This window comes from Dipodomys merriami, unplaced genomic scaffold, assembly GCF_024711535.1.
Source record: "Dipodomys merriami isolate MVZ:Mamm:240054 unplaced genomic scaffold, mDipMer1.0.p SCAF_36, whole genome shotgun sequence".
Taxonomy (NCBI): Eukaryota; Metazoa; Chordata; class Mammalia; order Rodentia; family Heteromyidae; genus Dipodomys; species Dipodomys merriami.
In genome coordinates, this window is record NW_027205159.1 from 4,753,354 (window position 1) to 4,897,532 (window position 144,179).

A 144,179-nucleotide genomic window follows, 5' to 3' on the forward strand; every position below is an offset into this window, starting at 1 on the left:
GCACATGCATAGGAAGAGAGAGAAAGAAAATGTATTTTTTAAGGTACGGGGCAGCCTGGAAACTTCAGCAGTCAGGAGTCAGTGTTGATGTCTTGAGTCTGACACTCATCTAGAAGAGGAACCCTCTCTTCTTAGGGGAGGGACTTCAATCTTTTCTCCAAAGACCTTGCATTGGATGATGATACCCATATTGTGGAGGGTGAATAGAATCTATAGATTTAAACGTTAATCAAATCTTAACAACATCTAGACTGGAGTTTAACCTAATTTTTGGGCACCATAGCCAACCACGTGACATAAATATCAACCATCATACACTCTTGAAGTTATACATAGGCACAATATTTTATATAAAGGTACTTCTGCTCATATAATTATTGATATGACCCCATTTGAGAAAAGTTGAAATGTCAAACTGATTTTATTACATTTAAAAAACCCACATTTTTCCATGTTCTTCCTAATGCTCACCCCATTAAGCCTTCCTTCTCTTCTCCACTGAGATCCTAAGAGGAATATACTTGAATCTGAAACCTAATTTCCTATTTTTTTTATCTTTCTTTGACAGTGGTATTCAGCCATATCTACCCCAAGTGATTAAGTTCATTTGGTTGTTATGGTGATAATTTTATGTGTCAATTTTATCTGGACTAAAGTGACCATCGATCTCACCAAAACTGATTCTGGAAGTTTCTTTGTTTTTTTGGGGGGGGGTCCTGTCATGGGGCCTGAACTCTGGGCCTGGGCACTGTCCCTCAGCTCTTCAGCTCAAGGCTAGCGCTCTACCACTCGAGCCACAGTGCCACTTCCGGCTTTTTTCTTTTTGCTTATGTGGTGCTGAGGAATCGAACCCAGGGCCTCATGCATGCAGGGCAAGTGCTCCACCACTGAGCCACCTTCCCAGCCCCTGATTCTGGAAGTTTCTATGCTTTTCTTATTTTCTACCTGAGAATATGAACATCTACATGGTCAGACTTGAAAAAAAGCCAAGTGTTCATAGGCTTCTGCCAATCAATTAAAATCATTTATAGAAAAGCTGCTAGCAGAGTGCATGTCTTTGAGCCTAACACTTGGGAGATAGGAGTATCTCAAGTTCAAGAGCCTAGTGAGTTTGAGGCCAGCCTGAGCTACATACTAATACTCAATGTAAGAAACAAAAACAAACAACAGCAAACCAAGAATGAAACCAAACCATATCATGTCTACTGAACAGCAAAGGTCACTGATGTTCTGTGGCTGATTGGCAGCCAATGGACGACCATCATATTACCAAGCACAGAGTGGGGTGACCAAAATATGACTTCAGAGAGCAGTGTTTTATCAGAAGCAAGGAAGAGATGGTGAGGTTGGGAAGTTATTCTGTATCCTGCCGTTGAGTTACTTTATAGTAGGTACAGAAGATTGGAGGTGCTGTTTCAAGTAAAGATGTGCTTGCATATTTCACATATTGATTACCAATCCATAATTATTACCTTCTTTTCTTCCTTCTTCCCTTCCTTTCTTCCTTCCTTTCCTTTTCTTTATTTTTCTTCCTTTCTTTCTCTTTATTTCTTTCCCTTTGTGTGTCTGTAGTAGAGATTGAACTCCAGGCATCATGATCTCACTTGACTTTCTTGCTCCCAGCTGGCATTCAGCCACTTGAGACACATGTCTACTTCCAGCTTTTGGGTGACTCATTGGGATTTGTTTGCCTTGGATTTGTTTGCTTAGGCTGGCTTCAAATTGGAATCCTCAGATCTTAGTCTCTGAGTAGCACTACCAGTGCCTAGCCAATCTGTAACTACAGTCGTGATAGTGATCTGATTCATCCTATGACTATCATGGGCATCATAGCATGTTTACCAGTACCTTGTCAAATATTCTGTTTGAAGTTCAATGTTCATAATAGGGTGATTATAAGCTAATAGTGTATGCTTTACATATCCATTATCTATAACTAAGCAATAACATAGACAAATTTAGTTACAATCATATAGATGTACTTGAATGAAAAGTTCTGAATGGTGATTTACCACTTAAAAGAAATATGGAGGAGAAGATGGGAGAAGGTAAATCATAAATAGAAAAATAAATGACATATAGAGATTTTTAAACTTGTCTGTTCAATAAGGTCCTGAAAACCTTGAACAAATGCACCCAAGAAGATTGTTCTATGTTAAAAGTAAAAGCACTTCTAGGACATGCCCATTTTAGTTTTAAATGCATAAACTAAGGATGCAAGTGTGTGGCCCAATGTTAGCCAAGCAAGTGTGAGTCTCTATGTTCAAACTCTAATACCGCAAAAACAAGCAAAAGCCCTAAGACATTTTGTCATGATGCATAAGCAGTATCTAATGGATTCACAGATGAGCCAGCCAGTGAATATATTATCAGATTAAACCATAAACCAAGAGCCATTAGGATATAATAAAAGAAAGTCAATTTAAAGAATTATAAATTTACAATGACAATATGTTGCACAAAGGTGAATACAGAGATACTAATTCTATCCAAGTTTTATTATTATCTCTCTCATTATTTACTGGCTTATATGTAAAAATGTTCAAACCTTCAGAGAAATGGAGATCATAATATAATTAGTTCCTTTATTTCCCTCAATGACATTTGCCAATTCATGGCATCTTTTTTTTTTATGTCTGCTTCTTTCCTTGCTCTTTTTCTTAATAACTGCAAAGTGCCTAGCAGAGCCAGGGGGAAATCTCCCTGATGTATCAGAATTACTCTTCAGATCACTTCCCCATGAGTCAAGGAAATCTTCCATGTGAAAACATGTTCCAGCACAGTCCATCCTCATGTCTTTCATTTGTCAATGATCAGTGATCGACATCTGTACATTTGTACAAGTACATATGTAATGTATAAGATTTCATGCGTTTGGAGATACATATGTAGCTGTGGCATCATTACCATGATCTCAGCTATAAACATATCTGTCACTTCCAAAAGTTGCCTTCTGCCTTCTTTTATTTGTTACCATTGTTTTTGATGATTAAAAAAATAAGGCAAGACCTACCATCTTCATAGTTTTTATTGTCACTTATTAATAATACAAAGGGGTTTTGTTGTGATAATTTTATAACAGCAAAATTTAAATATACATGCAAGCATTGTTTCTTAATGTCTGTAATATAGATCTCTAGCACTTGACCAACTAGAATAACTGAATTTGTACCCTTTGTAGTGCCCCCTCATTCCTCCTCCATGATCACTGTTGTTTTAGCTTCTATGAATTTAATTGAATTTAGCTATTTTCAACTCCTTATGTAAGTGGGGCCCTGTGGTATTTACTGTTGGAGCTGGTTTATTTCACTGACCAGATCACCCTGTAGGGACGGCCATGTGGTCACAAATGACAACGTTTCCTTCTTTTTCTTGGTCACTCAAATGCCTTTATAACTCTTTTATTTGTGATTCTTTTTGTTTCAAGATCTGTGCTTGTGAGATTCACTCACTCCATGGCACCAGGGAATGCAGACTGGTTCATTAGTGGTCTTTGATCTGCTCAACCTCTTGCCCAGGGTAATGATAGTGCTCCTCATCATTGAGACAGAGATCTAACTGGGAGATCATTCCCATATGAACTCAGATACTAATTTAAAAGTTTTCTAAGTCATTCTTCTGGAGTTAAGGATGAGACAGTTCCTTCTAATAAACATCTAACCTAACATTACCAATTAGAGATGCATCTTTCCACCTGTAGCGATAGACACACCAGAGTTAAGGCCAGAAGACACTTAATCTGGTTCAATTAAAAATTACATTAGTAGCCAGGTGCTAGTGGCTCACACCTGTAACCCTAGCTACTCATGAGGCTGAGATCTGAGGATTGTGGTTCAAAGCCAGACCAGGCAGGAATGTCCATGAAATTCTTATCTCCAATTAACCACCAGTAAACCAGAAGTGGTGCTGAGGCTCAAGTGGTAGAGCTTGCCTTTAGCTGAAGAGGTCAGGAACAGCACCCGGGCCTATAGATTAGGAATTATCTCAGTGAAATTGCTTGAACTAAACTCCAGATCTCCTGACTTTTGTCCAGTTTTCTTGCTAGCATATTTCAACATGCATTGGACAATTAGAAGAAACGGTGCAAGCAATATAGTGGAGACTAAAGTATGCTATTCTTAGGAATGTGTGTTGGGAATGAACAAAATGATATGTGGGCTGCACATATGAGCCATATATGAAAATTTACATATATATACATGTGTATATATATACATATGTGTGTGTGTGTGTGTGTGTGTGTTATTTCTTGTTTTTACAATTAGTATATCCTAGGAACAGGCATTTTAGAGCATGCCTGTCATCACAGCCAGGAGGATTATGATTATGATACAAAGTTTTCCTTTGCTGTTATTTTTGGTGGGCAGAGCCCCACACAGCTCTTCTGGCTCTACACAGGCAGAAACTGATAGGATTGCAGCCCTGTAGTAGGCAAATCCTTCTTAGTGTTGCAGCTCAGTAGCAGACAATGTCAGCAGGTGTTGTAATTTCACTTCAGGCACTTCTATTGTAGCCTCCATGTATTCAGGAATTCAGTGAGTGAGATCTAGGTCAAAGGTGAATGAGTGTGAAGAATTTTATTCAGGAAAGTATCTTGGGCAAAACTTTTGTTGCTCTACCCATGTGTTTGTTTATTGATTGTTCACTCTCTATCTGTCTCTGGCTAGTGGTTTTCATATACCCAGGCCTGTTGGTTGCCCTTATGCAAATGAGGCATAGGAGAAACTATCAGAGAAAACTTGCTCAATCACTGTGGGTCTACAGACCTGAAACTGTACTTCTCAGTTAGGTCTGTTTCCTGTTTCTCCCCCGGCCCCTCCACTAATAAATAGGAACTAGGAAGGATAAGGGAGGGACATTCTATTCTCTATAAATTGAGACTTGCAACATCTCATATTTTCCATTGTGTGTTCACTGTAAAATGTTTACCAGAGGTCCTGGACCCTAACTCATCAATTTAATTAACCTATCTTCTCACTTTTTAAACTAAATTTACCCTTTTACTTGGAGGCTATCCCAGGTAAAAAGTAAGATCTCAATTAACTAACAGAGTGTGGTGGTATGTGATAATCCCAGCTATGTGGGAGATCTAAGAGAATAGTGTTGCAATGGCAGCCCTCGGCAAAAGCACGTGATCCTAAAGGATAACTAATGCTTGACTCAAGTAGTAGAGCACCTGCCTAACAAGCACAAGGCCTTGAGTTCAAAACCTAGTACTAACAACAATAACAAAACCTAGCATACATTACCTACTTAAAGTGTATCTCAATTTGGATTGGAATATTTCAAGGGTTTGAAATCCCTTCCTTTGCAACCACGTTGAATAGCATTGTTCTACAACATTAAGACAGTATAAAATAGACATTCTTACTGAGGGATCAATGAAAGCGAGAACTAGTGCTCAAAGCACTGCCAATTATTGCCTCATTAGAATGTGGTGTGTGTGTGTGTGTGTGTGTGTGTGTGTGTGTGTGTGTGTGTGTGTATTCAAGCCCAATTACTAGGGCTTAAACTCAGAGCTCCTATCTCTTCACTTCTGTTCAATGTTGGTGTTTTACCACTTGAGCCACACTTCCACTGATGGCTTTTTGTTGGGTAATTGGAGAAAAGGGTCTCATAGTCTTTCCTGCCCTTGTGAGTTTGAACTGTGGTCCTCAGATCTCATCTTCATGAATAGCTGGGATTACAAGCATGAGCCACCAGTGTCCAGGTTTCACTAGGTCTTAAGGACTTCATTCAAGTATTGACAACTATTAATACTTCAACAACCTTTGAATTTATATTTTTATGTGGTGTTAGGTGGGACGCTAAAAGTTGTAACTTTGATGATTCTGAAATGTCCTGCCTATCTAACATCCTGTCTTCCAAGTTACCAGCTTTCCAGTGATCTGGATGGTACAGCAAGAGTTGGTTGTTTCATGTACAGCCTTGTCTGCCCTTGCCCAGCAGGTATCAGTAGGCCAGAGGGATTGCCACTTTAGTAATAATATATCCTAAGCTCAAGAGAGAGAGAGAGACTCTAGAAGAAAAGAAAATGTCTTATTTTCTGCTTATGAGCCATCTTTCCATTTTGTACTGGATTCTACAATTAATGTAGCTTGACTCTGTGCTCAGATCTGCGGTGCCTGCTTTTGTTGTAGTTCCTGTTGCTGTTAACTGTTCCATGCCAATTACAATTGCTACTCCTTTGAAAAGCAAAACTATAGATAGAAATTCTTTCTTTAATTGTTTATCTAGGCTTGAATTCAGGTCCTTGTGCATGCTCAGCTTGCTTGCTAGGCTGGTGCTCTACCACTTGGGTCATGCCTGTCGCTTGGGTTTTTGCTAGTTATATTGGAAATGGAGTCTTGTAGACTTTTCTGTTTAGGCTGGCTTTGTACCATAATGTTCTACATCTCAGCCTCCTGAGAAGCTAGAATTATAAGGATGAGCCACCAGTGCCCACCAAGGCAGTTTGATGGACAAACTTGTTGAAAGATGTGATTCATGGGGGATGCATTAAACTGGATACATGGATAATTCAATAGAGAGGGTCTTTTGTGTAGACAATGTCTGGAAATTTCTGAAACTGACTCTGGTATGTTCTAAAACAATGATATTAGGCAGGTTACAGGATAACTGTTAGAGGGAGAAGATTGAAATGGGTTGTTTTTGGTTTTGTTTTTCATGGTTGGTTTTATGTAACATACCCAATTAACATGCTGAAATTTTCACTAGTTTTGATCAATATATGACCTCTTGTAAGTGCAGTCTTACTAAACAAAATGCTCTGTTGTACAGGAACTCAGTTGCAAGAAACAGAGAAGCCACATTTTCAGAGGTCAAATTGGGAATCTTCATTAGAAAACTGGCAATTGCAGGTGGACTCTTGTCACAAAGACCTGCATTCCCTTGAATACACTTAACACTGCTAGAAAACTGAGCCATGACAGTAGTGAAGCAAAGGAAGAGTAGAAAAACAACACCAACAAACTAGATCAAGTCCAATGGAGAGATGAAGTGAGGCACCACGGTGACCATAGGAAAGCCAGGAGACATAAGACACAGGAATACAAGCCATGGCATAATGGTGCCCAAGTTGGTCTGGGCCTAAATAGGCTCAGGTCAGGGGGCAGGGTCATAGGGAGCTTGTGAGTTCATGACCCAAGACTGGCAGGTCCAGTAACCTATTGTTCAAGTCCCCTCTCCTGCCTCTAGGAATTTTGGTATGCCCATCACCTGGGAGGAGTGACTTTCCTGCTTCCACCATGAAGTCAAAATGGCACCAGTTAAACATAATTATCTATCCACAATGTGGCCAAGATGGCACTGGTTAGATTTAGTATCCTTATTTCAGTTCTTATTTGGTGATGGCTGTCATGTTATATGTGTACAGAGTTATAGGCCATTGTTTAAAGTATGATCAGTGACGGAGAAAATAAAATGCAAATGAAGTTACTATTAACAATACCCAGATGCCCCTCAGTAGATGAATGGATCAAGAAAATATTATATATATATATATATATATATATATATATATATATGAATTCTATGCCTCCATCAGAAAGAATGACACTGCCCCATTGGTTAAGACATGGAAAGACTTGAAAAAAAATTATATTAAGTGAAGTAACCTAGACCCAAAGAAATATAGATTCCCATGGTTTCCCTTAATTGCAATAGCTAGTATACATCTAGGATAATCTTACCACATAAGCATAAAAGGTAAAAAAACTATGTACATATGACCATATAAGATGATGCTAAGTGAAATGAACCCAAAGATATTAACACGGAGATTTTTATCTTTGTAGCTGTTGTTTTTAATGTACTATGTGATTTAAAAAAAATTTCTTTTGTATGTTCTTCTCCCATGGTATAACCTTGTTTTCACTGTATCTGATTCCAATGCCCTGCATCTTGTATGTATGCTTTTTCTAATTTGGGGAGGGAAAGGGAAATAACAAAATGCTGAAACAAGGATACAGGTTGACCCATTGTAACAATGAGATGTACAAGACACTATATTGGAAATGAACTTTACAACTTGGGGTTGGGAGGGAAGAGTTGGGGAGGTGGAGAGGGAAGAGATGGTAGGGGAAAAACAAAGGAGGGGGTAACAATGCTCCATAGGAAATGTACTCATTACCTTAATCATGTAACTGTAACCCCTCTGTACAATATCTTTACAATAAAAATATATTTATAACTAACAAAACAAAAACAAAAACAATGGGGCACCGGTGCTTCATGCTTGTAATCCTAGCTACTCAGAAGGCTGAGATCTGAGATCTGAGTTCAAAGCCACATGGCAGGAATTACCAGGAAACCAGTAGAAGCTGGGTGGCTCAAAGTGGTAGAGTGCTAGCATGGAGCAGAAAAGCTTAGGGCCAGGCTGAGTTCAAGCCTCATGAAGGAAAAATAAAAGTAACAAAACCTTGAAGTGAACAAATTCAGGAAGATACACTGCCATGCTGTTCTCCTTGTGTTGTGGCCGTCTGGTAATACCCGTGAGGTGTGAGTACAGGTGGATCAAATCTAGCTTGTTTCTGCCTCCTAGACAGAACTTGAGAGTTACTTCCCATTCACCACTACTTGTCAGTTTAAAAGTTTTAAGATCCCCAAGGATTAAAGACATAAACATAAATAAATTTGGATCATTTCCCCTGTGCTGAGAGTCCTATCTGGACCCTACCAGCACTAATCCTTTCTCTGACATGGAGAAAGAAAAGCCAAATATAAAGGAGAGAGCTTCTGAGTTTAATCTACTTGATATTTCATTAAAAATGAATCTTGGGTGATTAGAATTTTTATCTTCTATTTGTCTTCTGGTTACCACTAAATACTTGGAGAGTGGTGAGCGTTTAGAAATGTGAGAGACACTGGACTGCTTTATGCAAACCTCACAGCTAGCTGTGATTAGAATGATCTATATTTTTTGTTCTTTGACGGAGTCTATCTAGAAAAATCTTATTAAGTACACTTTTTGGGCATTTTGGTAGTTAAATGAGATTAACCAGCGGAGCTCTAGGGCCTAACATCTATAATCCTAGCTACTCTTAAGATCTGAGGGTCAAGGCTCTAAGCCAGCCTGAGTAGGAAAATCTATGTATCCTCATCTCTCCAACTGACCACCAAAATGCTGGAAGTAGAGCTCTGCCTCAAGTGGTAGAGTTCCAGCTTTACGCAAAAAGCTAAGGAACAGTTTCCAGGACCCAACATCAAGCTCCAAGACTTGCACATGCAAAAATAAAAAGTAAGCTGACCATGAAAAGTTTGTTTTACAGAAAAATGTTGGTAATCTCAGAGCATAGCTTTGAAGGATTTTTCCACCAATTTTCCCAACTCTCCTGTTCTTGGTGTCTAGTTGTTTTCTCAAAGGCTTCTATTTGAGATTCTTAAGAAAGTAATTTTAGAAAAGAAAAAAAAAGAAACAAAAACTTGCTGTCTTTAGGTCATTGGAAAAGACTGGATGATGACTGATGTGTCTTGTGGGCTTGACTGAAGCCTTTCGAGTTGGTGGGCTGTGAATGCCCTGGCCATCTGTCATGGAGTATGGCATGCTGCAGCTCCTATCCCCTGTGGTTCCTAATAGACACAATCCATTTTTAATGCCTTGTGTCAGGTGTCCCTACTGCCCTCTAACCATTCCTAATAATCAGACAAAAGTGATATTTTAGGGTAACAGTTAATAAATAATGTGACTTATCCAATCACACCTTTCACTAAAATATTATTATCTTTTGGCAGATTCATTACTGTAGAGACATCAGGATCTGATGAAACATTCTCTAATTCTACCACTAGTACATTTTCCAGAGTTGTCTTTCTTTTAATTTAATTCTCTCTCTCTGAAAGCATACTGTCCATTGCAATTACCGAATGAGCATTTAATCTCATATTACTAAGGCATTTTAATCTTTGCCTATGGAAAGATGATTAAAAGGTCTTAAAGTTGCAATGATATGGATACATCTTATCCCAACCTGATGAAGCAAAGTTTCCTTTGTTCTTCTAGTGTTAATAAAGGCAAACTAGTTTCCCCAAGCTCTTTACTGCAGTGGTATAGAGCCTTACCACATAGAATGATAAATGTTTTGAAACACCATCCATTGAATAGAAAGGTCTGTAGCTCTTCCTTAGGCAGAGGTAGTCTGAAGGTAGAAAAATCACAGCAGAAGTTTACAAACGCTGTTAGAGTAGTTTGCTTTACATTATATTTCTCTGAAAGCAATAAAACTTGGTACTTATTTGGTGTGTGTGTGTGTGTGTGTGTGTGTGTGTGTGCGCGTGTGTGTGTGTGTGTGTGTGTGTGTGCCACTCCTGGGGCTTGAACTCAAGGCCTGGGCTCTGTCTGTGAGCTTTCCTGCTTAAGGCTAGAGGTCTATCGCTTGAGCCACAGCTCCATTTCTAGCTTTTTGTGTAGCTAATTGGAGATAAGAGTCTCATGGGTTTTCCTTGCTGGGCTGGCTTTGGAGTGTGACTCTCTGATGTCAGCCTCCTAAGGAGCTGGTATTACAGGGGTGAGTCACCCATGTGTGGCTTAATCTTTGCAGTTTTTCTCAGTTTTTGTTTTTTTTTCTTAACTATATTCTTTGTATCTCTGATACTGGGGATCAAACCCAGGACCTTGCACTTGCTAAGAAAGTGCTTTGCCATGGAGCTACATCCCAGCCGATTCTTTGTACTTTGTATTACATTTTTTTATATTGGAAGAGGTGCATAGAATATCAGAAACTGATCATGTTTTTTTCATGCATTTTTAATTTTAATTTTTTTGGCATGGGGCTTAAACTCCAGGCCTGGAGTCTGTCCCTGAGCAATACTTGTTCAAGTTTACCACTCTAACACTTTGGGTCACAGGGACACTTCTGATTTTCTGGTGGTTAACTGGAGATAAAGTGTCTCATGGACTTTCCTGCCTGGGTTGGCTTAGAAGAGTGATCCTCAGATCTCAACTTCCTGAGTAGATAGGATTATAGGTGTGAGGCACCAGTGCTAGGCTTTTTATTGTTATTATAAAGGTGATGTACAGAGGGGTTAAAGTTATATAAGTCAGGTGAACAGTACATTTCTTTTTTAAACAATGTTACCCCTTCCTTCTCTCTTTCCCAGTTTCTCCGTCTATCCCCACCCACAAGGTACATCATTTCATTTTCAACTTAGTGTCTAGTGAGTACAATTTGTTGCATCTGTTCACTCTTTGGTCCACTATTTCTGTGTCCCCTTTAACACACCTAATACAGATAAATGGACAAAAAAGACAAAAGGAAAAGAGAACGACAAAGAAAGCAACAAAGGAAAAAAAAACCTCTTGTTTCTGTTTCCTAGAGTTCATTTTTCTAAATATTATTTTATATGGTAAGATGCACAGAAGTATTACACCTTTGTGTTCCTCTCCTAAGAATACCCTCCTTTGGTCTCATTGTGGGTGACTGCCTAGAGACCTGTATAATTTACATGTCCCAGTGCTGTTGTTGTGGTTTAACCATTCATTGTGTTTATTTGTAGATTCAGAGGCACATTCTAGATACTACAAACAAGAGAAACCATTTAAGTTAGGTTTCTCTGGGTCTGACTTACTTCTTTGCACTTTTTAAAAGCTGTAAAAATGATTGAGGATTTTCTTTTGAACTATAATAGTTGATTTCAGTACATTACATAGATCATTTCAGTTAACATATTAATATTACACTATTGTAAAATAAAGAAAGCATATGAATCTTTAAATTTTTCCAGGACTCAATACGTTACCCTGAGTTTTAACATCAATTCACTGTCTCATTTTCCTGGAGCACAGCATGTCTTGTTAAAATAATTGTATACCTTAAATATTTCCAGTGCACAAAACCTTAGTCTGTTATCAGTGCCAGAAAAAAACACATGCATTTAAATCTATGGTATATTGTTTATCTAAGCAGGTAATTTTCCTGGATTATTTTGCCTAGCTTCCAACTGTTGTCCTGGGTATGTTTACAACTGCACTGGTAGACTGGTTTCTTAGAATGTTAGAAAGATGTCACTCTACATTATCATGTTCATGATATGGAGGACTTGGTTAAGAAGTTTTATACCCAGTCTCTTCAAAATCTGCTGGCAAGACACCCCTGACTTTCATGACATAATTCTGTTCTGACTCCTGGTGCTGTAAATAGGCCACAGACTATAAATTCCCATTGAGCAACCAGACAATTGCATTGTTTTGGATAATGCATTTCTTTCTCTAGAAATCTCCTCAAATTTCAAGCAAACTGGTAAAATAGTTCCTTCCTTCTGTTAATTGATGTGGGATTATATTTGTGAAATAAATAGAATATCCCCATTTCTCAACTGCAAACAATTGAGATGGTTGAAATGTCATTTTAATAGTTATATTTGAACTTGGTGAAGATACATTTTAGAACAGAGTATGCTTACTTTCATTTTCCTGCAGGACTTCTTTGCCATGGCTTCTTAGGAAAACACTTTAAAGATTACATAGAAGTGTATTAAGCAGATGGTTTGGTAATCGCACAAAACCAGCACAGGAAATTATGTACAGATCTTTCACTAGTTTTTAGACAATGATGATAGAATCAGAAATTCACAGAAAGAATATCTAAGAACTTCTAACCATCCACAGATGAATAAGGAAATAGATATATTTTGTTTGCATATTTTTTTTCTTTATTAGCCAGATCTGTTTTGATTATTTGGGCTGACATGTTGACAGACCCATGCAGTCCTTGATTACATAGGTAAAAGAATATACCTTAAGCTGAATAGAGAGATGATAGCAACGTAGGCTAAGTTTAGCTTCTTATTCAAATGTACTATTCAATATTTCTCCCTCTGAATGAGATCAGTGAGTTGTGTGTGTGTGTGTGTGTGTGTGTGTGTGTGTGTGTGTGTGTGTGTGTGTGTGTGTGTGTGTGTGTTGAGAATAGGGATCTGATAAATTGGTATGGTTTTTAGGAGGAGACACTTAGGAAAGCAAGTATTAAAGCTTTGTTTCCAAAGTGGTGAACAGCTCAGAATTTCTAACAGAAATAAATTCAACAATGGAGTTTGAGGCATTTCTATATTTGTAATTTGGATTTTCTAGTTGAAGAATCACTATTATATACTATACTCACCTAACAAAGAAAGCCATAATAATTTCAATATGGCCCTATGAGTCTCTTGTGATTTTCATAGAGTTTTGCTTGGGTGAAAATGGGACTGGACCTTAAAAAAAAACAAGATTCCTCTAATTACAGAAGATTCCTCTAAGGATAAATAGAGCTGAATTGGGATAGAACTACTCACTTGAGGTTCTGGTTTTGGCTTTTGGAATATAAATTCTTGTTTCATGAAATTCTTGGCAAAAATAAAGAAAACAACAAAGGAATGTATACTTGGTAGAGTATACATTTATTTAAATTTTTTCCTTTTGTAGGATATGATTGTGGGTAAATATAGTTTTAATTCTGTGATCTCAGTTTATCTTCCACAAAAAGACAATTCAATTAAAATTTGTACAATAATTCAAAAAAAGAGTTCTGGTGTTAATGTAACCTGAATTCAATTCTTAGCTTGGAATTAAGTTTTATTGTTAATGTTTTATTTGGCTGTGTGAGTCTTGCTATGTAGCAAGGGTAGCCTCAAACTCAAGATTCTCCTGCCTCAGTTTCCTGAGAAACTGAGATTACAAACATGGAACACTATACTAGGCTCTTCAGCTTTGTGATTTGTATTTACTGGACTTCAGTAAATGTGATTTTTTTCCACTTCCTCAGTTTTATCATGAAGACTAAAGATCATGTGAGTTCTTAGCATAGAATCTATACTATAACACTAAAATCATATAGTTTCAAAATATAGTAAAAATATAAAATACTTAGGATAAAACTTTAATTCAAGTGAGTATGTGTATGTGTGTGTGTGCGTGTGCATGTGTGTGTGTGTGTGTGTTGGTTTTCCCCTTGTAACTACAAAGCTTTCCTCTTGAGCACTATGAAAAAAAATGCTTGAAATAAAATGACCTGCTGAAAGTACAGAAAGCTGATTCCTTGACCTTGAAAGAGCGTTTATGAATTCTGAAAGGGTGAAGAAAAATATAATTAGCTATCTACCTACTCATCCACGTGGTTATTGAGGAAGTCCTGGTCCATCTGTTTTTATAACAACTACACAAGTTTCAACAGCATCAGCTGCATTTAGCAAGGCCCAGTAGCCTTCAGGAGCATGACCTTGAGGAAGGCTGAAATCAGCTGGCATAGTGTGACAGCAATTCTCTTTCTCACACTCGGGGATTGCAGCGTTTTTGAGGAAGGGAAGCTCAATTGAGCCTAACCATTTGCTTCCCCAGAAAGTATTAGTCATAAAGGCCGGTGATGCAAAAATGGCTCCTTCAACTCAGGCTTCTGGCTGTTGTTCCCAAGCATTTTCTGATTAGTCATGCTTATACCAAATCTGGTAGAAACTGGACCCCATACTGTCCTGTGTGGGGAAGCTGTTGTGTTATCTCTGTCCCTATCTAAAATGCAGAACTTGCTTTGAAGACACTATTATTGCACTTGTGTTCACATTGGCAAATTAGGAAATGTTGAAAAGCAATATCCCTGGCCTCCATCTTGTGTACCTAGGCAACGCCCAAAATTCCATTTTCATTGACCCAAATCATCATGTACCTCATCCCCTCAGGTAACCACATTTTGGCAAGATAGCTTCCTGTCAAGTGATCCTTCCCTGCTTGTTGACTCATGGGACAAATTTAAGATAATGTTTGTATAAATCTACACTGGAAAGTCCACCATAAGAACATATGAAGTCCACATATGTGGACACAGAACAATTAGAGATCTGTAATATTTGCATTGAAAATGATTTCTTAGTTGTGGCCTGTCTGTGATTGATGCCCAGCACTGATGACTCGCACTTATAATCCTAGCTACTCTCCAGATGAGATCTGAGATTTGTGGCTCCAACCCACAAAGGAAAGTCTGTGAGGCAGTTATTTCCAATTAAACACCAAGAATCTGCAAGTGTAGCTGGGGCTCAGGTTGTAGAATGCTAGCTTTTACAGCAAAAGCTCAGGAATAACATCCAGGCTCTGAGTTCAAGCTCTGGAATCATCACCTAAGAAAAAAAAGAGAAAAAGAAAATTGCTTGATGTTGCTTTGAGACAGATCCTTTAAGTTTGTGCTTTATTTAGATCTATAAAAAGAATATGATATTTTATTCTGGATCTATACTTTTGCTTTTGCTTTTCAATGCCTAGAGAGGGAATCTTAACAGTATTTTTTTAATATTCAGAAAAGGAATATTCTGAGTTTTAGTAATGTAATTGCAGAAAATCCTGTATTTTTATTTGAAGGTCTTTAATCTTATAGGACACAAATATTTGGCAGAGAAACAGTCTCTAATGAAGATATGTAATCATTAGGGACTTCAGTGATTTCTCCCTCTTATAATTCTTCCTCTTAATTATACATGATAATTAAATCTTCTTGATAAGTTTAGTTAATATTGGACAACTGTAATAGTTTTATAGTTGTATAATCTCTCTTATCTATATAACTTTAAAATACCAGAACTTGATTTGGAAGAAGTGAAATGCTGAAGTAAAATGTAAAATATTTCCCGGAAGAGAGACAAAAGTTTAATACTTTAATTTTATTTAGCATGCTACATGTACTGTCTAATAATTCTCGTTTTTCTTTTACTTTTTTTCTTAGTATGTGTATGCTAGTTATAGGACTTAAATTCAGGACTTAATGATCCTGTTTACTTTTTTCCTCAAGGCTGGTGCTCTGCCATGTGAGTTACAACTCCATTCTGCTTTTTGCTAGTTTACTGGAGACAATAGTCTCACAGATTTCCTGCCTGGGCTGGCTTCAAGATGTAATTTTCCAATCATGGGCTCCTAATTAGTTAGGATTACAGTCATGAGCCACCAGCACCCTGCTCTGCCTAATTTGTGACAGTATTAGACCACAGTATGGGACTATGTTGACGAAAATTACTAAGATTTTTCAAAGCAGGTGGTTTGGAGTTGCCACCCACTTGCTGAGTTGTGTCTGGAGTCTAGCTTTCCTGGACCTTGTACTGGGCCCAGCACCACCAGTGTAGGGCACCCAGATCCTGTCTGAGGCTGGGACTGCTTCATGTTGGCCCCTTTCAGTATACATATTCTTCCTCCACTTTGGCTTTTCTCCAGCATCTCTACTATTCTGTGTCTATTACTGGGTGATTGCTGGGGGCCAGGGGACTAGGGTATTGGATGCTCTGTTTCCTTAACCTTATTCCTCATTTTTCTTCCTTACTTCACTTTCCTCAGCTTCTTTATCCTCTCACCCTGTTAGGAAAGAGAGAATCCAAAATACAATTAAAGTGGTCTTTTTCTGAGACACTGGCCCATAAGGGTTCTTTCTAGAGAGGCTGAGGTACAATACACTTTTCAGAAAAACAAAACAAAATCAACAACAAAACAATTCTTTCTACACACACACACACACACACACACACACACACACACACACACACACACACACACACACACACACACACACACACACACACATGATCTGGCTAGCTGGATGTAGGTGTTCTAGGAAAGAACAAGTGCTCCAAACACTTGGAAAATTCTCTATAAAGGATTGAACAATAACCACCAGGATGCAAGCTATTTCCTGGGGATTAATGAGTAGCTGGGAGGAATTGGTGGCCTTCTACTGTAGCCTGGGCAGTTAACCTCAGCCAGATAGTACTTCCTGAGAAACGCCTGCTCAGGGGCCGTGATTGCTATTGTCAGGTCTATACATATAAGAACACTTTTAGTGTGATTTTATTCCAATGTGCCCTTTGCTTCTGAAAGCCTAAGCAGCAACATGCAGAGCATTTGGCAGCTAATGCCGGAGCACTTGTTACCCAACAGGACACGCCCTATGGCATTAACCAAGCCAACTAGCATAAGGTTTAAGGAGGAAAAAAAATAATGTTTTATTATGGTAAAAATACCTTATTAAAAACTTTAAAATATCACATACATGGCAAGATTTATTCAAATTAGAGAAAAACAGATCTGGTTTCATCAAGAATCCAATTAAAACATTTCTAAGAGTGAAGATGTTTTTGCTTTGTGCTTATAATACTACTTCAAAAACTTACAAATCCTTCTGCCCATTTCAGGCTATTCAGGCTAAACCTTATACAAACAATATGGGTTCTTTTCTTTTATATATATATATATATATATATATATATATATATATATATATATATATATATATATATATATATATATCAATGTTGGTTGTGGGGCCTGGGCCTGGGCACTATCTCTGTGCATTTTTTGCTAAAGGCCAGCACTCTACCACTTTGAGCCATAGCACCACTTCTGGTTTTCTGGTGATTAATTGGTGACAAGAGGCTCATGGACATTCCTGCCTGGGTTACCTTTGAATCTCTAATCCTGCATAGTTAGGATTAGAGGTGTGAGCCACCAGTGTCTGGCCTGAAAGTATTATTATTCAAGTTTATGACAAAAAGGAAATTATGGAAAAATATTTTTACCTAGATATACTCATTTTTATTTTTTCACTTTTAATTGCGATTTTTATTTATGTCATCTCCAAAGAGCTTAGACTGAAGATGACTTTATCATTTATGATGTTTGTATTTTAAATGAACTAAGTTTGAGTTCAATGATTGTCACTAATGTCAAGCTAACATCCCAGAGGACTGAGTCTTCTAGTACCTGACTATCTCATGCCTATACTTCCTATTTCCAAAAAAAGTAGTAGCTAACCAACCTGTCCTCAGGATCCTGGAACACTGCAGAGTGCTCCTTTATTACTCTCCCCTTATTTGTCCCAAGAAGTCTATGAAGTCATCATTAATGGATGAGAGGTCGATTCTTCTATTCTGTTTCCTACTTGAACATAATTTTGAAGTAATTGATTATGGAAAGTGGAAAAAACAGAATAAACCAAAGAAAAGACTATAGAAAGATGTGTTTCTAGATTCTGTCACCCCTTTCTGAAAGTTGTGGTCACCCCTCTTTGAAGGGTGTGGACAGAAGCATATAGACGAGTTTGGGGTGAGATTATGGGCTCAGGTCCATTGATGAATCAGAAGGGATGGAGCAGTATGAGGACATGGACACAGAACCTGCCATCCAGTCCTGCACTTTGGTTGTTCTTTGGGTCCACTCAATGGGTGGTCTTAGCCTTTGTGTAAGGGGCTGGATTCTAGATGGGGACCTTCTTCAGCCTGCCTAGATATGGAATGGAATGAAAGCATTCTCTCTTTTTCTAATTCCAGTATTAGAAATAGGAATTAAACCATTAAACAGTATGGTAATTGGTAGCAGAACAAGTCTGGCTTCCAAAATTATACATTTACATAAAGCTAAAGCTAGAACTCCAAACTCATTCATTCACAAGACTAATGTACAAATAAGAATAAAGTCAGAAAACAAGTAACACTACTAAAAAAAGTCACATGGCTCAAATTAAGGTCAGGAGAATTCGAGGTCCAAGTTATAAGCAGATGATTTAATAAACTCCTTGTACTGCTCATGTCTGCTCTGGACTCCATAATGATTCCTGACTGATGAGGCACACAATAGGTAACAATTCCACACAGGCAAGAAGGAACTATGAGTCTAACCACATACAGAATCACTAATATCCTTCTGCTCTCTACTGACCTTAGACCCAGTGGATATCACTTTTCTATTATAATAATTTGGGTTCCTCTTGATCTTATTTCTTCCTCTTCAGCCCAGCTTAGTTAAAGACTCAGGAGAGTATTAGTGAGTTCCAGTTTTCCATTGATTTGGCCAAAAGAATTTAACCTTGATACTGGAATCTCCAAAACAAGAATTCAAAAAAGCTTGGCAGGTTTGCTGTGAGAAGTAAAGAGAATAGGACTCAGGAATTAAAAGAGGTATTTAACTCAGTCCTCATTACAAAAAGGCTGGTCTAGATGTCTTGATACCCTTATTTCACACATGAGGGTACCAGTGTACACAAAGAGCAGTGTGGTACTCCTAGAACTATCCTTTCAGACTTTAGTTACTGGAATTATTCAAAAGCACATTTGCAAAGGCCACTATAACAAATTCTACAGACTGAGTAGTTTAGATAACAGAAACTTTTTGTTTCACAGCTGAGGAAAATGGCAGTTAAATATCAAGTTGTCAGTAGGGCTGACTTCTTGACTTTTCTCTCTGGCTTGCCGATGGCTATTTTCTTCTCATGTCTTTACTTGAGCTCCTTCTGTGTGTATCTTGGTCAGGCTAATGGCTTCTTATAATGGCACAGCCATATTGGATTAGAACCCACTGTAATGACCTTAAGTTGCTTACCTCTTTAAAGTCCCTATCTCTAAATACAGTCCCATTACAAGTACTGAGGGGTAGTATTTCAACATCTGATTTTGGGGAAAAATATAAGGCAGATACAACAAATACCGAAACAACCAACTTCGAAAGAAAAAGGGTTAATTTTGACTTATGGATTCAGAGCCTCTAGCTTATGATCTGACTACTCTGTTGATCTGGGACACTAGAGAGATAGCACATTATGGCAGAGACTGAAGGAGAGCAAAACTACTCATTCATGGAAGAGACCTGGGTTCACAGTGCCCATGGAGAACATGACCTGGACACTTCTAGGAGGCCCCATTTGATTTTTGTTTTGTTTTGTTTTATGCAAGTACTAGAGCTAGAAATCAGGACCTGGGTAGTATCCTTTAGTGTTTCATTCAAAGTTGATGCTCTAGCACTTGAACCATATCTTCTCATCAGTGTTTTGCTGGTTAATTGGTGTTAATAGTCTTATAGACTTTTCTGCTTGGGCTAGCTTCTAAGCACAACCCTCAAAATCTCAGTCATATGAGTAGCTAGGATTACAGGTGTGAGCCACTGATACTGAGCAGGCCCATCTCTTAAAGTTTGTACCATGTCTGAAGAGTGCCTGAACTTAAACCATGGGCCCCTTGTGGTACTCAAATCCAATCAACATAGCAAGATATACAGTGGAGCTCATCACAAAGGGCAAGTGCCAACAAGAAGGGAGTAACCCTAGGCTACCCTAGGTGGTCTTAGAAGTAAGGCCAGAGGTTAAACTACCTTCCAGCTATGTGTTTAGGCACAGTGCTTTGGCACATAATTTAATGCCAAACACTCCACCCTTTCTAAATAACATATCCAAACTGGACTGCTAAAATCTCCTTTCTTCCTAGCCTAGGAACTTGATCCTTTGCAACTCTTGGGAAAAAAGAGCAGCAGAACAAATGGCAAGGCATTCCATGACCACAAATCTTTGTCTCTATTTTATAAGGATGGAGACACATATTATCAGGGAGTTCTTACAATCAAGTGGTTAAATATACCCAAAACCAAGCCCAGTTATCTGTCTCTTGGCTTTTTCAGATATAGATGACTTGGAAGTCATTTATTGCTTTCATATCTAGTGCAACTTTAAGGAACTCAATGCTTTGTAGATTTAATATTTTGTTATGCTGAATGATTTAAAAATATTCCGAATGCCAGGAGGGCACTTAACACAGAAAATAAAGGAGTAGTTTGTAGCCACATATGGGTAGGTGCTCTGGGAAACTTGTGCTGTTAAGAATGAAGAAGGACCCTGCCCTTTTCCTTTTCAGCCATGCTTCTCCAACATGTATGGTGGGGGCAGCAGTTCAGTAAATAAACTTCTTCTCCTTCCTGAATAGCATGTGGTGTTCTCCTCATCAGCTACCTAATGAATCCTACCTATTTAATATACCTTACATATGGTGCTGTGACTCGGATGGGGTTTTTGAGTTGGAAATGTTAGAATTTCCTAACCACCCCTTTTCTGCGAACCCAACTGCCTTGAGACACCACATGAGACTTTTCACCAATACAACTGCTGGCCTTCACATCCACATCCACACTACTTCTCGACTCTGATGAGTGAAACTACTCTCTACGGCTCTCTGTTGCTCAGTCTCTGTTCAGATGTGGCAGCATGCCAGAGAGCTCCTAACGACCTTTAGCTGAAAGGCTGGTTACCTCTGAAGCCAAGGACTTGGTTTTGGGGTTTGGCCATTTTCTCTCTAGAGGGCTCTGGAGGAAGTCGGGACGCCGCTTCTGCCTGGTCAGCTCTCCTTCACTCACCAGACTAACTCACCTACACATTTAATGGGACACCTGCGAGTCACAGCCGAGCCATGAAACCCCTTTGAAATGGCTCCTGCGCTCTCTGGAAAGCCAGAGCGCCCAATTTTTATGCCATTCTCAGATGTATGGTAAATGGTCAGAAGTCTGTTTATTTTCAGGCTCTCTTTGCTCTCTCTCTCTCTCTCTCTCTCTCTCTCTCTCTCTCTCTCTCTCTCTCTCTCTCTCTCTCTCTCTCTCTCTCTCTCTCTCTCTGCCAATCATGTCTAACTTTCCCTATCTCTTCCTTTCTCTTTTCTACAACATTTTGGCTTGTGCCCTGAAGAGTGTGATGCAGGCTGGGTCCCAGGGAGCCCCCTCTAGGTTCCCTCTCAAAGGCTAGCCAGCCATTCTAGGTTTGAAAATTGTCAGAGTTTCCATTTGTTTAGGTTTTCTTGGTGTATTTTTTTCAGAAATTTGCCATCTTGAGTTTGCCATCTTGGCCATATAGTGGGCCTCATCTGACTCTTAACCTTCCACCAAGCTTACTTCTACACCTACTTATGCAGCCTCCCCCATGAGAAACCCCCATTTGTGACCTCCCCAGTGAGGTACAACCCATTTTGTGGCCACCCCTCTTGCGGCCTCCCAAGCAAGGTGCACCCCTCATTTGTAGCCTCCCCAGTGAGGCCCCCATGAGGTATCCCCTCTTTTGTGGCCTCCCCTGCAAGGTACCCCTTCCTTTGGGACCTCCCATAGGGGGGCCCCCTCTGTGGCCTCTCCTGCAAGGCCCCCTCCCCTGAGGGATCCCTCCTCTGCCTTTGTACTGAGGGTAGAACCTGAAGCTCCATGTGTGCTAGAAGCGATGCACCCTCACTGTCAAAATCTTTAGCTTTCTCTAGCAGATGTGCCATCTTGGCATCATGGGAGCTCAGCTGCTATTTTGTGCCAACTCGATTTTGCATCAACCTCAACTTGATTCTGTGTGTGCATGCCTATAATTTTATGTGTGTGTCTGTGTAAACTTGTTATCTGGCATTGTAATCAAGTTATTTGACTTAAATTGTCTGAGATTCTGGAAGTTTGTTCAGTTTGGATTTGTAGTTCAGTGCCAGCCAGTCTACATGCAGTCCAGATCCAGTCCATCTCTTTCAACCTGGAAGATGGGCCTCAATCCTGCCTAGACCATCCTGCCTACCTCTAGCATGGTAAAAGTCAACTGGAGTCTCACTTGGCTCCATCACATGCAGCTGATTTCCTGGTGAAAGATGGCTTTGGATTTGTAAAAGCTAAGGCTCTTTCTGTAACTTTAGCTATAAGGACCAGGAGAGCTCTACTTATTCTATTTGATCTCCTTGTTGCTTTAATTGGAAATAACAAAGGGTTTTTGTGGCAAAGATTGCAGTTCAAAGCCAGCCTGGGCCAAAATATCCCTAAACCTCCATCTCCCAGCTAACCTGCAAAGAGCCAGGCTAGAAGAATGGCTCAAGACTCTTTTTTGGGGGGGGGGTCTGGTTGTGGGGCCTGAACTCTGGGCCTGGGCGCTGTCCCTCAGCTCTTCAGCTTAAGGCTAGTGCTCTACCACTTGAGCCACAGCGCCACTTCTGGCTTTTTTCTTTTTGCTTATGTGGTGCTGACTAATTGAACCGAGGGCCTCAGGCATGCAAGGCAAGCGCTCTACCACTGAGCCATCTTCCCAGCCCTAAGATTCTTATCTCTAATTAACCAGCAAACACTGCAAGTGTAACTCAACATGGTAGAGCACTACCCTTGAGCATAAGTGCTCAGGGACAGTGCCCAGGCCTTGAATTCAAACCTCCTTGAATACCAATTGAGAAAGCGATCCCAGCAACGAGTACCTAGACTCAGCCAGTCTGGGGAACAAGGGACCATGGAGAGGAATAAGAGGAGATGATGTCACATCAGCAACTTTGTGCCTGCTCTTTCAAAATTAACCAGAGCCGGGAGGTCAATAGAAGTAAGAATCCTGCCCATCTAATGTCCATACCTGTCTACCTATTAACTGGACAGGAATTTATATTCTTGCCTTTGTTACCTAACTTCTCCTCTACCTAGTTGCCAGATGTCAGAAGTAGCTAGGGACATTTTTACCAACATTTTCAGCCCCAAGTCCTTCCTCTTGCCATTTATTTGCTCTCTAGTATTTTTTTTCAGTACCTCAATGCCTCGTGAGACTTCTCCAGACTTCATCCAAGAGACTTGCCTCCTCCAGACTTCACCTAATGACTCAATGCCCAAGTGACAGCTGCTGTTTGCTGCCTTCTCCCAGAGGGGACCACATCTCAGCCTTTTGCCCCTACTGTCGACACCCCTTGTAAGCAGGAAGTAGCCAGAGAGACTCTTTGCCCTTTTTCAGAATTATCAAGAGGCTGGAATGTAAGGTCTGAACAGGGACACCTCCCTCCCTCATGGCTAAGTTTCCACCCAGTATCTGTTACCTAGGTAACTGGCAGACCTGGAAGCAGTCACCTGCCCCTCCTGCTAGGTCACATCCTGGGCCACCTCTGGTCACATGCCTCCCATCTGACCTTAGGGGGATCCTAGACTCTGAGGTCATATCCAGATCCAGTGTGGCTACACATTTTCCCCACCTGGCCACATCTCTTCTTGTCCCTGACCTAGATAAGTCCTGGCCCAGGAGTGGGCCCTTCCTCCTTCCTTTTCAGCCATGCTTCTCCACCATGCATGGTGGGGACAGCAGTTCAGTAAATAAACTTCTTCTCCTGCCTGAAAAAAAAAAAGAATGAAGAAGGGCAGGTAGTGTACCATTCTGTAGTTGACTTCCTCAGAGAGAAAGCTCTTGTTTAAATTTGTCTCTGGTTTGCACTCGTTATTTATTTCTATTCAGATATTTTTGACATGGTTCCTTTTACTTTTGATGCCATTATTTCTATCTATTCAAACATTTTATTCTCTCTGGGATATTACAAATTAACCAAAAGGATAAAAGAGGATAATGAGTCCAAAGTAGCCATTTGAGCAGTAGGCAGCTTAAAGTGAGCCTTGAAGGGAACACATCCATTTTTCTACTGAAAGTTAATGGTGATTTCTGAATTAAAAATAGATTAAGAATTTTGAGAAAAAATTATTTGATAGTTATAATTTAGGACAATAATAATGCCAGTATCAAGTATATTATTACTTCTATGACAATATTTCATCTTTCTATAGTACTTTACCCTTGTTTTATACATATTTTAGAAAATATAAAATAAACACAAGTTGTCTCTCCTTGAAAAGCAAAGGAATTCACAACTGTGAATCTGTCTACTACACGACAAACCAGAGTCTGAAAGCACTTCCAAATTGGAGTGTAGACTGTTCCATTCTTTCTCACAGTTGTTTAGTAACAGTTTAACTGGAAACTGTAATGGAAAACAGGCTGGGATTTTCAATGCAGGGAGTCAATTGTTTTCCATTCAAGATTTCAATTGACTTAGACTTTACCTGACATGAGTCTAGCTTCTCATTCAATCCCCAATAAATAGGATGAAGTCCAGAGATCACATCATAACACTGCCTAGCATTCCTCTCATGTATGGGGATGTTTCTTGTTCAGAGTAAGACATGTTTCCATCCCACAACACTCATTCTTTCCTATCTCTTTCAAACACCTTGGGGAAAAATATTATATTAAATATTAATAAAAACAATACTAGCAAAAGTTAATATTTCCATACAGTATTGTCAATGCCAGGTTTTCCCTGGGTTTCCTTCCTGACTTATTACCAACATTTCACAAGGGAGCAGCTAGCTAGTAACCCCACTACTGATAAGGGACCCAAATGAGTTAAGAAACTCCATCAAGATCACACCTTCTATGCTACTAAGCACAATCAGAATTTGTTTCACAGGATGTCTTGGATAGATACTAAAGGATACATAAAGGAATAAATTATGGCTCATTTCCATTTCAAATTGGAAAGAAATAACTGAAAGGGAATAGAAAGAAAATTCTCAATTATGGACACAAATAAATAAAAGAAGTACTCTAACCTGTGGCCATCTGATAGATAATTTTTAACTAAAGCATAAAATAAAAGTCAGACCAAAGATTTGCTCTTAGCTGTCAACTTCTTATGTCAAACTCTGGAGTTCCATTTTTCTCAGTGGACACTTGTAAGTCTCCTTAACCTGAAATATATGTAACGAAGGAGTTCTAGTGGGAAAACAAATGAGCAGTTGCATTTTGAGTCTTTGTGATTCTTTACACTATGAGAATAGATTTTACATAAGTAATTATAACTTAAATTTCACAGATTTGGGAAGGCCCCTTCCCCCACTATTGTGGAGTTTTGGAGCTACAGGTTGGTAAAAAGAATTTGCTGAGGCAGAATAATACAAATACAAAAACAAAAACAAAAGAACATAGTGCTGCTCTGGTTGCTGAGCTGATATGGAGTTGGGGATTGGTTTTCATGGAGGTATTGTGGACTTTGCTAGTAGGCTGTTGGCTTCTTGTTGTTGTTTCTGTGGGTCTTGCTGATTGGTTGGTTTTTCTCGAAGCATAGGTCCAATTAGGTGTGCACAGGAGCATCTCAATAGCTAGACTTACACTTAGGCATTCCATGTAGTCCATTTTAGAAGCTTACCTCTCACACACATTCCATTTGGCCCTTAGTATTTTCCTTGCCACCAAGTATCCTGAGGAAGGAAGGGACTTTCTTTAACAATTGTATGCCTATGTGATTACAGAGATATGTGAGTAATTAATAAAGTTATCATTTATTTATTTATTGGAGCTGCAACTTGGGCTTGAACTCAGGGCCCATGCACTTTCTCTTAGCTTTTTTGCTCAAGGCTGGCATTTTACCACTTGAACCATAGCTCTACTTCCAGTTTTTTGTTGATTAATTAGAGATAAAAGTCCTAAGGATTTTCCCACCTAGATGACTTCGAACCAGAATCTTAATACTTCTCAGTATCTTTAAGCTAAATTAAGTGATAAGTAACATATTTCCCACAACTCTCATGAATTACAAAAATCCAGATTAATTTTTGAGCCACACTACTCATCCATTAAAGGTCAGATACATTTTTTGGATCTGAGATAATGGAGCAATTCTTCTCTGAAACATCTCCAGCTATACTGATCAGGGGAGAAAGAGAATAGAATTTAGTCACATGTGAATTTTTAAAGCTGTTGCTTACTTGTGTCATGTGCTGCTTTGTTTCATATCCTTTTGGCCTAAGGAAGTCATATGGTCCATTCTCCTGTCAATGGGGGCAGAAATATATAATTCTTTCACAGGGAAAGGCTCTCTAATTCATAGGGCCAAACCAATGTCAATAGCTTGAAGATATATAATCTTCCCAAAGGGAAAAGTAGTGAATGTTTTGAACATTAATACAACTTGCCACAGTCAGCTAAGGCAATTAGCAATGTAGTTTGACCATCACATAGCCAATATCTTAGCCTGCTTCAGATAAATAAGCTAAAGGAACTTGAACTTTTTCAGTCTTTGTTTAATTAACAAACAGCCCTGTAGGCAAGGGACAAGCCATTTAATTCTGGGGAAGGCAGAAGGTCAATGATTCCTTTGCTTGTGAAATGCCTCAAGTGGAAACGGCTTCTATTTGGTACATAAATATAAATGGAGAACATAATTTTGCATGGAGATATTATGGACTAGATGCCTTTTAAGCATTTGTTCCTAGAATAACCTACACATGCACACACGCACACACACACACACACACACACACACACACACACACACACACACACACACACGGACATCATCTATAGATTTGAGGTAAAGTGCATGGACCTTGGCAACACAAACTAAGTTGGAGCAGTGCTCTACAGAGCCTGTCGGAAACATATGGAAGAGGACTCCAGCCAGGGGGCAGCAGAGCAACTCTAGACCTTCTCTGTAGAGGAACCATGTTCCTCCACCAGGGGAGGCATTTGGAGGATTACTATGTCCACTGCAGAGTCTAGGATGTAGGAGAGAGCTGTCTTTGCATATTTTTGTACTATTTCTCTGGGCTCCATATAGTCAATCCACTTAAAATGGGTGTTTGATAACCAAATACAATCTAATTGGAAGACTTGTCCAACTTGGTCAAGGGACCAAACAATGAAATTTGATTCTGGCTGCTTCCTCTGTCTCTCACAATGCAAATACAACCCTCTGGGCTGTGAATGATCCTGGCATATCCTAGGTAATGATTTATTCTTCCATGTATCAACAACCTTCAGAGCTCAGTAGAAATTTCCCATGTGAGATACTGTTCCTGCTTTGCCTCTTTACTACCTGTATAGCTTAGACATGCACTATTTGTAAATCTAAATAGTGTTTGTAAATTTGTTTATATTTGTGCATTGTACATGTTAGTTTGTAAATTGTGTGTGATACCTGTTACACTGTATTGTTCATATGTCTGTCTCCTCCAATGTAAGTTAGATATAACTTAGGATTTTTTTGTGTGTGTGTGGGAGGGTCGTGGGGCTTGAACTCTGGCAAGACTCAGGGATAGCACTCTACCACTTGAGCCACAGCACCACTTCTGGCTTTTTCTGCTTATGTGGTGCTGAGGAATCAAACCCAGTGTTTCGTGCATGCAAGGCAAGCACTCTATCACTAAGCCACATTCCCATCCCCCTAGATATAACGTAGTAGTTATATCTATAGTTATATTCATAAGGAGTTAGATATAACTACATCCTGAAGTAAGAATCATCCATACCTTCTCAACCTTATGACCATAGATGCATAATAAAAAGATGATGCATGTAGAAGACTGAAACTTGACCCCATTTCTCACTTTGTACCATAATGAATTTAAATGAATTAAAGATCTTCATGTAAGACTAGAAACCAAACTGCTAAAAGAAAACATAGGAACACTTTGAATATATAGGTGGTAGGTAACAATTAACTGAATAGAATGCAATTGCTCAAAGATGAAAAAAATGGGATTACATTAGGTTAAAAAGCTACTGCCCTGTAAAGGAAACAATTTCCAGAATCAAAATAAAACCTATAGTATAAGAAAAAAAGCAATATAGTTATTTATCATATAAAGAATATCAAGAATGTATAAAAAGCTCCAAAAATTGTGCACTAAAAGAATAAGTAAATAATGCTGCAATAAACATAATCATGCTGGTAGCTCTAGTGCGGTCTTCTTTGTGAACATTTGGGTAAATGCCCAAAAGTGGGATTGCTGGGTCACAGGGGAGCTCTATGTGGAGTCTTTTGAGGAACCTCCATACTGCTTTCCAAAGTGGTTGAACAAGTTGACACTCCCACCAACAATGCAGTAAGGTTCCTTTCTGTCCACATCCCCTCCAGCAACGGTTGTTATTAGAGTTCTTGATTATACCCATTCTAACTGGGGTGAAGTGGTATCTTAATGTTGTTTTGATTTGCATTTCTTTTATGGATAGGGAGGTTGAGCATTTCATCATGTGTCTATTGGCCATCCTACCTTCCTCTTCAGAGAAGTTTCTCTTTAAGTCTTTAGCCCACTTATTTATTGGGCAGTTGTTTCTTTGAAGATCAGCATTATTTACCATAGCTAAGATATGGAACCAACCCAGATGCCCCTCAGTAGATGAATGGATCAAGAAAATGTGGTATATATACACAATGGAATTCTATGCCTCCATCAGAGGCATTGCCCCATGTGTTAGGAAATGGAAAGACTTGGAAAAAATTATATTAAGTGAAGTAAGCCAGGCCCAAAGAAACATAGGTCCCATTGTTTCCCTTATTTGCAATAACTAGTATATGTCTGAGTCAAGCAGAAAATGTCAGATAAGTTGATGTTAGGAAAATGAATCCCAAGATACGTATTCAAATGTTTTTTTTCTTTCATGGGATTGTTTCTAACACATTTATAAGATGATTTCTTTGTTGCTCTGTATGTCCCTTCCCCATTGTATAACCCCTGATTTCACTGTATTTGATGTTGGTATAATTTGTGGAGGGGAAGGGAAAAAACAAATGTTTAAATAGGGATACAGGTGGACCCATTGTAACAATGATATGTACAAGTCGTTGGGTCAAAAACGAACTTTACAGCTTTGGTGTGGGGGGGGAAGGGGAGGTTAGGGAGAATTGGGGGGGAAGGATGGGAAGGGGAAACAGGAGGAGGCTACAATGCTTGATAAGAAATGTACTCATTATCTTGCCCATGTAATTGTAACCCTTCTGTACAGTATTTTCACAATAAAAAAACAAAAACAAAAAAATGAATGAGTAAATTAATTCAATAGTTTTTTTTAAAAAGGAGGATAAATTTAAGTAAGATGTTAATTAAAACACCATTGAATCAAGGTGCCTGTGAATCACACCTGTAATCCTAACTAGTCAAGAAGCTGAAATCTTAGGACCATGGTTCAAAGCAGCCTAGACAGGAAAGTCTGTGAGATTCTTACCTCTAATTAGCCACCAAAGAGGTAGAAATGGAGCTCCTGTGGTAGAGCACTAGCTTTGAGCGTGTTCACAAATGTTGATGAGAAAATAGATGCTCATGCATGTTGATAGGAATGTAAATTAGTGCAGCTCTTGTGGAAATTAGTACAGAGATTCCATAAAAGAATAAAGATAGGACTATGAGATGATCTGGCTACACATCTCTTGGGCATATATCTGAAGGAATGCAAGCCAAGATATAACTAAGATCCTTCTATAGCCAAGTTTATAGCAGCACTGTGCATAATAGCCAAACTATGGAATTAGCTTAGGTACATATCAGGTGATGAATGGGTGAAGAAAATTATATATGGAATATATTATTCAGCAAGCCACAAATAAGAGGGATATTATATCATTTTCAGGGAAATATATAAAACTGAGCATTATCATGTTAAGCAAAAATAACAGGATCATCATGTTAAGCAAAATAATACAGAATGAAAAAATTCAAATATCAGTTTGTTTTTCATAGGCAGAATCTACTCCTTAGAGATGCACAACAGGAATGTAAAAATGGGTTTGATTGGGTGGGTACAAACAGGAGGTACAAAGCAGGGCTATTGAGGAGGGGATGAATATAGTCCAAGTATTCTATATACATATATGAAAACACAGCAATGAAATCTGTTGAATTTATCCTAAGAAGCAAAGAGAATATATGAAAAGGAGGTTTAGAAGGAGTCTTTTTTTGTATATTGCATGCATGTAGGAAAACATTAAGATGAAGCCCTTTTTACAACTGATAAGTGGAACAAATTAACTTCCGGTTGTCTTGCATTTCAACTATAGTATTAAAAATAGTGATCCAAGCTATCCACACTGCAATCCTAGCTGCTTAAGAGACTGAGGTCTGAGAATCATGGTTAGAAGCCAGTCTAGGTGATCAAGAGACTCTTACCTCTAATTAACTAGCCTACTCCCTCCACCCACAAAAAAGCCATAAATGGAGCTGTGGCTCAAGCAGTAGGGTGCTGTTCTTGTTTAAAAAAATATCAGGGACAGTGCCCCGGAACAGCACAAAAATTAATTAATTTAAATATATACATGTATTCTATTAACTGTCATATCTTGAGAGTATTCACTATATATTGGACTCAATATTTTATATATGTCATTTTATTTAATCATGTTTGTGTTTGTCTGCATAATGATCTTGTTCTATTGATTAAAAAGAACATTGGGAATAAGAGAAATAGGTACTACTTAGGGAATTCAAAGTCCAGAAATATTACTGCCTTTCTGATCATCTTCAAAAGAAAAGTAAATGAAATCAGATTGTAGTAATTTACAAAGTCATGGGTTGTATTGCTCCTTTCTTGAACACATCCCCACACTGTTTAATACTAGATATGTTCTATTCAATATTTTTTAAGAGATACTTCCTGGAGTCGAATAACAATTCTGATATAGCTACATAAAATAGTGGGAAAATGGCTGAAACTTCTTTCATAGAATATGAAAATGATCTGGTACCTTGGTTTCTAGAAGTCTGTCCCATAAAATAAATGTACATTCAAGTACAGAACGAAATAGCTTTATATTCATTTGTATATCGCCCTATGCTGTAAAGAGAATCAAATGTAGCTAGGTTACCATATTGTTTGGATTTGACTGACAGGCTGGGAATAACTTCTCTATCTTTCCATGGTTTCAAACTAGGTTTGATGGATTCTGTTCCCTGACCCAGGATCACAGCATAGGCAGAACTCATTTTTCTTCTCATCTATTAGCCATAATAGCATCTGGTCCTAAGACCTGAAGCACATCCAAATACAAAGCTGAACATGTCATCCAGGGAAATGCTCTTCTGTGACCAGTTCAAGTTCCACCCAAGGTGATACTGCAGTGAGAAACTTAGGTGGCTTGTTTTGCTTTGTCTTTAAACTTCTTGGCTTATATTGTTCCTTCCAGCTCTTTTGGAGTTTCAGTAGAGGTTAAGGACCTCTTGAGGATAGAGGTTATTTTCAGTAGAGGTTAAAGACTCTTTTTGACTTGGGCTTTGTGCCATTGTAGTATTCTTTGTATTGTTTCTCTCATGTGACACATTTTGAGCTCTTTCTGAGCCTAACATAGGAAATCTATACACTCATATTCTCCAGTTTTTCCACATGATTTCTTGTCCCTCTCAGCTTGCTTTTTGCTTAACAGGACTTTTTTTCTGCTCTGGAATCTTTCTTGAACCTAAGGAGGATCATACATGACCTGCTCAATGTTGGAAGTGCAAGTTTCTGTCACTACAGCCTGTCTTCACAGTGCATTGGCTTTCAGATTTCCAGATTTGCCCCCATGTTTCTCCAGTTCCATGAACAGTTCACCCCCAGACATCTATATCATTCTTTGGGTGACAGATAAGTTCCCTTCCCCTGACTTGCAGAGGGTATAAAACTTCCTCATGGTACAGACCAAGCTGCATGTCCTCCAGCAAACCTTGCTGTCTTCCGCCAGGTTCTACTCTTTGAATATCTGACTGGAGAATGGTAATTGGTAAAGGAGTTTAAAATTAGGAATTGGTGACTCCTTAGCAAGACATCTGCAAGCAGAATGGGTAGCCAAAGGTTTCCTAGAACCTATGAATTTGTTATGACATAGAACAATTAGGATGTGGCACTTATAGTACAAGTGAAGGGTTTTAACATAGGAGTTTAATACCTGAATTGCTCCAGGTGTTCCCCCATCTAATCACATGAGCCCTTACAAAAAGAAAACAGCTGGGCTCTGGTGATTCACCTCTGCCATCCTAGCTTATCAGGAGGCTGAGATTTAAGGATCTCAGTTTAAAGACAGCTGAGGCAGGAAAGTATGTGAGACTTATCTCCAGGAAAGCACTACAAAAGCAGGAAATAGAGCTGTGATTGAGCAAAAGAAGCTCAGAGACCATGTCTAGGCTCTGGTTTCAAGCATTAGGACAGGCACCATTTTTTTAAAGAAGAGACTAATCTATAATAGAGGCAGGAAAGATGACATAGAAATCGAAGTGAGAGATAGAGAGTGAGAGAAAACCAAGGGAGCCAACAGCCAGAGAAGGAAGGTGATCTCTGGCAGCCAGGAATGACTTCTGTTTGGCCTTCAGTAAGGAAGTGAAGCCCTAAGTCCAACAGTCACAAAAATTGACTTCTATCAATGTCCTGAGTTAGCTGGAAGCAGATTTTCTCTAAGAATTTCCAGGGAAGATCCCAGACTGGTTCCGTTCCTCATTTTTTTTTTATCATAAGCCCATAATGAGAGAGTTTATCAAGTTTCACTAGATTTCTGAACAGCAGAACTCTGTCTGAAATAATGAACTTGGGTTGCCTTAAACTGATAAATGTATTTAAACTGATAAATGTATTTAAACTGATAAATGGCAGGGATGGAAAGCAAATACAGATGTTTGGGCTACAAGTTGAAATAAAGGAGTTGATCATCTCTCTGTTGTTTTTTACTTTGGGGTATTAATCAGGACCATAAGAAAAGTCCTACTTAATATCACACTGTATATTTCCTTTCCCTAAGTCAGTGCTCAGCCACCTGCTGCCTCTCCAGAGCCTGGTAGAAAAGAACAGATTCATCATGAGCAACACCTGGGGAAATGCTGGGCATGAAGCAGGGAAGAGGCAGGAAGTCCATTCATATTTTGTATATTTCTTTTAAAAGAAAGCTAAATGTTAACTCTAGTACATAATTTCCCTCTATTTTATTGAGCTATAGAGAGAAGGCTAACATTTATGTCCCAGAATTACCTTTTTTAATACCTAGGGATTTTAAACCCAAACTGCTCAAGATACACACAAAGTCTTAGCTGCTTGTATATTTCTGTTCTGCTTGCATTTCCTCATTTCTTTACAGTAAAGTATGCAGATGATAGAAAACAGAATTGTTAGGTCCACCCCACCATCTCCATAAGGCCCCTTCTCTTGAAACCACTTCTGGGAGACAGAAACTGTCTGCTAAATCACACCCAGGATCTTTCTGTAACCTGCACACCCACCCAGCCAGGTGAGACACTCCTGGCTTGGGTTAACTTCTCCCTTGCTCAACCAGACCCCTTTGTGACTCACCTATAAAATTTCAACCCAAACCCTCTGATAATGCTGAACTCATTTTCAGAGTCAGCCTGGCAGTTTATTCCCAAATAAAATTTGCTTTGGCCTGAACCAAGTGATGTCCTTTAGATTTTATAAGAATGCAAAATTAACTCCTTTCTAATTATTAGGTTATTGTCTGATGTAGAGAGATAATCACGTGTCAATTGTACATACTATTTAGATGTTGATGTCTCATGGTTGGGAGAATGAGATAGAACTTAAGAACATATAATGGACATATTAAAATGTGATATAGTCAGGTGCTGGTGGCTTACATGTGTAATCCTAACTACTTAGGAGACTGAGATCTAAAGGTCACCGTTCAAAGTCAGCCTGAGCAGGAAGGTCCATGAGACTCTATTCTCTAAATAGCCAGAAGTAGAGCTGTGGCTCAAGGGGTAGATCTCTAGCTTTGAGCAAGAGAAGCTCAGAGAGGGCACCTAGGACAGGAGTTCAAATCCTAGGACAGGTAAAAAAGAAAGATATAAAATGAAATTTCTGAACCAGTATTTTGAGTGCAAGTTTCCATGCTCCAAGTATTAGTCTATCACCTTGAACAATTTTCACCATGGAGAAATACCAGTATTGAAATCATAAAAAGTTGCAAGGTTCCTATGTGTTGATTCTTAGACCTCAAGAGTATGTGATACTTCTCAGCTGAATCAGTTATAATGAGCTAGGATGTGCTAAGGTGACAACTGCCTTCATGATTTAACCCATCAAAAGATCATGTCTCCTTAGATTGCTCATTCATTGATTATGAGCTGGCTAGGATAAGAAACCTGGATGCATTCTTTCTTTTACACCCAGGATCACTGCAGAAAAGCATGGGAAGATTCAAATCATCTATGGGCTCTAAGTAGCACTGCTGACTATATTCCATTTGAAAGCACCCATCCCAGAAGACCACATAGACACAGTCATGTACAGGTTAAGGAGTTTATTCACCAGCTGAGCCTAACAAGCCCATCGCCCTTGGAGATGGAGAAGGAGAAGGAGAAGGAGAAGGAGAAGGAGAAGGAGAAGGAGAAGGAGAAATGGTGCCTGTTCCTATTCAGGGGCAACCTTGTAACATGGAAGCTAGAGGCGAGAGGTACTCTGTATGTGCTGGGCAGAGAGAGTGGGGACCTATCCAAGGAGAGTTCTAGGGCAAGGTGGACTTCAAGTCTGAGTGGAGGGCATTTACTGATGCAGCTGGGGGCTAGAGATACAAGCTGCTCCAGGAAGTGAAGTGGGAGGGGCTGAGGACCTGAGATGGAGAGTATGCTAACATTCCCCTTTGTTGTTTAATAAGTACGGGTACTGGGCCAGGAGTATTGTGGAGGATGTTTCTGCTGGAGCTATTTCCTGCAGTAAAGGGGCAAAGTAATCATTGGTCCCTGATTTATCATTCGACCACATACTGTCCAAGAATTATTTGCTTGACAATTTGATTGGTAAAGGTCCTCATCTTTTCTGTGAGAACAGTTATCTAAAATGCAAAGCACACTTAGTTTAAAAAGACAAAAAATTGCTGCTAGTGGACACAAGAGAGGCATAAGCCAGGGAATGACTGATTCCTAGAGAGGGCTATTAAAGACCTGAGATCACCTTCTCTCTTGGAGACATACAGCATGGTATCTGACTCTGTGTAGCCTAGAGGGGGAAGTAAGATTTTTCCAACTTTTTCTTAGAATCACAGGAGTCTGAGAAAGACATAATAGAAATAGTTAAAGATACCAGAGCCAATGAGTGTCATGGTCTTTTCTTGATACTTTCTGCTAGCATGGGAGCCTAAGGAGTCACTGGGCTGAGGTATTATAGGGTCCAGGTCTGCACAGGGCAGGGCAGGGCAGGGCAGTGTAAGTGAAGCCTCTAGTTATCTGTAGTAACAGCATGGCCTTGACTTGTTCTCAGGTGGTATCCTTTTAAATAGAAACTTTTGAAAAGGTGATATCAGGCAAAGGCTGACAAGGTGGCAGGATCAATTGACATGAATGACACAGGAGAGTACACTCTGGCCACAAACCAGAAAAGTTCCCTCTGGAGCATATAAGTCCAGTTGTGGTCCCTTACAGGGAAGGAGGGATTTCTAGGGGTTTTGGCAACTGGGTAGGGGAGAGAATAGTGAACTGGTCAAGGATAACCAATCAGAGACTAGGGCTGGATTTAAGTGCTAAGGGCCCAATGGGATGCCTTGGTAGATATCTGGATTATAGACTATGTATGAGAAACCCAGGAAGCTGCCAAGTCTAACTGTCATGAATCTAAGACTATAAATACAAGTAGCATGTAACAAAGGAAAGAATGCAAGTTTCTGTCCAGCTAGAGGGTAGACAGGTATGACCATTAGATGGGCAAGCTTATTAATTAGTTTGCTTGATCTCCTGGCTCTGATTAATTTTGAAAGGGCGAGTGTAAAGTGACTCCATTTAGGATGTGACATCATCTCCTCATACTCCTCTCTGTGGTTCTTCCTTGCCAGGACTGGCCTCATCCTGGGGGTCAAGATGCTCATGGTGGGATTGCTCATGCTAGTTGGCATCTCTTTCATGGGGTTTGAACTCAATGTCTGGGCACTGTCCTTAAGCACTTCTGCTCGAGGCTAGCACTCTACCACTTTGAGTCACAGCACTATGTCCAGCATTTGGCTGGTTAATTTCTCTTGAGCCATGCTTCTAGCTTCGCTCTTTCTTGGTTAATTGGGAGATGGAATCTCAGAAGGATTTTTGTGCTTGGGCTGGTTTTGAACTGCAATACTCAGATCAAAGGTATGCATTATCAAAGGAGTCTTTTCCACAAAAAAACCCTCTTTATTTCCAATTAAAGTAATAAGGAGAACAATAGAAACAATAAACAGAGCTTACCTGTAGCTTGTTAAGAATTGAGCAACAAATACTTGACAGAATTTCTCTGTAGGTCTGGCTAAATACTGCAAAGGGAAAAGTCTGAAATCTGCACTGAGAAAACTCAGTAGATGTGATGAATTTTCAAACAGCAACTGATTAACTGAATATATAAGACCGAAACCATTGTTAGCTTTGTATCCAAGGTGGTTTACATAAAAACTTGACAAACTTAATAGTATAGAGGGACACAAAGAATGATATGCTGGTTTTATATTAGTGTATTAGTCTTGACCTTAATTACATACTGACTTTACTCATACTTTGAACATATTTACACACAGACACACAGTTGTACACAAATTTTAAGGCACACTTAGATTTTGAAAAGAAAAAAATTGGCTGTATAAGTTCTCTGGAATTCCAGCAACAAAATGACATTATTTTGTCCAACATGATGGAAACACATGGTCAGTTAGAGAAACAAAAACTTTGCCAACAAACAAAATTTTTCACATATTACCAAGACCTAGCTAGCCAAGAATGCTGTACAGCAAGAAAATAGAGAAGCCACATGTTGAGAGGTCAAATCTTGGAGTCTTTATTAAAAGGCTTGTGACTGCAGGGTGGACTCCTGTCTCAAAGACCAACAGCCAGCAAATACACTCAATACTGTTAGGAAATTGAGCCATTAAGACTAGAGAGGAAAGAAAGAACAAAAACAATATACAACCAGCCAATTCAGCTCCAATGGAGAGCTGAAGTAGGATTCCATGGTGACCAGAGAAGAGCCAGGAGACAGAACACAAACACAGAGACATCGCCTGGCTTAATAGTATCTGAGCTAGTCCTACTTAGGGTCAGGTCAGGGGGCTGGGTTACAGGAAACTCTCAGTCCCAGCCACTGGACTGACAGGTTTAGTAATCTATCAGCCACGAACTCACCTCTGTCTCCAGGGATTCAAATATGCCCATCATCTGGCAGGTGGCAGAGGGTAGGGGGTCTTCATCTTCTCCTACCATGAAGACAAGATGTCCGGCCTTATATGGACACAGGCAGGTACAAGCTCAGATACTAGCAGAACTTTTTCATCTGGGGAAGACAGGGAAAAACTTTCCCAAGGCTATGACATCTGCATTTCTAAAGCAGAGCCCCTGTAGTTGACCTTAAGTTAGGCATCTGCATTCAATGAATGGCTTCTCTCACCTCTAGGCTTTTCAGCACTGGGTGTAGAACTCCTTCCAGCCAGTAAGAGGGACCTAGATGGTTATAAGAAGTCACTTGGACTCAGCTTCCTTACTTCAAGAACAGATATGTTTAAATATTTTTGTTAGCAAGACACCTTGACCTTTGAATAATTGAAACATAAGGCCTGACACAAAATGGCCATGAGATGCTTGAGATGCTTGGGGGCTACACAGAGTTCAGAGGGCAGTGTTAGAGCAAGCTTGAGTTTACAGAGTCTCCTGAGCTCTTGTCTGTCAAGATCCAGTAACTTATCATCCATATCCTCACCCCTTCCTCTAGGAATTCAGGTATGCCCATTACTTGAGGAGAGGCAGGGAAAGGTAGGAATCCACCTCCATAAGTTTTTGGAATTTTACCATGTTGCCAGGATGGCACATATTAAACCTAATTCCACCATGTGGTCAATGCTAGAAAAACTTAAGATTTAGCCAACAACAAGCAGAACTGAACAGAATCTCCATGCTAAAACATTTATAACAAGAACAGAAAACCTTTCCTTTGTCTCTTCTAGGTGGGTGTTAATCTTCAGGACCTGTAGAGAGGTTACAAGAGAAAGAAAGTTGCTTTACTTTTGGAAGCTTGTACCCACCCCATCTATGTCAGCCACACAGGCAGGCAGGCACAGGTGAATTTATGCCAGGATGGCTGGCCTGGAGAGAAAACCTAGAGGGGAGTCATTCGGACCCCCACCTGAGTAGAGAGTGTAAGCATTATGCCCACCTTTGGTCCTCAGCTCCACCCAGACCTGTGCTCCTCCCACCATACAGCTGGCCACTCTTCCTCTCTGCCTAGACCTACCTGAGCACCTACCTACCTCACTTTCTGCTCCCAGACCCTCCTGCTACCTGGATAGGGATGGATGTGCTCCTTCTCCTGGTAAGTATGGTCCCTCTAATAAACCTTATAATATTCTTTCTCCTGTGTCTGCCTGCCTCGGCGTGGTCCCCTAGGATGGACATGAAGGATTCCTTTCATATGGTGGCCCATACTTCACATCTATCCCAGGGGACCCATGGAGGCAGGCATGGGAGAAAGATTATTACAAGCTTTATTAGAGGGGCCATATTTCCCTGAAGAGGGAACACATGGCATCCATCCACACCCAGGTAGAGGAGAGTCTGGGGGCAGGAAGTAAGGTAGGTGGGTGCTCAGGTGGGTCTGCACAGAGAGAGGGAGGGGCCAGCTGTATGGTGGGAACTCCAGGGCTGGAGGGAGCTTACAGGGAGCTGGGAGGAGCTCAGTTCTGGGTGGAGCTAGGATCAAAGGTGGGCATAATGCTCACAGAGAGGCAGAGAAAGAAAGAGAAAAAGGTCAGGGGGAGGCTGTACATAGACATTTGCCAGCTCTCACAGAGATTAGGTAAGTCCCATAAAAATATCTGGGTCCTGTGTTCCATAAAGAGGCCACATGGAGATAGCCAGTGAATACTGAGGCCAAATTTGCTCTTAAGATTGGGCTCAAACTTAACTTAAGCTTTTTCAGGTTGAGGAATTTTAGACTGTGCCCAACCCATGCTGATTGACCAATGGAGCTGAAACTAGAGCTACCACAAGCATCCTCAGTAGTCCACTGTCCAGCTAATGTGAAGGGAACAGGCAGCAAGAGGGGTCATCACCTATAATTGCTAAGCCCCTTGGCCTAGGGCCTGGTGTCCAATGACACCTGGAGTAGGGCTCAGAACTTGGAGCCAAGATTTTTCTCTATTATGGCCTAGTGGTCTTATGGTAAACTGTCTCCAAGCCCCTGGCTTACCATGAATAATTATACTCACCCAGGAAGAGGTGCAAATTGCCCACTGTTATGGTGAATGGAAGTAGAACAGTCCAACAGGAGAAATTTACCTTGGCACTCTTCTGGGTTGGCCTGGGACTGGCACAAGGTCCCAGGGGCAGTTTGAATTCTCAGGGGGGAAGAGCAAACTAAGGGAAGTGTGGAACCTTATCTGAATCAAGCACCAAATGAAAGCACCCATCCCAAAAGACCATGTGGATATATTCATGTACAGGAAAAGGTGTTCATTCACTCCCAGGTGAGGCTGATAAGCCTCATGGGAAGAGGAGAAATGATGCCTGTCCCTATTCAGGGCTAGAGGTGGGAGGTACACTGTGTACTCAGGTAGGTCTGGGCTGAGTGTGGGGACCTATCCCAGGAGCGTTCTAGAGAAGGGTGGAGTTCAGGTCTGGGTGATGCAGCTGGGGGCTAGAGATACAAGTTTCTTTGGGCAGTGAAGTGGGTGGGGCTGAGGAACTGAGATGAAGGGCAAGCTAACACTATTGGTCAAAGCCAGTCACATGGTCATGACTTACTTCATAGTAGGCAGAAAGTGGGACTTTACCACATTCAAGAACAGAAGGATGAATTGGCTAATAGTGTTAATTGACTCCAGAATAGCCTCTGAAGATTCTAAAATTTCACATACTGTTTTCAGATTGTTAGGGAACACAATTTTATTTTTAACTCCTCTTTTACTAGTATCTCATAGTGACTTTTATTTCACAACTATGAAAACATTGCTCAAAATATGAATTTTATTGAAAATATTGTGAAGTACTAAAAGTTATTATTTGTCAATTTTTTTGAGAAAATACTGATGTAATTCTTACAACACTCATGAAGAACACACATACACACACACACACACACACACACACACACACACACACAAGTTACTACAGATGAGAATGCCAAACTTTTCTCATCAGTGATGTAACATATATATTCCCAAAGCCCAGTCAGAATATTTGATTCCATTATTCATAGTAGACCCTCTTCACCATATTTTGAAAACAAGACAAATGAACCCTTCCCTTTTACATCTTAATTGTATTGCCTTTGCATTGAGATTTTGACAAATCATTTTAAAGCCTTAAATAATTAAAGAGATTGAGCACAATAAATTACATCTTAAATTTTATGTTTCTAAAAGAAGTTAGGTTCTTTCTATCCCACAAATGTGTCTATAAAGAAACAGTAGCATATATTTCCTCAGTCTGTTGGATCATCAGGTCTGCTGCAGGTTAGGAGAGAAGCCTAGCAGGTGACTAGGTCTATGTTCTTTTGTCCTTGTGTCAGCCAACCCTGGAAATTCAGCTTAGTGCCCTTATGTTTCTATTTAAGAGTGGCACTCTACTACTTGATCCACACTCCCACTTCTAGCTCTTGCTAGTTAACTGGAAAAAATAATTTCACAGACTTTTCTGCTAAAACTGGCTTTAGTGATTATCCTAGGATTTCAGCCTCCTGAGTAGTTAGAATTATAACACACAGCCTATCATTTTTCTTGTACTTTTGAAGAGGCCCTGAGAGGGGACTTGAGCTGGTACAACTCCATTCGAGGCTTTGCTTTTGTTTGGGTGATTTTAGCCTCCATTTTTGACTAGCCTTTAACCTTTAAACAATGTTCAAACTAGAAAAACAACCTTAACCACAAGGCCACATCTTAGCTCCAACAGGCCCAGTTTCCGGAATGAAAAAAAGTGTATCTGGTCCTCATCTCCCTAACAACCCCACTCTTGATCATTACAGTTAAAGACTGACCAATAAACCAGTTAGGTTGTAATCTTGCTCAACTGGCAACAACACCCACTTATGGTAAACCCTGACTTTTGCCCACTAAATTTGCGCACCATTTTAAACCAAAGTGATAGGCTGTTTTAAACAGCCATTATGAGACAAACTGTAACCTCATTGGCTACCTACGTGTGACTTAATGTGACTATGCAATTCTTTGGGTGTGTTAAAAACCCATTGGTCACCTGTGTGTGACCAGGCCTGACTGCATGGATTTTGCCTTTAAAAACCCTAGCTTGTTGGCTGATTAAGTTCACAGTATCAGCTCCCAAGCCTGTGCTGCGGCCCTGACAAGTCAGTGTAGGAACCTTCTCAATAAAGTTGCTTCTTTGTTAACAACTTTGTTGGGGTGGGCTCTGTCACTCCAGATGACTAGGTGGGCTTGCCTGCCTGAGTAGGGGTCTTCCTACTACACTTTGGGACGATTGCTTGGTAAGGAAGGATTACCTGAGCACAAGCAATGTGATACTGGAACAATGGCTGTTGATAACCATATGTTTATCAAGGCATCCACAAGTAGGCAGGCCACACAGAGTGGACATACTGGACAAAAATGATTTTCATTCTGGGTAGAAGGGAGCAGAGTGGATAGAAATTTCATCAAAGTACTCCAAGTGAGGTACAACTTGCAACTTGTGAATTATTTATTTCTGGAACCTTTCCTTTAATGATTTTTGAACCATGGTTGGCCATTGGTTACTGAAACCTCAAAATGCAAAACTCACAGGAAAAAAGTGCTTATCTGTAGTTAGGAGAATAGGTCTTGAGGTGGGTGTTTGGTTCTCATACTGCCAGGATTGATGACCTATGTAACCTTGGGCCTTAATTTAGCTTCTTATGTTTCTATTTCCCTCTGGCATAGCCAAGAATATAGTCAAGTGCTATAAATAGTATTTCAGGGTACAATGGACCTCACATATGATGACAGTCCTAGAGAATAATAATGAAGCTGGAAATTCCTATCATTTAGTATATTTACTGTATCTTTTCTATGCTTCAAAATACATGGATGCACAGATACCCATCTTTGTTACAGTTGCTTACTAGATTCAGTAGAGTAATACATTGTACAGGTTTATAGCCTAGGAGCAATAGGCTACACTGTATATGTATATAATAGGTCATAGTATCTAGGTTTCTGTAAATACACTCTGATGTCCTCAAAATTATCTAATGATGCCATTTTCAGTTATCTCCGTCCAATTAATTGATTTATTGAAGTGGGGCTGCTGGGTTTAACTGGCAGTATCTTGGCCATGTAGTGGATAGGGCATCAGGTTTAACTGGAACCATCTTGTCTTCATGGTGGAGGAAGGGGAAGTGCAACCTCCCAGGTGATGTGCTTGCCTGAGGAACATCCCTCCAAGGACATCCCTAGAGGAGGGTGGGGACAATAGGTTACTGAACCTGTCAATTCTTTTGTTACATCCAGATCACTGATCCCCAAAGAACACCAAGAAGCTGATTCCTATGCAAGCACATGAAAGTTGTTTATTGCAAGCTCAAGCCTGGACTCACAACCATCAATAATGCAGCAGGTCAGAGTTGGGAGCCCTGACCCTTCAGTTAACAGGGTTTTTATAGGGTTTTCAGGGACATTCTATGCATCATAACATCACTTAGCAAATCATATCACACCGTGGGAAAATCATAAAATAATTTTAAAAAATGATTAGTGTAAACGGTGGTGGGAACAGACCTGGTAAAGATGATTGGCTAGTTCATGGGATTGATGCTGTACAAAATGATTGGCTAAAGCAGATGGTCCAAGCTGCAAGGGTGTCGACTGAGTGGTCTTTGACTGCAGGAACATCTGGAACTTTAGGTATTTCCTGTCATCTGCTGATTAACTGTTGTTAGGGGAGTTTACTGCAAAGGGGTTGTTGACACATTTTCTGGAATTTAGTTATAACAGGATGGAATCTAAACGTAAAATGGCTATATTTTGTTCAGGCTTCACATTCCCCCCTTTTCTAGTAGCTTGCAGAATCCAATCATGGTCCCCTGATATCTAGTTCTATGTTTACCTTACCTATAGGCCCATATTGAGACCTGAGTAACATCAGCTGCATTGTAATAACCTGCTCTTTTACAAATGTAACTAATCTATGAATCATGCAAGGACCAATTGTGAGAATCAGAATTACCACTATCAGGGGTCCAGTCAGAGGTATTATCATTGGGCCACAGGGTTGTAAAGCCATCTAATGTTTAGGTTGGTAGTGGGATGTTTGCGAAGCCCCTCACACAATTTTTCTTCCACCAGTCCTGACTCTGTATAGCACAGCTAACTTAACTTATACCAGCTATACTTATTAGCTCCAATTTTAAGACACACTCATACCATTTGCTACATACTTAAGTTTCTGGGTTTGTCTTCTTCCTTTTTTCACTCTGATATGAACATTTTAAGACAATACTTACTTTTTAAATCCTTTCTTATCCAGAGGGGACCAATTTTTTCCCAATTCCTTTCCCAAGGCTTTCTTTAGTATCCTCTTCTTGAATTTAAAACTGCCCACTTTTTCCTTTGGCTTGTGGAACCAAGTTATCTCAGAACAACCTCAAGGCATCACTGGGGTGGAGAAGCTTGCTAGATTTTAAGGCTAAGAGCAGGGTTGAGTCTCATTCTTCTTACTACTTCCATTGATAAAAATCTCTAAACACAAGGTAGAAGGAGATTTAAGGGGTACTGTATTCTAGGGTCACACAGGGTCTAGTCTGGTGGGGTTAATGCTCTTTAACACACACACCCAGGAGGAAGCAGGTTATTACCATACCAGAGCCAAAGTAGGCTGTGACTATAGAGTTAATTTCTAGTCCTTATGCCCTGAAGCGCCTAAGGCAAGCCAGTGATGTCCTTGTCCCCGATATCTGCTGTGGGAGTAGAGTGTTACTGGATATCACCAAAAGAATGTCCCATAAGATCTTAGTTTTATCAGACTCAAAGAAGCTTTCCACTGGGAAGCAGTCTCAGGTGATGGAATCAGGCAAGAGTTCAATCTACTTTTACCACAGTGGAGGTGGTCTGGGTGATGATGTAGATTTCCTCCAGGTGATTGTCAGGCTGTCTTGAACTTTACCCATTAGGGTGTGCAACAGCAGCAGCAACAGCAGCAGGGTCTCTCAGTGGCTCCAAGGGACTGTCACACCTCATGCTGGGCTGCAAATTCCTACAGACTGGTTAAGGATACATTACATAGGCTTGGCAGGCTGTGGACCCTCTGGTTTTTAAGACCATTTAGACAATAGCCCAGGACAATTTACCAACTCAACAACTTTTTACTAACCAGATATTTTTGAAAATAGACACAGAAGGCTTGGTCTTGTAACCATCTCTGACAGATACCGTCTCCACACTTGCATATCTGTTATCACTCTTCTTTATGTCTTTTAAAAAACTTGTTTTATATATTTTACCTCATTTTTCCAAAACTGACTCTGGACTCTTGATCTTAAAAGGGGGTTGATAGGCAAGGGTCCATCTTCTGTAACTTTTTCAAGCTGACTCCGGGGACGTTGATCCTACTTAGCTGGGAACCTATAACCTTAACCTATTTTACAAAGAGGTTACTAGGGTTAGATGTCATTAAGAACAATATTTTCTGGATGGCTTAGGAATGTGATCTCTAGTGACTGTAACAATGCCTAAGTTACCTGTGCAGGCCTTCAGACAGATGTCAATAGAAACACACTCTCAGTTTTATAAACCCCTTTTTTTTCTGAACAGATGAATTTCATGTAGCTGGTGTCAGCTCAAAAGTTATTGCAGCATTATTTACCATAGCTAAGATATGGAACCAACCCAGATGCCCCTCAGTAGATGAATGGATCAAGAAAATGTGGTATATATACACAATGGAATTCTATGCCTCCATCAGAAAGAATGACATTGCCCCATTTGTTAGGAAATGGAAAAACTTGGAAAAAATTATATTAAGTGAAATAAGCCAGGCCCAAAGAAACATAGGTCCCATGGTTTCCCTCATTTGTAATATCTAGTATATGTATGAGTCAAGCAGAAAAGGTCAGATAATGTGATGTCAGGAAAATGAACCCTTAGATGTGTATTTTAATGTTTTTTTCTTTCATGCATGTGTTTCTAACGCATTTATAAGATTATCTCTTTGTTGCTTTGTATGTCCCTCCCCCACAGTATAACCCCTGCTTTCACTATATTTGATGTCAGTATAACTTGTGGAGGAGATGGGGAAAAACCAGTTGATTAAGGATACAGGTGGACCTGTTGCAACAATGAGAAGTACAAGTTGTCATGTCCAAAACGAGCTTTACAAAGTCGGTGCGGGGGGGGGGGGGGGAAGGGGGGGAAAGGAGAAGGATTGGGATTGGGGGGGGAGGGGGGAGGCTGGGAAGGGATGTGAAGGGTAAACAAAGGAGGAGGCTGCAATGCTTGGTAAGAAATGTACGCATTATCCTGCCCATGTAATTGTAACTCCTCTGTACAGTATGTTCACAAATAAAATTAAATTAAATTAAAAAAAAGTTACTGCCAATTAGGACTTTTGGCACATATAGGGGTTGGGATTTAAACTATCCCCCACATTTTACAACCTTAATTTTTTATTTTTTTTACTACTATCACAGATGACTGGCAAGTTCCTGTCCCTTACAAGATAGTAATGGAAATTAGGCATGCTTACAAACTATCTTCCCATGACCTCCTGGCTCTGACCAATTTTTAAAGGGCCACACACAAATGACTCTAGGATCTGACATAATTTCTACCATCCAAGCAGTGGCTTACTGCCTCTGGATTCTCCACCATTGCTTTCATCCCAGGAGTGTCTTCTCCACATTGGGATAAATGCCTCGCTGGCATTTCCCTTGGGTGGTCACTGGACTTGAACTCGGGGCCTGAGTGCTGTCCCTCAGCTCTCCAGCTCAAGGCTAGCACTCTGCCACTTTGAGTCCCAACGCAACTCTGCTTGCTCTTTCAACACTCTGCTGGCTGATTAGAGGTGACAGTGTCACAGGGACCTTTTTCTACCTGGGCTGGCTTTGGACCACAGTTTGCAGATCAATAAGTCTTATCAAAGGCCACTTTACTCCAATTAAGACCAACAAGGTGGTCAAAATAGAAGTAGCTTTTAAGTGTGCTCTTACCTGGAACTTATTAAGGGCCAAAGTTACATCTTGACAAACTTGTAAGAATCCTCACTCCTTTCTGTGGGCTTGCTGGGAACTGTTTAAAGAACTGTATAAGAGCAAACTGAAATAGCAATTAAGCAATTATTTTGGTAATCCTAATTTTTCCTTTTTGCACTTTGAGGCAAATATTAAGAACAATTTTACTTTAAACTTTATATCTAGAAATCCATTCCTAATTTTTAAGCCTCTTATTAATCTCTGTTTTAATATTTTATACTTTAGTTTTCAGTTGCATTTTGAATAATCCCTTGAAATCTTGAGGCTAGGTATCACTTGTTGCCTCTTGGCTGCTTGTTTTAAAACAGTTACAGATTAAAAACTTTTGAACTCAAATGCAATTTTTCCTTAATGCAAGAATGACAATCTGTACCAAGAAGCTAGACTTAACACCTTTATGCCTTTAAAAAGTAATCTAATTGTAGAACATCATTGAAAGCAAATCTCATTATACAAATAAACTTTTTGAACCTCCTTTTAAGGCTATTTAAATTTTAATACATTCAAGGGGCAGTTTTAGCAATACCAATCAGATCATCACATCACTCATTTTTACCATCATATTTCCAGTGTCTATCTGTAGGGAAAAGGGACAGAATAAAGATGGGCCACTTGGGCCCTCCTATGGAATGGGCACACACCCAATCCAACTCATTAGGATTAGATGAACTGAGTTTGTGTAAGCTTTCCCTCTTCCACCATGGGTGGACTCCCCCCAGGGCCTGTATCACCATGCATGACCCGCTGAGCTGCACTTCTCCCTATTCTCCCCTCACCCTTAAAGATAGATCTTCTATTGGCTTCTAAGTTTTTCTCTTTTCTTTTCCCTTGGTTCTTGAATGAAATACACATTTTTAGAAGGACAGAACAAGTCTTTGACAGTGTTAAACAAACCTTTACACTTAAATTTCTAATAATTATCTCCAAATTTTAGCCAAGAGAACTAAACCCCAAATAGCCAATGCCTTTTTGTTAAGCCAGATACTTGAGTACAGTGTAAACAGCCTTATGAATTCTAAAATACCAGGTTTTTTTTTAATTTTTAAGTTAAAGAATCCTTAAAAAGCCTTTGAAAACAATGTGAAAATTCTTTAAAAGTTTTGGTAACATCCAAACCTCACAATCTTTTGACTTTTAAACTTAAACTTACCCAATTGTAAAAGCATGTTGAAAAATTTTTATCTTGAACATGTTCACACACATACAACACACACACACAGATCTTAAAGCATGCAAAAATAAAAATCAGTTGTGGGTACATTTTTTTTCTTTTTTTTTGAAATTTTTAGCAGTTTACTGAGCAGGCTTATTTGTTGATGTAGTAATGTCTATTAATCAGAAATATCACATTTGTTTATATCTATAAGCATTTTTTAAATTTTATTTTATTTTATTTGTGAACATACTAATTTTTAGATAACAAAGATTTAAGGCAAGATTTTTTTTAAACAAAGTACCATTGTTGAGCTTCATTTTTCCAGGGCTTGCTTTGTTTAGCAAGGCTTGTCATCAACTGGTCTTTTAAATACCTTCAGTTGGAAGAAGGCTGGGGGTGGGAGGGACCTGAAAATAAACAAGACCAGCTGAATGTCTCTGAACCAGGCCCACAGCAGTCTACACCCTCCCCTCAGGCATCCTCCACAGGGAGAAAACGCAGCCTGAGGCTTGAAGAGGACCAAACTAGTCCAGCAACCTTCCATGCCGACAGGGAGGGGGACCAGGCTCAGCCAGAGGCTGGAACTTTTATCCCCCAGAGATGTTCAAATAAATAACAAAAGCATAAACACAAAAACCAAGGATCCATATTTAAAACTGTTATCATTTTTTTTAATTGTGAAAATACTGAACAGAGGGGTTACAATTACATGAGCAAGGTAATGAGTACATTTCTTATCAAGCATTGTTGCTTCCTCCTTTGTTTTCCCCCTACCATCCCTGCCCTCTAGCTCCACAACTACACCCCCCCTGCCCTGCCCCCCCATGCCCGCCAAAGTTGCAAAGTTTGTTTTTTGACATAACATCTTGTACATCTCATTGCTGCAAAGTGTCTACCTGTATCCCTATTTAAACAATTTGTTTTTTTCCTTTCTCCTCCCCAAATTATACCAACATCAAATACAGTGAAAACAGGGGTTATACTGTGGGGGAGGGACATACAAAGCAAAAAGAAAAATCACCTTATAAATACGTTAGAAACAATAGCGAGAAAGAGAAAAAACAAACCACTTGTGTCCTTATCTTGGGGTATTTCGCCTAACATCATTTTATCTGATCTTTTCTGCTTGTTTCAGACATATACTAATTATTGCAAATAAAACTGGTATCAATTCTAAAACAGAACAAGACAAGACAGCAATCCAAGGGTGAGTTGGGAACTAATGGGCCCCCAGGTCATCCCTACCAGAATTCTGTGCTGCTCCCACTCAGCAAACTGAATCCAGAGTCTGTTGAGTGGGCCTTCCACTCTCACCCAGAACTTTCCTACCTCAGAAAACATACCAAAGTAAACAAGACAGACAAGTGGCCACAAAGACAAAATCAGGTCTTAGTGAATGGGGTGACATTTCACATCATCCTCAAGTGGGACTCAAATCCATTTTATCAGGCTACTGGAAACCCCTCTACTCACCTCCAGAGGATTTTTCTTTTAGATTCCTGCAAATGTTGACCCGGGGGCCTTACAAGGTGGAGGAGAAGTCCCAGTCATCTTGGGGCAAAGGAAATATGTCCCTAGCAGCTGACCCCTTAGACTGGCAGGTTCTCCCCCATGCTCAGACCCCCTCAACCAAGGCCAGCGGCTGAGATCTCGCTGGTGCCAATCCACACTACAGAATGCAATCAGTTTCCCTTTTCTGAACTTCACACTTAAGTCCTGTCCTCTTCTTTTAACCTCTTTAAAATGGCCAGTCAAAAGTGAAAGAGGAGGGGTTTGGGTCTGCCCCATATTGTTCGTCAAACAATAAAGAGCAACCAACAAACACAGAAGCCAGATTGACACACAGAAAGACAAACAAAAAATCCCTCCTGTCAACCTGAGGCAAAACCAGAAGTAGGACAATGGCATCACACTGTTTTGTGGGAGCGACACTCTTCCTATGTCAAAAGTGTCAGAAGTTCCAAAGGAATGACGGGGATTCCACATCATTCCAAAGGTGTCTGGCACTTGTTCCAGGACCTCTGGCTGATGATCCGCCAGTGTGTCTGCTTAAGTCCTATGCCAACCTTTACAAATACAAATATAGGGCCCCCAAAACAAAGCAACAAGACAAAAGAAAGCAGACAATGAGACCCACCGATGGGTAGTAGACTCCGGTTTGGGGGGTCCTGGGGCCTGGGGGATCCCGGACAAGCCCCCAAGCTGTTATGCTCAGATCGCAGATCCCCAAAGACCACCAAGGAACCGATTCCTATGCAAGCACATGAAAGTTGTTTATTGCAAGCTCAAGCCTGGATTCACAACCGTCAACAATGCAGCAGGTCAGAGTTGGGAGCCCTGACCCTTCAGTTAACAGGTTTTTTATAGAGTTTTCAGGGAATTCTATGCATCATAGCATCACTTAGCAAATCATGTCACACTGCCGGAAAGTCATAAAATAATTCTAAAAAATGATTAGTGTAACCAGTGGTGGGAACAGACCTGGTAAAGGTGATTGGCTGGTTCATGGGGTGGTGGCTTTACAAAATGATTGACTAAAGCAGATGGTCCGAGCCGCAAGGGTGTCGACTGAGTGGTCTTTGACTGCAGGAACATCTGAAACTTTAGGTATTTCCTGCCATCTGCTGATTAGCTGTTGTTAGGGGAGTTTACTGCAAAGGGGTTGTTGACACATTTTCTGGAATTTAGTTATAACAGGATGGAATCTAAACCTCAAATGGCTATATTTTGTTCAGGCTTCACACTGTGACTGAAACTTGGGAGAATCTCAAGTTTCCTGTGACCCTGACCCCTGACCCTGACACTATTTAGTCCCAGACCAGCTCAGCCATCAGCACACCATGCTTCATATTTCTATGCTCCTGTCTCTGTGTCTCCTGGCTTTCCTCCAGTCAACAGGGCATCCAAGTTCAACTCTCTATAGTTTTGTTGGGATTGTTTTTCTTCTCCTGCTCTCATGGCTCAGCTTCTAACAGTGTTAAGTATATTCATGGGGCTGCTGCTCATTGAGGCTATAGTCCACCATTCAGCTACCCGCTTTCTAATAAGGACTCGTGATTCAATCTCTCCATATGTGGCTTCTCTGTTTCCCATGGCTGGATTTATTTTACCACAGTATGATTATAATTTGATGCTTACATTATTAAATATTTTATGAAAGTTACAAAGATGATATAAAAATATGAAGACTAAGAAACTTGAAATTGGTTTCTTCTCTTTGGTGTTCTTACAAATCTTTTTCTTTCTTCGTGTTCATTTTGCCCCCTCTCTACCCACTTTATCCTAAATTCTCTGCTGTGAAGCAAATATTGGTGAATATAAAGTACCAGTAATTTCTCTATAAATTGACCCTTCTTTGTCCTCTCTCTCTTTCTTCTTCCTCTCTCCCTCTCTCTCTCTGTCTCTCTCTCTCTCTCTCTGTCTCTCTCTTTCTCTCTTTCACTAGTTTTAGGGCTTGAACTCAGGGGCTGGGTGTCCATTGTCCTTGAGCTTTTTTGTATTCAAGGCTAATACTCTACTACCTGAGCCACAACTTCACTTTCAGTGTTTTGGTGATTAATTGGAGATAAGAATCTCATGGACTTTCCTACTTAGGCTGCCCTTGATCTATGATCCTCAAATCTCAACTTCTGAGAGCTATCATTACAAGCACAAACTATTGGCACTTGGCTCTGCCAATGTTCTTAATGGACAGGAAAGAAGGAACTCTGGAGGCCATCTAGTGAAGTGGCTATTTCACCAGACAAACCACTTTTAATCCCAAAACACAAAATGGATTTTATAATGCATTGCTCTATTTTGAATGGAAATGCAAATATAGGAAGTGAGCTTGGACTCTTTCTGTATATGACTTCCTCACTGATACCAAGTTTCATAGAAAACCCTGTGGACTGAAGGTTTTTGTCTCCAATGTTCCAGTTTTGTTATGGAAAGGCATAAAAGATATGAGAAGTAAGTTGACTGAAAGCTAAAGAAAAAATACCCAGTGAATAGCTGAGCCTCCATTAAAAGAAAAGCATCCTCCATAATATGGTGAAATCTTGGTTCCTCAACTGGCTATGTGAGAACAAGACAGTCTCTTTCAGGTCCATATTTACAAAATAAAAGAGTGATGAAATTACCTCTAGGAGCCCATCATTCATGAATTCCAGTTTTCTTCCTCTTTTTTTAAATGAAAAAAGGGTTGCAACACAGGCAAAATAGCTGGCACAGATTTCACGCAGCTACCAGACAGAGCAAAAGTCATCAACAAGTATTTTCTAAGTAGCTTTTACATTCTAAACAGCTTTTTTTTGTGTATTTGGGCGTAAGTCAGTGGACAATTATGAAAAGAAAAACACACTGTCTCCTAGAGCTAACATCCTACAAAGGATAGGGATTTGGGTGGACAATTTATGCTAATGAAGTCCTTTGGGTGGACTGGTAACCTCTGGCTACTGCCAGTATTAATCTTTATTAAAAATAAGGGAGGTCCTTTATAATCTACTTTAATGATGGATTTAAGCCTTTTGTTTGAATTCTTACAACAATACTGTCACATAGGTGATATTCCTATTTTACAGATAAGAATGCTGGATATTTTCACAAGCCATCTAAGGCTAAAGGCAAAGGCAAAATTCAACAAAATGATCACCAGAATACTACTTGAAAGTGGTGAAGTGGAGTTACAGGGAGAGAGGTAGATGAATGCAGAGGAGAAGGTGGGAGAGAATGCAGTCAAGAATTCAATTTTGTATTATGCAGCAAGAAAAGAGAGAAGCCACATTTTGAGAGGTCAAATTGAGAATCTTTATTAAAAAGCTGGTGACTGCATGATAGGCTCCTGTCTCAAAGACCAGCTGGCCAGAGCTGAGCTAGCACATAGCTTTTAAAGACAAAAATCACATGTTGGGGTAGAGACCAAGCCTTAGCAGCCTTAATTCATAGCCTTAATACATGGGGATACTTCTAATACAAGTGTTATACATAAGCAGAACAACCTAGATGGGGATATGGAACTCTAACAAAAGTGTTGTACATAGGTAGAGCAAACTATCCAGGGAAACAATCAGGGGCCAGCAGGACCCTAATTGTCTTGGGGAAGTATGCCTTTTCTGAAGCTCAACAACTCAACAACTCATGACATATTTGCAATCCAAAGAGTAGTATCCTCTATAACCTCTAGCATTCTCAGAGAGTCCCCATATTCTCTTAAGATTCCAAGATGACATTACTTAGATCCAGTATCTTTATTTCAGTATAACCTACAAAATTTAAAAAAGTGAGGGAAAGAGCAGGTTGGAGCAATAGGTGAGAATCTTGAAAGGGATGACATTGATCAGGATTTATTGTATTCATTCACTGCTTTGTTAAATAGCAACTTCTTTATACAACTACTTAAAGACAACAGATGTTAAAAAAGAAAGAAAGAAACAGGCTGAGAAAAGAAAATGAATATGAAGAAAGGGAGATTTCCCCCAAATCCCCTATGTTTCCTCTGTCTTCCTTCTGCTCCCTCACTTACTGATGTCCTTCCCCCAAAGAAAAAAATTGAAACACATACACACACACACACACACACACACACACAATGGACCACTATAAAAAGGTACATTCTGCTAATTCAATGAGTATTATTTTAGAAAATGTAGAAAATAAGCAAATATATATATGTATATATATATATACATATATATATGTATATATATATACATATATATATATACATATATATACATAAATATGTATATATATGTATATATATACATAAATATGTATATATATATGTATATATATATGTATATATATATATGTATATATATATGGTGATCAGGTCTGGCCGGCTCCATATTGGCCACATGGTGAATGATAGGGTCTGGCATTTTGTCTTCATGCTGGGGGAGGGAAATGCCCCCAAAGGAAAAGACCTCTGCCCATTATCTGCCTCCCAGTGATGGATGTGCCAGGAATCCTAGAGACAGGGGTGGGCACTTGGCTGATAGGTTACTGAATCTGTCAGTCCAGTGCATAGGACTGGGAATTTCCTGTGGATCTGTCCCCTGTTTGGACTCTATTTAGGCCTGGGCCAGTCTAGCTGCCAGGACACTATGCCACGTGTGTCTCCCTGATCATCTCCTGTGTCCTGTCTCCAGCCTCATCTCCAGTCATCATTGGTCCCAATTCAGCTCTCCATTGGAGCTGAATTGGATTGTTGGTATTGTTGGTATTCTTTCCTCTTTAGCCTGTTTCCTTGCTGTGTTATGTGTATTTGGGGGCTGCAGGCCTCTGTAATGACTGACTGTAGCCTACTAACTGTATAATAAAGACTCCAGCATTTCATATCCCAAAGTGTGTCTTCTGGGATGATTCACCTTACAACTATATAAACTACACACACACACACACACACACACACACACACACACACACACACACACACACACACACACACACACACACACACACACACACACACACACGTACATACCACCATTGCTTTTGGAGCTGGGATTCAAAATAATGTTCCCAAGGATAAAGGAATCTGAAATCATGCCATGCTTTGGTGTGTCAATATGACAGCCTTCATTGAGATCTAACATGGAACTGATCTTTAGCTACTGTAAGGGCAGCATAATATTTGATGTCCAGAGCCATGACTTTGTTTCATTGTCTGACTTCCGGCCCCATTGTCTATGACTTGAGCATGATGGTTTGCTTCTGTTACCCTCTGTGTTTATTGATCGGACCCTGTCATCCCAGACATGGTCCTTCTATGCAATTGAACCCTCCACCTTGTAGGCCTGCGACTCGCTGCTCCATGACCTCGGGACAGCCTTTCACCTGGGCTGTCAGAGTAATGAAGGCTTGATTTCAATACTCTCCCTCATTTCTCTGTTCACTGCTCTGCGGGTTAATGCAGATTCCAAACTTCAACAAGCAGCTGTTAAACATGTCATTAACACTGCTTCGGCTGCAAATGAGACTCTGCTACTGGGATTACTCCGTGAGCTATAGTTTTGTGATGAGCTTTGTCAATCACAGCTGACCTGCTGTGTACCGAATGGAACTCAGATTATCTTCTTTCTTCCTCTGACTCTTGTCATTTTTTTCTACAAAGAATTACTATTCTACTCCCTGAAAGATTGATTACTTGCACAAATAAGAGAGTCTGAGACATTAATACAAAATTCACAGGCTTTTCTTTATCTCAAACCTGCAACTCCCTCTACATTTCCTCCTGGTAATTATATTAGAATTGTGTACACTAGGAATTGCCATCTGATTATTATGAAACTAGTTTTGTCATGACAAAAATGAGCTTAAGTCTTGTTTTTTTGGAAAATGATCAGTACAGTGCACTGGATGAGAGAGAAGGAGATTAAATCCAACTTGCTTTCATCCATGAATGCTTTCATCTCTTTTTCAAACACAGGAAATGATTACCACTGCTATAAGCTGCAGTACATATGAGTGAAAAGGGATAAGGAAATATTGAAAATTCTGTAACCAACAGTAGGACATAATATAGGTCCCTGGCACCCCCTGAGCGACATGTACTTTATTTTTCCATATTGCCAATGTCAAGAGTTCTATATTTTAAAGGGAGTCTTACCTTAAGGTGTGATATTATGAATTGGAGAATAAACAAATTGCTGGCTTTTTTTTCTTTGGATCATGTTTTATAGATTATTAAACTCAACGTAGTATTTATTAAAATGTGATAACTAAAATGTAGTGAAGTATCACTTCATGTTTAGATATATTAGTTTTATCCATAGAGTATATTTTACATTAAGTCACCAAAGAAGGGTTGTAAGGAACAGTAATTACATCCTATTCACCTTTAAATCCTTGAGGTGTTCATATGTCCTAGGTATTTGGTAGGTAATTGTTAAGAGAATAAATGCCAGAGTGTTCTGCCAGCAAGGTACCCGAATTGAGAGAAATAGAAATGTTATTTAATTGTCTATACAAATGGTATCAGCTTCCTATTTTCCTGTTACACACACATACACATTGTTTATACAGAGCAATCAATTGTTTATGTCACACATGCACACATACACACACACAGATGTCCATATGATGCTTTACTTCCTAAACCAGTCTCTCTAATAGCTCTCATCTCTAGTAAGAGTAGATTCTGCAGCTACTGTACTGGTTACCTATTGTCATCATAATATTGTGCAATAAGCCTATCAGTAACACTTGACACAATTCTTTTACTGCTTCTATGTCCGGGGTCAGCTGGGGCTTGGGTAAATGGTTTTATGGTCTTGATTGGGCACATATGTCAGAGGACAGGGTATAATATGATCCAGAAGGGCTTCAGCATGGACAGGTAACAGAAACGTAGCTCTGTTCCATGTGTTTCTTATCTTTTTTCTTCTTCCTCTTTATTACAATTGTTATCGTATAGGTGATGTACAGAGGAGTTCCAGTTACGTAAGTCAAGTAATGAGTACATTTCTTTTTGAACAGTTTCATCCCCTCCCTCATTTTTTCCTAGTTTCTCATCTTTCACAACATGTACCTCATTGATGGCAGAGACTTACAAAAATGAAAATGGGTAAACTCACAATCTTCTGATTCCCTGCCTTGAAACAATTTGTTAGTATTCTATTTGACCAAGAGGAACAGGAGAGTTAAAGAAATTAATTTTGTTTTTATAGGAACAACTCCAAATTCACTACTGAAGGGTAAACACAAAGGTGCAGAATGCACTCAGTTTTGCTAATTGTGGTTTGCTATCAAATAACTCCTTTCAAATAGATGAATGGCAGTCACATTATGTTGAATGAAGCTGTAGTTCATCCTTCCTCTTTATGGCTTTGAGTCACACATGCACAAGTGAGGTAAAAAGAAGAAATGTATATTTTGCTCATGTTTGGAATCAAGGGTCATGTTCAATCCCACATCATGGGAAAGCATTAGTTTTTTCTGCTTTCTGCTGGCTTTTGTTCTGCTTTGTAGGTGCAAAAAAAGAGCCACAGAGATAGAGAAAATACTGTTAATAGAGAAACAGAACAGGAGGAGACTGGAAAGTGATGATAGTGTGGGCAAAAAAAAAAAGAAATGAAAAAAAGAAAAGAAAAGAAAGGAAAGAAAAGAAAAAAAAAGACACTGCAGTATTCCAATTCCCAAATTGGCAGCTTTATCAGCTCTGAGTTCTATCAGAGGTAACAGAAGAGAGGAAAAGAAGAAAGACAGTTCTCAGTGGATCAATAAGTTGATCCCAAACTAAGTCCATGACCCAAGGCTATTTGGGTATTTCATATTTTGTCTCATTTCCATTTCATGAGTCCCAAATAGTGCTGCTCAGTATTCAATTTTTTTCTCCATTGATTTTAATTAAGCTCACCATAGGCTGGCAACCTTGATGAACCAGGAAAAGTGTTTTCTATCAAAAAGCTATCTTGCTTCAGAGGCAGGAATTCTGGGGCTCACCCACATCTTATTCAAAATGTTTTTGCTTCCATCCGGTGGCATGAGTCTTAGAATGTGAAATAAAGACACATTCAGCTGCTACACCATAAATATTTTCCACTCAGTAACTGTGAAAATTACCATATTATTCCTGATTCAGACATGTCATCTGGAATCTGGGATTGGTGACAAGTGCTGGATACAGAGTGACTCTGTGCAGGAAGTGGTGCTTAGTGAGTTCGATATGGGACATGCTTGCCTACCTCCATTTAGATGTCTGATCAAAGGCCCCCCTTCCTGCCTTCTATCACTTCCTCTTCATCTTTGAGATTCAACTTTTGTGTCTCAGACTACAGCAACGAACAGACACAGTCATTTAGTGTTTAAGGAAAAAATGTAATCCACTCATTGTATTATTTGTTAAGAAATTCCTGCTGTGTATTTATGACAAGGAATCTCAAGGCATACATCCAAATGCAAGATTCTTTTATTGTTTATCCAAAGAGGAAGGTGGGGTTTCTTGCCAGAGCTATGCCAACGGTGTAATTTGTGTAACTCTTAACGACAGCTTCTAAGGAGAATTGGGAAATGTTGTTCCAATCAAAAACAGAGAATAAGGACAGAACATTTGTGTGTATTGTTAGCAAGAGCTATTGAACTTATATTCTTAATATCCTGTGTAAGCCTACACAGCTATGTTATTTGGGATCAAAGAAAGACAGGATGAGAGCAAACTCAGAAATAGAACATCAACCCATCAACCAAAACCCTCTCTCTGATTACAAACTTTATAGATTTACTTCAAATAGGGAATTTTTTAAAATAAGTATCTTTTTCTTTTTTTAATGTGAAAATACCATACAGAGGGGTTACAATTGTTGTAAAGGGGTTACAAAGTTGTAAAGTTTGTTTTTCAACATAATATCTTGTACATCTCATTGTTGCAATGGGTCAACCTGTATCCCTATTTAAACAATTTGATTTTCCCTTCCCCTCCACAAATTATACCAACATAAAATACAGTGAGAGCAGGGGTTATACCATGGGGGATGGACATACAAAGCAACAAAAAAAATCACGTGGTACCTTATAAATACATTAGAAACAATATCAAGAAAGAAAAACCACTTGTGTCCTTATCTTGGGGTTCATTTTGCTTAAAATCATCTTATCTGACATTTTCTGCTTGTCTCAGATATATACTGGTTATTGCAAATAAGGGAAGAAACCATGGGACCTATATTTCTTTGGGCCTGGCTTACTTCACTTAATATAATTTTTTCCAAATCCTAACAAATGGGACAATGTCATTCTTTTTGATAGAGGCATAGAATTCCATTGTGTATATATACCACATTTTCTTGATCCATTCATCTACTGAGGGGCATCTGGGTTGGTTCCATATCTTAGCTAAGGTAAATAATGCTGCAATAAACATAGTCATGCTGGTAGCTTTAGAATGGTCTTGTTTGTGATCATTTGGGTAAATGCCCAAAAGTGGGATTGCTAGGTCATAGGGGAGCTCTATGTGGAATCTTTTGAGGAACCTCTATACTACTTTCCAAAGTGGTTGAACAAGTTTACACTCCCACCACCAATGCAGTAGGGTTTCCTTCTGTCCACATCCCTTCTAGTATCTGTTGTTATTCGAGTTCTTGATTATAGTCATTCTTAACTGGGGTGAGGTAGTATCTCAATGTTGTTTTGATTTGCAATTCTTTTATAGCTAGAGAGATTGAGGATTGCTTCATGTGTCTATTGGCCATTCTTATTTCAAATAGGGCATTTTTTTACCTAGTGTTAGAAAACAAATTACCCCAAAGTTTTATATTTTCAATTGATGATGATTATTGCCTGCTTGGAATCTTTTTTGTTGCTCTTTTTTTCCAACTTCTTGTTATATCATTATTACTTTTAAGTAGTTGTACCAAGGCTTTACAATTCAACATATCAACCTGCTTATTTCTGTAGGTAGGGGGATAGGTGTGAGTATAAGTTGCATGGGTGTGTCTGGCTCAAGTTCTCTCATAAAGCTGTAGTCAGGATGACAGATAAATGGAACAGTAGATCACGTCACAATCTTCTGGCCAGGGAAAGGAAAAAGAGCACAACCTTGTTCTGAGCTCACTCAAGAGAAATAGGACTAATGCTAGAACTATACTATATACTATGACTACACTACTCTAGGAACAGGCTCTCCTACCTCTGCCAAACAATATAGTGACTAAATTTCTTGTGAAAAGCAAAAGAGAGTCTGAAATAAAATCATACTTTTTTGTGTATGCTAGTACTGAGACTTGAACTTGTGGCTGTGGCATTATCCTTGACTTTATTCACTCAAGGCTGGTACTCTGCCACTTAGCCACACATCTACTTCCAGCTTTATGGTAGTTACTTGGAGGTAAGTGGCTCATGAATTTTTCTGCCCAGTCAGGCTTAGAACCTCAATCTTCAGATCTCAGCCTCCTGAGTATTGAAGACTACAGGCATATTTTCTTTTCTTAATTTAATTTCAAAGATAATACTTTCTCAATGTGTTGTATTGCATCTGTTCAAAGCAAATCTGTAAATTTTGCTCATATTCATGGAGACCAGACAACACTTGACCACCTGATATTGGTAGATGCCCATGACCATAACAATTAAGAGAAGAAAATAGTCTAAAATCATTTGTAATCCTGTTATAATTATTATTAAAGCATTGATATATATACATACATATGTAATTTTAATATGCTAAAAGTCATTTATTTTACTTTTCCTTACAGAATCAGCTCATATGGTATACATGTTTCTGAAAGCATTTATTTAATAATGGGATATTTAATAAAATAGGCCTTTATTCCATTAATGCATATTTTTTTAAATTTTATTTTATTTTATTTGAGAGCATACTGTACAAAGGGGTTACAATTACATTGGCAGGATAATGCATACATTTCTTACCAAGCATTGCAGCCTCCTCCTTTGTTTACCCTTCACCTCCCTTCCCAGCCTCCCCCCTCCCCCACACCCAATCATACCCCCCTCCCCCCCCACACCGACATTGTAAAGCTTGCTTTGACATGACATTTTGTAATTCTCCTTGTTGCAACAGGTCCCATTAATGCATATTTATTTTGAAACAAAACTAAATACCAAGAAATTCATATTCTTATTATTTGGGCATAACTTACTATTGGCCTTTTATAATTCTTCCCTTTTTAGTTGCTTGTTTATCTATAAATACACATAAAAAACCAGTATTACTGCTGGGTTCCAGGTGTCCCATACAAGTAATCCTAGCTACTCAGGAAGCTAAGATCTGAGGATTGTGGTTTGAAACCAGTCCAGGCAGGAAAGCTAATGAGACACTTGCCTCCAATTAACTACCAAAAATGTAGGAAGTAGGGCTATGGCTCAGGAAGTATAGTGTCAGCCTTGAGCACAAAAGCTCAGTGATAGTGCCCAGTGCCCTAAGTTCAAGCCCCAGGACTGGCAAAAAAAAAAAACCCAGGGGCTGGTGGGACACTGGTAAAGCTTGCAGATTTGCAATCTTGTGTCATATTAAATTTGTTAAATTAACTTGTACTGGTTTGTAGTTTTGTTTGTGTTTGTTGTATGGGTTTCCTAGAAGTATAAGAGGTTGTTAGTACAGGTGTAGTTGAATCAGTATATTATTTAACTGACTGTGATACAAAACTTAATAATATTAGCTAACATGAACATTTTTCTCTTTATGTTGTAAAGAATTCAATATTAATTTTTGTCCTCTTTTTCATCCTGAAAAATCTTACCAGCTTTTAAGAAGTCATACTAGCTATAAATAATATCCCTTATTTCTCCTCATTTGCAACCATGTATGTGTGAAATCAGTTTAAGAACAACACAGACCTCATTTTTCAAATTTTTGCTAACATAAATTAATCATATAAATATAGTGATTTTACAATATGCATATGATATATTTTGATCAAATTCACCCTCCCCTCATCTCCTCCCTTACCTTTCCTTCCTTCTTCCCCCACTTTCCTCTCCTCCTTTCCTCTCCTTTGGGCTATTGTACTTACTCAGCTTTCTTGCTTACAGCTGGCACTCTACTACCTGAGTCACATTTCCAGCCTGGCTTTTTGCTGGTTCATTGGAGATGAAGTTTCAGATTCTCTGCCCTGGTTTGGTTTACAGCATCATCCTCTATAATCTGCCAGCATGGACTCCTTTACTCTTTTACGTCACTTTTAACAATTTTGGTGGGTTTCACTATGCTCTTTTCATATCTGTGTACTTGATATTCATCTCCTCTCATTTTCTTCTTTCATTTTCCTTCTACCAACTGCTTTGCCCCCCAATGGTTTGCTTTTACTATTGTTTCTATAGGTCTGCATGAGGTAAACATGCAATATTTGTCTTCCTGAGTTTGGCTTATTTTGCTTAACAATTTCCAGTTCCATCCATTTTCCTGCAAATGATATAATTTTATCTTTCTTTGTGGCTGAATAATGCTTCATTGTATGTGTGGTGTGTGTGTGTGTGTGTGTATTACCACATTTTCTTTATCTAATTACTGATTGTTAGGCACATGAAAGTATTTTTAAAGATGTACTAGGTACTAGTCCTGATAAAATGAAATGAAATACACATTCTGAAAGGAAAGAGGGAGGATGTGTAAATATTCCTTCCTGTGTGTATGTGTTTCAAATACTACCAAACTACATGAAGACATTAGGTATTGATAAGTTATATAAAGAAAAACAAAGCAGGTAAGATGAAACAAAAAGGATCTCCTGAGTTTTAGACTGTTTATTATAACAGCTAAAAGCCTGCTAGCTCTGGATGGGTGGGTATCCATTGGTGAGAGCTATCCACATAGACTGATACTTCATATTTCATGTGTTCTCATTCAGGCTACCCTTGGTGCTCCTGGAGACCTTTAACTCGCTGTGTCTGGGGCCTGCCCCAGGGTTCAGTTGTTATTGTCTGAGTTGCTCTGGCCCTGACATTGAGATGTTTTACACTTCCCACCCGGATTCTAGGAAGCTGATGTCCTAACTCTAAGTTTTCCATATGACTGCATTTGGTTTGAGGATAGATTGTATCATGCTGATTTCCCACTCCAGTCATCAGTGCCTTAAGGCTCCTGGAAATGTTTCTCAAACATGCCCCATAGCAAAAAATACCCAGCATGTTTGTTGAAGCCCACATCCTTGCCATCCTTTCCTGATTTGCAGAAACAGAATCTCCAGGAGTGGGACCAAAGGGTCTCACTTTGTATACACTTCTGAAAAGATATTGCCTGAATTCCTTCTGTGGTATCTGAAACCTGTTGATCCAGCCTCATCTTTATACTAGCTTTGCTAGGCTGATTATATTGCCACTTGCAGATTACATTACCTCATATTCTGTTTGGAACTTTTGCCCAAAATGCAGACAGTCCAGTGTTTGAGTGCTAACCTAAGTATTTTTTTTTAAGGTAAGAGTTTGTTTTAGAATATGTACTGGTGGGCGAGGAAGGTGGCTCAGTGGTAGAGCGCTTGCCTTGCATGCTTGAGGCCCTGGGTTTGATTCCTCAGCACCACATAAGCAAAAAGAAAAAAGCCAGAAGTGGCACTGTGGCTCAAGTGGTAGTGCGTTAGCCTTGAGCTGAAGAGCTGAGGGACAGCGTCCAGGCCAAGAGTTCAGGCTCCATGACTGGACCCAGAAAAAAAAAGAATATGTACTGGTTAGATTAAAGCAATTCATAGGAGAATCCTGAGCAAATTTAAGGGTCGATTTGTTCATAATCCTGTCATCATTTTCTGTGCCCATCTCTTCTTATTCCTTAGGAAATCTCATTTGTTTCACACCAAGAAGTAGGAAACATCCCGCCTGAGGGCTGTATAAGGCCCTCAAAATCATTTGGTATGTGACAGGACAGACATGTATGCTTCTCATCGGCTACCCTTCACCATCTGCCTGTGTTTATGGTTTGTATGGTCCACAAGTGATGTTATAAATATCCAAATGTCCCTTGGCAGGGAAAAAGATTTCCCACCACTGTAAAATGAAGATTTTTGTTATCATCTTTTTCATGATTTAAGGAAGCTCATTTACACTGGTAGTATAATAAGCTTACATGTGTTTAGTTGGATGACATATAAAGTTTCCTTTGTTTCATAGCAACCCATTGGATTTTCTCATTACTCACAAAGGCTGTAAAACTACAGATCATCTACATTTGATGAGAATCTAATGCCAATGAAAAAGAGCAAAAAGGAGAAGAAAGACTATAAACATGGATTTTAGGAGGATTATCCTTGGCTGCTCAGCTGGCCAGCAGCTGAGTAGAGTTGAGTTTTGTGTTCAAAGTCTAGAGCTTTCGTGCATTGGCAAGCTTTGTTTCTTTCCCCTGGTTTCCATTTATAAGTGATCCACATTGGTCAGACAGCACACCTCTAGCTTATGGATGATAGATGCTAGTTTCCTTTTCTAACTGAAAATACACTACTAAAGCTAGAGAGAATAATAAAGGTGTTGCTTTTATCAAACAAATGAATTAGAGTATATGCTTTGACTTCATCTTATTTCATTAGATATTCTGAGACCTGTAGATCATGAAACAACATCAAAAGCTTAGATATAGGGTGTAAAGATGACTTAAAATTCTATTTGTTTATGTGTTTTTCCTTCTTTTATTTTGTTTGTCAGTTGTGAAGCTTGAACTTAGGGCCTGCGTGCTGTCTGTGAAGCTTGTTTGTGATCAAGACTAGTGCTCTACCACTTGAGCCACAGCATAACTTGCGATTTTTGAGTGTTAATTGGAGGTAAGAGACTCCCAGGGATTTTTCTGCCTTGCACTGTGATCTTCAGATATCAGCCTACTGAATAGCTAGGATTATAGGTATGAGCCACCAGATCCTAGCTTGTTTATGTTTTTTATTTAGCAAGTACTTCTTATAAATTTGAATGTTCAGTGAGATTAATGACTCAACTTTCTGTGGGAGATGAAGGAACCTTTCTTGTTGAGGAAGGAGGGAAGGTGTTTTCTGCTACAGGAATGTGTAGGAGACAGGAAGAAGAATCTGGTAACGCCAACTTTCAACAGATCATTTTCACTTACTGAAGTTCTGTCACTATGTTCTCATATTTGTGTTGTTCCTTTTTATCCTCCCTGGTCTTGAAGTGAGTGCATGGAGAATGGATCGACACAAGTGTCTATATGGCACAGCTATTGGTGAGAAAAGAGTCAAGTCTGATTTTAGAAAAATTGTCCTAGTTGCCTCCTTACAGGACTGCAAGTCTAGTGTCATCACCAGCAACCAGGAATTTGTTGATCTAGACATAAGTGTAATAGCAGTTGTGTTGTGTGTGTGTGTGTGTGTGTGTGTGTGTGTGTGTGTGCTCATGCGCGCACACGCGTGTGTATGTTTGTAGTTGGGCTTGAATTCAGGGACTCACACCATTGCTTAGTTCTTTTTCACTCAAGGCTAGAGCTCTACCACTTGAGCCATACCTCCACTTTCAGCATTTTACTTGTTTTTTTTTGGAGAGAAGACTCTTCAAATTTGTCTGCCTGGGCTGGCTTCAACTGGGGATCCTCTAATCTTAGCCTCCTGATTGTTGCAGGTGTGAGCCACTGGTACCTGGCCATAAAGGCTTTTTGAAGAAGCTCTAAGTCTTTCCCTTTGCCTATTAAGTTCTTCCTCATTATACCCATGGCTCTCTTATGTCTGTTTCAAGTTATATTGGGGATCTTGTTAATTCCTAAGTTAGGTCTGATGCTGTTCTGAACAGTGTCCCTATCCTTTGTCTCCATTCCTTCATGCCATTCAGGAAAGTTTGTAGCTAAGTAATTATTTCAAAATTTTATGTTACCCTTTGAAGACTAATCACCCATAAGGATTGCATTCATAGTTTTCCCCACACTCGGTCTTCAGTGCCTGAAGTAGTACTCACACTGGACTGTGAACACGTGAATGGATGACTACTTTTTCCTCTACTTATTTCTTGTCCTTTCTCTCAGAGAAATTAGGTTTCTTGGTAATATTTAAGATGCAAATACAATTTTTTTTTGCTCATAGCGCATTTCTACACTTCCATCTTCCAATCAAAAGCACAATCATTTCCATTTCTATTCATTTAACTCCTATCTCTCTACAATTATATTCTAAAGTGCATGTCATAAGGCTTATTACTTTTATTTTCCCATATCTCTGTAAGATTCACACTGTTGTCTTTTCCTGGCAGAACTGAATTTTGTTAACCTGCACATTGTGTGGTAAATGATGGATATCCATTTATCAATATTATGGAGGGATGGATAGAAGGAATTGACAGAAAAATAATTCTATAGAGAAGACTGATTCTGGAAAGAACAAAAAGATGGTAAAGCATTGACATTCTTTAGCTAGTCTGTGCTAATCTTTTGGAAGAGTGGAGGTTTAGCTTTTTCTAAGTAGTCCTCTTTTCAGAAATCCTAAAGAGATATTTTAAAAGACCTTGACATAGATTGTAGGCATGGTCTCATAGCTATTTCATGTAATTAATAATATTCCCTGTCTGAGCTCTAGTTCATCATATGCATGTTGGTTATTTACATAATAATTACCCAGTTATTAGGAGAAATCTCTCCAAGTTTGTTACATTCCTGGGCTATACCATGGCATTTTGTTGAAGAGGAAGCCAGAAAGGTCTGCTGCTGCTGGCCACCATTTAGTAGTATGAGGTAATTTTATATGAATTAGATAATGAAGGTTGATTACATTTTGTCTCAGCATACGCTGGGTGCGGTGGCTGAGTCAGGAGGCTTGCCATTTCCAGGTCAGCATGGGTTACATAATGAGTTCAAGGATAGGCTGGATGATAAAGGAAAAACAAACTACCATTCTGTCTTTTTTTAATTAATAAGTTTTTTTAATTGTGAAAATCCATTCTGTCTTATAAGAATTGAAGTAGTGACAGTGATGTGTGTCTCCCAAGGGACCACATGAAAGTCCCTGGGCCGGTGAGAAATGAGATTGTGAACATACCTTCTCTGGAGGCTCCTCATGTTATTACTTGTAGCATTTTAGGACAAGAAAAGTTCATTTCAAAGCTCAAACAAAGCTAAAACATAAAGAGACTTCAACTTGATCATAAAAAGATTGTCTGTAAAATGTCTCCTCTCTCTTTAAGAACTGTAACATTCCAAGTCAGTATGGTAAATCAGAACCTTGCTAATTCTGTGTGTGTGTGTGTGTGTGTGTGTGTGTGTGTGTGTGTGTGTGTGTGTGTGTGTGTGTGTGTGTGTGTGTGTGGCGCGCGTGCGCCAGTCCAGGAGTTTGAACTCAGGGCCTGGGTACTATCTTGAGCTTTCTGTGCTCAAGGTTAGTCCTCCACCACTGGAGTCATAGCTCCACTTCTGACTCTTTTTTTTTGGGGGGGGGGTGGAGTGTTTACATTGGAGATAAGAATCACTTGGACTTTCCTACTCAGGCTGGCTTTGAATGATAGATGATCCCAGATCTCAGCCTCCTGTGTAGCTAGAATTATAGGCATGAGCTACCAGAACCCAGCTTAGAACTATATTGGTGCGTGGCTGAGTCTTGCTAATTCTTTTTTTTGGGGGGAGGGGTCTGGTCATGGGGCCTGAACTCTGGGCCTGGGCACTGTCCCTCAGCTCTTCAGCTCAAGGCTAGCGCTCTACCACTTGAGCCACAGTGCCACTTCTGGCTTTTTTCTTTTTGCTTATGTGGTGCTGAGGAATGGAACCCAGGGCCTCATGCATGCAAGGCAAGCGCTCCACCACCGAGCCACCTTCCCAGCCCTGAGTCTTGCTAATTCTTAACCATAACTACATTCTTTTATTCTTTTCTTAGTTTGAAGTTTACTTCTTTAGGATGTTTTAGATTTCAGATTTATTTCAGGCTTTGGAATCTTGCTTACACATCAGTATGTGAGTAGAGCCCAGTCTAAACACAAAATCCGTTTATGCTTCATCCAGACCTTATTTGCATTGCCTTCAGGTAGTTTTATAGTATTTTAACTATTTCATGTATGAAAATATGACATTGTGTTTAAGTTTTCATTGTGATGTTTGTTCTGCATTTCAGATTTTGGATCCATTTGGATACTGGTTTTCACATGAAGAGAATCAATCTGTATTATACTTGCTATGTCAAAGTGGTATTTATCCTAGTTTACTTTGTAGACTTCATTGAGTGGGGAGGTAGAAGATAGAAATGGTGATGGAATACGTAAAAGTGGGGACATGAATGGCAACATAGAGAGAACAACTGATATATGCAAGACAAGACACATGAACCCCACACCTACTGCAGAACACCCTCAGAACTTTTTCTCTGTAAATATAACAAGACTAATGGCTCTGATATGGGAAACCCACTACAGTAGTAGCAGAGTGTGCAGATAATTAGGCCAAAATTAAAGTATCCTTCAGTTCTACCTATCAGCTTTGAGCCTCAGGGCCCCTGATAACAAGAGGAATGCAACCAAAATTAAGAAAATAGTAATAAATAAAACGAATATTTGACAAAGAGTACACATCCAAAGGGACACCAGAAATTTGGGGAGGCTGTGCTGGCTGGCCTTTGCATGTTAATAGAAAGTGAATCATTCTTCTGCCTAAAGAAAGGCCATTTCTTCAGCAGCCTCTCAAGAAGAGCACTGCACCTGACCCTTTCTTTAAGCATTTGGAAGTTGAACACTCAATTTCTTGCCACTGCCAGCTTTTGAAAATTGGCCTCTCCCCTCTGAGGGATTTCAGTGCAGAGTCAGCAGTGACTCCACAAAGCCCTTGCACATTGGGGGTTTAAGGCTGAGGGTAGGGGCTGAATTTTTTCAGGAGTAAGCAGAATGTTAATACCCTCCCAACAGATGCTGAGAGGAAATGAAAATATATACCTGAGCAGAGGAGGGCGATCTGGGGGGGCGGAGGACCGGACAGGGGATAGGACTTCCATCTAGGAGTTGTCTTGAGCCCCTGCAGGGTCATCCCAACTAATAACTGTGATCATACCCAAATTATTCAATGCCAATTTATTTACTGATTTCCACCATCAAAAAAGACAATGCATCACCCAAGAGGCAGAGACAATTCCTTTCCTGTGAAGGTTGGAGCGCTCGATGTACATTCTGAGCCACGCACACACGAGCGAAGAAGTCGACTACCACAGCTATTTAATCAGGAGTGTTTGTTGATTTGAGCAGAGGCCCTATGCTGTGAAATGAAAACAGAAAACCAAATTTTCTTGAGCAATCTTGCTGTTCCTGCTTCAGGTGCTAGGCCATTTCACTAAAGCAGCTCAGACGAGAATGTCATTAGTTCTTAAGCCCCAGGTGAATTTACCACTGTTCCACATGATTAAGCCAGATAATTGTGTGTTGATAGCGAATGTGGTTGGTGAAATACAATTTCTAGGACCTTCCTAAACAAACACAATGTAGGAGTGAGTCAGAGTGCTGTCATTTCAGTCCTTTGTCACAGGTTTTGCACAGGCAGACATCTCTGGCAAGGGCTGGCGACCGATTCAGTGGCGACAGCCAACCGTGGGCTCTTAAAGGTGACCCGGCTCAAAAAAATGAATCACACATCATTCCACATTCGCTTAAGAAAGAGGACGAAAGGGCAACTCATTAAAGTGCCAATACACAAAGCCATCTCCTATTTTCACCTTGTTTTAGACCCTGCATGTAAATGATTACTTTAAGTTTGTTTTCAAAAGCATTTGTGATTTCAGCGATCCTTTCTGAAATGTGTAAAAAATACCGACGTCTCCAATGATAAAAACAACAACAACATCTGCCAGTGGTAAAATATAGTCAACTTTCAGGGCCAAGTTTTCAGAAGCAGCCAATGTGTTTGCATGTGTGATATTCTCTCTCACAAAGAACTTTCTGTGGATATCGAATATTTATTTGTATGTAGAAAGCGGGTATTGGGTTTTAAGTTTATAAGAACTGTATCTTTTCCTTCACCTAAATTTTGAGGCTTTAAAAGTTGGCATTGTGAATATCTCATACTTTAACTTTGTGTTGCCACGGGACCTTGGAATGGTTCTATTTTCAATTTTGAAGCAAAATCTTAATGTTTCAGAGGGCTCACTTTTTTCTCAATATATGCAAAACTGAATATCTCCAAAACTCAATATCTCCAAAACTGAAAAAATGAAGACCAACCAAAGCAATGATAAAATGCTGTATCCTGCGAGCTGATTTTGTCTGTCCATTGTTTGGTTGAGGCCTTACAAAGGAAAATTGTGATTGACTTCTGAAAATAAAGTAAGACTTAGAAGACATGCCAGGTTGGAAAACAATAGCCCCTTAATTAGTGTGAGAAAGTTATACCCATCTTAAATGTGTACAGATGTTGTGATGGGTGGCAGGCTACACCTGTGGACGGAAGTGAATGCCAATAACAATAGAGACAAACAACTGTGAGTGGAATAGACTTTTTCCTAAGGTCAATGCTGCCATCCCATCCCAAGTTAAGAACTTATAGCCACACAGAGGTAGATCACTGAGCACAGTGCTGAGCAGGGATTCAGGATGAAACATTTTACCTTGTGGCAGACATCCTCACTAGATTCTTCTCCAGTTGTTTGTGGCTTTCTCAGGGTTCGGAGACACCCCCACATGATTTTCCCTTCAGCTGTTTGCTTAGCTTTTCCAAATTTCTTGCAAGAAACTGATGGTGATATTGTTCCTTTTGTCAATGGCATTGAATAAAAGTTTTGAAGGTCAAGCTGGAAGGTAGAAGGCCCAAGTAATTCACAACAGCATTGTCCCTAAGGAAGATAATGCCAGTGACACCAGAATTGGTGCTTACCTTTTCTTTCTTTTGAGAGTGAGCAGCAGTCCTGATGGTAGCAGTCTCTTCCTTCCTCTTCTGTTAGAACACAAGGGAGTTCTGCAAATAAATCTTGTTTGGGGGATATACTGGCTTTTTCTTGAAATAAGTAGGCTATCATTAACTGTGGACAACTAGCCCCTGGGCAAGACCCAGCCTTGTGATAGGAAAGTCAGTGCTGGCTAGAATTCTCAGTCTTTGCTAGTCAGTGGCCTCAGACCACCTCCTTCTTCAAGGTGCTCTGTTTTCCTCATTTGTGAAATGGGAAACTTGGGTGGGATGACCTCTCATTTATTTATCTGGTCTAGCCTTCCCTGATTTTTTCCAGTGCTGTAGAAGACCATGTAGCAGTGATAGAAATAGAATGAGATGTGTGAAAGCAGTAGAAATTTGGAACAGGGGTCATGGAAGCCTGTTAGAATTAGACACAAAAATCTCACAGTGAGGTGATGGTCATTGGCTACATGGCAGAGAAGATGCTAGAAACTGGACAGACTATGATCCTTTACTTGACTCTGCCACCAAGATATCTAAACTAACCCACCTAGTGGCAACATTTCTGCCTCCAAAGATCAACAAATTAAGAAAGACAAGATTTGGTTGTGAAAGCATTGGTATTTACTTGAAGCACATGGTATGATGGTATTACTTACTAGAGGTACTCAAGTTGTCAAACAACATGCTTCCCACTAAAGGAATTTTACTCTGTAGATTAAGCTAAGATTTAATGGGATCCTGTGTGTGTGTGTGTGTGTGTGTGTGTGTGTGTGTGTGTGTGTGTGTGTGTGTGTGTGCATGTGCACACTCATGTGCACATGCATGTGTATATATGTGTGAGACTCCTGGGGATTGAAAGTTTTTTGTACACAGTTGGTGTTCTCTCTTAAGCCACACATCTACTTCTAGCTTTTTGGTAGTTAATTGGATGTAGGAAACTCAAAGATTTGTCTCCCCAGGCTGGCTTTGAACCAAGATCCTCTGATCTGAGCCTCCAGAGTAGCTAGGATTATAGGTGTGAGTCACCAGTGCCTTGCTAAATGAGACTCTTCACACTTAAAACTCAGAGTGATTGAGGAAGAAACATTCTGCCAACTTGAAAATTTCCCCCATTTTTATGGGTCTATGAAGTATTAATCATATATATATATATATATTTTTCTTTTTGATCGGTTGTGGGGCTTGAACTCTGGGCCTGGGCGCTGTCCCTCACTTTTCAGCTCAAGGCTAGTACTTTACCACTTGAGCCACAGTGCTACTTCCAGTTTTCTGGTGGTTAATTGGAGATAAGAGTCTCAAGGACTTTCCTACCAAGGCTGGCTTCAAACAGTGATCCTCAGATCTCAGCTTTCTGATTAGCTAGGATTACAAGTGTGAGCCACTGGTGCCTGGCATAAAAGTACATTTAACATCAAATTCAAAGTGCTCTTGAAAATAGGACAGTAGATGTAGAAACTAGAAAGCTCTACAACCTGGAAGCAAACATGCTTACATGATGCAGTCAGGCTGAAATACATTTCAAAATTCATATTTGAAAAAGAAAATTCCTAAGCACCTTCATTTTCACATCTTTCTATTAGCAGCTATGAGCAGGTGTATATGGCAACCAGCAAGGCTCAGAAATCTTGAGGCTGGAAGGACAGGGCTTTACATGTTCACACTTGCCACCAGCTGTCTGCACATGTCAGTCCTGTGAGAGAGCAAAAATGCATTATACCAAGTGGTAATGTCTAAGCTGGAGCCAAGTGGCAGTCTAAACTTGGTGTATTTCTGTCTAGTACTCTGTGTGTTTCTGTTTAAAAAAAAACTGTGTGTGTTTCTTTCTACAAAGGAGAACTTGCATTTAATTCAGAAAATGCACCTTGTGTTTGATGCAGAAGGGGAAGGCAGCAGTTGTTCCCTAGTAAATGGCAGTAATAGGACAAGCTGGAGTCTTATACTTGTCCATGGGTGAGTGGGACCATCAGCTCATTATTTCTATCATCAGAAATAGCAGACATGCTGTTAACCTTCCCAACCCTGTGCAGAATGCTACAGCTATCTTCCTATCCACCCACTTTGTCCCTTCCTAAACTCAGTAAGATATGACTTTGTGTGTGTGTGTGTGTGTATGTATGTATGTATGTATGTATGTATGTATGTATGTACAAGTAGTGAGGCTTGAACTCAAGGTTTCAGACTCTTACCTGGTTATTTTGTTCAAGGCTGGCACTCTACCATTTCAGCCATAGCTCTACTTATATCGTTTTGATGCTTAATTGAAGATCAAAGTCTCTTCAGATTTGTCTGTTTAGGCTGACTTCTAACCTTCATCTTCAGATCTCAGACTCCTCAGTAGCTAAGATTACAGGTGTGAGTCACCAGCATCTGGCATAGATATGTCTTATTTTATTTTATTTCTTTTTATTTGTGAAAATACCATACAGAGGGGTTATAATTACATGGGCAAAGCAATGAGTACATTTCTTATCACACATTGTTGCCTCCTCCTTTGTTTCCCCTTACCATCCCTTCCTCCCCCACCCCTGCCCCATGCCAAAGTTGTAAAGTTTGTTTTTCAACATAACATCTTGTACATCTCATTGTTGCAATGGGTCCACCTGTGTCCCTATTTAAACAATTTGTTTTTTCCCTTCCCTGCCACAAATTATTCTAACACCAAATACAGTGAAAACAGGGGTTATACCGTAGGGGAGGGATATAAAAAGCAACAAAGAAATATCTTTTAAATATGTTAGAAACAATAACAAGAAAGAAAAAAACATTTGAGTCCTTATCTTGGGGTTCATTTTGCTTAACTTCAACTTATCTAACCATTTCTGCTTGTCTCAGACATATAGTAGTTATTGCAAATAAGGGAAGCCATGGGACCTATGTTTCTTTGGGCTTGGCTTATTATAATATATATGGAACCAACCCAGATGCCCCTCAGTATATGAATGGATCAAGAAAAATGTGGTATATATACACAATGGAATTCTATGCCTCCATCAGAAAGATATGTCTTTAATGAAACTAAAGCAGGACATTAGAAAATATTGAAAATGGTTGTTGTCTCCTAAAAAGATTCTTTAGAGGCCTCTAAAACATAGATTCTGTCTGCAAACTGAAACTCTATCCATCTGAATAATGATCTTCTGTTCTATCAAAGTATTTTATGCAGCATAACTCCTGTGAGTTTTTAGATACAGAAATGCTTTAGTAAGTGTTTGCAGAGAAAGGAAAGGAAACGTTAGTGGTTGGTAGCCAGCATTTTAAAATGAACCATTGTGGCCCTTAACATTTTATAAGTAATCATAAATTTCAGCTGACAGCTTATTCCTTGATTTCTTTCTAATTAGAGGCTTAATAATATATATTTCTTGAAGTGGAAAGTGGTCCAGGCTCTCATGGTGCTAGAAGCTTTGCTATAATAAAACAACTGAGGCCAATGTCAAATCTGAGATGGATTCACTGCATAAGAGAGAGTGGTAAGAGGTCCTGGGCATCATGCTACTAAATTTAGGAAGAAACCAGAGTGTGTTTTAATAGTTTTAAATAATTGTGTCCAAATAGCCTCACTCACTCCTTAAATAGCTAAATCTTTTTAATGTCTCTCAAAAAGGGTTCCAAATGGATTTAAATGGGTTTGATAAATGAGAATGTTCCCTGTCTGCTTGTAATGTTTCTAGAAATAGTACAATTAATTTGATTTGTGCACAGGTTCAAATCATTAGTAAATTGGGTGCTTGTATTTTAAAAGAATTTGGTCTTCTCTAACCCTTTCAAATAGTAATTTAGTCCATGAATTTGTAGTAATCAGTCCTAAGATTTGGATTTTAAAAAATGGTTCTAATGCCATGCATCAGAAGAAGTTGCATTTAATGCTTTATAAAAGTCATTTCCTTTGTAATAAGGACACTTTGGGCTGGGAAGATGGCTCAGTGGTAGAGCACTTGCCTTGCATGCATGAGGCCCTGGGTTCGATTCCTCAGCACCACATAAGGAAAAAGAAAAAAGCCGGAGCGCTAGCCTTGAGCTGAAGAGCTGAGGAACAGCGCCCAGGCCCAGAGTTCAGGCCCCACGACTGGACCCCCCCCAAAAAAAAGAGAGAGAATAAGGACACTTTATGTAAACTTACCACAACAGATTCTCATGTTATTAACTTTACCTTAGGTAAGAAGGTTTCAGTTCTTCTACAACATTTTTTTTCTTTTATTTACTAGAGTTAGTTCAGAGTTTGCCTATATCAATAATTCAATTACTCATCATTCAGTAGAACACAAATATCAGGATTCGAATATTACTTCAGTAATTTAATCTTTTCCGACTTTGTTTGAATGGAGTCTAAAAAATCTAGATATTAGGTTGAGATTTTAGTTGAAGCTTGCTAAGGCTTAGATGGTGTCTTTTAGAGTCTTTTGGGGAGAAGCCTTTGCCCTTAGGAAATAGCTGGGAATCAGATAGTTTTGTAAATTCAAGTGGAATTTACAAAGTAGAATGGCAGAATGAAATGAACTACATAAAGAGAGATGTGTGTGTGTGTGGGTGTGAGAGAGAGAGAGAGAGATAGACAGAGAGACAGAGAGAGACAGAGAGAGAGACACACAAAAAGGGACAGAAAGACACGCAGGGGTTGGGGAGAGGAATGAGCCATAATAATGAAATTTTTTTGCTTATGCAATAGGGAAAGGCCTTATTCTCATGGCTAAATATCCACACCATAGGGGACACACTAGGTTCGGGCTAATATAGCTTAAAATTAGGCTTCCACAGAAAGATAACCTTCATGTAACTTAACTGTTTGTCAAAGAACGAAGTCCAGTAGTACATACAAAGGCCACAAAATGCAGCCGTGCAACAACATAACAAGCACAAGGTAAAACATCCAATAGAGGTACTGGACAATTGAAGTTAGAAAGTGTGATTTACAAGCTGAAATCAGTCATCAGAAACAGATAGATACATGATAGAATTGACATAATTAGCTGATAAACAAAATTTACAGTGCTATTATAAATATAATAATTTGAAAGGAAACCATGACCATAATGAAGTGTACTTTGTCAGGGTTTTCCACAGAAATGCAATTGATAGAATGTAATATATTTTAAAGAGGGATTTGTTAGGATGATTATTCAAGCAAAAACTGAACAGTCCCACAATGGCCACATGCAGGCTGGCGAGCTGGGAGAACCAGCAGCTGCTCAGCCTAAAAAAGCTGTAAGCCTCATAACAAGGGGAACAATAATAAAGCCTTACTCCAAGCCCTAGTTCTTTGAAGAGCCACCATTACCCTGTCAAAGGTTAAAGACTCTGCCATGTGATGCCTTTAGGTGTTGATGATACACACACACACACACACACACACACACACACACACACACACACACACACACACACACACACACACACACATGTATATACCTGCTCTGAAAGATTTTTTGAACATGTTGTGTTGTCCTCTTCTGCTTTTTATTTCACCTGGGCTCCCATCCTACTGGACAGTACTATCTACAGTCAAGGCAGATATTAAGGCAGATATACCCAAGTCACTTACCTGATCTTCATGTCAATTGTGTTTGCATTTGAAATCACAGACACACTTAACATTGTTCTTTACCAATTTTCTAGTTATGTCTCGAAGTAGTCAACTGGTTAACCAAGATTAGGCATCACATGGAATGCTAAATGGAAACAATTAAAAGCAAGATAATGAAACTATGTCAATGAAAATTACAACATCTGAAATGGGGACTTTGAGGTTAGCATTAATAACAGATCTCAGACACTGAAAAATAAAGGACCAGTTAACCTGAAGGCATCAATACAAAAATATCCTATGAAAGTCTCATCTCTATACTTATTTAAAAGACTATCTGTAGAATTATTTAAAAGATCATTTAATGTCTAAAAGCAAAAGTGACTACAACATAGGCCATGTGTTGATATATATACATAAATGAATAGCACAAAGTTAGAAAGTGGAAAATGACATTATACTATTAAATTTCTTTGCTCATTTCTGATTCTCCTCAGCCTTACTGTTATAAATTGGGACCCTTTCACGTGCCTGCTGCTCTTTCCTTATATCTTGGAACTTCAGAAGAACTAGCAGAAGGTGGAACTTCCTCCAGAAGATGAATTACCAAAGCCGGATGCAAGGTACTCAAATAACAATATTCTACTTAATACACACCCTTGTACACTCTGAAGTTGTACCCACCTCATCCTATGTATATCCTGTGTCTGCAATTTATTGATCCAAAATTCCTTTACATGCAGTAGTTTAATAAGTTTTTCAATGTGAATGGACATTGACTTAAGGGAGGTCAACATTTTTGCCTAACATTGACTAGGGCTTACCTGCTCACAGTTAAGATGTTAAGTGGATTCTAAACTGGTTCAACCTGTTGGTGTCGCTCTCTGCAGGCAACTGTCCAACTGTTGGGGTAGGCTTGGGCTTTCTCCAGAAATCTATCAGCCTTGGTGTCCTTTATAAGTTCCAGTGACATCTTCATGTTCAAATGGTTTTCCCTTATGATGGTAGCATTGCAATATATTACAGAAGAACCCTTTTTCTTTGATTACTGAGACAGCCTGGAAATAAAACAAAGGAGCGTAATGTATTTGCAGGGTCTCTGTCTTGTTCGATTGCTCACATCCCAGAAGGCCTGGGATCAGTGGAGAGAGATGTCACAATTGACCCACACCTCACTTGGTACTGCAGACTATCACCTACTTCAGCAAGAAAAAGCAATACAATAAATGGACACTAGGAACCCTCCATGGGGTGGGCTTTTCCAGAGAAACATGAATCTCTAGTATAGTATGTCCTGTTTTGCATTGGTGGGCCAAGAAAAGTCCAAAGTGGTCATCCTTTATTTTCTTTCCCCCTCCTCTTTTGAACCCTGGAACTTTTCATCATGTTGCATTATTCAATAGAGAAAAGAAATAACAACAAAACAGCAACAACCCTACCGGTGCAAACCTGCCAGGAGACAGAGGCATGAAGAACGTTATGCAAGGGAGAATACTTTTGTGTAGAGATGGAAAAGCCACTGTGTTTGCCACAGGGGAGTAGATTAAAGCTGGCTGGGCACTCGATTTCCCTATGGGAAATGAAGAAGCATTCAAGGTCCACTGCATCCAGCTTCAGTGATGGAACTCCCCCCCTCCCAACCCACCTCCTGTGGTCTTTATCAAATTCAAATGACCTGTGCCCACCAGGACAGTTATGCATAGCTGTGTGTGCTATATAGGTATTTCACATTTTAGATGCTGATAAAGTTTTTATGCATGAAACTATCAATATATAACTCAGAATACACAGTGTATTTTAATATTATTGGTGAAACCTTAAATGAATTCCCCAGGATCCCCAAGCTTTGTGGCTTTGACATGCTTTTGAGCTCAGAATCCTAAGTACTTCTTCAATCCAACTTCGGGTTCCAACTGTGATGGAATGGTCCTTGTCAGTGTGGCAGTGGCCTAAGATATGGTGTTCAGTAGGGCATGGGAGTCCAGTGCCCCACATCAGAGAAGTGTCCAGCTCCTGGTCTGACAGTGGCAACCAGGATTCAGCAGAAAGTCCCAGCTTGTGCACATCCAGGATAAACATCTTTTTTTGTGATCACTCACTCTTCCTGGTAAGTCTGGATCTTTGAGGTTGAAACATTTGGAGATCCCTGGATGCCCCGAGAATACACAACTAGGCAACTCAACAGTCTTTCCTCCTTCACCTTCTTTTGTATCCTTTCTCTGTGAACTTGACCATAAGTAGCAAGAGGCCTATGTCCTGTCTGGCAAAGGTGTTTGGACCCATGTGGAGTTTGGGTGAAGGTGAAAGTTGGCAGGCTGTGAAAAATGGCATCAGTGCTGGTTGACCTGAAATAGGGCCGTAAAGTTCTATTCCTCACAAAGGCAAGATATATTATTGCTGTAACGCCATTATTCCGCTCCATCACTTTTAAACCTTGTTCCCATTATCTGCAAGTTAAATATAACCCTATGTAAAAACAGGAAGGACAGCACTAAGTTGTCCAGCTTAACAGCACACACTTAAAACATAATAGAGCACTTGTTACCGTATTTTATGGAACGGAAACTCCAAATGTAAAGATGTATTAAGGAAATATCTCAAAGTTATTAGGGAAGGATATTTACAATTACAGATTGCTTTATATTATGCTTTTATGAACATCTCAGGAAATGAAATAGCCCTCAGCTGTAGAGAGTGGAGAGGGAGGTAATTTTCCTTAATACGGGTGATAAAATTAATCTGATTGAAATCGCTAGCGATTATTTCGCAGAATACTGAGTGGCAGTACAATCACTTACACTCTTTTATATTTTTTTAGTCAAAGCTCGTGTAGATGAAAGCTAATTACAAAGTAGTGATGTGAAGCGCCTAGGAAATAGTTTGTATGGCATGGAACAGGCAGGGCTAATTGGGGTTTGTGATTACACAGATTGTTGGTAAGGAGAATTAACTACCAGCAGTCTCTCCTGAAAAGCTTCTCATCAACGCAAAGTAAAAATAGACACTGGATCTGTTATTTATCTAATTATGCCTTGAATATTTTCACAAGCGTGTTACACACTCTCAAATGGTTTTTTGTTTGAAAACTTTTGGATCCACATTGCTTGTGATCAAAGTGTCAATGTGATTTTTTTGATATATGCTCTCTGTCTCTTCTAAACCCTCCTCTTAGATTCCTGCTCACAGAGAGTAGGCATGGAAGACACCTGGTTGGGGATTACCCTAGGTGCTGGGCAAAGGCATATTATGAGAGGGGCTGGTCCTGTTTCATCGAACTTCATGGAGAGCAATAAACCACAGGTTCAGAGCAGTTTTGTCAGAGTTAACTTTATAGCAGGCTACAGAGAAAACCCAGAAAAGCTTTGAAGCCTTCAGTTAGTAAAACATGGAGAGTTCATTACAAAGGCACTGGTCCCTTTGGCCCATGGCCATAGTGGATTTCTTTATTTCCATGGTGGAATACTTGATCCCCATGTGATGTTAAGAGCCCCAGATACATGAATGCTTACATTACAGAGCACATAGAATTACTAATTACTTCCCAAGTCTGACTATTTCTTTTGAGTTGAGGGTGCTGGCAGGGACTCGGGGACAAGTCCTACCACACACACAAAAGATGTTTGTCCATCATTTTGGGAATCTCTTAGTCCTTTTTCCATCCCAATTTTCCTCCTGTTTGAGTTTTGAATAATTTTATGTGGCACTATTTGAAGACCTCTTATATGAGAAGACATATAAGAGGGACACATTGTCACTTACAACCCTTTCTAACACTTCAGGGACCTGATCCTGTGGAGGAAGTCCTGAGGATGGTGGGAGCAGTGAAGCGTGGACAGAAGCCTTCAAGAAGAAGCTTGGTAGATGGACCTATATACATCTTAAATAGTTGGAAAAGCATTACTCTAAAAGCTCCATTATTCATAATTCTAAAATAATTTTGCTATATAGCCAATGCAAATTTATTGACAAAGTGATATTTTCTAAGACAAGGTGTCTTCCAAAAGCTTTGGGTGAAGGTTGACAAGCTGCATTTCTGAGGATATTTGCAAGCATGATGGTTGACATTTGGTGTGAGAGTAAAGCCATCTGAATTTGGTCATATCCTGTAGCTGCATAAACCAAATGTAATCATTTCACAAATTGCTTTAACAGACCTGGGAACAACCAGCAGCATACATTAGTGCAACTTATAGATGCTCATTCTTACTTATTTGCTTATGGGTTTTTCCCCCTTCTTATTCATTTCTCTGGGTTTTTTTCTGTTGTTGTTATTTAATCTTCATTATAAAGAGGATCTAGTTGCTGCAGGAAATTATGCACTAGGAGAAGAGGAATAAAGGATAAGGGAGGAGGAAGAAAATCGACATTCTCTCCATCATTTGCTGTACTTAGCATCTCAGAAAGTTCTTCTTGTGTGGATAAATATAGCAGTTCCTAAAATTGAATTTCCTGCATTATTATTATTAACAGTTTGCTACGACCAATATGCTATGCAGCAGTGTGTGGTGATATCGGCAATTTCCCTGCCTTCCTATGTGAAAAGAAGATAAAAATTATATTATATGGGTGTATGCAAATTTCAGAGGGCCTGGTCTTGAGCTCCAGTAATTCTTATATGTGCTTCCTCGTTGTCCACTTGGAATGACAGCTACTGAAAATTAAATGGTTTCCAATAAAAATCCTGTAACCTGAAACGAATCCCCACTGAATAATTAGAGTATCTCACCCATAAAAGGTAATCGTGTGTCTTCCGTTTCTCAAGAAGCCTCTTTCCCCGATCAGCATCAGTGGAGCACTGGCCAGATTAGACCTTTAATTCTTATGAAAGAGACATAATACCCATCTGTATGAGAAAGCCTGCTGTTGGGCTGGACTGACTTTAAGTTGTCACAATTGTCTAGGTCAGAGCTCAGAATGAGAGAAAGGAAAAGAGGGAAATGCTTCATTTTAAACCGGCAAAATATATTATCTTATTTCCCTAGGTACAAGTCAGTGGGTACCACATCTCAGGTGTTATGAGAGATGCACTTTAGTTTCTAATGTATGTTCTTTAGCGTATCATGGATCCCAAATCATCCATCATTCTTCTCTTGCTCTATAAATGAAACAAAATGACATGCTAGGAAAAGAAATTGTATCACCATTCTTTAAATTCCCTACCTCTTACAACATGGTAGTGACAAACCATCGGGACAAGAAACCTGATTGAGGTCTTAGTTACTCCATTCCTAGACCCTCTATTTAGCTGAGTCTGCCCAATAATCTCCTCCTATTGGTCAGTTGTTCTGTCTCTGGTCTTTATTACCTCTCACCCCTGCAAAAAGGCTGATAATAAGAGACCTTTAAATGAATGAGATCAATTAATGTCTGCACAATAAGTGTGTATCTTTGTTCCAGTTAGCTTAGAGCATGGTATAAGGTCTTAGAGAGCTCTGAGTTCTCAAAACTTGACTATTGTTTAAATGTAAGTAGATCAGGAGAGATACCAAAGGCCAATCATGTAGGAAAGAAATCTATCCAAAATGATGGAGAAATAGGAATTTTTAAGTGAGAAAGAAGTATGAAAATGTAAGGTAGCCAAGTACATGAATGATGAGGCCTCTAAATGGTCAGCTAGGAATCAATTACAGTAGTTTGGTTCTAATTTTTCATAGTATATTTATAATGTGAAGGGGCCTCTGTCTCTTGTAAAAATATATATAAACCATTCCTAAAACACAAACAATAGCCACTTATTACGGGGCAAATTATGACAATGAAATATCTCCTTGGGTGGGAAACAAGGAAACAATGTAAAAGTGTCCTGCATGTACAAATAAATGGTCTAATGATACATATTAAAACAATTACTCCATAGTTAGCAATTCCCCTCAGATAATTTATGGAACTTGGTCTCATGAGTATTCTGTCAGCTCTTTAGATACCTGTATTTCAGAGAATTTTGACATTGATGTCATTTTTCCTTGCCCCACAATGATAAAAAAATGGAAAAGCAAGGACTTTTTTCATAGAATTGAATTTAAAAAATCAGTTCATAGATTAAAATCAGCACAGATTTTGTTGTTTTTTTGCAATATAAAATAAAAACAAATATTTACTATTTAGATCTTGCTTTCAGGCCACATATTATACAATGCATTGTAATCCAGATCTATTTTACATGTACAGATATTAAGCATACTGCAATAATTATCACAAGTAGATATCTAAGTATATTACTCCAAAAATATTTAAATAACTACAGGCTTCATCATTTTAAATTTTTATAAATATTTGAATTTACTAACCTTACCCTATTTCTCAGTGCTTGTAAAATATAAAGTATGACTTAATCCTAATAATTTCCTGGGACTTTATATAGCTACTTATTTATTTATTTGGTGCTGAAGTTGAACTCCCTCACACTTGTTAGGTAAATCTAATACTTGAGGTATACCTCCAGACTTTTTTTCGTTTAGTTATTTTTTAGGTGGGTCTTGTGTGTTTGCTTTGGGCTTGTGTCAGATTATGACTGCTTACCTACAGCATTGCTTTTAGATGAGATGATAGGTGTGTAGTACCAGGCCTAAACTGCTTGTTGAAAGGGGTAGTCTCATTATTATTATTTTTTCAAGTGAGCCTCTCACCTGAGGCTTCCTGATTTCTGTTTCTAATAGCTAGAGTTATAGGCCTGAGGCACTCTACCTGACCATGTAGTTCTTTTTTTTAATTGTGAAAATACTTTACAGAGGGGTTACAATTACATAGGCAAGATAATGAGTACATTTCTTATCAAGCATTGTAGCCTCCTCCTTTGTTTCCCCTTCCCATCCCTTCCTATCCTCCCCCCCTCCTCCTGTACCCCTTGACAAGTCTCTTATGTAAAAATCTACCACGATGACTGGAATTACATCTATTGCATGCATATTTTAGATGGTTTCTGGCTCTGATTATGTTTAAAGACTTAACTAGTCTGTATCTCTAGGGTAGTAAATATTGAATTTATAGTTCAAAGTGACTTAATAACAGATTTTTAAACAGTAGGGTAGAAAGGCTATATCTGTTACATATGCTTATATTCATCTGCCCATTAGAAATATATTTTACACTGTAAGTGCATCATGTTAACGACACTGTGATGGACAGCTGATATTTGAGCTATAGTTTAAATAGTAACGCAGAAAATACCTTAATATATCTCTAAGAATTTTATGAGTAACAAGACTGAAAACCATAAGGAAATACATCGTCTAAATATTTTACGTGGAGGTTAGCAAAACATGAGTGAATTACGCATATTCTGACATTTTGAAGATGATAAACACCTGTTTGGGTTATAGCTATTCTAAGAAAAAACACAAAGTAGTTGGAAATATACAGCTTAATTTAAAATTCTTAATAACAAGTTAGTATTTTTACTTCAAAATTCTTAGTCATACTTAACATTTAAAAAATGTCTTCTCTATAATTACGGACACTTGACAATATTCTCATTAAAAGACACTTAACACTGAGACAAATAGGTTGGGTTAGAATTGTTTTTCCTGAGCCCATTAAAATCTTTTCTGTTTTAAAAATCAATATATTAAATTTAAACTTTCCATTTACCATAGCCTGCCAAGGATTTTTAAAAGTACCCCAATCCCTAGGCTGTAATGACATGACCCTGAAAAGAGCAATAAAATTTTGGTATGGCTTTTGTTCATTTCTTTTTTAATGGAGTGACTGTGGCAAGACAAGGGCTTTAAATTACATTTCAGATATTTAAGGACATTTAATGGAGAGCAATCTAAATGTTGCTCCCTCAACCTGCATGTCAAAAGCTGCCAGGAACACGTATTCAACAATAATCCAACAACTTCCTAAAACTACACCTGATAGACCTCAGCTTCAGATCTACATTTGTCATTCCTTGATTCCCTCTTGCGTTTCCCAGAGGACTTGACTATGAACTGGGTTAATCTCAAGTCAATAGTTACAGAGGATGTCAACTGTATAAATAGTTGAACAAAAAGACCAAAGCTCCTCCCCTTTACTCTCAGAGATTGCTTAACATATGCAACAATATCTGAGTACTATGGTAAGTGATTGTGAAAAATCATCAGGGTGAAACAATTAATTGTGATTCCAGGACAAACAGGGGCTGTTCTCAGTGGGTTCTAATATAGTGGGGAAGACAGAAGTACAGAGAAGACCAGCAAGATGCAGAAAGAAACAGAGGGTACCCATTTAGGCAAAAATTTTCAAGTGTAAATAAGGACAGAATAATGATTTAAAGAATCCTACCTCATTTCAGGCAACTACATTGTGAGCCATATGTGCTCACTGGAGATTGGGAGCTGGACCTAGAAAGAAAGATTATATATCATCATGGAACACCAATAGCAAACCACGGATAGTTCTGAAACCTTAGAATATGGCTGAATACTTTGCCTGCCCTTACTTTTGTGAAACCAGTACATGGTAGGCTAGTAGAGCTACATCTTGAACCTTGGCTTCTTTGTTTCATTCATTATTTAGTCTTTCAGCCATTAATTCAATAACAGCACTGAGCACTTATGAGATCAGGCACTAATTTGCACTTTCTTCATTTTGCAAAGCAAATTCTGGATGAAATTTTGAGCTCATAATGGGTTTTAAATTGTGGTAGATTTCCTAAAAACAACATAGTAAAGACAAGCCTTGTCTTTACTATGGAAGTATTGCAATAATCTTCTAGTCTGACATTAATGTTAAGAAATGAATGTCATGTGCTCTGAAACAATTTTGTCCAGGTATAAGGTGATGGGTGTTAAGTGCGGAACATTGAAATTCTCAGAAGACCCAAAGAAAATATAATTGTTCCAATAGCATGGGCTATAACAGATATGTTCCATGAGTGTAATATCTTCAGATAATAGTTTATTTTTCATTCAGTGCTATGCAAGTGACCAAATGCCCCCATAAGGAAGGTCAGAGGCCCAGTGTCCTGTGTGGTGGTGCTGCCATATTCCAGGATCAGGACGTAATACCTTTTCATTGGCAGACAGGAAACAAACTGGTCTATCTTGCTCACCATATCCTACATCTTACTATTTACTATGGAAATTACACTTTCCTGTCATTTAGCCTTATGAGGTGTTTCTACTGTAGACAGAAGCTGAGAAAGTCCACACATGTGTCAATCCCCAAGTCTGTCTGCCTCAGGTTGAGAAAGCATGATTGAACAACTCTGTTCCGAGTGACAAGATGGGAAATGATTTCCTACCTTTTCCCCTCTTCCCCCCACCCAAAATGTCATGATGTGCAATGGGCATTATGAAGTTTTACTGTGTTAAAAACATGTTGGGATTTGGGAGGTACCATCTTCCTACCCACCTTTCCAAATGCGCAAACATCACTTGTGTACATCATTCTAGTGGCAAGAACAATTCCCATGGATCTTCTATTGATTGTACTTATCCACGTAGCTTCTTCTTAGTAACTTCTTTACACTGTCCTAACAGGATACAGGACAGCCTCTGAAGGTTGCTAAGGACATCTGTTGTTTGAGGCACTTGGCATCTCTGTCTTTTTTTTTGTTTTTGGAAAATTCTGGAAGACCATCCCAGTCCCCAACTCTCTGTGGGTTCAACTGAAAAAATCAATTAGAACTGTGTGGCAGGTCAATTTCTCTCTCCATGAAATCCAGGCTTCTCCCTTCTCTATGTACATATGACAAATCTCTGAATGCAGCTCCTTCTCAGAGTCTATTCCAGCAGGCCTAATCTGAGACAACTGTGAAACAAAACAATAATCTCTTTCGTTGAATCCCAGACTGTGTCTGTGTATGTGTGTGGGGGGGAACCTTGTTGGATGGAACAGCTGCCTCTGTCACAGAACAAAACCTATTATAGGATTGAAATATGTTCTTCTCATTACCATGGTACATATAGTGTATACATACACCCATGCAAGTTGTTTATACTTCAGTATTTATTAGGAACATTTATTTATTTTGCTTACTTATTTACAAAGAAAACATTTATTTTGAAGCCTCTGAGACCTCTGATGCCCGGGGTGCCATAGAGTTTGTGAGGAGAGGTGTTTGAGGGAGGGACTGAAGCAAAGTTGGGTTGCTCTGCTCTTAAAGAAACATATGAGGGCTCCTTTGAAAATTCCGGAAGCCAGCGTTGGAAGCCAGCACTGAAAGGGGGACTGTGTAAAGGCATGAGACAGAAGAGGCCCTCAGGGGCATCAGAGACAAAGTGCAGCTGGGCACTTACATGTCCTTTTCTATGTAATTTTGAGTAAAATATTCTGACCACTCTCCCAGAAAGGTTCTTGGGAAGTTGTGTGTTGAAGAAACAAAGATGCTACATTATCCAAGCCTTGATATAGCATAACATTATTCAGGCACTGATATAGCATAACCAATCAAGTTGATTTTCTTAAAAAATCTTTTTAATAATGTCTCTTCACATGTTTTAATGAATAGGCACACAATAGTCCCATACACACATAGTCACACACATACATATATTACTTATATACATATATATATTGATGTGTATATGTGCTCATATACATGTATGCATGTGCATATGCATACATGGTTGATTCCTTAAGATGAATTCTTTATGATAAAAATTTACAAAGACATTTTTAGGTTTCTGGTGCTTCTGTCTAATCATGTTCTCAAAAGTTCAGGCCAAATGAATAATCATGAATTCAAAGTTTTCCAGTATTTTACTTTCTTCTCTTTTGCCATCACCTTTTTCTTTTTCGCTTCTTTTTTGTGTGCCAGTTCTGGGGTTTGAATTCCAGGCCTGGCTACTATCCTTGGGTTTTATAGCTCAAGGCTTAAAAAGCCAGTTAAGCTTCAGCTCCATACCTGGCTTTTTCATGGTTAATTGAAAAGAACAATTTCATAGGTTTTGCTGCTTGCACTGGCTTCAAAATACAATATTCAGATCTCACCCTCCTGTGTGATGTAGGATTACAGGTCTGAACCAATGGTGCCTACTCCTCAACACCTTTAAATGAAATACATTTTTATGCAAGCATTTTAGTTTGTCTGGAATACCATGATGATTATTTGCATGGCAAAGTCGGCTTGTACCATTTATCTGGGTGACAGAATCTTTTCCATTCTGATGGATTATATTTTGGACTGAAGTCAATTTTACATTTTACTTCATTGTTTTATTTTGGTGGTAGCAGGAGTTTTATATTTCATGAATCCATTATACTTTTATTGACAGGGGACTCACTATCAATATTTGGTCTTTGATAATTATTTTTACATTAATTTTGTAAAATGAGAGATTTTCACTAGGAACTATTATCTTGCCACAATGTATTTTTTTCAAAATATTCTACTTTTTGTCTATTTGAAAAACCTTTATTGATTATGGTCATATACTATATGTTCTTATATAGTAGGATTCAAGGTTACATTGGTTTATTTTCATAATTACAATTTTATTACAAATTTTGAATTATAAAGGAAAAGGAGGTTGCTTGATATTGGAAAATTTAGAATCATAATATAAAAACTTACAAATATTAACTGGGCTTAACTGACAGGGTTTGTTGTTGTTGTTTTTGTTTGTTTGTATTTTTATCGGTCATGGGGCTTGAACTCTGGGTCTGGGCATTATCCCTAAATTATTCAGCACAATGAGAGCACTCTACTGTTTGAGCCACAGCACCACTTCCGGTTTTCTGGTGGTTAACTGGACATAAAAGTTTCACAGATTTTTCTGCTCAGGCTGGCTGTGAACCTTAATCCTCAGATCTCAGCCTCCTGATTAGCTTGAATTACAGGAGTGAGCCACCGGTGCCTGGCTATAACTCTCAGTTTTATAAGATTGTGCTTCTCTGTCCTCAACAATGATGTATCAGCCAGGCACTTGAGTCTCATTCCTATAGTCCTAGCTACACAGAAGGGTGAGATCAGAACGATCATGATTCAAAGCCAGCCTGGGAAGTAGGTTTGTGAGACTCCATCTCCAAACTAACCAGTGTAAAACAGTGATATCTCAGCCCCAGCGGCTCACACTTATAATCCTAGCTACTTTGGAGGCTGAGATCTGAGGATCATAGTGGGAAGCTATCCCAGGTAGGAAAGTCTGTTAGACTCTTATTTCCAATTAACCACCAAAAAGTTGAAAGTGGAGCTGTGCCACTAGCCTTGAGCCAAAAAGCTCAGGGACAGCAATCAGGTCCTGAGTTCAAGTTCCAGGGCCAGCACTTACAAAATAAAATAAGAAACAAAGCAGTGATGGAGGTGTAGCTCAAGTGGTAGAGCACCAACCAAGTGTACAGACGCCAATACTGATATATCAATACTTCTTCACATCAGAAGCTCTCTTGGTATAGATCATATATTTACAAAAACAAAACTTAGTTGTTGTCATTTTTCATTACCTTTATAAATACAAATATTTTCACTTGTGCTATTTAATGAGTTATTTGTGGTATATAAAAAAACTTATTGCATGTTGTGTATGTGTATTTGTGTGCATTTTGGAGTTGGCAGTTTGTATTGAATGAAACATTTGTTTTTCCTGTTAATGTAGAAAACCGCAACCTCACAATGATGGGGAGAAATCTATTGAATTGATTCAATAGATTGAATTCTATAGCACATATCAATCGTTCATCTTCCAATTCAAGTCTGTTCTACCACTATATACCTGAGGGAGTCTCATATCCTGCAGGTTGAAACTCCTATCGTAAGACTACCTTTCCCCTCACTTCACTTGTCAATTACAAGCCAGTTGTCCTGGCTGGCTATCACCCCCTCAAGTTCAATTAATTTATTCGATAGTCTCACAGAACCCAGAGACATATGCTCTTATTTCCTGATTTGTTTTAAAGGATAATACCCAGACATAGATGAAGAGATGGACAGGATGAAGCATGGGTAGGCGAGCTAAGCTTCCGACCCCTACTCTGGGCACACCATACTTCAAGAACTTCTGTGTTCAACAATATCATTTATTAAGGCCTTTATTGCTTAGTCATGATTGATTTTTATCATTGGCTATTAGTAATCTATTTAGCTTTCATCCCCCTTTCAGCCAATGGAGGCTGGAGTGTAGGTATAAAAGCTCAAAACCCCCGATCTTGACTTGGTGATTCTGTTGAGCTGACCAGCATCTATCCTGAAGCCACTGATGGGCTCCAGCCCTTAGCAACTCATTTGCATACCAAGAATATCACCACTGTGAAGTATCCAAGGATTTAGGAGGACTGGTAGGAAATTGATGATAAAACCAAATATATCTTTCACAGAATCTCACTGCTTTACCTTCATATTGCTTTCATCTTATTTTTCTGTAGTCTATTATTTTCTAGGTATAGTAATCTTATCACCAATGAAATCTCAGAGCTTTATCTCATTTCCTCTATTTATATCTCATTTATTTATATGGTCCTTTTAAACTGGTTAGAAAATATTCTCAGTAACAGTTGGCTCTTCATATCATATCCCTGGGTTTCATATCTGTAGATTCAAACAAACACACTCTCTTTCTCTCTCTCTACGTGTGTGTGTGTGTGTGTGTGTGTGTGTGTGTGTACTTTGTGTATATATGCTGAAGAATTGTGGACTTTTGTCATTAGTCTCTAAACAGTACTGTATAAAAGTGTTTACCTAACATTTATGTTGTATTTGTCATATTTGTGTATGCAAATACAAATACAGAGATTACAGTTACATAAATTAGGTAATGAGTACATTTCTTTTTGGGCAAAGTCACCCCTTCCCTCGCTCTCTCCCAGTTTTTCCTTCCCTTCGTACCCTCAAGTTGTATAGTTCATTTACAACACTGTCTAGTGAGTATCACTGCTGCATTTGTTCACCCTTTGTCCCTCCATTACTGGATGCATTTTTAAAGAAAGCAAATTTCTATTTGTGCCTCGGGAAGATCATTGTCTTCAAAATCAAGAATGGTTATTTAATTCTAATCACTTCCATGGTCCTTGAAAGGAAGCATTGACACTGTATGACTCATTGTGTGTGTGTGGAAGTTGTCCATTTATGGGGAGATGAGGCCTCCATTGCCTTTCTCAAGGAAACTACTATTCCTACAGAGCCTCACTGCTTGGATTAATCCATTTTTGGTACTATATTACTGTTTTCCATGTTGCATATTCTTAGTTTGATTTCCTAATGCAAATATCTTTTCCATTTATCACCAAGGTTGCTTACAGCTTCTTGTTCTAATAGATTGGTGAATTTGATTTTCTAGTATTTTATTTAGTGGTTTTGCACCATTATCATGAATCAAGTTTTATCTGCATTTTTATTTGGATCATGGACTTTTAAAATATTTGTGTTATAGTTATGGGGGAAAACAACTTTTACTTTAAAGTGCTATATCAATTTGAAATAAATACAAGTATTTTGTTTAGAGTTTTGATAGCACTGAAACATATAATTTGGGCAAGATATTGTTTCTGAATATATAACTTGAAGTTATTTTTATTTTATGATAACTTATTTGATCATTTGATACCCCTACATGTGTCAATTTTAGTTATTTCTGAGATAGTTAACTTTTAATTCATTTTTTACTATTCACTAGTGTGATTTTTTTGCAATGAATCTTAATATTTGTAAAAAGCCATCAGAATCCATTTTTATATTTCCATTTTTGTTATTGGTAATGAGTATATGTATATTCATTTTTTCTATTATTTTTGCTAGATGCATTATGATCTTATTTAGTTCATTATCATTTTAAATAACCAATTCAACTATTATAATATAGCAATTTACTCTCTTCATCATCTTACAGGTTTTGCTATAATTTCTATTAATTCTGTGACTGAATGTTGACCATACTTATTTTTATTAGTTTCTTTTTCCTTTAAAATTAGTTTAATGATTTTCTTCTCAACATTGCTTTGATTTTATCTCAGTAGTTTGAATATGTGGTATTCTTAATATTGATATATTTTAGAGTATATCAAAGGATACTCATACCTGTTTTGAAACAGGAGCCTGACCAATAGAAGAAAATATAAACAATTGTTCTGCAATAATTTTACAAATATTCAACAACTACTTAGTTTTTCTTCTTTGACATAATTTTGATAGTTTTAATATATTAGTATAAAATCATATTTATTACTATTTTTATCACAATGACACATAGAGAATGGGAATGTAAATTTCATTCTGCTGCATAATTACTGAAATTTATTCTGTAGCCCATAAGTGACTAAATTTTGTAAATGTTAAAAGATGACAAAGGGAAAAATGAATTGTCCATTGAGTACAAAAATTTATGTTTATCATCAACTTATTGATGTATCTCCCAAATTATTTATTTCTTTACCAGATCAATGATAGTGAATTAATATCATCACACACTTTTACTTGTTTATTTCTCTTAATGTTGTATAAATGTACTTTACAAGTTAATCTAATTTGACACAATGTGTGTAATGCTTATATACTGTGGGACTATGAATTGAGAAGTGAAAGCTATCTTATAAAAATATCCTTTATGTTTTTTACATTTTTATTGAGAAATCAGTTTCCTTTGAAACTAAATATATCTTTCCTATCCTGTTTCTTATGTCCATTATTATTTTTTCTTTTTTGGTGGTACTGAACTTTGAATTCAAGTCCTTGTACTTACAAGGCATAAGAACAAGTTGATAGATCAAATGAGCCCCAATTCTGACCCATTTTTAATTTTAGTTTATTTTTAGTCATTTTTTAGTTTAGTTTATTTATTTTTATTCAGTTAATTATTTTTAGTTCTTTTAGTTATTTTTCAATAAATTTCCATGTTGCTTGGGGCTGGTGTGGGACCAAGAAAAAAATCTTGCTAAATTTTTGTCTAGACTAGTTTCCAACCACAATCCTCTCAATCTCTGTCTGCCTAGTAATTGGTATTACAGGTGTAAGCCATCATGCCATTTCTCTGTAGAGTGGGAAAGGTTTGCAGTTAGTGCAGTTAGAGAAGTTAGCTCTGTGGAGTGGTGCCTTGGTAAGGACTCTGGACATCATTGCCGGGCATTGGTCAGCCCCTGGCACTCAGGGAGGGAGGAACACATATCTGGTTTGCATACCTGTTGTTCCAAGAGCTCCTGCCTTAGCCTCCCTCGCTTAAATCTATGTGAAAGCACAGAGGAGGATGCTGAAAATGGCCTGTGTTTAAAGGCAGCCTTCTGGAATATAGAACAGTGTGGAAGCTGCAGGAGGCTGCAGGGTATATAGACAAAGGAAAGAAAAGTCAACATAGATTGTGTTGAGTATGTGTTAGTGAGCATATGTGTGGTATGTGGTATGAGTGTGTGTGCATGCATGTGTGTGTGTGTGTGTGTGTGTGTGTGTGTGTGTGTGTGTGTGTACTATATTGGGTTTCTTCTCTGGCTTTAATAGCATTTAATATGACAAAAAACCTTACAAGGCATGCCAACAGATAAATCACAAAAATCAATCTCTTTGGTTTGGGGCATAAGCAAGGCTCAGAGACCTACCTGCTGACTGGGTGACAGAATGTGACACTGATGGCACTAGGAAGTTATATTGTTAGAGGCACATTGAGTGCACCAAACCTGTCATGCCTTTGCAGAACCAATTTAAAGACATATCTGGTTTTGAGTCTGTGAACAAAGCAACAATGTATTGAGCTACTTGGGACATTCTCATTCATGGAGAATTACAGACTTGTAGAATACAAGTGCTTTCCTCCACAATATCAAGTCATGATAAACCCTTAGTTAAACATGCAGGAAAATTCCTACCTCAATGACAAACATTTCTTTTATTATGGTCATATATGACAATATGCTGTCATTTTTTGGATATGTTTGTCAATCAGAAGCAATAAATACCCAAGTCATTTGTGTTTCTAAAAACATGGATAATAAGTGAAGTTAGCCAGACCCAAATAAATATAGGTAATATGGTTTCCCTTATTTGCAATAATGAGTATACATCTAGGAAATTTTAGCAGATGAGCACAATAGCTCAATAGCTATGTACATATGACCATATAAGATGAAGCTAAGTGAAATGAACTCCAAGACATGGACACAAGAGGTTTTTCTTTGTTGTTGTTGGTTTTAATGTACTATGTAATTTCTTGTTTCTTTTTTTGGCATTTATAAAAGGTTTATTTTCATCAAAAGAAATACACACTGCACAGTACATACCAACAGAAGTAAAAAAAAGTGCATTATGCATCTTCTACTGCCAGTTTACAGTACAAAAGATACTGCCTTTTAAATACGTAATATAAAAAAAGACGAAAAAGCAATTTAAGAAATCATTGATATTGTAATATAACACAAAGGAATCCATCGAAAGCTTCTCAAAACCCAACAAAATTCATCTGGTGGAGCTCTGAGCAGGCGTGGGGTTGACTGTACCTACAGTTTACTGTAAGAGAGCCCAGGACACTGATAGAGGAACAGGGTGACCATGATGGTAATAAAACCTCCATCAAACAGGTTCTTTTATATGTTCTTCCCCCTATGGTATGTCCCCTGTTGTCACTGTATTTGATTTTGGTACCCCAGTATTTTATATATCTTTATCTGAATTAGAGAAGGGAAGGTGAACAACAGAATGGCAAGACAAAGGACAAGGTGGGGAACCAATGCAACAGCAATATTCACAAGACAGTATGTTGGATGTGGGGGGGTGCTTGGGGGGAAGGAGGGACAGTAGGAGAAAAATGAGGGAAAGGGTAACAAATTTGACAAGAAATGTACTTATTACTTATGTAATTGAAACCCCTCTGTACATCACCTTGAGGATAAAAAATTAATAAAAATATTTTTCACGTAAAACATAAATTTGAAGTGAAGTAAGCCAGGCCCAAAGAAGCATAGGTCCCATGGTTTCCCTTATTTGCAATATCTAGTATAGGTAGGAGTCAAGCGGAAAAGGTCAGATAATGTGATGTTAGGAAAATGAACCCTTAAATATGTATTTTAATGTTTTCGTTTCTTTCATGCATGTGTTTCTAACGCATTTATAAGATTATTTCTTTGTTGCTTTGTATGTCCCTCCCCCACAGTGTAACCCCCGCTTTCACTATATTTGATGTCAGTATAACATGTGGAGGAGATGGGGACAAACAAGTCGTTTAAGGATTCAGGTGGACCTGTTGCAACAATGAGAAGTACAAAATGTCATGTCAAAACCAGCTTTACAATGTCGGTGTGGGGGGGGGGGGGAGGGGGGTATAATTGGGTGGGGGGAGGGGGGTAAAATTGGGTGGGGGGAGGGGGGAGGCGGGGAAGGGAAGTGAAGGGTAAACAAAGGAGGAGGCTGCAATGCTTGGTAAGAAATGTATGCATTATCCTGCCCATGTAATTGTAGCCCCTCTGTACAGTATGTTCTCAAATAAAATAAAATACAATTAAAAAAAAACCATAAATTTGGTATAAACACATCATTATCCTATACTCAGATCTAGCATTTTGTACCTTTTTAGAATCTATTGAGGTCAAATTTCACATTATTCACATTAATTTCATCACACACATACATACATATTTCTTTTTGAAATTTCAAATACAATACAGGCCATACATTATTTATTCCTGGAAAAGTAGCTAAAATAGGGAAAAATGCAAAGTATTGGTAGGTAATAAAGTGTTTAATGTTGGCAAGAAATATTAGTGATGTAGAAGCAGAGGACAAGAAGAAAGTTTGTATTTGCCTATTGTTAAGCAAATTAAGGAAACTCTGCTCAAGACAAGTGTACCCCTTCTTGAGCTGTTGTTAAAGTTGTGAGAAGCCTCTAGTACTCCTCTTGGCTCTGAATTCCTTATTTCAACTATATCATGAGCTACTCATGGCTCTCTGATGACAATGTGGTGCTCTAATAAACATCAATACATAGTCTAATAACCATAAGTAGAATGTACTCTCTCCACAACATTTTTTACCCTGATGGTTTAGTTTCCACTTGCTTGTGCTAGATCTGAAGTACCCCCTCTCTGAGACACCTCTGGAGTAGTGTTTGACTCTCAATATATGTTGTAGATGCAACTACAGAAGAAATGGCATATAGAGAAAAAAAGGACTCTGAACAGTACAGGCTTTGAAACTAATGGGAATTTCAAATAATATTATAATATTTTTAACAATGATTTTTTATAGTTTTTATCCTACTTTCTAACCATATTTCTTTTTCTTTTTCTTTCAAAATATACTCATTCATTCCTGGTACACCACTCAGTTCCTGAGCACATACACCTTTGTTCCTGGGTTTCTTTTTCCTGCTGATAGTACTTACAAATATTACTCATTCTGCTAGATTTATCCTAGCTAGGAAGATAGCCATTAACCATATGTGATATCTAAATTTTTAAATTTAAATGAATTAAAATCAAATGCAGTCAGAAATCCAGCTCTGCCCCCAAGTTCATTAGCCATATTTCCAGGGCTCAATAGCTGTGTGGCCTGGTGGGCTGCATATTAGATGTTTCTGTCATCACCAGGAGGCCACTTAGATTGCATAATCCCAGGTTTTTGTATGGAAAGTTCTTTCTAGCAAAGACCATTTTACATTTTATGCTATCAACGATGAGATATGAATGTGTTTTGAGGATGGTTTTTTTCCTACTTTATTTTTCCTCAGTTTTTTGCTATCATCATAAAGGCCTCTACTACTTACTTGTTTTATAAAACATTCTGTCAGCCCTACCTGATTGACTTCCTTCCTTCCTTCCTTTCTGCCTTCCTGCCTGCCTGCCTGCCTTCCTTCCTTCCTCCTTTCTCTTTTCCTTCCTTCCTTCTCTACTTCACTTTTTCTTTTTATTATTATTAATTTTTTTAGTGTGAGAATACTGTACAAAGGAGTTAAAATTACATGGGCAAGATAAGGAGTACATTTCTTATCAAGCATTGTTGCCTCCTCTTTGTTTCCCCTTCCCATCCCTTCCCATACTCCTCCACTCTCCCCACCCGATCCTCCCCCTGTCCCCCATCAAAGTTGTTAAGTTCCTTTTTCGACATATCGACTTGTACATCTCATTGTTGCAATGAGTCCATTTGTATCCTTAGTTCAACGATTTGTTTTTTTCCCTTCCCCTCCACAAATTATACCAACATCAAATACAGTGAAAGAATGTGTTATACTGTGGAGGAAGGACATACAAAGCAACATAGAAATCATCTTATAAATATGATAGAAACAATTGCATGAAAGGAAAAAAAAAAACAAAATTGAATACTTATCTTGGGGTTCATTCCCCTAACATCAACTTATCTGAACTTTTCTGCTTGACTCAGACATACACTAGTTATTGCAAATAAGGGAAACCATGGGATCTATGTTTCTTTGGGCCTGGCTTACTTCACTTAATATAATTTTTTCCAAGTCTTTCAATTTCCTAACAAATGGGGCAATGTCATTCTTTCTGATGGAGGCATAGAATTACATTGTGTATATATACCCCATTTTCTTGATACATTCATCTACTGAGGGGCATCTGGGTTTGTTCCATATCTTAGCTATGGTAAATAAGGCTGCAATAAACATAGTCGTGCTGGTAGCTTTAGTGTGGTCTTGTTTGTGATCATTTGGGTAAATGCCCAAAAGTGGGATTGCCGGGTCATAGGGGAGCTCTATGTGGAGTCTTTTGAAGAACCTCCATACTGACTTCCAAAGTGGTTAAACAAGTTTACACTCCCACCAACAATGCAGTAAGGTTCCCTTCTGTCCACATCCCCTCCAGCATCAGTTGTTGTTAGAGTTCTTGATTTTAGCCATTCTAACTGGGGTGAGGTAGTATCTCAATGTTGTTTTGATTTGCAATTTCTTTTATGGCTAGGGAGGTTGAGCATTTCTTCATGTGTCTATTGGCCATCCTTCTTTCCTCTTCAGAGAAGTTTCTCTTTAAGTCTTTAGCCCACTTATTTATTGGGCAGTTGTTTCTTTGAAGATTTGTTTTTGGGGGATTCAATTTTTTAAGTTCCAAGTATATTTTAGATATGAGACCCTTGTCTGTTGTATGGCTAGTGAAGATCTTCTCCCAAACCGTGGGTTTTCTATTGATCTTGCTAGCTATGTCCTTTGCCATGCAGAAGCTCGGCACATTCATGCAATCCCATTTGTCCAACCTTTCTTTGATTTCTTGTGTTTCTGGGTCTCTATTTAGTAAATTTCGGCCTGTGCCAAGGAGACCTAGGATTTCTCCTATTCCATCCTGTGACTTTTTCAGAGTGTCTGCTTTGACTCCAAGGTCTTTGATCCATTTGAGTTGATTCTGGTACAAGGTGATATATGAGGATCTAGCTTTAGTTTTCTACAAGTGATTAACCAATTTTGCCAGCACCATTTACTGAAGAGGCTGTCTTTATTCCATTCTATTGTTTTAGCTCCCTTATCAAAGATTAGATGGCTATAGGTCTTTAGGTTCATTTCTGGGTTTTCAATTCTATTCCATTGGTCCTGAGGTCTGTTCCTGTGTCAGTACCAAGCTGTTTTGATTCCTGTGGCTTTGAAGTAGGGTTTGAAATTTGGTATTGATATTCCTCAAGCACTGTTCTTTCTGTTAAGGATCGTTTTTTCCTCCTCTTTCTCCTTCTCCTTCCTTCTCTTTCAATTTCTCTGATTCAGCCATACTGAATACAGGTCAGTAGATGAATGGATCAAGAAAATGTGATGTGTGTGTGAGTGTGAGTGTGTGTGTGTGTGTGTGTGTGTGTGTGTGTGTGTGTGTGTGTGTGTGTGTGTGTGTGTGTGTGTACGACAGAATGTTTCCATCAGAAAGAATGACAGCACCCCATTTGTTAGGAAATTGAGACTTGAAGAAATTATAATAAGTGAAGTAATCCAGACCCAAAGAAACATAGGTCCCATAGTTTCCCTTATTTGCAATTATTAGTATACATCTAGGATAATCTTATCAGACAAGCAGAAAAAGTCAAATGCTATGTACATATGGCCATATAAGATGATGCTAAGTGGCATGGACCCCAGGGTATGGACACAAGAGGATTTTTTCTTTGTTGCTGTTGTTTTAAATGTACTATGTGATTTTTTTTGTTTCTTTTGTATATTCTTTCCACTGTGGTACAACCCCTGTTGTCACTGTATTTGAATCTGGTACCTTGCATCTTCTATATACATGTTTCTAATTTGGGGAGGGAAGGGAAATAACAAAATGCTGAAAAAAGAGTGCAGGTTGACCCATTGTAACAATGAGATGTACAAGACACTATGTTGAAAATAAACTTTACAATTGGGAGGGGGAAGTTGGGGAGGTGGGGGGGAAAGGGATAGTAGGGGACAAACAAAAGAGGGGGTAACAATGCTTGACAGGAAATGTACACATTATTTTACTCATGTAGCTGTAACCCCTCTGTACAGTATCTTTACAATAAAATAATATTTTAAAAAATGTTTTGCATCATAATTTTATTGTTTCTGGAAGCCTGGCCATAGCTTTAAATTTCCAGAAAAACAGAAGGTATTTCTTCTTCTTTTTCGTCTGATTTTAAGTGGAGAAAATCAAATAACTTACCAGTATTCTACTTATTTAATCATTTTTGTTATTAGCCAAATTCTAAAACCTATATCTTAATATACATAGCATATGCTGTGCCATAAATTAACTCATGATTAAGTCCTCAAACTTTACATTTGTTGCTTTGTATATAAAATGACCTTTCAAGTAGTAATGTAGTACTAATTATGTTTTTCATTTGATATAAAGCTACCTCACATAATGACAAATTAAACTACACAGCAATACTTCGTATGTTGTATTCTTCTTTCCACAAGCTCAAGGACCTTTATGGAAATAATTTTATTAATCTTCACACATCTCTAAGATGAGATAGTTGGTTTTAATTATCCTCCCTTCCGCATTTGGGAAAGCTGTACGGGTGCCATCAAGCACTGAAATATGTAGGCACTGTATCAATTTATATGTTATGTTAATACACAGTAGCATAAAGTCCAGAAAAACATCTCTTTCATAAAATATATGATATTGTTGCAGAAGTTCCAATGAGCTATCTTCTGCCTTGTTCAGATTATACAACACCTTACTTTTTCAGTTTGATATAATGATCAGATCTCCAGGGACATAGTCAGAGATTTCCTCATCTTTCCATTTTTCCTTTGTTCGTTCATTCCTTCCTTCCTTTGTTCCTTCCTTCCTTCCTTCCTTTTCTTTCTTTCTTTTCCTTTCTTTCTCCTACTTCCTTCTCTTCCCATCTTTCTGCCTTTCTTCATTTATGCCTTCCTACCCTAGCACTCTTACTGGAGCTGTGACGGCCAAACTTAAAAAACATGTTTTAGAGATAGGCTTTATTGACTTTGCTTGGGTGTATTTGAACACATGATCTTTTTCCTCCATTTCTTGAGTAGCTTATCATTACAAACATGCACCACCATGCACAAATCAGGGCTTTTAGCATAGGATTTGGGACAATAAGAAAAGTTCCCTATGTCATCTCTCCTTCTGGGTTCTTAGATCTGTTTTATATTTACTTGTGCTCTAATTAATATCTTTTCCATCACTTGATCCTAATTATCAACTCAGGACAGAAGTGCTGTGGATAGAAACCACAGACAATCCTTTTCATTATTTTTTCGTAAGTTTCACTTCAGAAAATAAAGAGCAGAAATGCATATGAAGGGAAAAACTGCCAGGTTTACCAAAGATAATCTCTCAGACAAAACAGAGATATTTTTGTCCTTTCCCTCAAGGAGTACAATAAGCATTTCCATTGGAGTTTCATTTTTTCTGGTATTTTATACTGACTAACGTCAGAATATCATCAGGTTGTGAAAGTGAGCAGTTTGGGAACAGATTGACTAGAGACAGGAATTATAGAAGGTTTTAAATCTCTCATGTCATCTACCACAGCTACAAAAATGACGGACACTTATAGCTAATCCAAGAAGAACAGGACAAAAACACAAAGTAAGTCTGAATGTTGGTGATTCAGGCCTGTAATCCTAACTACTTGAGAGGCTGAGATGTGAGGATACAGACGTGATGCCAGCCTGGGCAGAAAAGGTGGACAGGCTCTATGTCTAATTAAGCAGCAAAAAGCTTGGGGCTGGGAATGTGGCTTAGTGATAGAGTGCTTGCCTAGCATGCATGAAGCCCTGGGTTCAATTCCTCAGTACCAGGTAAACAGAAAAAGCTGGAAGCGGTGCTTGGCTTAAGTGGTAGAGTGCTGGCCTTGAGCAAAAGAAGCTCAGAGACAGTGCCCAGGCCCTGAGTTCAAGCCCCAGGACTGGAAAAAAAGCTGGAACTGGAGGTGTTGCTAAAGTGGTAGAGTGCCAGCCCTGAGCAAAAAAAAGATGAGGGAAGGTATGCGGCCTTGAGTTTATGTCCCAGTACTGACAACAAAAATACAAACAAAACCCATATACTAGAATTTTAAAAATCCCATGTACTAGAATTAAATATGTATATATATGTATATATATACTAGAATACATTATTTTATTAAAATTGTTAGAAATAATAATGTCATACACATTGATGAGTATAAGACATATGAGTATACACATTATACCATTATGATACTATGCATTATATATTTGCTTAATACATATAAAAATTCTAGTACATTATATATTTGCTTAATACATATGAAAATTCTAGTATGAAATATAATTTACATAAGTAGTGATAATTAAATATATTGATGAACAATGCTGCTATAAAAGTGGTAAGAAGGAACAAATGAAACAAAACCATAGCTGAGTGCTGGTGGTTCATACCTGTAATCCTAGCTACTCAGGAGGCTGAAATCTGAGGATTGTGGTTCCACACCAGCCCATGCAGAAAAGTTTGTGTGATTCATATCTCTGATAAACTACCAAAAAACTGGAAGTGGAGCTGTGTGTGGCTCAAGTGGTAGAATACTAGCTGTGAGGGGGGAAAAATGCTCAGAAATAACACCTAGGCCCTCAGTTCAACCCCTACTCCCCAAGTTCAAGCCTCAGGACTGGCACAGAATAAGCAGAAACAAACAAACAAAAGCATCAATCTGATTTATATAGTCAGTTTTCCATTACTGTAAAAACAACATGAGATTAAAGCAACTTAAACAGAAGAAAATAATATTTTGGCTCATAGTTCCAAAAGTTTCATTCCACAGGTGATTGTCCCTGTACTTCTGGGACTATGTTGGTCCAGCAGATCATTGTGAGAACTCATGGGTCCAATATTCTCCTCAAGAGCACATCCCCATATGAGCAGAAAAGTTCCAATCAAGACCCACTTTTACATTTCCCTCATCTCCCAATAGCACCACAGATTGGAGACAAAACTATCGACACTTGGACCTCTGGGGCTGATCCAAACCACAGCACATAGGAATTTATTCTTAATTTTTTTTAACAATTGAGAATGAAAAGACTCACTTCACTCTTCCTTTTACTTTTAATTTCACTCTTCCCTTTATTTTCAATTTTCTATTTTTTCACTTCTTGTCTTTCATAATGGATCTCTAAGCTGAATGAATAAGAATTCTGAATGAATGTATGAAAGTTCAAGGACTCAACAAACTTGCTGTGGTGTGTTTTCCCTAAAGATTCATTACTGTTACCTAGTCAATGACACTCACTTTTCTCCACTGACACTTCAGAATGATGGAAGCAGACTGTAGTCTGAAGAGATGCAAGAAGCAACAAAGCCATGCATGAATAAAAGCATTCAAAACTACCAGAAACCATTGGTAAGCTCAGAAAGGGTGATAAGATCTTGAGCTCATGTGCTCGTAGCTTCTACAAGCAATAAACATCACCATTTCCTAATGGGCTGAAATTCAGAAGCAGGTTAGCTGAGTGGTTTTCCTTGTCTTATGAGAGGTGGCAGTCAAAGTTACTCCCAGCTTGGACCCAAGACTCAAGTGATGGAAGATGCCCTTTCAAGTTCACCCACGCAGCGGCATGAAGACCTCATCCTCACTCATGGTGGTCTTTCCTTCAGGCTGCTTCCCAACATGGCAGCTGTTTCTCCAAACAGCCTGTGACCAAAGAAAGCAAAATACAGCACTATTGTAAAATATTGCAAAATAGAGTCTATTGTAAGAACTAATCTTAAAAGTGATTTTCCATTTCTCTGTGATATTACGTATCTTATATATGAAAAGAAAAAAAATTCCAGTTCACTTTAAAAGGACTGAGTCACACCAAATGTGAACACTGACTATGACTGAAGATAATTGCAGATATTCTATGTACTGCCTATCAAAAGTCAAATGGTTTTGTTTTTGTTTTTAAGTAGTACTGGTGCTTGAACTCAGGTCTTCAAGCTAGCTTGGTTTACTTGGTTTACAGCTTGTGCTGTACCAATTGAGCCATGTCTCCAAACAAGCTTTATGATGGTTAATTAAAGGTACAGTCATGCAGGCTTTTCTGGCTTCAAACTATGATCCTTTGGAACCTAGCCTTGTTAGCAGCTAAGATTTCAGGCTTGAGCCACTGATGTCCAGATTAAAGCACAATGTTTTTACTTTGGAAAATATTGTACTTGATGACTAAAAATATTCTAAGAAGTGAAGGTACAGTACCTTTTCTCTTGATCTTCATGAAAACTCTGAGAGTCAGGGTGGTTCTTGGAGTTGGGTCATTTCAGATCTACAAAAAAGTGAACTGAGGTAAAGCAACCTGTCTGTGCATTGTAATAAAAATTAAAATGTGCTTAGCTCTTCTAATGGCTAGTTTTGTTTTATTTTGAAGTAAATGTTGATGTCCTTCCATTGGATTTTCCAATGAATAGTGAGAAGGAATGGGAAAGTGAAGTATCAAGATGATGGTAGCTCAGGACTGGAAGATAAAGGGAAAGAGGAGGGGAGAAAGCAAGGAACATGAAAGAGACAGAGAGAAAGAGATGGAAATCAAGTTTGTAGATTTGTTAGATTTGAGTAAACTGGAAAGGAAAATCATTTAAAATTTATTCTTAGACATTCCATATTATAGGTAGAAATGTCAAGAAAATTTCCTTATAGTCACATAACTTGGTGGTACATGATGAGTAATGACTTATCCCCAGCAGCCAATCAGACAGTGTCATGTTGGAATATGATGTTGGAATTTTTTAGGATCATTTGCTCAATGTGGTTTTGATATCATGAATGTGAAGTTGTGGGCTTATATCACTGCTGAGGATTCACAAATACCCCCTTCACTTGATTTCTGGATGATTGCTGTCTAAATATTGTACATATTTAGGTCCTCAAACAGCCGTGGATGTTCTGAGAGAAACCTATCATGATGAACTTTTTTGTAATATTTGTGATATGTTTTGTGATTGATTGTTCTCAACCTTGATAATAATGATATTCAGGCCCAGGCAATTTTGTTATTGGAACTTTCCTATATATCTTAGGAATGACCATTAAGATCATCTAGGGGCTGCTAATCATCAAAATCTAGTCACTCCTTGAATCCACTCAATATTCAACTTTTAATGTATATTATTACTAGTATCTATTTATTGTTAATTTGCCAAATGTTGTACAGCAAGAACATCACATTTTTTTCTTATTTTAAATTAATTTCATATACTACTTCAGCAATAAAGGAAAGGAAGCTAGCAGTATTTGTAGTCTTAAATGGTTATGGATAGAGATCTGAGTTTTGGTGGATGGCTGGAACCAAGAGGAGAAAGATTTCCACAGATGAACAATTATGAATTTAGGTAGCATTTATGAAGAGCAGGTCTTACATGGATCTATAAGTAGATTTTCTTTTCATTGCTACAGCTGATTCTCTAGACCATGATTAAGGTATACCACAAAGTAAACTCAAAGGGATACATCCACCCAAACAGTCCCAGGTAGGGTGAAGCCCTGACCTCCTTCCCATAAGGCAAATATCAGGGAGAACCATAGAATGCATTGCTTTTTCTCAGTTGCTACAAGAAAGAATGAGCAAGGGCTGGAGGAAACTACAGAGATGGAGAAACAGTAATGCTCTTAATTCTGGATAGCATTCAAATTTTCCTTTATGGAGATTTACTTAATCAATGTCATTTCCCAAAGAAATTACATTTTCTCTCAGAGAGGTCTTCCAGTTGATCTCCTGGGATTCTTCTAAATAATGTAAGGGCAGGTATAACCTAAGGTAGTGATACTGTATGATAAATCACAGTCCTAGAATACTTTTGCGAGAAATAAAGTAAATGGATAATTAAACAGACCTTTAATCTAAATAGGATTAATAGCCCAAGGCACTTGGATTCCAGATTATTTTAAATGAAATATGTATTTCTAGGAAATGGTCTTAGGGACATTAGCCCTGATAACATTAAAACATTGGGAAAATATAACTTTTAAGATAAAATAATTTGCCTGTCTTCTTAGCTAGGAGAAAAAAAGGATATGGACACATATACATACAACACACATATCCAACATGAAAATATGACATTCTTTTGTGAAGCTTGATGGACACAGTTAAAAAAAGATCCTGTGATTTAGGTCACAGAAAATCCTTTGAACAAAAGAAAACATACCCCAAACTCAGAACCAAGTGAATTATTGAAATCACGGGCAGATGTAGACCAGACAAAGCACACCAGGCTCCAACATAGAAGCCACATGACCTCTGCTCTATAACAGATGATACATCAAACTCAGAGTCACTTTTTCAACCCTGTGTGTCTCCAACATTTAAAGAGGGAATGATTAGCAATGAGATTTGCACTTAACATATGTGGTCCTCATTAATCTGAGTTAATTTTAAGGGAAAAAAAGACTGAGTTGAAATCTAGGTCACTATTCTTCTTATTCTTACAATAATTCCTCCTGCCCCCTTCAAATCAAAATACGGTTAAGTGGCTTCTTACAAATAAAAACCAAACAGAAACAAACCACCTACAAAACCACATTTCCTAACGGTGATGAAATCATACAAAGTCCTGAGCACTATAACAAGTGTCCAGCAGCAGTGAGAAGTTGGACAGAACATGGACCCTTAATACCATGGCATTTTTCTTTAGTGGCAGACTACCAGGGAAAATAGACAGAAATGAATATTCTCTAAATATTAAGAGATGAATCAAAAGAATACAAAGGGAACATAAAGAGGAATCAAGTACAAAATCAACATCACACTATAGAACCCACAGGACAGTCTATTGGCAATGAACTTTACAACTTTGGGGGGAGGTTGGAGTGGGAAGGGGAGGGGAGAGATAGTGGGTCAACAACAAAGGAAGGGGTAAGAATGATCAACAAGTACTCATTGCCTTACTCATGTAACCCCTCTATAAGCATCTTTACAATAAAATAAAAAAGGCTTAAATTCTAGGAGTGATCCAATGAACTTCCATTACTAAAATAGAAGGGCAGTCAAAGCACAGAGATGCTCTTCATTCAGGGAAGTATACAGAAGTTTAATAATGTAATTAGAAATCAAGTTGTAATTCTGTTAAATCAGCAACACTTGAGTAGGTCTGAAATTCTGCCTCTATAATGGGAAGCTGTAGGGTGAAGGGAGCAAGATAAGGATGGATCTTCTCTGTTGGCTTGGACTCCCAAAGATGGGAGGTTTTGCAAAAGACTTATTCTATTGCGGTTTTAGCTTAAAGATGAGAACTTGCTGCATCTTCACAGTCATTGAAGAATTCTTCAGAAAAAGAAAAGAGTTCTTTTAATTCCCAAAGAATTGTAACACACAGCATATTAGTGTTAGAATATCAAATTTGTTCTTTTGCAGACAAAAGCAGGTAGTTCTTTTTAAATAAGGAAAATAGTCAGACCTCTGGGCTATGGCTAGCTGTCTTGTTTTCTAGATTGATTTTTTTTCACACACACAAAAAATTGTAACTGGATTATTCTACCCCTTAGCTTGACTACTTTCTTCCTGGGGAAGTTGGTTTTTCTATGATACACACCATGTTCATAGGCACTGCCTTGACCATCTATACCAAATGTCTGAATTCCATGTGCCAGCCATGTGGTTTACAGTGCTCCTTTGACATTATCTCATTACAGCTTTACAACAACCTTGCGGGTGGCATATGTTATTATCTCCAGTTTATGAAAGAGAGATTTAGAGAGGCTAGGTGACTTGGATAGTTAACTAGTACTTGAGCCAGGCCAGTGTGGCCACAAATCTTAGGTAAACTACTATGCCATATCATGGATATCTCAGAAAAAAATCAATTTTTATTGTCTCTTTTATTGGGAGGGTTAGGAGTGTTGGAGGTGAGACATAAAAGATTTATTGATAGAGGCTGAGGTAAAAGATAACAACCTATGTATGAATGAGGCTGTGTATGTAGATGTATACACATGTATCTGTGTTCGTGCACACATGTTGGGTGTAACAGATGTTATTTTATTTGTGGAGAGGTTTCAGAGTATCTGTCAAATATCATCATATATAGCCCAGATGCTTGTTTTGTGATTAAAAATTTTAAATGTTTCATATACCAAGAATGTAATTGTCATCAGACTCCAATGTATGGAATTCTGTTTCCAAATTAATTTCCCAAGAGAAAGTATCTGGAGATGATGGACAAATGAGACAGGGACGCAGCTATGTTGACTTCCAGACCTCAGGGGACACTGAATTCAAACCATATTTACTCTTTTCTTTTTCTTCACCCTGCTAATATGAATTTCCCTTTGTTGCAATATATAATTCAACTACAAATAACTAGAAGGCAATAGGACCTAGATGTACTTATAGATAGCCTGCCAAAGAAGAAAGTATTCCAAAAAGTCCTGATTTTGCTTCAAAACCTCCTATAATGATGAACAGATGAACTCTAATCTTGAAGTTTTTAGCAATTTCAGATTGTAATGACTAAAGATTAAAGAAATTTTTCTTAAATAAAAACATTTTTTAAGTTCCTATATTTCTGATATCTGTTAAGTGACAACCTGAGTTACCAATGCTTAGCTGTAAATAGGTAACATTTGGGATAATATAAGGTAGTCACTTTATTAGGAATCAGCAGAACCTAGATTTACTGAATGGGTTTTATACTTTGGTGTGTTCAGACACTTAAACATAGGACTTTAAAAATAGGAAAGAGGGATTGGGAGGAAGATGGAAGAGGAGAAGCTGGAGGCTAAACAAACTCTCACATAGAAAGCAGATTTAGTATTCCAGTGAACAGTCCTAGGCTAGAGAATCACATCAAGTGTGCCATCACACTACAGAGAGTTTGGCCAGAGAGAGAAAATACAGGCAGCTTGGTCAAGGAGACAGATCTGAGTGCTTGCCAGTGTCTGCCACGGCTCTGGGAGCAGTGGCGGCGGCTGCTGTACCTGCCATATCAACAGAGAGACAGCGACAAAGGTGCAAGATGCAGTGTGCAAGAAGACTGTATTCACCACAAGCAAGAACTGACAAGGAGCAGACATTTTCATCCTGCTGATCACAGACCAGGGACAGCTCAGGAAACAAGAGTCTTGAGTGAGTACCCTCAAGACATCCTCACTACTTCTCACAGAGCAGCAGTGGGAAGGGAGCCCCTTCCACACCACTGGAGAATATCTCCATCTTTGATACTGACAAAGGCCCACCAGGAGCAGCTATCACCAACTCAGGCCTTGAAAGAAAACATAGGAGCCATTCCACAGGTCACAGGAACCTGACCTGACCTGAAAAACAGAAACAATATATCTCCACCAAACCAGTCCTACAAAAAATACTTAAAGATGTCCTACACATAGAAAATCAACAAGACCACAATGAAGGTCAAGAAACTGCACCCAAACTGAGAATCCAAGAACCATAGGAAGAACCCAGTTGTCACAGCTCCCAAGGTGAATAGCATGGCAGGAACTCCCAAACACCTCTTAGTCTTAACTCTCAACATTAATGAACTTAACTCTCCAACTAAGCAACATAGCCTGTCTAGTTAGATTAAAAAGCAAGATCCTTCTATCTGCTGCCTTCAAGAGTCACACCTTGCCCATAAAAACAAACATATTTTGAAAGTGAAAGGCTGGAATAAAATCTACCAAGCAAACACCCCCATAAACAGGTGGGAGTTACAATCCTAATATCAGAAAAAATAGACTTCAAATTAAAATTAGTGAAAGAGATAAAGAAGGTCGCTACATACTAATTAATGGATTTATCCTTCAGGAGAACATTACAATTCTATATATCTATTCATCAAACAATGGAGCACCTAAATTTATCCAAGAAATATTAGTTTCCCTAAATCTCACATAGATCCAAAGACATTAATTGTTGGTGACTTTAACACACCACCATCCCCACTAGATAGATCAACTTGGCAAAAACTCAACAGAGAAACTGCAGATCTAAACAACTGCATAGATCCAGTAGATTTAACAGGCATCAGAAGATACATTTTTCTCAGCAGCACATGGAATATTTTCCAAAATAGACCAAATTTTAGGTCACAAAGCAAACTTGTCCAAATTCAGAAACATTGAAGTTATTCCCTGCATTCTCTGAGATCACAAGGGAATATAATTAGAACTCAACTCCAAAAGCCACCAAAGAAATAGAGACTGAACAGCACACTGTTGAATCACCAATGGGTCATGGAAGAGATTAGAAATGAAATTCAAATGTTCATGATATTCAACAAAAATTAACACACAAATTACTAGCTCTTCTAGACACAGCAAAGGCAGTACTCAGAGGCAAGTTTATAGCTCTGAGTTCCTACACCAACAAATTGGAGAGATCTGAAACCAACAATTTAATGAGACATCTGAACCTCCTTGAAAAAGTGCAGTAAGCTAAACACCAATTCAGTAGGCAGAAAGAAATAATTTAAATAAAATCAGAATTAAACAAATTAGAATCCAAAGGAAAAAATAGGGAGAATCAACAAAACAAAGAGTTGGTTCTTTGAAAAAATTAAGAAAATTGCCAGACACTTAGCAAATCTTGTAAGAAAAAGAAGAGAACACACCCAAATAAACAAATTCAGAGATGAGAATGGAAACATCACCACAGAAACAACCAAGATTCTTTTTTTTAAAATTTTATTTTATTTGTGAACATACTGTACAGAAGAGTTAAAATTACATGGGCAGGATAATGCGTACATTTCTTACCAAGCATTGCAGCCTCCTCCTTTGTTTACCCTTCACATCCCTTCTCAGCCTCCCCCCTCCCCCCATCCCAATCCTTCTCCTTCCCCCCCTTCCCCCCCCCCCCCCCCCGCACCGATGTTGTAAAGCTCGTTTTGGACATGACAACTTGTACTTCTCATTGTTGCAACAGGTCCACCTGTATCCTTAAACAACTGGGTTTTCCCCATCTCCTCCTCAAGTTATACTGACATCAAATATAGTGAAAGCAGGGGTTATACTGTGGGGGAGGGACATACAAAGCAACAAAGAGATAATCTTATAAATGCGTTAGAAACACATGCATGAAAGAAAAAAACCTTAAAATACACATCTAAGGGTTCATTTTCCTGACATCACATTATCTGACCTTTTCTGCTTGACTCATACATATACTAGATATTACAAATAAGGGAAACCATGGGACCTATGTTTCTTTGGGCCTGGCTTACTTCACTTAATATCATTTTTTCCAAGTTTTTCCATTTCCTCACAAATGGGGCAATGTCATTCTTTCTGATGGAGGCATAGAATTCCATTGTGTATATATACCCCATTTTCTTGATCCATTCATCTACTGAGGGGCATCTGGGTTGGTTCCATATCTTAGCTATGGTAAATAATGCTGCAATAAACATAGTTGTGCTGGTAGCTTTCGTGTGGTCTTGCTTGTAAACATTTGGGTAAATGCCCAAAAGTGGGATTGCTGAGTCATAGGGGAGTTCTATGTGAAGTCTTTTGAGGAACCTCTATACTGCTTTCCAAAGTGGTTGAACAAGTTTACATTCCCACCAACAATGAAGTAAAGTTCCTTTCTGTCCATATCCCCTCCAGCATCTGTTGTTGTTAGAGTTCTTGATGTTTGCCATTCTAACTGGAGTGAGGTGATATCTCAATGTTGTTTTGAACATTTCTTCATGTGTCTATTGGCCATCCTTCTTTCTTCTTCAGAGAAGTTTCTCTTTAAGTCTTTTGCCCACTTATTTATTGGGCAGTTGTTTCTTTGAGGATTTGTTGTTGGGGGTTTAATTTTTTGAGTTCCATGTATATTTTAGATATGAGACCCTTGTCCGTTGTATGGCTAGTAAAGATCTTCTCCCAATCCGTGGGTTTTCTATTGATATTGCTAGCTATGTCATTTGCCCTGCAGAAGCTCTGCAACCTTATGCAATCCCATTTGTCCAACCTTTCTTTGATTTGTTGTGTTTCCGGGTCTCTATTCAGAAAATTTCAGCCTGAGCCAAGGAGACCTAGGGTTTCTCCTATTCCATCCTGTAATGTTTTCAGAGTGTCTGCTTTGACTTCAAGGTCTTTGATCCATTTGGAGTTGATTCTGGTGCAGGGTGATATATAAGGATCTAGCTTAAGTTTTCTACATGTAGGTAACCAATTTTGCCAGTACCATTTACTGAAGAGGTTGTCTTTCTTCCATTCTATTGTTTTAGCTCCCTTATCGAAGATTAGATGGCTATAGGTCTGTAGGTTCATTTCTGGGTTTTCAATTCTATTCCATTGGTCCTGAGGTCTGTTCTTATGCCAATACCAAGCTGTTTTGATTACTATGGCTTTATAGTAGAGTTTGAAGTTTGGTATTGATATTCCTCCAGCAGTGTTCTTTCCGTTGAGGAGCGTTTTTGCTATTCGGGGTTTTATATTGTTCCATATGAATTTTTGGATTGCCTCTTCTATTTCCTTGAAGAATGAGGTTGGAATTTTGATAGGTATTGCGTTGAATTTGTAGATAGCCTTGGGAAGTATTGCCATTTTCACGATGTTAATCTTTCCAATCCAGGAGCATGGGAGGTTTTGCCATTTTTTAAGTTCTGTGTTGATTTCCTTTTTTAAGATTTTAAAGTGTTCATCATAGAGGTCCTTCACTTCTTTAGTTAAGTTAATTCCTAGGTATTTTATTTTTTGTGGGGCTATTACAAATGGAGTTGCTTTCCTAATTTCAGCCACACTTTTCTCATTGTTTGCATACAGAAAAGCCATTGATTTTTGGGGGTTAATTTTATAACCTGCTACTTTGCCAAAGTTTTGAATCAGCTTGAGTAATTTGGGAGTGGAGTCTATGGGATTTTTTAAATACAAGATTATGTCATCTGCAAAGAGGGAGAGTTTTATTTCTTCTTTCCCTATTTGGATCCCATTTATGTCTGCATCTTGTCTTATTGCTGTAGCTAGGCATTCTAATACTAGATTGAAGAGAAGTGGAGAGAGTGGGCATACTTGTCTTGTTCCTGAGTTAAGAGGAAATGGCTTTAGTTTTTCACCATTGAGTATAATGCTGGCCGTAGGTTTGTCATATACAGGCTTTATTGTATTGAGGAATGTTCCATGGATTCCTAATTTTTCCAAAACCTTCATCATAAAGGGGTGTTGGATCTTGTCAAATGCTGTTTCTGCATCTATTGAGATAACCATGTGGTTCTTATTCTTGCTCCTGCTGATGTGATGGATACTATTAATTGATTTGCGTATATTGAACCAGCTTTGCATCCCTGAAATGAATCCTGTTTGATCATGGTGTATGATTTTTTGGATGTGTTGTTGAAGTCGATTGGCCAAAATTTTGTTGAGAAGTTTTGCATCAATGTTCATCAAAGAAATGGGTCTATAGTTCTCTTTCTTTGATGAGTCCCTGCCTGGTTTTGGGATGAGGGTTATGATGGCTTCATAGAATGTGTTCGGTAGTGAGCTTTCTCTTTCAATTTCATTGAAGAGTTGGAGGAGTATTGGTGTGAACTCTGCTTTGAAGGCCTTGTAAAATTCCGCTGTAAAACCGTGTGGTCCTGGACTTTTCTTAGCTGGGAGGTCTCTTATTGCTGTTTCTATTTCAGTGCTTGATATGGGCCTGTTAAGATAGTTTAACTCATCTTGGTTTAGTTTTGGCATGTCAATATTTGCTAGGAAAATGTCCATTTCTGTCAAGTTCTCAAACTTATTAGCATAAAGTTTTGAGAATATTCCCTTATAATGTTCTGAATCTTGGTTGTTTCCGTGGTGATGTTTCCATTCTCATCTCTGAGTTTATTAATTTGGGTGTGTTCTCTTCTTTTTCTGATAAGATTTGCTAAGGGTCTGTCAATTTTGTTAAGTTTTTCGAAGAACCAACTCTTTGTTTTGTTGATTCTTTCTATAGTTATTTTGGATTCTAATTCATTTAATTCTGATTTAATTTTGATTATTTCTTTCCATCTACTGGATTGGGGTTTATCTTGCTGCTCTTTTTCAAGGAGGTTTAGATGTGTCATTAAATTGCTAGTTTCAGATCTCTCCAATTTGTTGATGTAGGAGCTCAGAGCTATAAACTTGCCTCTGAGTACTGCCTTTGCTGTGTCCCAGAGGAGCTGGTAATTTGTGTGTTCATTTTTGTTGAATAGCATGAACATTTGAATTTCCTTTCTAATCTATTCCATGACCACTCTTGATTCAGCAGTGTGTTGTTCAGCCTCCATGTGATACCGGACTTTCTTTGGTGGCTTTTGGAGTTGAGTTCTAATTTTATTCCCTTGTGGTCAGAGAGAATGCAAGGTATAACTTCAATGTTTCTGAATTTAGACGTTTGCTCTGTGGCCTAAAATGTGGTCTATTTTAGAAAACGTTCCATGTGCTGCTGAGAAAAACGTGTATTCTGATGCTGCTGGGTGAATTGTTCGGTAGATGTCTGTTAAGTCTAGTTGATCTATGCAGCTGTTTAGATCTGCGGTTTCTCTGTTGAGTTTTTGCGGAGTTGATCTATCTAGTGGGGAGAGTGGTGTGTTAAAATCCCCAACAATTAATGTCTTTGGATCTATATGGGATTTGAGGGAAAGTAGTGTTTCTTTGATAAATTTGGGTGCTCCATTTTTTGGCAAATAGATATTTAGAATTGTAATATCCTCCTGAAGGAGAGATCCTTTAATTAGTATGTAGCGACCTTCTTTATCTCTTCTCACGAATTTTAATTTGAAGTCTATTTTATCTGATATTAGGATTGCAACTCCCGCCTGTTTATGGGGACCGTTTGCTTGGTAGATTTTGTTCCAGCCTTTAACATTGAAAAGGTGTTTGTTTTTACAGGCAAGATGTGACTCCTGCAGGAAGCAGATAGAAGGGTCTTGTTTTTTTAATCCAACTAGACAGTCTATGTCCCTTAATTGGAGAGTTCAGTCCGTTAACGTTAAGAGATAGGACTGAGAGGTATTTGGGAGTTCCTGCCATGTTATCCACCTTCTTGGGGGCTGCGAAAACTGGGTTCTTCCTAAGGTTCTTGGATTCTCAGTTTGGGTGCAGTTTCTTGGCCTTTGTTGCGGTCTTGTTGGTTTTCTATGTGTAGGACATCTTTAAGAATCTTTTGTAGGGCTGGTTTGGTGGAGATGTATTGTTTCAATTTTTCTTTGCTATGGAAGGTTTTTATTTGGCCCTCAGTTATGAAGGAGAGTTTAGCTGGGTACAGTATTCTTGGTTGATAGTTGTTTGTTTTTAGGGCATGGCATACATCATTCCAGGCTCTTCTTACTTTGATTGTCTCTGCTGAGAAATCTGAGGTGATTCTAATTGGTTTCCCTTTATAGGTGATTACCCTTTTCTCCTTGACAGCTTTAAGGATCTTTTCCTTGGTCTGAGTTGATCCTGTGTGGATTATAATGTGAAGGTGGGATGTCCTATTCTGGTCTGGTCTATTTGGGGTTCTAAAAGCTTCTTGTATCTGAATAGGCCTATCTTTTTGTATGTTTGGGAAGTTCTCTGCTAGGATCCTGTTAAACAAATTTCCTAGACCATTAACTTCTGTTTCTAGGTTCTCCTCTACACCCATTATCCTTAGATTAGGCCTTTTGATGGTGTCTTCCAGGTGTTGGATAGATCTATCATATTTCTTGGACTTGTCTTGGATGGTTGTAAGTTCTTTCTCTATAGTATCTAGGCTGTCTTCAATCCCTGAGATTCGATCTTCTGCATGGTCTAACCTGCTGTCAAAACTCTCTACTTTGTTTTTTTATCTCTTTTCCTTCTAATTGGTCAGCTTTGATGGCTTCAAATTCTTTGTTAAAGCTCTGTTTTAGGTCTTGTATGAATTTCTTTACTTCCTTAATTTGGTGTTCAGTGTTTGTTCTCAAATCACTTAGTTGATTGGTTATGGTTTCTTTGGACTCCCATTCCTTCTGTTGGGTTCCATTCAGCATTCCCTTTGTGGTCTCCCTGACTTCCTTCAGCTCTTTGTTAATGGATTCCATGAATGCCTTTAGTGATCTTTGTGTATTCTCTACCTGGTCTCTCAATTCCTGAATTACTCTTTGATTAGCTTCCTCCCGTTTGTGGGATTCCTGCAGTTCTCTTTCTTCCCATTCGTGGGTTTCCTGCAGTTCTCTTTGAGTGTTCTCAGCCTGCTCACACCATTCCTCCCTTTCTCTTTGAGTATTCTCAAGTTGTTCACGCAAATCCTGTATCAGTTTTTGAGTAGCTTCCTCACGCTTATGATATTCTGTATAAACTTTTGGGATGCCTCCTCTCTCTCCCTATCACGCTCATACAGAGTCCTTTGTAAGTTGTCAAACGTCTCATTTATCATGTTTGCCACCAGTGTTTGTAGAGCTATTTGGGAACTCTCCTCTGGATTGTTCATTATCTGATCTGACCCCTGATTATCAAGATTGGGAATTGAGATACCCGGATTTGCCATTTTTCTTGTGTTTTTCCGGCTTACTCTGCCCATTTGAGATGAAAATAACACCAGTTTTGTGCTAGATGACTATCTTAAGGCAACCATCAACCAACGTTTGCATTTATACAGTCAATAGTCTACAGATACAATTTAGTTCAACAGATACATCTATTCAACATCAAACAACTATATGTTAATGGGCTTCGAACCGCAGAGAAGAATTTGGAAAACCAGAAATTATTAGGATTAGGGAGAGATGTGGGTAAAAAATAGGAATAGATTGGTGTGGGGAGGCACAGGGAGAGTTAACTATGTCCTAATCTCAATGTAGGAAATAGGTTGGGTAGGATGCAAGTAGAGAGAGAGAGAGAAAGAAGAAAGGGAAAGGGAAATGAAAAGAGACCAGAAAAAAAATAGAAACGTAAAAATTAATATTATTATGGAGATTAAAAGACCATCTATTTAGAGAGGAATGTGAGTATATTAATAGAAGTGTAGGGACATAGAGGAGAAGTGAAAAACTTAAGAAAATGCTTAAAATATTATATAGGTATAAAGAGGTAGTATTGCTATTAAGGAATTTAAGTCTCAGAGATTTTGAATTGAGTAATAAATTTGTGGATTAAGTGTGTACACAATGGGGGATAGGGTCTACTAGTTAACTACGGGTTTATCTGAGGATGTTCAGGACAAGAGTTAAGTCACATAAAGAAGATCAAAAGAGAGGAAAAGGTGAAAAGGATTAGAAAGGGAGAAAAAAAGATCAGAAGTTCAGTAGAGCTAGACAAAAAAACAAAAAGATAGTTAAGAAAGAAAGAAAAAGAGAAAGAAGGCAAGAAAAGAAAGGAAAATGCACATTCATGTATTCCTAAAATAAAAATGATAAGAGGAAAAAAAAGTTACTGGAAAACAATTATTTTTTCAAAAAAGGCAAAAATTAAAGATTAATAAAATTTTTAGAAAAGGAAAAAAAATTATATATATATATAAGGTAACAAAAAAAAGAAAAAAAAAGAAAAAAAAAGAAAAGAAGAGGAAGAGGAAAAAAAAACAGTTCTTTGATTTTTTTTTTTTTTTTTTTGGGAGGGATGGGAAGAATCCTGTATCTCCCTTTTGTCTGTAAACAGCCTCTTGTTGGAGTCTCTGGTCAGCTTGAGGTCCTGTGGCTTGATTGGTTTCTTAAGTCAGTTTGTTCGAACAGGCAGAAGAATGCTCTGCTTTACCCAAGATTTTGAGATCCCCCTCCCAGATTAGTTTACTGGGAGGGTGATCTGCTTTGAGAATCACAAAAGAGGGGGATGCAGTGGTGAGGCTAGGTTCTGGGTAGAGTTGAGGCCTTTCAACAATCAGTAGCTTTTTCCTGGGGCTATTTTGTGAAAAAAACTCACAGAGCCCAGCCTGGAGCCACTGTCAGGGTTTCTGTTTTTCAATTGATTGTTGAGGCTGCTAGAGGGAGGGGCAGCCTCTGGCTCTGGTTACCCAGTGAGGAAAGCCACTCCAATGGCTGGTGCCTGAGCTGGGTGACTTTTCCCTGGATGGAGCCGAGTCTGGCAGGTCACTTCGCTGCTGTTAAGTTCTTGTGACCTGCTAAATGACTCGTTTTATTCCAAGGCCTGAGTTGGAGCTGGCAGCTCCTCCGAGCTTTGTCGGTATCCAAGATGGAGATCACCGGTGCTGGGGGGGGAGGGGTGGCCTTCCCTCATCTGCTCCATGAGAAGGAGTGAGGACGTCGGGCTTCTACTCACATCGAGTCTTGTCGGTTCTTGCTGGTGTTGAATAGAATCCGCTCGCCCGCTGCGTCTGGCTCCTTCTTCCTGGACTCTCTGTGTGAGCGCTCAGTTATGGCCCCCGTCTGCGTTCTCCGCCGCGACCCTGCAGCCGCCACAGTGGCAGCTGCTGGCAGGCGCTCAGATGTGTCTTTTTGCCTTGGCTTTTCCTCTCTTGTCTAACTCTCTGTCCTGTGATGGCACACTTTGGTGTGATTCTCTGGCTTAGGACTGTTCACTGAAACTCTAAAACTGCTTTCTATGCGAGAGCTTGTTCAGATTCCAGCTTCTCCTCTGCCGTCTTCCCTCTCCCTCCCAAGATTCTTAAGAATATAAGGGAATACTTCACAAAGTTTCTGTTAATAAGTTTGAGAATATGGAAGAAATGCATGGTTTCCTAGCAAATATCGACATGCCAAAACTAAACCAAGATGAGTTAAACCAACTGAACAGACCCATATCAAACATTGAAACAGAGACAGCAATAAGAGACCTCCCACCTAAGGAAAGCCCAGGACTGGATGGATTTACAGTGTAATTCTACAATGCCTTCAAAACAGAACTCATACCAATACTCCAACTCTTCAATGAAATTGAAAGAAAAAGTTCACCACTGAACTCTTTCTATGAAGCCATCCATAGCCTCATCCCCAAACCAGGCGGGGACTCATCAAAGAAAGAGAACTATAGACCTATTTCTTTGATGAACATCTATGCAAAACTTCTCAACAAAATTTTGGCCAATTGAATTCAACAATTGACCCAAAAAAATCATACACCAGGATCAAACAGGATTCATTTCAGGGATGCAAAGCTGGTTCAATATATGTAGATCAATTAATATAATTCATCACATCAACAAGAGGAAGGATAAGAAACATATGGTTATCTCAATAGATACAGAACAAGCATTTGACAAGATCCAACATCCCTTTATAATGAAGGCTCAGGAAAAAATGGGAATCTATGGAACATTCCTCAATACAATAAAGGCTGTATATGACAAACCTACACCCAGCATTATACTTATGAAAAATTAAAACCATTTCCTCTAAACTCAGGAATGAGACAAGGATGTCCACTCTCTCCACCTTCTCTTCAAATTCATGTTAGAATGGCTAGCTACAGAAATAAGACAAGATGCAAACATAAAGGGGATCCAAATAGGGAAAGATAAAATAAAACTCTCCCTCTTTGCAGATGACATGATCTTGTATTTAAACAATCCCACAGAATCCACTCCCAAATTACTTGAGCTGTTTTGAAACTTTGGCAAAGTAGCAGGGTATAAAATTAACCCTCAAAAATCAGTGGCTTTTCTGTAAGCCAACAATGAAAGGGGCAGGGATGAAATCAGGAAAGCAACTCCATTTGTAATAGCCCCACAAAAAATAAAATACCTATGAATTAACTTAACCAAACAAGTGAAGGACCTCTATGATGAAACTTTAAAAACCTGAAAAAGTAAATCAAAACCGAACTTAGAAAGTGAATAAACCTCCCATGCTCCTGGATTGGAAGGATCAACATCGTGTAAATGGTAATACTTCTCAAGGCTATCTACAAATTCAACGTGATACCTATCAATATTCCAACCTCCTTCTTCAAGGAAATAGAAAAGGCAATCCAAAAATTCATATGGAACAATAAAAGACCTCGAAGAGCAAAAATGATCCTTAACAAAAATAACGGTGCTGGAAGAATATCAATACCAAATTTCAAACTCTACTATAAAGCCATAGTAATCAAAACAGTTTGATACTGTCACAAGAAGAGATCTAAGGACCAATGGAAAAGAATTGAAAACCCAGAAATGAACCCACAGACCTTTATCTACGATAAAGGAGCTAAAAAAATAAAATGGAAGAAAGATGGCCTCTTCAGTAAATGGTGCTGGCAAAATTGGTTAATCACTTGTAGAAAACTAAAGCTAGATCCTTATATATCACCCTGTACCAGAATCAAATCCAAATGGATCAAAGACCTGGAGTCAAAGCAGACATCCTGAAAACATTACAGAATGGAATAGGAGAAATCCTAGGTCTCCTTGGCACAGGCCAAAATTTTCTTAAAACAGACCCAGAAACACAACAAATTAAAGAAAAGTTGGATAAATGGGATTGAATGAAGCTGCATGACAAAGGACATAATAGCTAGCAAGATCAGTAGAAAGCCTACTGATTGGGAGATCTTCACTAGCCATGCAAAAGTGTCATATCTAAAATATACTTAGAACTCAAAAAATTAAATCCCCCAACAACAAATCCTCAAAGAAACAACTGCCCAATAAATAAGTGGGCTAAAGACTTAAAGAGAATCTTCTCTGAAGAGGAAAGAAGGATGGCCAATAGACACATGAAGAAATGCTCAACCTCCCTAGCCATAAAAGAAATTGCAAATCAAAACAACATTGAGATATCACCTCACCCAAGTTAGAATGGCAAAAATCAAGAACTCTAATTAAACAACTGATGCTGGAGGGGATGTGGACAGAAGGGAACCTTACTGCATTGTTGGTGGGAGTGTAAACTTGTTTAACCACTTTGGAAGTCAGTATGGAGGTTCTTCAAAAGACTCCACATAGAGCTCCCCTATGACCCGGAAATCCCACTTCTGGGCATTTACCCAAATGATCACAAACAACACCATTCTAAAGCTAGCAGCACAACTATGTTTATTGTAGCATTATTTACCATAGCTAAGATATAGGACCAACCCAGATGCCCCTCAGTAGATGAATGGATCAAGAAAATGGGGTGTATATATATATATATATATATATATATATATATATATATATATATATATATATATATATATGCAAAGGAATTCTATGCCTCCATCAGAAAGAATGACATTTTCCCACTTGTTAGCAAATGAAAGACTTGGAAAAAATTATATTAAGTGAAGTAAGCCAGACCCAAAGAAACATAGGTCCCCTGGTTTCCCTTATTTGCAATAACTAGTATAAGTCTAGGACAAGCAGATAAGGTCAAAAGCTATATACATATGACCCAATAAGATGATGTTAAGCAAAATGAATCCCAAGATAGGGACACAAGTTGTTATTTCTTTCTTACTATTGTTTCTCACATATTTATATGTATGTTCCTCCCCTATGTTATAACCTGTTTTCACTGTATTTGATATCGCTATAATCTGGGGAGGAGAAGGTAAAAAACAAAATGTTTAAATAGGGATACAGGTTGACCCATTGTAACAATGAGATGTAGAAGACACTGTTGAACAAGGAACTTTACAATTTAGGTGGGGGAACAGGAGAGAGTGTAGTTGTGGAGGTGGGAGGGAAGGGATGGTAGGGGAAAACAAGGAAGGAGGCAACAATGCTTGACTAGAAATATACTCATTACCTTTCTCACATAACTGCAACCCCTCTGTACAGTATTTTCACAATAAAAACGTATATAAATATATATAGGAAAGAATAGACAGAAAAATGAGGGCCTGTGTTAATATAGATTAAAACTTCTGCAAGAAAAATTGATATGTGATAACATTTGTCTGAATTGGATTTTTTATTTTTACAGCTTTCACTATGGATGATGAAGATGACAAAGAGGTTGAAGAAGATAATAGTGATAAAAATTAACCATGACCCATATATGTGCGCCATTATCTGTTAATTCATGGCTTCTGTGATTCCATTGTACTTGATTGCCTAGCATGGCTTAGCAGTAGTCTCTAAAGTGTCTCCTCATGGAATTCCAGAATCTCTTCTCATGTACTGCTATAAAATAAATAGAGCTAAATTTCTTTCTTTTATCCTTTAAAAAATACATACTTGTACATGCTTCTCAATGCACAATAAAATTGGGGACAGAATTTGCTAATGATGATCACACTAGAAACCTGGGTTATATTTTTTCAAAAGTCCCATGACCTTATTTTTTTCTCAATTGAAAAACAGATTCCTTGGAAAGATGATTAGTACACACTTTAACATATGCTGCACTGGACACACAAAGGTGAGATGATCACTCTTTAGAAGTAATAAAGGGACACAACAGAAGTCTCAACTTATGTTTAGAATGTGCTTCCTGACCCAACAGCAAAAACATTCAGTAGTCTATGGGTCTATGGTTCATTTTTTTTAAAAAACATATTGGATTTTCAACAAAAGGCTTCTCCTTTCCCCTTTCCTTCCTTACTCTCTTCCCTCTCTCTTCCTTTGCTTTCTTCTCTTCCTCCCTCCCTCCCTTTCTTTCTCCCTCTCTCCCTCCCCCCATCTCCCTCTCTCTCTCTCTCTTTCTTTCTTTCCCTCTCTCCCCCTCTCTCTCCTTCTCTTTCTTTCTTTCTTTCTTTCTTTCTTTCTTTCTTTCTTTCTTTCTTTCTTTCTTTCTTTCTTTCTTTCCTTCCTTCCTTCCTTCCTTCCTTCCTTCCTTCCTTCCTTCCTTCCTTCTTTCTTTCTTTCTTTCTTTCTTTCTTTCTTTCTTTCTTTCTTTTGTACTAGAGTTTAAAATTGGGGACACAGGCTTGTTTAGCAGAAGCTGTACCTTATAACCATGCCTTTGGTACATTTTCCCTCTGGTTATTTTTGAGAGAGGATTCTCCTGCAAGGGGATTTACTTGGATAATGGTCCTCCTTTTCTCTGCTTTCCACCATAACTAGGATGACACATGCATATCATTACATCTAACTTCTTCCACTGAGATGGAATTTCATAAAAATGTCTGCCTGAGCTGGCCTGGTGTTTCAATCATCCTGATCTCACCTTCCTCCATAGCAAGGATGACAGGTGCATGCCACTATACACAGCTATTGGTTGAGAGGTGTCTCAAAAATATCCTTTTGCCCATTCTGATCTGAGTTTCCTAATCATCTAGAATTACACTCATGAGCCATCTGTGTCCAGGTTGGTTTACTTTCCTTCTAAAGTCGTCTTCTCCTGCACTTTAGTTATTCAGCAAGCTTATAACCTATGAAGATCTTTCCCATTTTTATTTTGAAGGTGAGAAGCTGTGTATCAGAGAGTTCTGAGACTTTTAATCCATAGAGCTGGTAATGCCTAAAGATTTCCTTCCCCAAATTTTCGCTCATTGTGTCCTAATTCCTCAGAATTCCTTGGAATTCTTTCAACCCCACCTTGGACATGGGAGAGAGCCTTTCAAGGACAAAACAAAATACTGAAAAACACATGATAAATGCCTAAAATTCATGAGATGGAAAGTTATTCAGTTTTTAAATAATTCTGTCTCCCTTCTAAGGTTTGTATGCTTTGTAAGTGTTCTCAGCAAGCACTTTTTATGATTATTCAATTAATGTTGCACTCTTGACCAAAAGGTAAATGGTACCCATTGTAAGTCACAATGATTACAAAATGTGTTGGAAACCATCGAGTTTAGATATGCTTTCAGCCTACCATACATTCAATGTGTCAAGTGTAAATTTAGTGATACATAGGGCATAGTATTACAAAATGCAATCCACTGGATATGACCTCCAATGAACTTGGAGAGTTTTAGAAATATTCAAAGGAGCATATAGGCCACACAAGTCTACGTTTATTAAAGTATGGGTAATTTGTATGTTTCTATTCTTCTACTTTGTTTTATAGTTTTGTTTTTCAGCATGAGTTATTTCATTTCCTGTAGGATAGAAAAGCCACTGTTTTATCAAGAGCCCAAACAGTATAAGAAATGCTTAAAGTATAGAAAGATTAGACATTCGTCATGAGGCCAGTGAGAATTGACAAGACTTGGATTGAAAAGAGCTATTCATATTCATAGCTCTTCTGAGTTCTGGTAGCTTGAAAATTTTGGATTTAAGGAAAAGCAATATAACTTATTAGAAATAAATACTTAATATATGGAGTCCTTTCCAAAAAATGAGATTGGGTACAATTATATCAATTATTAGTTGTAGAAATGCTTAAGGAAAACATGTGAACTGGCTTAAAGAGGAATCTGACATGTAAGATGGTAAGATTGATATGACATCATTTATGCGGTATATTCTTAGGATTTTTAAATACTTAAAGTCTTGGAGTGAAATTCACTAAAAGCTTGAGACCGAGTTGTTCCTGTGGAAGGGTGCAGTGTATCCCTCCATAGCTTTGTGTTGTACAAAATTTCCAATTTATTGGCCCAAATTGGGCAATCCTCTCATGTGCTCAATCACAAACTGAGTCAAGCATGAGCTAGCTAAGGGATACCTCATTGAGATTTGTGAACAAGGGTCTGTGGTTCTATAGGATCCCCCAAGAAATGCTGGGGTGGGAGAATGGAGTCCACATGAAACACCAAAGTTATGCAATGGCTTCATCCCAGAGTAAATGTCCTGGATGGAAATTTCCATCATTGCTGAGAGGTGGGAGAAGGAGGCCTGAGATACCTGGTTCCTGTTAGAAGGGATATTGACAGAAGCAGCAATGACCTCCCCCATGTCTCTATGTCCTGCCTTTCTCATCTCCTCTATTGAAGCTAGTGACTCTCCAGATTCTATGCTTATGCTCAAAACAAGAATGCCACCCAGGAACTTGTTAGAAATGTAAATTCTTGAACTTACTCCAGACAGATTGCATCAGAAACTCTAGATTCTGGTACCCAAATGGGTATTAACAAAAACTCCAGGTGATTGTGATGTATGGCAAGGTCTAATGTCTGAAAGTCTCTGTTTAACAGGGTAGGATAGAGGATAGCTCCCTATCCCACTACCCCTCATACTGTTCTGTGTTCCCTTGATAGATAGCTTTTGTTATCTCCCATTCTTCATTCCTTTCTTGAACAGTTTTAGCTATATGCTATCCCTGAAAGAAAATGCAGAGCTGAGAATCTTGCTCTGTTCTTCAAAATTGCCTTATCAGTTAGTGTTTCAGATGGTGGCAAGTTGTCAATTTTCCTATTGGCCCCAGCAATGGTGACTTGGTTTCATTCAGAAAGGTCTGAAGCTGGGCGTTGGTGGCTCACACCTGTAATCTTAGCTACTGAGGAGACTTAGATCTGAGGATTGTGGTTCAAAGCCAGACCTGGCAGAAGAGTCCGTGAGACTCATGATTTCCAGTTAACCACCAGAAAACCAAAAGTGGTGCTATGGTTCAAGTGGTAGAGTGCTCACCTTGAGCTGAAGAGCTGAGGGACAGCACCCAGGCCCAGAATTCAAGCCCCAAGACCAACAGCAGCAACAAAAGGTCTCAGTACAAATCCTTCTGTTTAATTGACTCAGGGATGCTGGATTAGTGTGAAAGGAGTTAGTAGAAAAGTAGGAAGTCAGGGCTGGGAAGGTGGCTCAGTGGTAGAATGCTTGCCTTGCATACATGAGGCCATGGGTTCCATTCTTCAGCACCACATAAGCAGAAAAAGCAGGAAGTAGCACTGTGGTTCGAGTGAGAGTGCGTTAGCCTTGAGCTGAAGAGCTGAGAGACAGGTCCCAGGCCCAAAATTCAGGCAACATGACTGACAAAAGAAAAAAAGAAAAGAGAAGCAGGAAGTCAAGGAATTTTGGCTTATACAACTTGCAAATGGCAAAATAACCTTCTAAGCAAAACCTGTATGACAAGGAAATGGGGACAGGGAGCTACAAATGAGTGAGGATGTAAGAAGGAAAAAGAACGAGGATAAGAACAGGGAAATAAAATATTTGTCATCAAAACATAATAGGAAATTAAAGGCAGACCCATCAATCAGAAAGCTGTTTTCAAGGTCTCTAATACTCACTGCTTAACTGAAGGCCAATCTACTAATGAAGAAGACAGCCAAGATGGCTGTGATGGGCTAAATGCTGTCTTCCGAAAATTTATGTCAGCCTCGAACTAGGGGAGGGACAAGCAGCACCTCATATGAGGGAATGACCACTATTAAACACTGATCAGACTCAGGAGATCTGGGGTTCTGTTACCTTGCCTGCATTGTTGGCTGCATTTTGTACTTATGGAGGAAAGATAGATGTTTCTGATCACAGTGAAATGATAGGACTGGGGTAAGACTAGAGAAGCAGAAAGGGTGGAAATATATAAATAAAAATATAACAGGATTTCTCAAACACCGTAGATGTGCTAGGCTTTCCACATGCTGTACTATTTTATGGTCAGGATTTACAAGATTAGAAATCTCCCCATCTTGTAGGAAAGATGAAGAAAACACAGAGAGAATGCCTTAAGGTCCTACACCTTTCACAATGGTTCCTCACCAAAGTGGAGTCTCTAACCAGGATGCTTTATCGCCCCCTTGCACATGGGAGGTATAACTACACTTGTTAATGTGCGTGTCTACAGTGAATGTGGTGCTGTAGCAAGGAGCAGAGTAATGTCTAGGGGGTGACATTAAGACTTTTTGTTCATTTGCATTATCTACATGACTATACAGGGAGGAGCACAGACTAGTTTATAGACAGGCTTTTGCCTGCACACTTGCAAATTGTAAAAATAAGCCAGTGGTGTCTGTCCCCCCTCAAGGGGAGCCCTGTTCAGCTAGGTATATGTGCATTGTACATGTGAGTCATCTCAGTAGGAGGAATAAGGCCTCTTAATACCATGGGCAGGCAGGTCAATCACAAGCACCTTGAGAGAAGCCAGTCGCATTGCAATGATGAGATCAAGCACTGGAGAAGGAAGCAAAATTAAGATTGAGTTTTTGTTTTGAAATTGCATCTTGGACCAAGAATCACACAATTCTTGTAGCTGAGGCACCTACAGGTTAAATGATTTGCCCAAGGTCATATAGAAAGTCAGTGGCAAGAATAGGTTCAACTCAGAAACCTGAAAGTCATATTCCTGTAAAAGCAGCCCACGGTGGTTCAATTTCCTACACAATTCCTGCATGTGAATTCAGTGGCCGGAAGGCCTGGGAGGACTCATTCTCATTGTATGTACACCCAGGAACTCAGCATCCTAGAAGTCCTTTCTTAGATATAGAAGATTTGTGAAGTACCACAGTTAAGAATTTTCTCCAAACTTTATATAGATAGGGTTTTCTGATTGTTATGAGAGGCTCTTCTCTCATCTCTCAAAATTTTCTCTAGCATCAGCTGTGTGTTGAGGAAGCTGCCATTTTAAAGGGAGAACACTGATATACTCCGTCCCCTTTGGCTAGTGAGGATGATGGCCTATTAGGAAGGTGAAGGGTTTAATCAGATACTCAGAACTGAGCTGTTCTCTCCCAGAATCCTGAAAGGACAGTGAATGAGCTCTGGAAAAGCTATTGTGTCACATTGGCTGTAATATGCACCTTGCTGGTCTCCATGAGGACAGAAGGTGCTTGGAAAACAAGTGATACAATGCCCTGATCTTTTCAGCCTAAAATTCTATGTCACTGCAAAGTGTCCTGGATACATTTCAAAAGGAAAGTACCTTCTACTTTATTCTGATGGTTCTTTCAGTATGAGCAGCATCTTCTCTGCTTCCGTCTGCTGCTGCCCTTCAATAAATTATATTATAATGACATTCTGACTGACCCAAACTTCTCTGCCTTGTCTCTGTGCACATGTATAAATCTAACAAATGTCTGTACAGCTTTAATTGTCCTTTCCTATTCTTTGTAGAGGATAGCATCTCTAAGTGGCTTTAGTCTACATTATCCTTAATGTTTCTGCCAAAGAAGTAAGGAAGTCTTATTTGCCTGGGTTGAGTTGAGGACCTATGAGCTCTCTGTGGTCCAGCTTCTTTTTCTGAATTGACAGGGTCATTATTAGGTGGAATTTATCTTTCAATATAATTGTGGTTTGCTTCTTTTCTGGTATCTGTCTCTAATAAATATATAATCATGGAAAATGTATTATTCAGGCAATTATTTAAATAGATTTACATCAGAACATGTTTCTGATGCTCCAAGGCTGCTTAGCATGCACAGTGATGTGAACTATAAAATTGTTGAAATTTAATGATGAGTTGTTTCAAAAATGTGTTGTTCTTTGTCTGATAGGGACTTCTGAAACAACAACACAAAAAATACCTGTAAAAGATGTCTGTACCTATCATATCTTCATTATTTAATGTTAATTTCTGTTACAAGCTTTTATAGATTTTTGAAATAGTTTTCAGATTCTGTTGTTTCTTTCCTGCCATTGGCATGAATTACAAACCTGTCACCCTACTCATTAAAATCAACAGTGCTAGCATTTATTAATTGACTATTTATTTTTAGTTCTCGATCCCCCACGTCCACCTCCAAACCTGTACACACACATATTCAGGATTTATAAGTTAATAAATATTACAGAAACATGGTCTAAGAGAAATTAATGTGGAAAGTTTGCCTTTGAATAAGAAAAGACAAAAATTTTTCTTTGAAGAATGTATCAGGCCTAAATATCCTCTATCATCAAAAGACTCGGGGCTGCTTAGACTTCTCTCCAGCCATTTTTTATTGCCATGTTTTTAAAATACAGGAGAACTGCATCTCTGCATAATGATAGATGCTGAATTCAACCTCAGAAGAAAGTCAAGCTCTTCCTGGGAGGGTTGAATTAGGGCTTCCTCGCTCTCTCTTTTCGTTTGCATTATTCAGTGGAAAAATACAAAGTGGCATAATGATGGGAATAAGTTATCTTTTATCAAATCTGACTTTAAAATTCAGGTTATGTAAAACATGGAAACGCATAGGAAATTCAATCAGAACCTTGAGTCAGATTATGTACTCTCTGTTCTTGGGTAAAGGAACATTGCATTGAGCTGGTACCTGAGAGCAAGTCCCAGCTCCGTCCTTCCCAGACACACCTTTGCCAACAATTGCCACCAGGGGAAGCTCTGAGCACATCGGTTTTTCACAGGCAAACTGTGAAATCCAGGCAAGACTGGGCAAAGAAGGCAAGCAGGGGAAGGGAACAACAACAAAAAACCCTGAAATCGCTTTCGCAGAGATTAATGAGACTGAGTTTCTTTAGGTCATTACACTGTGATTTAACTAGTAGTAAAGAACATAAAGCTGAGTCAAAACATAAACAACAATTGGAACTAACCTCTTCCAAAATCTTCTTTAAGGGCCAGCATTCACTTGCTGGGTAAGAATGCCAGTCCTTCAAGGACCCAAAATCATTGCTTTGCTTTTTAATCACTCATCTGTAGGTTATTGGAAGCTAGGGCTTTTCATTTTCTACTTCACCTTGGCTACTTTAAATACTCAGCTTCCCCCCCCCCAACACACACACACATCCACAATCCCATAAATGATAAATTCAATGTCTGTAGAAAGACAGTCACCTAATTGCACGGTGAAGCAGAAGAAAGCTTTGCAAATGGTATACAATTTTCAAAGTGTTCCAAGCCTTAGGCAAAAGCCTTTCAACTGTGTCTAAAACTGAATGATAAAATATGTTGTACAAATTATCTGTGAACAGGAAACATGTGGCAGTGGCAGGGGACTGAAATATAACACTTGTAAAGAAATGGGAACTGCCAGTCATTTAGACCCCTTCCTTCCTTCCTTCTTATTTTCTTTCTCCTTTTCCTTTTTCTTTTTCTTTCTTTCCTTCCTTCCTTCCTTGCTTCCTTCCTTCCTTGCTTCCTTCCTTCCTTCCTTCCTTCCTTCCTTCCTTCCTTCCTTCCTCCCTCCCTCCCTCCCTCCCTCCCTCCTTCCCCCCCCTCCCTCTCTCTCTCTCTCTCTCTCTCTCTCTCTCTCTCTCTCTCTCTCTCTCTCTCTCTCTTTCTTTCTTTCTTTCTTGTGTTTTGTGCTTTGGGTTGCAAGTTGCATCATTTTTTTCCCTACTCTTCCATTGATGTTCAAGTTTATAATAATACGCTTATCAAATTGCACCAAGTCAATTACAGTTTTATTTTAAAAAAACAACAAGGAAACATGAAACTAAAGGTTTGGTATTGTGCCCTCCCTCTCCTCCCTGGTAGGCCTGTGCAAAATTCTCTGCCCTGTTGTCTGCAGCCCTGTGATTTGTGTGTGGAATCTGGAAAAGAACTGGAAACCTCCTGAAGTAGAAAAGATGCGAAGCTCAGGTAATCACGAGTTGCATAAATGTTTCTCGCCCCCCTGCCCCCACTTCATCTTCACAAAGCACAGGTGCTGCTCCATTCTTGTTAAACAAGAGGTAGACTGCAACGTTCTTGCGCTCTCCTCACACCCCACATCAGTCTTCTAGTGACTTGCTGGATTTTTTTTTCTTGCAAAAAACACCTCTATTGCCGGTGGTCCTTACTGAGAGAAGTGTCATCAATTATTATCATTTAGTACCTGATTCTTCAATTTAGATGAACATATATAAAGCCACAATGCAGCTCTGTGAGGTAAATAGCTCTTAGTAAATTATGGTTACAGAGAAAGAGAAGTCTGCTGTCTTTGCTCCTTATCATAACGTCACTGAGCATCTACCCTATTGCTCAGCTGAACTATGATTTTAGCTTTGTTTTAGTGCATGTCTATTTTCTGACATTAAAATGAAAGCTATGTAACAATTTTTCCTGATCCCACAGACCTGCATCCTCATCTCTGGGGCTGACTCTGGATGGAATGCATTGTGAAAGTCATTTTAAAAAAGGAGAACATAGCTTAATTTGAAACCTTAACTGAACCGAAAGAATGACAATCCAAATGGTCAACTTCTAGTGAGAAAATGGGGATAGTAAAATTACCTGGCCCCTATACGTGAATACATTCTCCCCATGCCTAGAGCTAGACACTAGATGGTACCAATCTAACAATGCAACCTGTATTTGCCTTCCTAATCTTTCCGTCTTCTCTCCCTTTCTCTCATCCCTCTCTCGCCTTGCTTTTTAATTAAAAAAAATTATAGAACAGTCCTTTTGTGTCTGTCGTAGTGAGGAGCTATGGTTTTGATGATGGATGGGGTATGATCTGTCTCTGAAGTTCATGGTGTGGTAAGAAAACTGGAACAAGTTCATAGGAGGAATCCTAACACCAGACATTTCTTCCCTAACATGCCAGAGTGTGTGTCTTGCACCCCCTAAGACACAGTTATCACATTTTGGTGTTCTTGAAGCATTGCTTTGGAATGCCAATCTTTCTGTCCAATTTCCTTGAATTTTAGCATGTTGCTCAGAGGGCATATGGTTCCTCTTTCTTCCCTCTGCCTTGTAAATCATTCCTACCTTTCTAGCTCTTTAGTCTATTTTTTTAAATCCTTTTCTAAAATGCTGCCTTCTCACTTTTTTATTTAACTAAGCCACTCCTTATGAGTTCATATCCTATAGCCATTTTAAATGCAAACTCTGCAAATGTGCTGCTGTTTCTTATTGCAACTGTTTACACATTTAGTACGCATTATATCTGTTTGGTCCCTATTTACCCCGCATTATTCTCTTGACCCCACACAAGACAGAGTAAAATTTCTCTTATCTACTATAATATAAATAAACTTGAAAGCATTTAATGATTATAGCTAGCAATGATTGAATACTTATTGTCTTGCAGGCTGAGTTCTTCCTTCCGAACCTATAATTTAGTACTCACAATGGTTTTATGATGTACAGGACTGCTGTTACTCATATGTATCTGGTGAGAAAGAGAAGAAAGTTCAAGCTGAACTTGCAAATTCAACTGTAACTATAGAATGTAGCTCCAGAGTTCATGATCTGCTATGCTGAACACTTAGAAAGTGTCCAATAAACATTCCCCAAAAAACCTAGAACTGAACCTAGTAGAAGAGCATTTGTCAATCTGAGACCCATTAAGAAGTCTGTAGCAGGAAAGCAGATAGTGAGAATACATGTTTTTGCTATATAAATGGGTCTGGGGGTTTGAATATATTCAACCTACATCATCACTAACTTAGTTTATATGCAGATGTGGGGGGGGGACGCTGAGAGAGGTGAGATAAAGAAGTTATCAAATGGATTTAGTGGTGCTTCTTTGGCTGGAAAAAAAAGAGCAAGCAAATTCAATGGAGTATGTTGGTGCATAAATTTGCAAACAGTAAATTTCAGGTACTTCACAAATACTGCTAACATGTTCGTTGGTTGTTTCCAAGTGATATCTCTCCCTCCCTCCTTCCCTTTCTCCCTCTTTCCCTCCCTTCTTCCTTCTTTCCCTTCTCTTCTTCCATCCTTCCTAACTGTGGCTTCAGGACTATAGGAAAATTGTGCAATATAATAGAAACAAGATACAACTCCTTCACCAAGAGAAACTCATGTACAATAGTTTGTTAGAAGCAACTGTAAAACACTACCATTGGTTTCCACAGGCAGAGATAGAGGCTGGCATTTTCCAAGAATGTGGGACCTGTGGGCCCAAGTCAATGGATCAGGGGATTTCATACTTCCACATGTATTTTTCTGCAATCTGGTCCTCAGGAAGGGAACTAAAATTTAACACATCATCTTTTCCAAGATAATACAACTCCTTCACCAAGAGAAACTCATGTACAATAGTTTGTTAGAAGCAACTGTAAAACACTACCATTGGTTTCCACAGGCAGAGATAGAGGCTGGCATTTTCCAAGAATGTGGGGCCTGTGGGCCCAAGTCAATGGATCAGGGGATTTCATACTTCCACATGTATTTTTCTGCAATCTGGTCCTCAGGAAGGGAACTAAAATTTAACACATCATCTTTTCCAAGATAATAATCTCCAAAAAGAGTATGGCACTCAAATTTGGCCAACTGGCCATCCTATGGGTGACAATGTGAAGTTTTCATCTCATCTTCATTTTCCTCTCTTAAATGTCTCTTGATACTCCCTAGGACCAAGGAAATATATGTGGAATGATTAATTCCTACATTGTACAATACAACCACATTTCAAACAATGATTGAAAGGTCTAGGTCCTTGTGTGAGCCAATGGCTTATAAACTTAGGTGCATATACGCTATGGATGGGCCTCGTCTCTATTGACTAGCAAGAGAAGGGGAAGTCATCCTCTTCGCTACTCTGGTCATTACCCTCTGTGTGATTTATTTATTGTCTACTCAATTCTCAGTAGTCTTGTGTTTTCCATCACTTTACCCCAATCCCTTTCTTGTCTGAAATTTCTGCTCCCTCATGCTTTTACTTTCTCCCTTTATACTTCATATTCTTACAATTCTAGGCAGTTCTATTTTCCTCTCAGTCTCTCAGCTACCCTATTAGCTTCTTTTTTATTTCTTCATCCAACTCACTCCTTATGGAGTACTTCAACTGCATTTCCTAATGGCTTATGACTTTGATGTCCCCATGGTTTCTCTTTCCAATATAATATAACTGCATCCCAAACCAAATCAACCAAGATGAAATCAAGACCAGGGCTGAAGAGCAATTCATAAAACACACACACACACACACACACACACACACACACACACACACACACACACATGCGTTTGCCTCTGGTCCACTTACTTTCCCATCCCAAGCCTCCACATTTCCTCTAAAACTTCCTTCCCCATCTAGCCTTTTATTTGCAGCAAACACTGACTGTGCTGGCACAGAGAACAATCAGGTCTCATTTTCCCAAACCTCACACTTTCGCTTCCATTGTGTTTACACAGACTTTCCTTGATTCTTCTCATCTTAATTATTCGCTCACTCTGTCTCCTTCCAAATTTCCTTCTTCCTTCACCACTTTTTTCTGTGCGTCTATCCCCAGAGACAGAGGAAAACTTCACTCTAGGCTTTTCTCAGACCAAATCCAAATCCCTTGCTTTCCTAGAGCTCATTTTTATGTCCTTTCAGGCTCTTCTTCATTCTCGCTTATATGCATAGCTGTCTAATCTCTCTTCTACTATCTACCTTCCATCAGAGTACAAATGTACTCAATTCTCTCATCAGCAGAAGAAATCTTGTTTCACATTGTAGCCATTGCCCTGCCCTTCTCCTGCACTTGATGGCAAGACATTTCCTAAGCAAACAGTCTATGCCAGCACTTGCTACTGTCTTGTTTCTTTAACCTCTGAAACGTGCTCATTCAAGACCACTTTAGAGACTCTATTGCCAATAAATTGCAGGGGTAGCATTCAGTGGATAAGTTTTAATTCCCATGCTTGTCTTATCACTTTGCTCCTTTTAGCCTTTTCAGCCACTGTCTTCTTTAATTTTATTGCTGCCATTTTCCCTCTAAGACACTAAGGATCAAAGGTTTTCCTCATCCTTCTCAATTTCTTTTATTGACTAGATTGCCTCAAACTACATGTAATTACCAGGAGTCACACATAGGTTTCTTAACTTTCTTTCCATACCGTGCCTTCTCTGTGGGTCATTTCAGTGACTTTCTATCACTTGACAGCAAAACTTTCCTTTGTTTGCCTTTAACTCAAAGTCATTTTTTTTCCGCAATGAGAACATGACATTGACTAAACTGCACAAAACAAAAGGGCATCATGACATAGTCAAAGGTAACTCATTTCTTCCCATGCAAACACAGAATGCCTCCTCTATTCCCCTCCTGAATCTATAGTACTGCCATCCATTCAGTGTCTCATCTAGAATCAGAGGAAATATCCTGGTTTCCAGTTCTCTATACTCCACAGCTATTTCATTGTCAAATCATAGGGTTTCTAATTCATGAGCTCTTTTAAATTCATCTTCTCAGTTTTCTATTATTGATTTCACTTAAATTATCATTTCCCACTTAGTGAGTGGGAAATGTTGCTCTTTCAGGAGTATTCATGCCTATCCTATCAACAGTGTACTACATCCTTGTGTCCATGTTCACTTTTGTTTTCTTCTTATTTTATTTCTGCTTAAGCATGATGGTCACTGAATTACCTATCTTGACCTTTTCATGTTGTCAGTCCATTCTGTGTTCCTATGGTACTGCCTCTCTTCTCAGGGAACATTTTTGCTACACTGCATTGTAAATGACATTTGCTTCTTTTTTTTATAGTTACAACAGGAGTCAGTAGAAGTCTCATTTTTTGTTTTTACTGTGGTACAGCCGGTATTGATGGAACCCAGTATAGTGATCAACATGTGTGTTTTTGAATGAATAGAAGAAAGACTGAACAGCTTAAAATACAGGAAGAGTTCTGTCATTTCTTCATAGCTATTTGCCACCCAAGTATTAGACTTGTTAAGTTAGCAAGTCCTTACGTGGATAATGCAGCACTAACAGATTTGGATGAGGAGTAGGATAGATCCAGTAATCAGGAGTGATACCAAACAAGGTTCAGCCTCTCTGGGTTTTTATTTATCTAAAACCAGAACACAGGATAGAGTGATTTAAAAAGATATTTCAAGTTTTAAAAATTTGGTTACCAAGCTTATTCCCTGTGTTAGGTCCCTGGCTGAGGTCCTGGTATGGGCACTTAGGTTTCTGTGAATCACATAAAATGACATTTGTATTTTTGATGTTCTTATTACGCTGTAGACTAGGAATTGAAACAGATATACATTCTTTCACTCTTTACTAGAAGTGAATCTAAATATTTAGTTGGTGATATGGCCACTGTGCAACTGTATTTCCTGTTTTCCTTTATCTAGATGTGGCAAAGTGACTATATTAGATGTGATCAAGTAAATAAAAAGTGAGAGTCATTTCTTCATCACTCCTCCATATGGAGCATAACTATGATAACATTAAACTCCAGAGTTTGCAGAATATTAAATCTGAAGGAATCTGTGATTCTGAATGACCTTCTCTGATTGAAGTTCCACCTGCATCATGCCAGGCTTTTCTTGCTTGAGCTATTGTTATTTTGGTAGCCAATAAAGCATTGAGACAAGATCTGACCTAGTGCATGGATACATGTGCATTTTTGGGGAAAAAAAGTTTCACTGAATTCTTAAATTTGCAAAATATTAAAGATGGCCAAAAGCCAGGTGTAGTGATTCACAATTATAATCTTAGCTACTCAGGAGGCTGAGATCACAGCCTGAAGTTAACCAAGGCAGAAAAATCTGGGCAATTTCATATCCAATTAATCAACAAAAAGCTGATCTGGAAGCATGGCTCAAGAGGCAGAGTATCAGCTATGAGAAAAAAAAAAAAAACAAACAACCAAGAGAGTGAAACCTTGAGTTCAAACCCCTGTGCATACATATGCAAAAAAAGAAAAGGTAGTCATGAAGTCTTTGGCAGATCTGTCACTGAAAAGTGAATTTAGGTCTCTGTCTCTTGGACTTGAGTGAGTTTTGTGACCACTTGGAAAAACAGAATATGGTATAAGAAACATAAACGAACTTTTGAGCCCAAGGCTTTAAGAAAGTGGTGGTTTCTTCTTCTTCTTCTGCCTGTATCTTGGAAAACAGCCTATATTATGTCAGGAAGCCCAACAGCCCTTGAGGAAATCTATGTGGAGATGCTTGAAGAGTCCATTATTATTTCTTCTAAACCTCAAAATAATAGAAGAATACATTATCCTTGTCATTTTACAGATAAGAAAAACAAAGTTCAAGGAATTTAAGTCACTTGCCTTAAGTGCCTTTTTAATTGATTTCTACCATGAACCCTGGAACCTATCTGTAAAACTTGTGTGTTTTACCACTGTGTTACATTATCAATATGGTGCTCATAATTGTTGGATGAAGCTGTGAAATATTCATGTGATTTTGTTATTTAACAGGTTATTTGCTAATGAAATTATGAGCATTACGATAAAAATCTTGTTTTCATACTTTCATTTCCATTTTCTGGCTCTACATGGAGACCCCAGTCACAATTTAAATATATTTTATTTTGATTTCTTGAATTCTGCATCCTATCCAAGAAAGCCTTGAGAATGCAGTGTTGCAATCCTGTTAACAATTACCAAGGCTTGATCATCTGTTCCTCTTTCGGGTCCTAAGTATGTGGACTTTAATGTAGCTTGGTATTTGAAATGTATTCTACAGCATGAATCTCCTGTTCTGCATTTCTTAGAGAGGGATGCCAAATATTTACATCCCTACATTACCGCGTCTTTCCTGCACAAAATCCAACTATGCAAGCTCTGTGTATGTGTCTGCTTGAGGCTCTGTTGGAACATGCCCAATTAATGCCTGAACGTGACCTCTTCATGTGGATTCATGCACAGTGATATGCACAACCAATCTGCCAGTCCAGACCAACAGCCCCACACCAAAGCCTATCTTTCTCAGCGGGAATCCAGCAAACCAGATGTCAAGTATTTTATGGGATCCACAGAGCAGCTCTCGCAGTATGATTCAGGCCTCAGTTTAGTGCAACTTGTCAAAATGAATTGTTTCATTTCTGTACCACAAATGCCAGGTTTGGAGGAAATATTTTCAAGAATATTCTTTTCAAGACTTCAGGCTTTCATGTTCTTAATTAAAATCCTATGGACTCATGGCTGGGAGAAGGGCCTTGAGCTGGGGGTGAGGAGAGCAGAAGTCTTACTTCTTGAACTAAGTGGCACATAGGGCAGTGAACAGACTCTGCTTTAGTTTATTCATCCCAAGAGATGAGATAAGACTCCTGTCACGATCTTGTTCATGTCCCAGAGGTGCCTGGGGGGAGTCATGCCATTAGGACACATAGCAGAGTTCCAGGCAACAATTATCTCCCTCTCACGTGGAGAGAGAAAACATTAGCAACAGGTCCTTATAGATGAATTCTCTTTTGCTCTTCTAGGCTTTATGCACCTGGTGCCTCCGACTGGACTACAAATGGCTGTTTACTTATTTCATAAATGCACAGTAAGATTCTTTTCTTTAAATCCCTTAGCCTTTACAAGCTAGTCTTTCACAAAAGGGGACGGCACCTTTGTCACATGCTGGTTACGATCTTGATCGCTGCAGCCAGTGGGATGCGGTAAGAGTATTGGTTCTGGGACTCCTTAGTGAAGATTTTGAGAAGGGGAATGCATCAAAGGCTTACCTTTCGCATGTGTAAGGTGAGTATGAACAACATGCACCCCGCCTCAGTTTTACTGGGACTTAGATGTGCTACTGTGTATGGCTTAGCCCGGTGCTCAATAGAGTTGAAATTCTATAAATAATAGCTATTTTGAGTTGCTATTTCTATTGTCATCATATGTCACTGAACGACAGGATTATGGCCTGAAGAATGCATCATTAGGCAATTTCATCTCTTTGCAAATATTAGCATGTTTGCATATAAGCCAAGATGGTGTCCCCTATTGCAATATTAATATTGTTTTTGTAACATATATTATATATTTTGTGTTATATATTACATATGCTATGATATAGTTGATAAATATGCATACCTTATACACAAACAATACAGGTTATTTCTTCTAAGACCTTGATAAATTCAACATGGGATGAAATCAAGCATAAGAAACAAATTATTTTATTGTCATCTCAAATAAGCATAAAATGTATAGCATAGTCAGAAGTCTGTGGCTCATGCTTATAATCATAGCTACACAGGAGAGGAGGCTGAGGTCTGTGGATCACAGTTTAAAGCCATCCTGGGAAAGAAAGTCTTCAGGACTTTTATCTTCCATTAACCACCAAAAAACTAGAAGTGGTGCTATGGATTAAGTGGTATAATACCAGCTTAAGGTACTACCATCTAAAGGATGGTGCCAACGCCCTGAATTCAAACCCTAGAATCAGCATACCAATAAAATATATTGTGAACATATAAACCAATAACCTAGCTATACATTATCATTCTCAATTATTATGTATGGCATATAAATCATACGTACTCTTATTTTTTATGTAATTCCCAGTTCATTAGGTGTGTTGACACCAGCATTGCTTCTAACACATGAGTAATGCTTTGTGTAACAATAATATGATTATTAGTTGATAAGGATTTTTCAACTCCATTATAATCTCATGAGACACTATCTTATATGTTAGCTATTGTTGACTAAATGTCACTACATGGGACAAGATTGTGTAGTAATTATGGTTGATTGTGATTCATTACGGTTTTCCATGAGTTATATGAGTTTTTTTCAAGAGTTATATTAGGTCTCTTAATAGCAAGAAGTTTTTAAAAAAATTTACGTTATTGTAAACAGAGGGGTTAAAGTTACATGAGTAAGGTAATGAGTACTTTTTTTGTCGAACATTGTTCCCTCCTCCTTTGTTGTTCTCCTACTATCCCTTCCCTCCTCCACCTTCCCCACTCCTCCCCCAAACCAGAACTTGTAAAATTCATTTCCAACATAGTATCTTTGGAGTACCATTGTTGGGATGGGTCATCCTGTGTCCTTGTTTCAGCATTTGGTTATTCCCATTCCTCTCTCTAAATTAGAAAAAATGTCTATATAAGATGCAAGGTACCAAAATCAAATACAGTGACAATAGGGGATATACCATAGGGAGAAGAACATACAAAAGAAACAAAAAATTCTAACAGTACATTAACAACAACAACAACAACAACAACAGAGGAAAAATCTCTTGTGTCTATATCTTGAGGTTCATTTCACTTAGCATCATCTTATATGGTCATATGTTCATAGCTTTTGAGCTTTTCTTTGCTCATCTGATAAGATTATCCTAGACATATACTAATTATTGCAAATAAGGAAAACCATGGCACCTATATTTCTTTGTGTCTGGCTTACATCACTTAATATGATCCTGCTTTCTGAATTAATGGTACCATATTGTATGTTTCCAGAGTCCCTCTACTAAGTAAGCACTGTAGTCATGGCCATGCTGACTACATTTGCTTTCTCTAATTTTCTCAGTGATGCTTTGAGTCAGCCTCTTTAGTCCTTCTTAACTCTTGGTACTAAGTGACAGCCCTGCCCTCTGGTGCTTTTGGAATAACTTTGAGCTTGCTCACCATTTCACTGTGTTCAGAGACAGTAGCCACTAGTAAGTTACAGATTAAATGTGGCTGCTATAGACTGGGCATTTGTGCTTATCTTGGCCTAAACTCTCATATAAACTTTCAATAATTGTCTTACCTTAATTTTCACTGGGAACAACTTTGCCATTTCCTGTTTAGTCCCCTGAAACTTTGGTTAGTGCTCATACCTTTTCTCAACTTTGTGTGTCTACACCTTTTGAGTATCATAGCTAATCATTTATGTAGCAATGCTTTGGAAAGCACCATGTTATATCTCAAAGAATCTCATGTTTATACAAAATAGCATCAAGATAAATATCTGGGTTATTGTTATTCTTGTTCTATTCCTAGCATTCTTATGTCAAAACCAGGTGATATTTGGGTTTGTTTGCTTGTTTTGCTGCTGCTAATGAGGCTTGAACTCAGGGCCTAGACACTATCCCTTAGCTGTTTTGCTCTACCACCTGAATCACATATCTACTTCTGGTTCTTTGATGATTAATTGGAGATGAGAGTTTCAAGACTTTCCCTCTCTAGGCTGGCTTCAAATCAATCTCAGCTCCTTGAGTAGCTGTATTACCAGGGTGAGCCACCAGCCTCTTGCTGATAGTTCCATTTTGTGGAACTGACTTCACATCCAACATTTAGCTATCTTTCTGGTCTTCATTTGTAGCTGCATCCTCAATTCAGTGCTTTTAAAGACTGGTGGCCTTTCGATTGAGAAATCATCTTTGGCCACATGATCATATGGCCACATTCTTATCTCAAACAGAAGAGCAGACATCTGTATACACAAGCTCCTAGCTTAAAGCATGGTATAGAAAAGGAAAAAAGAAGATGACGCTGTATGATTCACTAATTCTTCTTGGCTCAAACTGGTACTCTAAAGTGAACTCACATTGTCGTGGGTGGGATGTGGGGCTCAAACGAAAGGATAGTAGTGATTTGGGAGCCTCTCAATGGTGGTGTAAGAAAAAATAAAGCAGGCTGGATTTGACTTTGATTCCCCCCCCTTCAACCACTTACTTATTAAAAAGCCAATTTCTTTTAAAGAATATTTATCTTTGTTGTTCAGCAAATTGTTCATTTAAGTATAAACAGCTCTTCCAGAATTCTGTGGAGTAGGATGCTTTGCAGATCTTAGGTACAGGTTTATCTTTATCATTCATCTCTTGCACACTGACCATCAGATTCCTATACCCTTGGTTCTGGGGGCTCTTTGTTTAGGCAGTTCTCATAAGGAATGAGGAGCTATTTTTTCTGCAGCTTTGGAAGTTTACAACCATCATGTGCCACTTAACTGGCTCCTTTTGAATATGTCTGGTACAACTTTTCATTAAAATGATCACACAGACATATTCTGATGTTTTGTAAAATAGTCATGGTGGGTGGTAGTGGTCATTGTTTCCTGTTAGTAAATTCTCAAAGTAGGTATGAAGAAAGACATGAATGTACACACTGTTTGAATCCTGCTTCACTGCTTCAGTTCATGTGGCCACATGATGACATACTTTGACAGGGAATATGTCATGGATAGTGTATCCCTCTCCCTTCAGTGTCAACCCCAAACCCATCTTTCCTTTTAAGTTTGGGGGGAAGGGTAGGCAGCAGCAATCATTAACCAGTGGGATCTACTTAGTGGTCCCTTGATTGGCACTGGCCTGACCATTCTACAGCATGGCCACTGGGGTCCTGTAGAGATGGCCTTGGTGATGGCTTTAGTGCCCTTACCCTGCCTGCCTGTGGAGATGGACAAGCTGTAAAGTGGGGGCAGGGCCCAGAGGCTGTGCTGCTGTTTGGAAACCTTTGCCTCTTATAGATTCACACTGAATGTTTTTCTGACCTCCAAGTTGGAGCAGACCCTGCACAACATGAACATCAGAGCAAATACCAGCAAGAGACAAAATAATGAAAACAGTTTTGCCAAAGGTAATGAAATATCACATGTCTACATTTCACCATTTATTTGAGTGTATCCTTAGAAAACTGAATGAAACAAAACCTGGGAATTTTTTTGGAAGTTGTATGCTCTCTAGCAACTCTATGAATTTTTATACAATCACAATTTTGTGAGTTACATAAAATATTATGCAAATAGAAAATAAATATTGCTCTAGTAACAATTTCATTGCAATTTGCCTAATTCAAAAATGTATTAGGCTGTCAAACAGAGCTGGTAGTACTTATTTCTGACAAAGACAGTGAGTTTTGAAGACAAAAACAATACCCTGTGCATCCTATCACAGCATTTGGTGGAATGTGCAAAGACAAGGCTTACTAATTTAATGGCATGGATAGTCAAACAAGCCACACCATGCTTGAATCTTGCTCATGACACTTGCATTGCTTTCAAGGAATTCTCAACGGTAGATACAGAGAACAAGACGGAGCCAACTCAAAATGAAAGTGCTAGTTTGGGTCTTCCCATTCTCCACCTTGCCTCTATGATGGCTAGCTTCTTTCCTGACCCACTGTGATCTACAAGCTCTCTTCCAGAGAGAGCTTCCCCACCCTCTCAAAGTCTACTCCCAAGAAGAGTTTAGACAAATCCTTTACTCTGAAACAGAAGGAAGCAATGGTAGCTAGAAAATAAAAGACAAAACTCTAGAAGTTAAAATTTCAGGTTCCATCAATGGCTCCCTCCATTGTCAACCCTGCAAAGCATCTGAGGACCTTTGAGTGCCATTCTGTCGGTGTCTGTCTTGTATTTCTAAGGAGAGTCTATCTCAGAAAAAACACAAGCAAGACTCCGAGAGTCCTGGCCTTCATTAGCAAACTCTCCCTTATTTCTCTTTAGATATGTTGCCTAATAAATTGCCTTTTGTAATTCTTGGAGAAAAAAAGATTTCAGCTCACTCTCTTGCTGAAACTTTTTTTTAAGATTTTTTTTTCGGTTGTGAGGCTTGAACTCTTGGACCTGGGTGCTGTCTCTCAGCTCTTCAGCTCAGGACTAGCACTCTACCACTTGAGCCACAGTGCCACTTCCATTGCTGAAACAGTTCGTCTATTTTTTTTATGCTTTGACTCTCCCAAGAAAGTAAGAACCCTTTGATTTCAGGGAGCTCTTTTATAGATGCTGTCATTAGTCCTGAAGCAATCAGGGGCTAGCCAGCCACGTGTCACTGGAAGCAGGTCTTATTAGAGCCCAGGCCAGAGCCAGGGCTGGCCACTAACAGAATCTCTGAGCATATGCTTGGATAATGAAGATTTGAAAACCAAGTCTGGTTGATTCCCTCCTACTCATGAGCTCTTCTGCAGTCTGGAAAGGGTCTGAATTGATTTTTGTCCCTCCTCAAAGATCTGCAGATTATGCCAACAGAGCAGGAAAATGTTAGAATTGAAAAAAGAACATGTCTGTTGTTCTTGCCACCAGATTGGTTCTGATAGGTTTCTTTCCCCTGGGGAAGTAGCAGAGGATTTTTTAAATGGAGGTCTTGCATACGATGGAGAGAGGTCCTGCTATTGTCTCCACAGGGAAAAGTGCTAAATGAATGGTTCTATTTACAGCTAGTTGCTTCCAATCATGGATACAAATACCCTGATAGGAAGGTAGCTGTGAAAGCAAAAAATAAAAGCATGATGTTGGCAGCTTGGGTATGAAGAGCAGAAATTGTTACCAAGGAGAAAAGACAGGCTGAAGATGATCAGGCACTGTGGTAGATGAATGAGGATACGAGCAAGAACAATCACAGACAGTAATAGAGGTCAGGGCTTACCCCTCCAAAAGAGCATGCTCAGTCTCAGTGCCCTGTTCCTACCCACATTGGGGCCTATTTCAGTGGGAAGGAGACAAAAACCATACTTTCTTCTTTTCCAGAGTGAGTGTCTAAAATCATTAGGACCCAAAAATAAGAAATAATTTGACAAAATGCCCAAAGAGACCTAAAGCATGATGTATTTCCCATAAGTGTAAGCTTGTTTCAAAATGGACATCTCTTCTAAAAAGAAGGTATTTGCAAAGGTTTAGGTACAAAGTCGAATTTGATTTGCCTGAGCTAATTAAGTTGAGGGAGATAAATAAGGCAATGCAGCAGAATTTTGTCCTTCCTACCTGCTTGCTTGCTTCCTTCCTTCCTTTCTTCCTTCCTTCCTTTCTTTCATTGTGGCAGAACTGGGGGTTGAATTCAGGGCCTTGCATTCTTGCTTGGCTTTTTCACTCAAGGCTGGCACGCTAGCATTTGAGTCACACCTCCACTTCAGTCTTTTCGCTGATTCATTGAAGATAAGAGTTTCATAGAGTTTTCTGCTCCAGCTGGTTCCAAATTGGGATCCTCATATCTCAGCCTTCTGAGTAACTCTTAATTACATGTGTAAATCACCAGGTTTTCGCTTTGTTTTGTTTTTCTTAAGGTAGATAATCAACAGCATGAAGAGAGTTGTGTTCAAAACTCTAAATCTATTTCTTGTTAATGAGAAAACATATCTTTTCTTTTATGGATACAACATAGGAAATATCGAGAGTTATGGAATTGGACCTGATTTCTAGTTTTCCTGTATTGCAGAGTTCAGCAGGACTCAGACAAACTACCCAGGCACCTGGGGTGAAATGAAAGAATTCATCTTAATAGGCTCTTGCAACAGGTCCCAGCAATAAAATGTGATTCTGTGAGAGCATCCAAGTATATTTCAAGTATGTTGACAGAGGAGCTAGCACGTGTATTGGAGCCGGGGATCTATGGAAAAAGTTAAGAAATGGCAACTAGTAAAATAATGACATAAAAGGAAGAAAAATAACTGTTTGGGATTAGAAGTAGTAGAATAAAGAAGCAGAGGCTAAGGTAGGTTTCATGATTCCTGCTGCAGGTGTTAATTCTAGTGCCCTGCACATTTTTATCACGACTAGACTGATCTGGGATAAGACTTCTGTTCAGTTCCCAGTGATCTACTGTCCTCTGTGGAGTGGAGGGTGGTGTGGGCACTGTGGGCATCTGTTCTAATTTTCCCAGTCACCTCTGGCCTGACTGAAATCCTCTGTGACCCCAGGCCCCTGTCCTGCCAGGCAAATCAGTGCCTTTCATTTACCCATCCCACAAGATCCTCATTCTATGGTGTTGCCGAAGAGATAAGAAAGAGAAGTTAGGAATGAAAGTGATCTAGTGGTCACATGATAAAGTTATCACTGTAAAGAAAGGAAGTTTTATTTTTAAAAAATTGTGTGGGATGCAATATTCTGTCAACAGAACTTTGTCTTTGTCTTTTCTTTCTATAATAATGACTCTCTATAATAGTCTACAGCCAAGGTGAGTCCCTAAGCTTTATTGGAGGCCAGTGACCCGGAGGACATGTTTATTGCATTTCGTTGGTGTGTTACATCTTTATGCCTATGTGCCATTTCAATGATGAAATGTCTGTTTAGGTCACATTGTTGGGTTTGTACAAGTTTCTTATGTATTTTAGGAATGAATGATTTATCAAATGCATCTTTAGGTATTTTTTCCTATATGTGGCTTTTATTCTCATTTTTTTCCTCACATGTGTTAAATTTTTCCTCATAGCAAATATTTTATAGTTTTAATGAAGTCCAGATTCTCTGTACCTTTGGTGATAAATCTAAGACACCACTGCACATTCAAGATCTTCTAAGACCTTTTTTTTCCTTTCTTAAAAGTTCTTTCTTAAAAAAATTATTTTATTGTAAAGATGATGTGCAGAGGTGTTACAGTTATATAAGTAAGGTCATGAGTACATTTCTTTTTGAACAGTATTACCCTCTCCCTTGTTTTCTCCCATTTTCCTTTTCCCCTTAACTCCTCTCCCTCTCCAGTTGTAAAGTTCATTTCCAACATAGTGTCTAGTGAGTATTTTTAAATATGTTTTTTATTGTGAAAATACTGTACAGAGGGGTTAACATCACATGAGCAAGGTAATGAGTACATTTCTTATCAAGCACTGTTGCCTCCTCCTTTGTTTTCCCCCTACCATCACTTCCCTCCCATTTCCATGACTACATTCCCCCCCACCTCCCCCACCCCCACCTAAATTGTAAAGTTCGTTTTCGACATAGCATCTTGTACATCTCATTGTTGCAATGGGTCAACCTATATCCCTATTTAAACATTTTTTTTTCCTTTCCAATCCCCAAATTATACCAACATCAAACAGGGGTGGGTCTAGTGAGTATTGCTGTTGCCTTGGTTCACCCTTTGTCCCACTGTTTCTGTGGTTCCCCTTCACTTCCCCAAATCAGATAAACTTATATACAAGACAAAGAGTACCAAAACAAGAAGCAGACTGTCGGGAATGAACCAGGAAAAAAAAAAAAAAAGGAAGTCAAAAGAACTGCAAACAGAACACTAAAAGAAAAACAAAAAGAAAAACGAAACAACCACAAAAAACCCTCTTGGTTCCATATCTTATAGGTCATTTCTATTAATATCATTTTATAAAGTCATATGTACATACTGTTAGGTTTTTTTAAGAGGTAGGCAAGTAAGAACAGCACCACACACGTGATATTCAGGTAAGGGATAGGTTTTTTCATCGTTCTGGCTGGCACCAGGCCATCTTGGTACTCCATGCTGTGGGGAAAGGCCTGGGAAAGAGAGCTGGGAGAGGTGGGAAAGAGAGAGAGCTGGGAAAGAGAAGAGAAGGAAAGAGCCGAGAAAGAGCTAGAAAAGAGCAGAGAGAGAGCATCTGGGCCTGGTCTAGGCCTTATCTAGGGTATGGGCGGAGATGTGACCTCAGTGGATGCAGATGTGACCTCTTCCAGGTGTCCCAGTTGCCTAGGTAACACAGGTGATTCTTTTGCTGTGAAGCTTTTAAATTTCAAATGTAATTCCATTTGTCAATTCTTAATTTTGTTTTGATCAATTTAAAGTTCTATTCAGAAACTTTTGCCTGCACCTATAATTTCCAATTTTCCCTATGTTTCCAGTAGAGGAATTACAGTTTCAGGTCTTACTTTAAGTTCATTGATCCACTTGGAGGTATTTTTTGTGCAGGTTCA